The sequence below is a fragment of the Eutrigla gurnardus genome (genome assembly GCF_963514095.1).
Source record: "Eutrigla gurnardus genome assembly, chromosome: 15".
Taxonomy (NCBI): Eukaryota; Metazoa; Chordata; class Actinopteri; order Perciformes; family Triglidae; genus Eutrigla; species Eutrigla gurnardus.
This window is the reverse complement of record NC_139938.1, coordinates 24,791,645-24,935,823: the sequence shown is the minus strand read 5'-3', so window position 1 is coordinate 24,935,823 and position 144,179 is coordinate 24,791,645. Positions and strand designations below refer to the sequence as shown.

Genomic DNA, 144,179 nt, shown 5'->3' with positions numbered 1-144,179 from the left:
TCTGCCATTAAACATAGCATGACAAACTGTAGCATCAGAACACCCTGCTGTCGTCTATACATTATAAGCTGATGAAGGTCATTTCATGTTGCAGCTATATGACGTATGATGAGTATACTGTTTCTCAAATTCAGAATGAAAATGGAAACCAAAAAATCACCGGTAGATGCCATTTTTTTGCATTTAAAGAGATGTTTTTTGTGCTTCATTTCATTTGTTTTTTTTGTATGCCGCTTGTATTACTAATATTCACTAATATTTTCATTTTAAAATTAAAATTAAAATTACTATTACTATTACTTACTATTAAAAAGGGTTAAAATGTAATTCAAACTTCTCTGTTGCTGTGCTGCACAAGTCAGGGTGTGCCAGAGCAAGACAGACTGTATGTGTGCATGGATGTGTGTGTGTGTGTGTGTGTGTGTGTGTACACACAGGGATGCTGGAAGGCCACGTGTACATATCTGGTGTGCTGCTGCTTCCCTCTGCTTAAACGGTCACTCGGTTGCTTGTTTCTCAGCACCCACTCAGCCTTGACGGCCCCTCAGAGCTCTCCATATTTCACGCAGGCATGTAAAAGCCGTACACAAGAAGATGCAAACGCACACACACGCTCTTATGGTAGCAGTGTCTGGATGTAGTAGGACACACACACACACACACACACACACACACACATTTTTTAGATTGTTTGTATGTTCTTCGTTTTCATTCGAATGTTAAAATGAGTGTCTAATGCTGAATGCTAATACGCTATAGAATAGTATTGTGTTTACTAGACTGATGGTTTGTGGTGGTTCAGTGAACTTTATGCTCCTCTTCAAATAACTTTTTTTTTTTTTTTATAATTATGGCAACTTGGCAACATGGCTATTAACATTGTTTGCACAGTTACGTAGGCCTGTCTGATGTTTGATGTGCTTCTGGTGCAATGGGCAACTTTTGATTCAAAGCCATAGCCGACGGTGATGGAAGCATCATAGCATATCTGACCTACTTTAACGTTGGCATAAACGCAGCGAGTTAAAGGAGCCGAGGCATGAAGAGTGTCATAAATTTTGTTTCACAAAACGACATATTTGAAAGACATTTACGCGATGTTACATTCCCGAGTGAAATGTTTACCGTTTACAAAGAAAAACATAACAAACTCAACGTTTTCCAAGGTTTTAAGGGATTGAGCCCATCATCTGCGTTATGAGTAAAAAAATTACTTTAAATTATGCAATTTCACATGATTTTGGACCGTTATCATAACTATAGATCAGAGGTCGTCAATGTTTTTCAGGCAAAGGACCCCTTGGTCCCCTATTCCATATGGTACAACATTGTGTTGCTTATTAAACTGGGCCAATAATAATATGTAGTGCAGCCTATAGTGCCATGTGTTAAAGTACTTGATGTAACAATGCTCAGCCATTAACATAATAATGGTTGCATATTTTAATTCTATAGCATTTCTACATCAAAATTTTCATAAATAGGAAGATTTATTTGCATCGATTATATTCATGTTAATGTGTATTTTTGAAGATATTAACATTTTTGGAAGAAAAAAGTTTGGGATCAAACCATTTCTTGGACCCTCTGCAGTAACTCTGTAGACCCCCTAGGGGTCCCGGATCTCTGCTATAGATGATGCCCAAATAGCTAAAAGACAAAACTTTGAAAATGCTTTTATTATTTACACATAGTACATCTTCTTAAACTCGAGCACTGATACTACAGTCAGGGCTGCTGAGCTGCATCAGGTGTGCGTTCAATAAACGGGCTCCTGTGAAAAACACGTAATGGCTTCACAGTGTTTATAACATTTACATTCACAAACATAGTCTTCTAGCACTTATTTGCTAACTACCTAGCCATTTGGCACTCACTTAGTGCAATGATGAGCGCTTATCATCACACGTCGGACCGCTGAAAGTAGCGTGTGTGTGTGTGCGCCGCGGAATGTTAACAGGTTAATGATGGTAGATGATCATTCACACGACTTAGGTGAGACAAAAAATAAACCCATCATAACTCCATCCAGTAGGCGCTGCACCCAGGCCGCATAATGACGGGGCGGTCCCTGAAGCTGACTTTAACATAGCAGATCACACAGGCCGATCACAGCTAAGACACTTCTGGCCTTTGATGGAAGGCTCAGAACAACATGGTGGTCAACGGGGACCGATCCTAGAAGGGAGACGTGACTCCGGGTTGTAATGAGGGACCTCAGTAGTAGCCGGCTGTGAATAAGCCAGCTAATAACCACGGTGATTACGATGATGCATCGGTTGATGATGATTATGATAATTGCTCCTTAGCTACACTAAAAGACAGTTTTTAGTGTTTGAGGTTGTCTGCCCCGTCTTAATTCATCAACATGTGGCCTCTTGTTGCAGCTGCTGACAGAGATATTATCTTTTGTTTGACTTGTTACTGGCGGCGTGTTTGCAACTTAATTGCAGGGTTTTCTTTGGCGCTGCGGGTAAGAGATGACACCCTTAAGCAAAACTGGGAACGTTAATTGGGTGGAATGATGACCCTGTCTCCTACTGTACATCAGCGTTTATGAACGTGTCAGTTTTGGAAACCACGAGACGACGACGTGAGGTCTGACAAGTCGATATCATTAATTACATCGTGACGATCACGTTATCATTTCACAAAACTCTGTTGTGCAACTGGATGATTGCGAAATTGGAATTTTGTATTTGTGAAGCCTTTTTGTCTGGTGCGTTTATTAACAGTGGAGCCACGCACATTATACAAAATGAATACAGGGATATTCCGACTGTAAGCGTCATCGGTAGTCATTTCACGACCGGCAGGTAAAACAAACCGAAGCCAAACTAGGTCAGACTCACGTCTGTTGACTCAGTTTCCTGGATTTGTAATCTCTACGATTATGCCAACCCCAATCCACATTGTTTGTTTGAGTTCCTGTTGCTTAATAGGCTTACTGATTACCTTTGCTGTATGGAAAGCACCATTTTACTTTACCTTTCACTGCATCTTTCTGTTTAATCACCACTTTGTATTTAAGTATTTTTCCATGCCCCCCTTCTAGCTGCTAACACTCGCTTCAGATGTCGTTCTCTGGACTTGAACTTGAATGTGCTGTGATGCCTTGCGTTACTCTGGAGTGGTGCCTTCCTCTGAAGCCTGACGCTTCCTTGCAAACTGTTCTGGACTCTCTTCATGGCTCCCAGGCGCTGGTGTAGAATGTGATTTTCAAAGACGGTGTCTTTGTTATTGCAGAGCGGAAAGATGAACCCGACTCTTCTTTAAAAAGGCTTGATACGTGACATTTGGCCTGAACTCACATCGGACATGTCGGCTCTCATCACCAGCCGAGACGCGCCTCCCAAACAAGATGCGTTTTCATTCGTCGCTCTTCTTCCCTCTGTCTGCCTCGCTCGCCCTGACCTCTTTGGAGCTGCTCTGTGCTCTTTGTAGTCTTTCATGTCGGCTTCGGTCGGGGTCACTGTAGTTCACAGAGCCAAAGGAGGTCTAGGCCTCTTAGCAGCCAAGCTGTTCCTTTTTTAAGGCTGTTTTGGTGGCTGCTGGCATGTTTACGCTGGTTAGTTGACCTGAGCATATCCGAGGCCTATGTAACAAACCACATGATGGACTTAACCTCTTTTTTTTTAAACACAGGACAAAGCTTGTCTTCAGTGCAACACATGGAAATAAACAAACAGGAAAAGCAGCTCCCTGCTCCGCTAAAAGCAGTTCCGCCCAGGTTTTTTTGCTTGTTAGCGACACGTGGTGAGGTTAGCGCAACAAGCCGATTGGCGTGCGAGTTGGCGATCGCAAATGAAAGCGCCAGAGCTGGGAGAGCGTGTGTCGGGTTTACTCCTGTAGAGGATGCGAATGGGAACACATCCAGGCACAGAATTGGCAGCATCCAGCGAGATATGCCGATCACTGGGACAATAAAGTATCAAACCGGAGCCCAACTCCCTTTATATGCATGGATTGGTGCCTTTACCAGGGAGGAAAGTCGTACATATATATATTTCAGGGGACATTTTTCTTAACTCAACGTCCACATTCTGCTTTTTTCCCCCTGCGGGTTTCGATCACTCTCTCCTTATTTTTTTATAGAACTTTTTTATGTCTGGTGATGTGTACCCACTGTGTAAGGCATGAGTGCAGGAATAAGCATTTCATTGTGTATTTTAATGGTAAAGTATCTAACTCTGGTCATATGATAACAGGTGGTCATTGACATTATAATATGCTGATTACATTTCTTTTTAGAACATTAAATAACATTTTGTGCCACATTGTCCCTCTTTCAGACCAAAGACAACTGTTTTTTAAAGCTTCTTGTCCTGTCAGCATTATATATAATATGTTTTTTATTCAAAGCAAAAATACAATAATTCCTAATTATTTGAATTGTGTGTTCTATAGAATTACATTTTCTAAGAATATCTGAATTGTGGGGAAAAAAATCTAAATTGGCAGGTCGTACTTTAAAAAAAAAATTAGAATCAGAATCAGTGCTACACCTTCCAGCCACGCACTGTGCACTCTGAACACACACAAATATGAGCTTACAAATTCCTTGATGTGCATCATGTGAGGCAGTGGATGGTTGGCGAAGCTAGTTGGTGTAGATTACCGACACTCAGAATAGAGTACGAGATGCTTGGTGGAGATATTTTTTTCTAAACCCATCCTCACATACGATGGCCACCTGTAAGTGCATATCTCATCCTCGACCATAAAATGTGAGGGCTTAGGTTACGTACTAGTGTAACCTCAGCTTGCAGCAATTAGACCAGAAATTGACTGCATGAGTGCTGTAATCGTGGCTGTTTATGGCAAAGCCCTTTTAGCATTTAATCAGTAGCGGCAATAACAATTGTAGATACAAACAATTGCTTACTGACTAGTCATCATATCAATGATGATTTCTGATATTAAGTGTTTAAATTCCTTAAACTCCAACATGTGGAAATTCTTCATTGTAGATAAATGTAGCTTTATTCCAACTTTTACCATTGATTTCTATTCAAATTCATTCATCAGGTTTGTGAGGACGGCAGTTATTTCTTTTTTTCCCGCCAATGCTTCCTCAGCTAAGTTCTCATAAAATTCTGTGGGCAAACTGTGCTCGGATATGTCAGGAGTGAGCATAAATATAGCCTCGGCTGAACAGACTCAGTGTACTTCATAAACAGAGGATTGTGCTTGTTATGTTTGGCAAGAACTCCAACAAGAATCAGGAAGTGCCATGTCTAGCAGCTAGCATGGCTCAGGCTGCTGCCACTTTTGCCTTTTGCTCTCTTTGGGCAAAGTGCCAGGGTTAGAAACAACAACCAAATTGTGTCTGATTTGAACTTTTTTTTTAACTTGTAATACTGTTTGTTGTTGTTGTGCATCAATGCTTTTTTTTTTTTTTTTTTTTTAGGAAATTCATGAAATTCAATAAACCACAAATCTTTGACATTTAGAAAAATCTCATACAAAATAAAAAGCAACGTCTCCCCAGAATCAGCAGCAACATCTTCAAAACAAAAAATGATAACAAACACAGAAATGGGTTTGAAGAGTTGCATGCAGTAGAAGCCGTGCGACGCGTCTCAGGGTTTTCCCCAGGAAGCTGGTTAGTGGAGGTGGTTAGCTATGCGCCACACCACCATCACCAAAAAAAGAACGAAAACAAAAAGCTTTATTCTTCACCCAATATGCTGCTGCTGAAGATGATGATAGTGGACAGCTCTCAAAACCAACTTGTTCACATGGTTCCTTGAGGTTTGTTTGTCCGTACACCATCGAGCTTCATCTTCAGAGGTTGTCTAAAGAATTACAATGTCATTATGCTGATGCTGAATCCGGCAGATGCCACTGCATGATAGATCTCTAGATCAACCATACATGATTACCTCTCTGACTCACGAAACACGCAGCTTGGCTACGTGATATAGGAGCTCTTTAGCCCTGAGGGTTAGTGTAATCTTTTATGGAAGTGTCATCATTTATTCTCATGTTACGCTCCACTGTAACATCTCACAATGGTTCATTCCCTTTCGCGTCCTATCAATCATGGTAATAAACCATGAATAAATAAATCTCTTATTTTATCTGCATGATTTTGCAATCATGATATATAATAAAGCATATTTTTTAGTCACAATCACCCTAACACACTATTTTTGGAATAGAAGTTGAACATTTCTGTACAGTGATTATCCATATGTATAAATATAAATATTTACATTGCTTATGACACTGCAGTCAATCTTTTTCCCCTCATGTTTGAATGTGCTCCATTATCTGTGACGTTCGAGTGATTAAGAAACGGCCGCTGATGAATTTTGTCTTCGCGACGAGATGAACGGAATCCTCCGGCGGCAAACAATCGGAGCAGGACTTGGTTTGTGCCGCGTTGCAACGTCTGATGTGTCACGACTTGTTTTCTGATCAATGAATCAGGTTGGTGGAATTTCCTGCCTCCGCTGCTTTCCAGTGATAGCCTGTTACTCTGAAAAACCCTCAGAGCCGTTGGGCACCGAGCCATCCGGTGTTTGCCCGTACGCCTGTCTGATTTCCTGCATGCCTGCGAAACTCTGAGATATTTTCGTTGCCGTGTGTTGTGCAGCACGTCTGCCCCGAATGTGGGTTGTCGCCGCTGCCGCGACTTCTCTCCTCCTATGCTGATGCGATCAACTTTAATCCCCCCGTCCCGAGTCAGCGAGGAGGGGAATGCCCTTAATCTGTCGGGGGAAAACACGTCCACATGTCCCTTTGCCTTCTGGAGATTCCTGTTTGGACTGAAGGCAAAGTAGTCTGGGTGCGCCTGGGTGTGATGCCAAGGTTCAGGGATCACTGTTAGGTCATGTGTTTATCTTCCCCACAGACTCTCAGTTGGTTGAACACAGTATCAATTCAGTGCAAATTAAAAACCGTACTTTTATTATATTTCAGGATTTCTGATCATTTTATTGAGTTCAAATTGAATAGAAGTCTGTGCAAATAGAACTTTAGAGTTGAGTCGGTGTGTGTTCCTTTGCTCCTCCAGTGGGTTATTTTGAAGAGACGAGTTAGAGGAGTTTCCTTCCACCTGATCGGTGTCAGCAGGGTGGCACGGTAACCATGGAGACGGAGTCAGCAGGAGGCCACCGGTTCATATCGTCTGGCTGCGAGCATCCAACCTGTCAAAGTAAACCTGATCAACTCGATCAATCCCTCCAGTCCCAGTGCGGCAGCTCTTTTCATTTACTGAGGGTTCTTTATTTACGGCTCATGTACAATATCTCTGATCCGAGCCTGGGGATCATATATATGAGTTTCGACTTGTTTGTGAAGTCTCAGTTAAGTAAGTATTTACTGCTCTAAAACATCTGATGGAGCCTTAATTAATACTAGGAGCTGATTATTCATGATTTATTGCTTAGAGCTTGTGTAAGATGACGCTCGTCCTTGAAGACACAGGGAATGGAGGCTTGTTTGACGGGATATACAAATTGAGGAAAACTACTTGTGTGATGTATTTCATTTGTATAATGTTAGGCAGAAATTGAGCGTGCCGTTACTTCAGGCTGGCCATGAAGTCGAGCTCCGTTCAAACCCCAGCAGCATCAGCTGATTCCCTTCTATGCATCCGATTGGCCATCTCCTTTAGCCTGCCTACCCTTGCTGCTTCCCCCGCCTCCACCCTGGCTCCGCCCCCACACACTGTCTGACTTAATCACTGTCATTTATGTTGTCATTCATTCACGTATGCACACGGAATGGCAGGGAGTTTCCAGAACAGAGCGTTTATCAATGCAAATGGAATTTCTTTTGTGTGACTGAAATGCATTTCATTGCATTGGATCTGATTTGTATCAGATTTATATGTATATTTTTGGCATGTGTAGATATGCAGCCCAGTAAAAAAACGCCCTATACGCACAGAAAGAGTCCTAGTGAGCGTTTGCAGCCCTGATCGCTGCATGTGTGCAGCTGGCTATGTTATAGGCTGTCACCAGACAACGCAGAGGACCTTGTGCCATAGGCCGATCAATGATTTACCTGACCAAGGTTACTGTACATGTGGAGGCAAACACCCCACCCCCTCCGCCCGAAGCCCTCGTTCAGACTTACACCTTGGGTAATCTTACAATCCCTGCCAGCTGGTTTGAGGGAAAACTTGATAATGGCCTCATTTTGCCTTGGTCAAAACCCCATTAATGAGATTCAGCGCGGGGTCCAGCCTTTATAGTCCGAGGTGACCTACTTCCAGGCGTGTGTTTGCCGAGCCGCCGCTGTGCACTTGAATCAAGCTCGGAAAATCGACAATACACTGCTATTTTAAGCTGATGCCGGGTTCTGTTGGGTTGTCAACAATGCTGCCAGAACTTTCATATTACACAATGACTTTACCTGGCATTCAATTCAATTTTATTTATAGTGTCATGTCACAATAAAAGTTATCTCAGGACACTTTTCACAAAGAGCTGGACGAGAACACGCCCATGATTTTCACAGTCTCGAGCAGACATTTGGTGTTGAATATTAGTAGAAATAGTATTAATAGTGTAGTCGTACATGGTGGCAGGCCAAGCCATGTTTAGATGCATCTATCTCCAACATGTCGCATTTTATTTTGAACTTAGTCTCCCAACTTTTTAAAAGGAAACGTCCAGTGTTGTAGCATTGCTTCATTTTTATCAACCAGCATGGGGAAATGTACGTTCATATTTGGCTAATGTTTAGTTCAACAGCCCTGGAAAATTAGAATCAAGTGTCCTGTGTTAAATACGTCATCACTAAAGCCAAAGTTATGCTTCCGCATCGACACAACGCAAGGGGGCTTGCGGACCCTCCTTACGTCCACCGCAAGGGCCTGACGTGCACCTCCCAAAAATCCTAGACGCAACACTGGCTGTGATTGGTCCGCTAACTACATCCGCTGGAGAGCGCTATCCGGTTTCCACTCATAAACACCGCCATTTAAACTTTTAAAAGGCTACTTTTATTGTTTTCACCTCGTTTTATTGTTTGCACCTTGTTTTATTGTTTGCACCTTGTCACTTTTGCACAAAGAAAAAAAACACCAAGTTCTGAAAAATTGTGGATGTTTAAAGCCGGAAAGTAAACGAATAGGCTATAACGAGGCTACGACGATATACGTCAAGAGTCTCGGTCGGTCAGTCTTTACAAAAAACATAGCGCCCTTTACCGGTGTGGTATTGAATTGCATTTCGACACGTAAACAAAACGCAGAACCATCACGGTCTCCAAGCAACTGCGTGGCCGTTGCGTGATCACTACGCGGAAGCATAACCAAGCCTTAAGGATTTGATTGATTCAACTGAACGGGTCGCCCAGGCCGTTGCTGTCCACCCAGTGAGCTGTTTCTGTTCAGACTAACACTGGCTGTGAAGGACATCTCAGCTACATTTTGGTTTTTCCCAAAGTCAACATTGGGAAGCACTCGAGATGTGGTGGTTTGCTGCAAAAGCACATTCTCATTGCTTTTAGTGTGTCACGCTCCTCCACTGACTGTACATTACAGTGTCCACTTGATCCCGCAGCTGTACATAGCAGCAAACAAAGAACGCATGAAATGAAAATGAAAGTACAAAATGTTCAGATCACAAAATGTAGGCTGTAAATCTGAACATTCCCTTTAAAAGACGGAATTTTAAGAGAATTTGCACCATCGGTGGCGTCCCGCTGGTCCAACATGCATCCGTATCAACTGTGTTTATCCTCCCCGGTAAGCAAGCGGCTGATTGATTGGCTGATTGGTGGCCTGTGTTGATCACAGACTGGGGTTTGTGCCCGGGACACATGAGGTGAGCTGCAGGGGTGAAACAGTGGGAGATCTGTCTCTCTTTACCCATCTCTCTGTCCGTCTGTTTATTTCCTCTCAGTGTGTTTCTCTTCCCAACACAGTTTGTTCAGTTAAACGTCATATTGACGTCATAACTAAGCAGATAGATTCTCTTTTTCTTCTTTTCAGTCGAAGTGAAAGTAAATCGACCCTGCTCCTGAAAGTCGTTCACTTGTGTGGGAATATTGACCCACCTCTCGGGCCCTCGTGTGGTCATTGTTTAAAATAGACGCCCCTCTGTGTCTGGGGCTCGTCTATTTCCAGTGCAGCTGGTAGCTAAGGCCAAACTTCTATTTTTAAAGCCGCTTCGGCTTGTGATGATGATAATGCGTTGCTGTGAGTTACAGCTTGCCAATTTTTGTCTTGCCAAAGCAATGTTGGAAATAGCCCTGAGTGGTGGCAGAAGCAACGGGTCAGCCAGATTATATTTATTGCTTATTTATTGACATGAGATGGACATAATTAGAACACAGGGGGGGTAACACTCGTGGCATTTGAAGCATGTGTGCTGCTTTTAAGTTGTTGTCAGGGTTAGGGTTGCCCCCGACACCGCGGTGGAGCTCAGGTCACTGCTGTACTATCATTTTGTAGCTTTGAGATGATTTTGTCGGGAGCTTCTGTCTGATTATAATTCTGCACCGGCTTGGTTTCATTTAAATCACGCTGGATAAGATGGAAAGGTCCGTGCAGCCGTGTTAAAGTGACGATTGTTGTGACTGGAAGAATAGTTAATTACAATGTTTTCATCTCGTCTGGGAGACATTTACTGTTGCAAAAAAACTCCCCCAGAAGCACTTTTGAGTACTACAGCCAGGCAGGCGTTTGCATTTCTGTCTGTCTGTGGATGCATTTGTCACCGAGACAGCGTCACACCCATGAGCGATGCAGTCACGTAACCGTACAGGTGTGTAGTTGAGGTCAAAGTGAAGGCAGATTTCAAAGATGGGTGTGGTTCGAGTAAGGGCTCCGGAATGAAGGGAGTATACAGTGTGGAAGGGGCCATTGCCCCCGTTGAACCCCGTGTTTAACAGCTACATCTCACCCTGGATGGGTGTGATATGATCAATCATCATAAAACATGAACAAATACAGAGAATGAATGCATGGACCTTTCTTTAATTATTTCCCTGTGAAGATCATTGATAAAAACTTTTGCGAGCTCTGGCTACGACGCATGTGCTCAACAGAGAGGAGGCTCACTCGTTGGCTACTTCATTCATTGAATTGTTTTTTTCCAAAGCTACTTTTTTGAGAGTTCCACATGTGGATCGGACGGGATGTACAGATCAGATTAGGGATGGACACGTGTTCCTATGTAGCATAAATGAGCTAATAAATGATATGATAACATGATTTTGGATCACTGCATAGACTAGCGTAATTGTCGACACCCAATCCAGCATTACGGCTTTATGAAAGGCATTTCCCCTAAAAATAAATGTTGAATGCTGCCTTGGGTTAACCCTTTCTGCAGGTCAGGTGGTGGCTGCATTTTTGTGCATTTTACAAGCCAATTTAATCTATGAACTGAGAGAAGAGTAATTTAATTTATGAATTATGGATGATTGTTCCTATCCTGTTTCATAGCACATCCTCCACTCCTGCTTTTTGGACTGAAGAATATTTCAGCTGCTTGTTAGAAACCCAGAGTGATGAACACAAGTGAAGGGCTGTGTAACCAACATCCACCCACACACCTTAGCCTCTTCCTTTCCCTTCAATGTCTCCTCCTCCTTTGATGTCTCCTTTCTGAATGTCTCTCTGTCTGCTCGCCTTTAAATCCTCCGTTCCTCTCAGGCAACAGTAGAGAACCCGTGTCTCTGCCTGAATCAGTCCACTCATTTTTTTTTTTAATAATGTGGCGGTAAATTAAAAAGTGCTCAAAACAGATTTGGAAACGCGAGTTTGATGCCTTGCAGGAGGCAGCGAGAGCAGCAGGAACTGCTTTGTATACCGCTCATAATTTATTTCTGTCAAACTTGCTAAACAGGTTCGCTGATTGCCGGCCATAAATCAGCGGCCTGACGTTTACTGCAACAGTAAGGTAAAGACGACTCACCCTCGCCGCCCCCTTGGCTTTCTTCCATTAATGTGATAAGCAGGAGAAGGCAGGCCTATGTGGCAGAAGTTGGAGGACTTTTGTAGGACACACACACACATAAAATTAGCTTTTTGGGTCAGCGAATCAGCTTAATTTCCCTGTCAATGTGTTTTAATTTATTTTGAATGTTATTAAATAGAGTGGCGGCCTTGGGTTCTCATGCACAGTGATACATATTATTCAATTAGCAGCAGCTCTGCATCGGCTATCTCTTCTCCCCTCTCCTTTTTTTATATATTCCTTTCTTCTATCGCTCTCTTGCTTCCTGCCTTTTCAGAGGGGTATTCTGGTCTGGACCGTAGCCCAGCGCTGCCTTGTGTTGTGAAACCCTGGCACATTTCCGGCATCCAGCAGCTAGGTTGGCTCCGGTTACCTGAATAGCCCCATAGCTGGTGACCCCAAAGGACCCGTCCTTCCTAAACCAGACAATGGGGCGATCATCTGGAATGAAGACCAGTCCCCTTTTCTAGCGAAAGATACATGTGTGGTTGGATTTTATGATTCTTTTTCTTTTCATTACTTCTGGATCTTATGTGTCACTGATCAGTGGCTTGACGTACAAGAACCAGTTTGTTTTTTGTTGCTTCGGACGGTTGAATCCGCTCTCAAGAGGAGTGTTGAAGTGAACGTCTGAGCTGTTGTGCAGTTGTACCATGCATGTCAACATGTGCACTGCACCTGTCCTTTTATACACACATTTGGTTACACACACAGCCCTACAGACACATGTGTGTATGTGTGCAGATCTTTTTGTCCTGCACTGAGCCTCGGTAGCAATGCAACATAACACCAGTAGGCGGTCGACTGGCCTGTAAACAGCTGCAGTCGTTTGGGATTCAAAAGCACTTAAACGTTTGCATTTCCAACTTCAAACTGTCGTTTTCATGTTAAGGATTTCTGGAGTAGAACGTTTCACGGCCGAACTGAAGACGTGTCTGTATTTCCAGCTCTTGGAGGAATTCACTTGCAAATCTAAATGCAGATTTGGAGATTCTTTACGCCATTGCAAATCTGATTGCGCACACATACGGATTAATATACAGTTACACAACTCTCTGCACGCATTTGCAAATAGTTTTTGCTCCACTAAGGGCCCCACGCACGTCTGCTTACAGTGAGACGTCAGTGAACTGTTTCAGCAGCTTCCTGATCTTAAAGGGCGTCTGATCTCCTATCGTCTCACTACAACGTTCTCCTTGTGGACACTCATAACAGGAAGCAACAACTGGGGGAAATGTGGAGGAGGAAATGGTGTTGAGGTATAAAAGGAAGCAAAAATCTGTATTTATTTGTCTGCCATGACTGACACACACGTGCAGGAATCTCCCGTCATTGTAGGCTCTCTGTTTCAGGACACTTAGAAATGGGAATCTTGGAGATTGGAGGAATCTGTTTGCTAAGAATATGGTCACGGGCAATTTACAGCTCCTCCATATCTGTTTTTTTTTGTTTTCCGTGTCCTTTTTCTCAGTCTTGGCCACAAGCCAGCAGTGTTATGTAACACTTTTTCACAGCTGCGTTCAAGCAGACTGCAGCAGCAGTTTTCTGGAGGTCTGCCGTCGTCCTGTGAAGAGAACCTCGAACGCACCACACGCCCTTTAGCACGACAGGGTACATCGAACAAAACAAAAAAATATTAATAACAGTCGTTTGATGATACAGTGACTATGAGGCTTGTGATGAGTGATCGTCAGTCGTCCCAGTAACAGCTGGAGGTGTTCAGTGATTGGCAGTTTGCCTCCCGGTGCATCAGGGTGGGGTAACGGCTAAATACCTGGCTGCTCAGCTCAGTCTGAACATAGAGTTAGATTTTATACAAGAGAAAACGGCATGAAGAGAAATATTAGCTGAAATGAACATTTTTCACTTTACACTTGAAATGTCCATAATAAAAACACAATCGTTGGATAATATTCAAATGTAATGATGTTTGCGAATGTATGAGTATCTTCCCTCTGTCATCAGTTCTCTCACACTTGAATGATTTGAACTCAAGCATGCCGTATTCATTTCCTCTCTAATGTGGCTTGAAAAACAATGTTTAAGTACGCTCAAGTCAGCTGACTGAAGTCCTTCTATGCTAAATGAGACAATGTTCGGCTACTCGATTTGCTTTATATCACATGCATGCCGCAGAAACGCTTCAAGGCCCGGATTCCATAACACCGTAGTATGTGTTATCACGTTGGAGGCGTACTGTTGGGCTGTGTGTGTGTGTGTGTCCCTTTTAGCACGGTAATGAAAACTAATCGATAACACACAAGAAAAGTACATTTTCTCATTGTATGCGCATCATGTGAATTCATCTTTGTGCGAGAGGTGGATCATGGGACTTTTGTGTGAAATCTCTTCATATCGCTCATCATCGCAAACATTTTTCACAGCGATGCTGATGTCAAGTATATGACAAACACTATTTTGAGGCCTGTCTTTGGCGTGGCCGGCGGGGGTTTTTTTTGTTTGGACTGAGTCTTTGAAATGCTTCGAGAAGCAGCTTCAGGAAACGAGTTACGTCACACAGCGATAGTGATCGACCCCGTCTGTTTCTAAAATAAAAAAAATAAAATGATATGAAGAGATGTCATGAGGATTGCTGGTTTAAAGGAGTCCTCTCAGGGCTGAGATCTACATGTAAGGGCAGCACTGTATAATGGTGGAACCATGAAAATCATATGTGTAATCATATGTATTATATTTATAGATATAATATATAGGTATACATGCAAACACATACAGCCAGTGGTCACAGTTTGCAGACAGTCTTTTCTGCCTCCGACAAAGATGAATACTTCCTTGTTCCCTCTGTGACTGTCGTTGGTGTGGAGGAGGAGGAGGAGGAGGAGGAGGAGGAGCCCAACAAGCTCTACTGTAAATGGGCCATAACTCAGCTGAGCTCTCTGATGCTCTCCCTCACTCCCTCCTCTTTCTTCCCCATCTCATTCTTCCTGTTGTTTTTCCCTCGTTGTTTTTCTGTTTCCTCCTCTCGTCGTTTCAGTTTGTTTGCAGCTCTTCTTTACTCTCCCCCTTTTCTTTTCTTTATTGGACTCTGTTTCCTCTGTTCCTCCAGCGGCTGAGAGTTGGACAGAACCGGCCTGTTTAAGGCTAACCTTTGTTTGGTTTCTGCGCTCTGAAGCTGCAGACCTGGGCTGCTCTCGCCCAAATTCCTGGCAAGAATCCGATTCGCCCGTTAGTTGCAAACCCAAAGGGGAGACGGTGCATATTTTTCAGGTGATTAATCCCGAACAGTTCAGAGAAAACAAATGAAAAGCGTTCCAGGAGGCGAGGTACTTCAAAAGGTATCGATCATTGACCTCATAATAATGTAGGAAGTGAGTGTTTTGCAGACCTAACCGCTCTAAGGTTACAACAAACAACCTTTTATTCATTTCTTATCACAGTTTTCCCTGAAGCTTCTTCCCAGCGGTGTTTCACTTTTACAAGTTTTCTTTGGACTTTGCTGTTTTGTGTCTTTGCATGATTAATTGCCTGCTCAGCTGCTTCTCCTCTGCCGTGGCACATTAAACGAGTTAAACTCCTTCTGCGACAGTCAAAGGCCTCATTCTCATGTCTGCTGTTCCCTCTCCTCCACAGTTCCCTCCCCACTGGTAGATCAGCCTTTTATCCATTAATTACAGCTGACACTCTCTCCCCTTTCCCCCTCAATCTGCTCTCCCCTGCACTCTCTCCCGCTTTCCTCTCTCTTCTTCACTCTTTCACCACTTGTTTCGTCACTCTCTCTCTCTCTCTCTCTCTCTCTCTCTCTCCACTTCCCGCTTGCACAGAACTCCTAAATGATCACGTTTGTCCGAATACATTAGCCATCAGTCAGCCCAGCTCTTTGTGATTTTAACCAATAACTTGTCATTACTGAGTCCAATGTGAATCCAAAAGCACGTTGCAGATGAACGCTGTGGACGTTCTAGCTGTTTATTGTGGTGGATGAACTCCCAGGTACATCATTTAAAGCACGTTTGCACACATTAGCCGACGCTAACTTCTCCGTGTTTGTACCGCTGGACGTCTTCAGACTGATGCTGGCGTAGAAGACAACACGGCGAGTGAGGCGGCTTCTCTGCACTTAGTCACGCTGTTCTCTCGGTGCTGTTGCCATGGCGCTGAACTCCAGGATTCACTCTTATTCCGGATATCGGATGCATGTCGAGCTGAAGTGAGCGGCGGACCTTCCAGGATGGAGGATTGATGAGAGAGTATTTCTTATCTCCGAGAGGAATTTGGAGGTGTAGTGGTGCGGGCCAGAAACCCGAATGAAATATCCTCCAGTGTGGGTGGCGTGATCATATCCATGCTGCTGGAAGTGTTTGACAAAAGGTCGCTCTCGTATTAAAGCAGTGGAAGGAGCTCTTGTTTCCAGAAATCATTTTTCCCACATGCATTGCCATTTTTCTTCTTTTACTGATATCCCCGATGTCATCAGTTTTAATTAAAAGAAATAGACCTTTGCGTTAGAATTGCAGTTCTTTTAAATAATGAATCCCGGCTCCAATACCCATGAGCCTCAGCTGCTGTTAGCTTGAATCAGGGCTGTAGTAACAAAACGCGGCCTCACAGATCCCAGATTTATCCAAATGATCCCAGAATCCAGACATTTTAAATGCAAATTGTGTCGTAGAATTCCTAAAATCTTATTCTCCGTTGGTTGTTGGTCGCACAACAGAAATGTGAGATATTATATTTGGTTTTTATGCTTTATGTTCAGCCTTTCTTTCTTTTTTTTACATTATTTTTTGTTGTTGTACATGAAAACTCATTTAACAGCAGAGCAGCATGTTGTTTGTGTATCTTGTAACAGTTTCACCAAGCTGGAATTTGGGACGCGAGCCAGTTTTGGTTTCCTCAGTTAGTGCTGGAACAGACTTGTGCTGTGTTAAACAAATCACCCGGCTTTTACACAGCTGATACCTTTTGATTTCCTTTTTTCTTTTAAGTAAGAAAACGATTTGGCAGACGAGTCGGCCAAGTCACGTAAGAGGAGAGGACTCTTATTTGGAGTCGAAGCCAGATGTGAGAAGAAGTGGGTGGCAGCTGTGATTGGGGGAAATATCTCATTACCATGACAACTAACAGACTTTAATTTGACATAGGTAATAAAGATATCTTATAGCCTTCCCAAGTGGGGTGAAAAAAAGTCAAAAATACAACAACTCCTTTATTTTCTTCTCACGTCGTTACCGGAAATAAAATCTCAACGACGGAATATTATTTCATATTGATTCATCGTGAAATCTGATCATTATTCTGTATCCTTGTCTAATAAGATTTCCACTCTAGCATGAACACTTTAACACATATCAATCAATAACTGACAATGAAAGTCTTGACTCGCCCAGAACAGGTGGCTGATGATTGAGAGATATAAAGGCATCACACTCTCATTGCTCCTCTGACTGTAGTTTAACATTCCAGCGGGTTTGAGCTCTGTCTGTGTGATGGCCATGGCTAATGGCATGGGAAATAGGTTTTTGATGGAGGAGAGACGGGGATGATTGATTTTTATATACGGCTCTGGCGTTTCTTTCCTTCTGCAGAGGCTGAACACTAACTTATTATCAGGAGCGTGATCTTAACACCTCAATATCATCACAGATAATTCTGTATCAGTACCTTTGAGTTACTGCAGTCAGTAGATAAGATGGATTTATTTGTAAATGAAAAGTAACAAGGTTGGGGCAGATGTTTGGACACTTTTATGAAGGTGGAAGACACCGTCTCAGTGCAGTGTTAGGATCCTGTCGGATCCCCTTTAAGGCTTCGGCATATGGTGTGCATTAGTCGTTTGTCTTTTTAAACGGCTGTGTGGCCGCTTTGTCATCTACTTTTAATGGTAGAGTATTATCCCACGAAACACTCCAAAGACTATCTGACACGACAGAAGAAGAAGAAGAAATAAAAAGTGCATTATTTTTTTATTTCCATCCCACCCGGTATCCATCAAAGTACAGTGAAATGGAAAAAATATATTTTAAAAGGTTAGTGCTCGTCGGGTCTCCAAAACGTTTCTCGGCTGCGATGCGGCGGGGGAGTGGGAGGTCTGTCCTTAGAGGATCTTTGCTCGGCGGTTGACGTGTGTTGACAGCGCTGAAATGATAAGAGCGCAGGACGGGTACGATTCCGGCTGCACAATCGATCAAAACTTGAATTGAAATCCCAATAAGGCCCACGCACTTCCCAGATCGCCGTTAGCGCAATATTTGTTCATATTTTACCGTTTTGAAATAAGTATACACGCCATATTCTATGGACAAAAACTTCCCACTGTAGTCTTTTTTATGATAGACCATGGTGTGCGTGTGTGTGTGTGTGTGTGCGTACATACATACGTGGGGTGAAATGGTGCACTCATGCTCCCGGAGCTCACCTCTGATGCACCGTTTTGTGGAGTCTGTGCTTTGTTGTGGTCGCTCCATTAATGTTGACCCGGTGGGGGGAGAGAAAAAAAAAAGCTACTTTTACCACTAATGGTTCTGTTTACATCCATTAAATCAGTGCTGAGGATGACGCTTTCCACCGCTGACGTGCCGGCAGGAGGACATTTCTGATAATTCACGCGCGGCTTAATATTTTCCTTTTTACATTCATTTTTTGAAGCTGCGTGTTTTTCTCGATCAAACCATTTGCTTCATACATGTTCTCAAAAAAATAATCTTATTCGCTTCTTGAGTATAGAAGGGGAATCTAATCACAAAGCAATAATGTTTTTTATTCCGTTCCACCAAACATGCAGCATGCTGTTGACAAAGGCAGAGGTAATTTCCCTTCTTACATACGGCTTGTTGTCGGTGCGATATACCCGTGGTTGTTTAAAATAACAGGAGCAGAACCAACTGAATCACCTCTCCGGAGCTCTTATCAAGCTCTTATTCCCTCTCGGATCAGCCAATGAGTTCACCTTTGTGAAGGCTAACATCTGGAGGATCCCTCTCAAACTCAGCCAGGGACAAAGATCGTCACTGAAGCTCTTCTTCCACTGGAAAGAGAAATGTTGTTGCTCCTTTTTTAGAAAAAAAGTCCCTTTATTTTGTCGCTCACCTGCTGTCTTTGAATGAGGCCGTAACAGGGAGGGCCATTGGGAGATGAGTTGGGAAATGTGTGCAATCTAGTTCTTTTCCCCTCATCATCTATTTATCTAATCTTATCTCGCCGTGCTTTCTTTGCTCCTTCCTCTTCATCTGCTCTTCGCCTCACGTCTCACGCCGCACCTCTTTGATTCTGTCACCTGAGGGAGGAATGGATAATAGGTGTCATGAAGAGATGTTTAGCGTACTTTCTCCGGGTTAATGATTGGCCTCTTTCATCGTGTGTGTGTGTGTGTGTGTGTGGGTGATAGAGGGAGAGAGGGCAACCTTATGTGACTTAAAACTGGGATAGCCAAATAAAAGTGGCGTTTCGTCCTTATGGACTCGGGGTAAACGTCGGCTTTGGTTTGATATCACCCAGAGAAATGAGGGCAGGAGAGTAGAGCCGTAGAGAGGGGCTGCAGGCGGCTGGGATCAAACTCCAAACACATAAAAAAAATTGAATTAGTGTGCAAAAATATTCCGAGAGCTGATTAATATGAATAGGGTTTTGGTTTTTTGTGTGTGAATAATGTGAAACTTTCTTCGTTTCAGCTCCTCAGTCACAACTGGATTCCACGAGTTAAAATCTGGCAACGAAAAACCTCAGTTTGGCCTCACTTCATCATCGCAGGCACTCCGACAGCCGCTGAAAACAAACATTGCTTCAGTTTCTTAATACGTGATAAATATTTAACTTAGTTCTGTTGTCATCCACACGACTGCGCTGCGTTCAGGGGTCGCGTTGTGTTCTATACTCGGGCCTTATCTGCTTTTTCGACCACATTTCTCCGTCTCGTCAGTGGTTTTGTTTCCACAGCTTGGCCTGCAGGCTGGGTGAGCCGCGCAGCCTTGTTTTGTGTTGTCTGTCATGGTTCGCCTGCTCAGCCACTCTGGCCTATTTTACTGCCAGCTAAAAATAAGATGCAGATAGGACAACAGTTAGAAAGGAAGAAAATCACGATTAGTCATGACGACTCAGACTTGCCTGAAGGAAGGTAAACACCTTCACAGTGATTGTATCAACTGATGAAAATTAAATTAGAATTGTGTCTTTTTTTGTCTCTGTATCTGCTAACATATGTTTATTTTATATGTATATTACATTAGAGTCTATGGCTATTATCCTGATTTCATATCAGGTTAAAAGAAAAAAGTATGTATTTTACAAATATAGGTGTAATGCAATTTTTTGTTACATGATCGATCAAAGGGTGACACTATGAAATGATTTTGTATCAAACACCTCACAAAACAGTGTTGTCAACACCTACATTCAAGCAGATGAACAGACTATATTTGACCTAAATTAATGCATATTGAAGCCAATTAAATTTGCTTCTTGCAGTTTGCTTCCGAGCTTACCGACGCCCGATCATCAACATCAACACAGCATTTGGCACTATGCTGTAAAGGTGTAAATTGCATCTGAATGCACGAGGTGAACCGTGAGGTGTCCTCACTGAGTGTCTGGCCAAACGAGGACTTATGAACCACAAACCAACCACAACCTGCTGTCGTTAAAGCTCAGTGGAAACGTGGCGTCAGCGGGCAGCTGGCGTGGTTGAACCTACTAGTTTCTTTTTGGGAATGCTGCCAAAGTTTGCTTGTAAAAAAAACAAAAAAACGGGGCTAAATGTTTCTTAAACTGTGTCATGTCATGGTGCCCTTTTGCTTAAGCCTCCAGTTTTATATTGCACTGTCGTTGGATGAAGAAATCCCTGAGTAATTGTTAACTGATGAGATTGGCTAGTTGTGTGTGTGTGTGTGTGTGTGTGTGTGTGTGTGTGTGTAGAGCAGGACTTGCTCGGACGCACAACATTTAAATATTTAATCCTCATGAAAGAACACACACTTTTATGAAGAAGCAATATGTTGTGCCTTCACATACAGTTTGTGATCAGAGTGCTATATTTGGCTCCAGCGAAGCCGCTCGCATGAGCTAACAAGCCGATGCTGTGCTGTATAATGTATGTGGGTACACGGTTTATAAATACAGTGAACCTTGAGAGTCGACTGCAAAAGCAGAATTGCTTTTCCCAAGCTAACCTCTGATAACCCATCAGGAAAGAAGGAAATATTCTAATCTACAGTTGCATGTGAATGCATCATTTAAGGGGACCTGAACTTCCAACTCGTACATTTCCCTTGCAGACTTTAGGCAGGGAAAAACAAATATTTGAACATGTTTGTAACATGTTTTCTCAGAATTTGTCATAAACATAAGTCAGTTGTCATCAGTGATGAGGTATCTTGTCAGGAGAAATGGTGAAAAACATAATTCCGGGCATAACGCCTGGAGCTGCGTCCTCATTCCAGGCTGCTGTTAAAAAAAAAAAAAAAAAGCTTTGTTGTGTTTGCACAGACTTCTCCATGACAGGAAATTAGTTTGGCAAAGTGATTACGTTGCACAGTGGCGGCGTTCACCACTCAGATCCGCTTTGAAAGCCGGCTCTGCCGTATTACATCTGCACGGTCTCACGCTCCGCCAGCGATGGAAGAAACAAAACATTAAAACACGCCTTCCTTTTGAACCTGTTCCAATTCCGATGTGGACGACCCGACCTTGTGCGGCATCCTGCACGGCTGCGCTTTTACCGCCTGCCTCCTGTCCCTCTGCATGTTCACTTTGCATCTTCACCTTCATTAATTTTATTTTCTGCAGACAGAGACGTGGGCGTATGTAAATGTAACCCTCCATTAGTCAGCATAAGATGTCACGGCTCTGCTGCTGCTGCTGCGGTGGACATTTTCTCTGCATTCCTCCCCACCGGCTGCCTGCATGCCTTCCTGCCTGTACAGTATGTGTGACCTGTTTTCCATCACCAGCAGACTTTTTTGGCAGCGGAGACCGAGAAATACCGACTACAGCGGGGGGTCGGCCTCAACGGGCTCATCTCTAAAAAAGACAATTATAGAGATCATCACCGCAGAAAACGCTGAAGGCTACAGGCCTGTCCACGCGCCCGACCCCAATCCAAATACACAAAGTACATAATCCCAGCAGCAGATGCGGCGCAGCGGAATAAGATCGATGCTCGGTCCGCATCGGTGCCAACTCTACTCGTCGGCCGCTGGCGGGCGGTTTAGTGTTAATTGAATGAAAAGGAGTCGATGGCGACGGCTAGCAGCCTCCGCTCCCCTCAGACGCCGCCACTTATTCTCAGAAGCTGTTGTCAAGTCGGACCTCGGGGGCGACGCTGGACGCACAGATCGAGTTTCAGCTGGTTTTTCATACACTGGGCTGAGATTCAACAGTCTCTCGTCCCCCATCCCCCCCTTGTTGTATGTTTAAACCTTTTATATGTTTGAGTCCAATAAATGTAGGCCAGACTGTGGGTATATTCTTTCTTATCGCCCCACCGCCGCCCCAAACCACTGCTTTCCACTCCCTTTTTCTTTATTTAGCCTGTTTTTTTAAGTTGCTGTTGTTTCATTGATGCATTTTTGGCGTTTCGTGCCAGGATACGAGTTTTTAGCCCAAATTTGGAATTTCTCTCCTCCCGACAGTCGGATGTTGATATCATTTTTATTTATGTTTATGGCCTTGATAAATATTTATACCACTGTGGAAAGCTCTCTGTTATGTCATCGGAGTTGGCTTACTGGTCGTGTGCTTGTTCACGGCATGAAAAAAGAAAAAGAAAGTGACGAATGCAAGCAAACTGTTGCCACAGTTGCCCTGTTGAATCATGTTATCATAGCGTTGTGTTATTAACAGTCAATGCATTTGTGGTGACAAATAAGGATTTGGTGGGGGAAGAAAGTGGTCTTTACAGTGCTGTTTGGGGGGGTCAATGTATTAAGGTGCTAATTATATAAGGGCACTAGGGGAAATGGGTGCTGTGTGCCCTCAGGCCCTGGTCATCTATCTGATTTAAGGAACACAATGTGTCAGCAGCAAATCAAATCTGCAGGGAGCAATTGAAGGTTCCCTTTCTGTCTCTCTCACACACACACACACACACACACACACACGCTCACACACAGCTTTATTCCAGCAGTGTGAGGATCATCCTCCCAGGTGGTGGTGGGTCGGGGTCCCCACCAGGCTTGAAACCCAGCACTGACATGAATCCCTCCTCCTCATCTTCGTAACGGGACTTTGTTCAAAGATCGGCTTGTGTTTTTATTACAGCTTTAATGAATGGAAAGTACAAGTTGAAATGATCGCTCCGTTAATTGATTATCCCACTCGTTGTACCTTTCCGTCGCTAATAATCAAGTCAGGATGATACCAAATTGTAGCTGCTGCTTGGTACTCATTCAGTTGTGGGTGAGAGGGATGGCTTTCTTTCCAACATTTTGGTATTTGATTATTTCATGGGTCCTTTTTGATTAAATAGTCAATGGATAAACAAATGAAAATATTACATTTATTTAAGCAATCAATAATTCAAATGCTCTGCCAACAAAAACTGATAAATGTGGCCGCCCACAAAAGCAAATGAAATATATCAGGTTTATTATGCGACTAATATGCAAACACGACAGTTTGAAATAGCCACGGGACAGATGTACACACACGTCAGCTTCAGACAACACAGAGAGTATTGGGAGATGTTATGACTGTGGATCGTCCTCGTCTCGGGTAAAAAACATCCCGACAAACGTTCTTTTGTGGCGAAACAGAACTCATATTGATGTATCGGAGATAAACTTGCGTGATTGAGACGTGGTCCTGCGTTCAGCTCCCTGTGGTCTGCACCATGTGGCCCAATTTCCTGTAGAGCTCCACATTCCAATACAGCATAGCTACGCTCCGGGGAGTGTGACCTCATCTAGCCTAGACCCGTACCCTTCTCAGAGGGGAACACTGTCCTCCATTTAGTTGCTTACAACCGCGCTCTTCAGCTGGGGCCCCCCTGTTAACACACGTTTCAGTTGACACTTTATTGTAATCTTTTCTGGGCTGCTCTGCTCACTCTGCAGTCTTACAGAGATGAGCCTCCTGCTGGATTTTACCGGCTGCATGTCTGAAATACAGTTTGACATCTAGATAGACTCGAGCAAATATATATATATCATATTCAAGAGAGAGATGACATAAGGCGTAACAGCGAACAGCCCTTGAATATACCCCGTCGAGTCTCATAACCTTGGTGGTTTTTAATCAGTTATTAAATACAATACACTTGTTTAGACATCATCATCACCGCGTATCCACAATATCCCGACGATCTTTCCAATACGACTGTAAGAATAATAATCAGACATATGGAATTATTGCGCAGCCTTGAGGCCTTTTGTAGCTGCGTGTTCTCCTTCGTGTCTGCTCCGGAAAGAAAGGCGCTTATTGAGTGTGGATTTCTGTTATTTATTTGTGCGTTGAGTGGGATTCCTGCTCTCCGTAAATGCAAACTTGAGTCGATTTAATGCCTGAGTGAAATGCATCGCTTCTCAGCTGCACGTTACTAGTTGATTTGTGTTTTTTTTTTTATTCTTTCACTGTATTTGGCATCTTCCTTTGCACAGTGTTTTATATTGTATGTTAGCAACCTGTGTGAGCCGTCCACATGCGGACACACATCTACACGTGAGTTCTGTTCAAAAGAGGGAAGTTGTGTTTGGGGGCCTGATGGAAAGACGGGGGCAGCAGAGCAGACGGCTGTAGCCGGTTTATTTCGGAAATCTGAATTTCAAAGTTCTCCGATTGGCTGCCAGTCACAGTGGTAATGACTGTTAATGAGATTCACCGTGGCTGCTTTACTAATGATTCTTTTTGAGCATCTGTGGCGGCGTGTTACAGCAGAGAGAGAGAGAGAGAGAGTAAGAGAGAGAGAGAGAGAGAGAAAGAGAGGGAGAGAGAGACAGAGAGAGAGACAGAGAGAGAGAGAGGGAGAGAGAGACAGAGAGAGAGACAGAGAGAGAGAGAGGGAGAGAGCGGTATAACATGTGGAAATAACAACAGTGGGATAATTGGGATGGCACAAACATCAACTGCCACTCAGAGTGTGTGTGTGTGTGTGTGTGTGTGTGTGTGTGTGTGTGTGTGTGTGTGTGTGTGTGTGTGTGTGTGTGTGTGTGTGTGTGTGTGTGTGAGTGTGTGTGAGTGAGAGACAGAGGAAGTGAAGGAAAATGTTCTCCTGCCGCTCTGACTCACCTCACTCACTATGGCGCTCGCTCATCACAGCAGCGTGAAACAGAACCATAATAAGCCTCAATATAAATCTGTGTTTGGATATTTATTTATTTTATAATGTTGTCGAGTTGAAAAATATGCATATATGTATCCTACATGTACTGAACAACTACAACAATGGAGGAGAAATGATCACAAATAGATCGGCGCATGCATCCTCTCCTCCAGCTTCATCCAGAGCAACTCTTTAGCCGTCATTTCCTGACTTCTGTGAATAATCCGTCTCATAGCAACCGGCTTATAAAAATATAACAAAACGCTGCTCCTTCTGTGTTCTGCACTTAATGACAACAAGTATTTAATTAGATTTAAAACTGTCATCATAGTCATTTAAATATCACCCGATCAAAGATTTTGCTAGTTGCAATTATTTGTATTTATCTATTTATTTTTCTGTGACTAACCGACCAATAAAAACTTGGTCGGCTGAGACTCTTCTCCTCTAGTAACGTTTGGTCAATGATTAGGAGGCAGCCCTACAATGCACCAGAGTGTGTTCTACCAATTAAGCTTATTTATGCAGCAATATGGGGCGAGGAAAGAAGCGGCTGACGTGAAGATTGAAGCGGCAGCAGTGCGTTAGAGATGTTGACTCTCGGTTGTGATGGTTCGGGGGCGCGTGGGTGAGAGGAGTTTAGCGGGAGAAAAACAGAGAGAAGAAAAGAGGAAGCCATCACACAATCACATGATGATTTCTGAAACAAGGGTCGCTTTATGACGGCGCTCCTCTCGAGGAATCAAAGGCTCCACTCAGCGATTCAAAGACCACATTAACGCACGCACACATTTAGCGACACACACATACGCTGTGTACACCGGCTAGGTGAGTTGGATAATCCCATGACTTGCCTGACCTCCTCCATACTTCCTGCCAGTAGTGACACTCAATTGGCTGAGCACGGCGGGGAGGGGAGGGTCGGGGGGGAGGCTGCCCCAGCAGCAGCAGCAGCGATATGAATATTATATAACCATGGCAGATGAGGCGGAGTGAGGAGGAAGGGGAATGAGCAATAGGAGGGAGAGAGGGAGGGTGAGAGGAAGTGAGAGTAGGGAAGAGCAGAAAGGGAAAAGTACAGTAAAATGTCACAATAAGGACACAAAAAGAACAGATTTTTTTCTTACGCAATAGGCTGATGATGCACGCGATATATTAAATAATTAAAAGATAATAATTTGCCTATTAAATGTGATGTGCTGTTGCTACTCCAGTGTGAGGATTTGCTGTGTTTATCCCGTGTTTTCCCTTTTAAATGTAGAATACACCCCCTTTCTATATGACTGTGTCCCAAATCGCTATGTCGCAGACTATATAGAGGTCCGACTATATAGAAGTCAGAATATAGTGAGCATAATTATACCCTGTAGTGGATTTAAAGTATGCCACAGTGCATCGTGTAAAGACGTGTACACCCAATGTTCTCTTAGCAAGCAGCAACTACCATCATGCATCAGTGAAGGAAGAATGGCGGAAAAGGGGAAAAAGCAGTGCCGTATTTTTATATTTATTGTGTATGCATTCTATAGCGTTCACATCCAGGCTTCGAAAGCATTGGCATGATAGCTTGCACCTATTTTAGTACAGTATTTTTGAGTATGTATTTTAATGTGTCATATGTGTGTGTGTATGTTGGATGTGAGTGGACCATCTGAGTCCATAATAAAGATGTATTTATATAGGTCTCCAATGATGACTTGCCTTTCAGGAGCTCACTTACTACCAGAGGATTGGCAGAGCGTGGAGGATGTTTATAATGTAAAAAAAGAAAACTAATATGATATATAACTATTCAGCAAAGATAAAGATGTCACAGAATATACAATAAAATCCTATTTTCTTCATTTCTACCCACTCAGGCTTTCTCAGTGCTGTCTGGAGTTAAAAAGAACTGCAAATTACAACCAGAAACAAGCGATTGGCATCCACACAACAGCTTTGTCATCAAACGTGTTGCAAAACTAGATTCAGCAAGATAATACAGTGTAGACATCAAAATGGAGATGTTGATTTTGAACAGCCACACAAACTATTCACTTAACATTTAATATAAATAAAAGCAGCGCTGACGCTGACGTTAGTTTTCCCAAATGTCTACTGTGATGTGTTTGTCCAAGTCGGTGAGAGTCCATGTTTTCTTCAGGCCTCGTCGCTGTGAATGTTCTCTCCCACCGATCAGCTCATACTTTCTGCTCCCACTCATTGGCCCGAAAAAGCTTTGATCTTAATGGAAAAAAACCAATCCTTTCTGTGGTTCCCACTGTAGTCACTGATCTACGATTCCCCAGTGACAGCAGGTCGGCCCGGTTCAGGCCTGTCCTCAGGCATTCTCTCCACAGTTGCTGCAGGCATTTCATTTGATGTGGACCGTCGTTTGTGCTTTTCCACCACCAAATACAGTATGTGCATGGAGATGGATAGATACATACTGTCTGTAACGGATTTCCGGCTGACCTCTTAATATGGGCAACGTGCTGTTAGACTGTGTTCACATACAGGAAGAGGTGTTTGGAGGTAGGAATAAAATAAAACTTCTGCCACATTTGTCATTTTTAAGAACCTGCTGCTTGACTGGTGTGCAGTGAAACACACACATGACTTGCCTGTGACTATATATAGCGTGCATGCGCGTGCATGCGCGTGCATGCGCGTGCATGCGCGTGCGTGTGCGACTGACTGATTAGTGCACGTATTTATTGTGCTCTGGTCCAGTATGGAGGCGTTCCTAATGAGGCATGAGTCTCGGCTGCATGGCTCGGAGCCCCACTCAGGGAGTGTTGGCTCGGCGATGGGAGCAGCATGGGAGCATGTGAGTTAGACCAGTAGTGTGACGGGGAGGTGGGGGTGTATAAATGTTTACTTCAAACACCACCCCGTGGCCGTTTTGCATTACCAGCATTTTTAATCGTGAACAAAATAGAATTGTGTACATGCAACATTTGAAACGGCAAGTTTAATGATCTGAAAAATAAATAGTTTGCATACTCCCTCCTTCTTTTTACCGGTGGCTGAGCCATCCCAAGACAGCGACAGCAGGTCAAGCACTGGCCCTGTAATTATTGCTCAAAGCGTCTTCACTCCAATCCAGCCGGTAATGAGAGCGCCAGAAAGATGAGCCCATAGCAGGACACCATATACTCCTCATAACACAGGTTCAAACAGGGCCGTTTCTATAAATACCCTACTACTGCCAGACGGACTGATCCGGAGTTAAGACCGGTACATATTAGAAATCATCTGCCAAAATTTCCAGAGTGCCGGTGTTGCAGATAAATTCAAAAGTAGTGTGTGCACAGGTCAGATTATGGGTGGGGAACTCTACAATTATTAAATAGCAATACAATCTATATTGCATGACATCTGGTGAAAATGACTGTGAGGTGTAATATATAGATTTATTTTATTTGGGGGTCAGAGTTTAGTCGAGGTTGATAACTGTACCGCCTTCAGACTAAAAAACAGTTTTGAGTTTCACAATGAGCCACACATCGTCATTTCGACACAAGTCATTCAGCCCGCCAGCTCTGCGGTTGGGTTAAATGTTTCATGTTTGAATAAACCTTCTGTTGTCTATTCATATTTGACTTCACAAAGATAAAACTCTTTCGTTATTGCGACAGCACCAGAATGTGCCGTTTTTTCTTTTTCTGGTTTCAGTTGTGCCTTAACGTCTCCAAGATGCACATGCAGATACACTGTGTCTAAGTGACTAATGGGGACAACAATTTGCTTTTAATTGGTCCAGTATTGCGGGAGAACACTGCAGCCAGCCGCCGCTAAAGGGGCTGAGATCTAATTGCGTAAGAGGCAATTCCACATCATCAGTTTCCGTCCACTAAAGAGTGCTTCCTTTTGTCACCGACCTGCTCGGACTGTTATTAAAACTGTCTGACAACATTATGGAAAAGACCCTACGGAGAAATAAAGCCCCTTCCTTACCTTTGGCTTGATCTGGTCTGTCATGTGACTTGTTGCCAGGAGACAACGGTGGAAACGGTGTTCAATTTCGTGGCTGAATATTGATGATTCGACAATGTGAGATTTTCATTACGAGACTTGTCGATCAAGTGAAGGGTAGAGGAAGCGTAATGTTGTCAGACATCAGTCATCTCCCTCAATACTCCACCATGTTCCACCCATTAGTCACTTCGACCCAAAACCATGGGAAAATAGGGTCCATGTAAAAAAAAATCCAAATTACCCTTTGAGCCGTCTGCAAGCCAGTGTGACGCTATATTTTTCAGACGACTGCCAAAAGTTAAGCTGGCATCGCTTTCTGAATCCTGCCACTATTTGAAAGCAGTCCGACTGCGTGGGGAATGATGTTGGCCGCTTCAACCTTAAGCTATGGCTAAACTTCTAAGATGGACATCTCCCAAGATACACCACACTCTACTCCCACTTGGACTCGGTCCAATTTACATAAGCAAGTGTCGTCTTTCCGCTGGCCATGAGGGTCGCTGTGAGTTCAGACCTGCACTTCTTTAGGGGAGATAGGCTATAATAAGTCCCATTTATATGATGTGGCCGTGATGCACCATCAGCACCAAGATATCTAAAGGCCCGATTGCAAAGTCATTCGCATGCTCAGCAAGCCAGCTCTTCTACGTGATGCTCATATACATTCCAGTGTGTCCGCAGCCAAAACAAACCATTAAGCCCTTCTAATGCTGTCACATTCCTGTCATGGATTACGCCGGAGCGTCGGTCTAAACGCCTGTTTGGAGTCTGTTTGGCCACAACACGCCCCTTTAAACTCTCAGCACACATGGCGCTCTGCCTGCAGTCCACCTGGCGAATTGGTGTTGGTTCCTAGTGGAGCGTTCGCACGGCGGGCCCATGCGTCTCAGTTACGTTTAAGGTCTAATTATAGACAGTCAGGGATAATAACAACTCTGTGTGTGTAGGCAAGTCTCTCAGGAGATTTAAACAAGGCCTTTAATGCGCATCGTAACACAATTGGAGGCTCGGAGTGAGATTTAGAGCTTAGTCGCTGCACAGGAGGGACCTCGTCAGCGATGGGCTTCACTGGGTTTGGTGAGAAAACCGATCGACGAGCTCGTTAAAATGAACAACAATGTATCGCGATGGAGCTTCGTTCAAAGGCAAACTCCCACAATGCTCCTCAAAGTCTCTCTGTCTCTCTGAACATCATAGGTTTGCATAAGTGATTCGCCTTTTTCAAATTTTCCAACCAATCACACGCCTTTTACGTGATAGTTTGATTCTTAAAGCCATAACACCCTCATTGTGAGCTTTTAAACTCTTGTCCGTTTCACCACGAAGACTTCAAATGGAGAAACAGTAACAAACCGTTATCTGTTTTCACTTCACATATTTCCCCTCAGTCGACCGGATTTGTCCACAAGGGTTATTATGTCTCCTATAAATAGGACAACATACCATTGAGGCTGGATATACCCATAAACTCATCTTTACAGTCTCTCTTCCCTCTTATCTCTCTCATCTCAGCTTGTCACCCAGAACGGGAGAGAACGGCGGCTCCGTGGTGCCGGGCCAATCCAAGCCTGGTGGGCAGACGCACAAGATCTGCCTGGTGTGTTCGGACGAGGCATCAGGATGCCACTACGGGGTCGTGACCTGCGGCAGCTGCAAGGTGTTCTTCAAGAGGGCCGTCGAAGGTGGGTCCCACACACCTCCACCCACCTGCATGCACTCACCCAATCACTCCGATACGACACGTGTAAATGCCAGAAGCTTCAATTTCAACGTTGCTTTTTTTTTTCTTTCTTTCAAGAATTTCTTTGACCTTTTCTTTTTTTTTTTTAAGTAATTTGGAACCAGCGAGTTCAATTCAATTCAACTGAACTCGCTGATTACGGCCACGTTCATACCGGGGCCGTAATCAGATTAGCATATTCATGTCCGTGCGTTCTTTAGTACGCAGCCTTCCTACATGTGCGCCTTATAGCGACGGTGAGCAGCCGTCGTGTTTGTACATTTTGTCCTAAGGATTCGTATCTTTTCCACTTATGTATAATCAGATCTCGGAGCTGTTGGACAATAATGAAACAACCCCTGCTGTTTCTCTCTTCTTAGGCAGCAGAGGAATTATTATTAACCATAATCCAAGGTCAGAGTGGAATCGCAGGGTGGTCACTGTTGAGCTTTAGGAGACGCGTAACGTTCATGCATTTTTGTGGGTTTGAGTCCTTCCTCTTCTCTTGCCTTTCCCTGTTTGTCCTGCAGCAAAGCAGGGATGACTTACAAGTAACTATAATTGAAAACCAAACAAGAAGAGGGAAAAGCCCACTCATGAAACCCCGAGGAAGATGGCAGACTACTATTATAACGAGCTTGTAAGACAGCCATTCTTCTGCTTTGCTTCAAGAACATCTTCTACTACAGTATTCGGTTCTTGTCTCAGGCAGTCTGTGCATCAGGACGCTGGTCTCCAATGTAAAAAAATCTCAAGATGGGAGTAGCAGGAATGCATCTGACAAACAGAGAATAATTTGTGTTAATGCATCTCTGCAATGCATTCCATCTCCGTCTGCTTCTTCTCCTGTTCTCTTTCTACATTCCCCGTCTTTGCAAAGCCGTCCCTACAGATGTGCAATTAGTTTGAAAAGGAGGAGTGAGTTACTGTCCATCGATTATTGCACCCAGGGGAACGATAAATACACCGTCCTCTTATTTACAATTAACCCAACACTGGGACTAAATGCACAGAAATGAGCCACACTAATCTCTGGTTTTCAACGTCCAATTAGCCTCGTGCTTCTCTTTATGTATCCATCTTTATCTGTCGGTTTCATCTGTAACTAACGCTGCTCCTCATTAATAGTTAGTGAACTCATTATTATACGATCTACTGTACAATCAAACATTCATTCTGGGGTACGTCTCCTAAAATATGTGTAAAGATGTAGATTTAATTGTAAAATTCAATTGATTTGAGCTAGACAATCTGCTAGAGTTAATCTCCTGAGTTGTATGATTGTTGACTGTTATCTAGCATATTGGCTTTTGATGATGTGGCGCTGGTGTAAATGCCAAGCGCTGAAACTGTTTTATTGATTTATTTTTGGTTTTCTTTTGAAAAGAGCTGCCTACAGTAGTACTGAGTGAGTTATATGTGTTATTTTTGTTTTTCTCCCCCCTCTCCATTCTCCGGTCGTTGTCTCTATGGTGAAGGATGGAGAGCACGACAAAACACAGATGGTAAATAAACGCACTTTTAATAATATACAAATCAACACTTATTATAATTATGATGCTGATGATGATGATGCTGCTGATGCTGATGATGGTACCACCCTTGATTTGTCCCTTCCACGCTGAAATATGACCAATCTGCTCTGTCACATGCATTAGCCTCTTCTGCCAACTATCTGTTAATGCATGCAAATGTTCTGATTTGGTCATTCAAGTCAGCGTAAATAGCCTGTGAGTGATTTTTGTGTTCTTCAATCTCTGCTTGGAATGTTCCACCCCACCGTCCTCGCAGGTGGTAGATCCAGTGATTGCATTCACAACCTAATGAGACCTTTTCCGTTTGCACTTGACCCACATAAATCCCCCGAGATCTGATGTCAGACATCACCTCTCATCCCCCCCCCCTCCCCTTTGTGCTGTTCATGTGTTTTATTTACTCTGTGTGCATTTCACTGTTTCTACTAATAACTGTATTAAAGCCACATCCAGGTTTCTGCTGTAAAAAAAACATCCCACTGAACTGATATTATTCATATTCTTCAAGCGCCAAATGAGTAAAAAACAGAGCCCTGTTTTCAGAGAAACTAATTCTAAAAAAAAATATTTTTCGTCATTTACGAAGTAGGAGAATAAAATAGAGTTCCATTAATTTTATCTGATTGTTACGTCATTTTGGGTGTTTTCATAGCAAGCGTAAGCACGTTTATTTTTTGAGTGTGACCCACAGTAAACACAAACAACATGCATAAATTACAGGTCATAGTTTTGATGATAAGGCCCTTTTTTCACGGGTTGTGAAATACCCACAGGTTTTTATATCAATGAGAAACACATTAACCATTAAGTCACTTGTATGTTCATACAAATGTAAATTACAGTTTGTTTTTCAGATTGTAATTTAAATGTTTTGGTGGATTAATAAGGACATGTGCTGGTTATAACTTCCCTTACAGACAGTCAGTTTAATAAGTATTGCTGAATACAGCTGCTCAGGTTCAAACTCTACCACCCGACCTCCAGCAAACATTAGTTGCAGCCCTACAATGTGTTGGCCACGAACCCAGCTCGAGGCTTCACCGGGCGGTGCTGCCAGGTCCTTGTTAGCAGACCAGGGTGGGATACGGCAGGGAGGATATCAGCGGGATTCAGCTGGCACTTTAACACCACAGATGGCTGTTTACACTGTTGTTTGCTATGATTTCCTGTAATATCGGCAATGGCTGCAACTGGCAGGCCCCGGGCTGCTATCTTGTCATCACACCACCAACCCTGCAGATTAATTTCCAGTCCATGTGTAATATAATTATTTGTAAGTTTGAAAGAGGAAAATGTCGAGAGAAACACTGGATAAAAAACATAATTATGATATATATATTTATGTGTGTGTGTAAATTGGGCATTGTGTGCCTAACAACGCCGCCTTCTTATACTGTGAACTTGACTTTTACACTACTATGTTGAAGTGCAGTGTACAAACAGACGGTTGTTTGTTGCATCTTGATTACAGAATGGATTTAGCTCCAGTCGCCACCAACACAGGGCGCTGCTGTTCTGCAGCGTCATTAAGCTGAGCTAATCATTTGCTTGATGTCCCAGATTCAGTGTTTGCCGCTGCTCATAGTACATGCATTTAGCCTGCTGTATTAGGCTCAGTATTCACTCGCCTGTAAGCAAACAGAAGGAGGACGAAATAACGTAAAGCATCATATATGAGCTCACGAAGGTAACGGTACAAGCCGGTGTTACGGCCAGCATCGTATGTATGACTGGGAGAATAAATACACACGTATAAAAGTGTTAATGTCGTCATATTAAACACATCTGTGTTATTCCAAAAGAAGGGACCCTTTTGGAAGAATAATGTTTTTTTTTTTAACATTTATGAGAAAAATCTGACACTTGACAGCGTATTTAATTTTCAATGTTTGTAGATGAATTAGGTCCATAATTGTGTCGACTCACATTACTGGCAGGAACGGCAGGACAAACCAGGTCAAGTAGATTAACAGCATTTGAAGAGATGTCAGGATTAGAAATATCTACCCATCCATCTTTGTTAGTTTCTATCAGCCGATGTTATTGTAATACATTTTATCATTATTTTTCCGTTTTTGAGTTTTATGACAACGCCAAGCATCGCCAGATGTTAAGAACAGTGGCGTGTCTAGAATGCATGGCCAGAAAACTTGTGATTTGTGTCTTGCACTATTGGCCTGCCCGGTCACACAATAGTGAAGGATCACAAGACTATTTTATGGAACTGATGTAGACGCATGGCTGAACACAGTGTTCAAAAACTGTCCCGACTTCGTCACAACGAAGGTTTGAGAATGTTCTCGGTACAAAGGCCCTTCTTGTTTGCATTTCTTAATATGCAGCACATTGTTCTGCTATCATGTTGGACGATGCAGGAAAGTCAATTACACATCCTACCGTATTATTTTTGACATTCTATAATATGGCGCCAGCAGAAAATATTGAATGCCCTTTAGTTCAAAAAGCTGCATCAAACACATGATATTTCAAAGATCAGTAACGACGTTTATGATCCCAAAGGGCATTTAGTCAAGGCCGTTGACTATGTGTGTAAGGCCTTCTTCTTTCAGCCAGTGATGTTTTCTTTGTGGTCAACACTCTTCTAAGTGTTTGTACATTAAGGAAAGGCTGGCAGAGGCAGAACAAGGGAAACATATATTGTATTATCTCGTACTATGATCCCTGCATCAATTGAGAATCCAGTGCCAACTTTCACGAATATGAAAATACTGCACATGACAGGGTTTCCATGCTGTTATTATGGAAAACCTGTAACATGCAGGGTTTCAGTAATCCTTGTGTGGCTCTGCTCTATAACGAGCAACCCTATTATGCCAGAAGTGACTAACGAGCAGATCTTCTGCCTTACTTCTCCATATCTACAGTAATTGCCGATGGGGGGGAGTGTGCTTTCATTTAGTCATCCAGAAGGGGCTTATGCTCTTTTCATAAGAGGTGCTTGTGAATTCCCCGTTTTTCAGGATGGAGAATGGTACTCACAAGGCAGGGCTGCGATCTGGCTGTGTTTTTTTCAAAAGTTCAAAATAGTTCATCTCTCCGTTTGCACCTGTTAACAAATGAGTGACTAAAATAACAGTCTGCTATTCTGCCACCTATTTGCTTCGTGTTTCTGCGGTGGCGTCTCTTTCTCTGCCTTTTGCGTCGAGTCTTCAGCTCTTGAGGAATCCAGTAGCTGAAAAATATTATATTAGTATTAATATTATATTAGTCACTACAGGCAATGAAAGTGGATGGTGTGAACCAAGCGGCTGCTTTTCTGAAAACCCTGTTTTCCACTGAGTCGATGATGTCAGCAGCAGATGTAAAGTTCTCCGTGGGCTCGGTGACACATCTAGCACATTAGAGGTTATTCCGCTTCATTATGGCAGTTGGATTTCATAGTACTGTGAAACTTAAGGAGAAAGATGACCATGGGACGCTCGGCGTGATGTTATGGGGACGTCCCCTTCTTAATTTGGTTTATTAGATTCATTTGGTCTCAGTCTGAACTCCAAAGAAACATTTGAGATAGAAAGATAAGACTCATGTGACACTCCTCAGGCTTCCACATACAGTAAGTACGCGATAGAAGCAACAATGTTGTACTGTGGCCGGCTAATGCTGGCGAACTGGTAACATCACCACACTAATAACATTAAACATGGTACACACTGTGATATCAATAGCATATAAAAGGCAATATTGATGTTAATAAAAATGTCCTTAGGATAGTTTTTGCCTTTATTACAAATATTATGGAAGTCTTGTTGTCCAACTAACTCATCAGGAGGTTTGAGGCAAGGCAAGGCAACTTTATTTGTATAGCACATTTCATACACAAGGCAGACTCAAAGTGCTTCACATCATAAAACAAAGTGGAAAAAAATAGAAGAATTAAAAGAAAATAAAGGCAAAATTAAAAATTCATTACAGAACGAAAAGGAGAATAAAAACACATTTGCAATAATTAAAAACAGTGCAGACATTAAAAGATTTAGCAGAAAGCTAAATCTTTCTGAGATGATAACAGCACTACGGTCTGTCTTAGTTTAGAGTGGGAGGTCATTTTTAGATTTACTAGCATCTAAATACTCACTACAGATCTCAAACAGTCCCCAATAAATTCACTCATTGCTTCTGTTTGAGTTTGACCAAAACCATAGTGCTCAGTGATGTAAGAAATATATTAAGAGTCACGTGTTCAGTAGTAACAAAGTCACAGAAAAGGTAAGGAAGTCACAAAAAAAAAACGTTTGATGGTAGTCAACTAATATTTATCTATTGCTGATTTTTATTTTGTTTTATTTGTATTGATCTAATCCAGTTTTATCTCCAGTTTATATTCCTGCATCCTAATCATGTACGGCAGCAGTGTAGATGTATTATGAGATGGGGATTTGTACTCCAGTACACGGGCCTCACTGTGAATGTGGATTGTGTCTCATTGCTTATGCCGTATGTTCCAAGTGCAAACACACAAGTGAAGCAGTCCAGAGGAATGCTGCAGGCTTGTCAGGCTTACTTCATAATCAGCAGGGGGTTAGTGGTCATAATGCACACTGCCCAAGCTAATCCTTCTCAAGCCATCTTAGCTGGCTAATATGTCTCCCTCTTCTTCTTCTTCTTCTTTTTCGTCTTCCTCCTCTCCTCTTTGCAGGTCAACACAACTACCTGTGTGCAGGGAGAAATGACTGCATCATTGATAAGATCCGGAGAAAGAACTGTCCAGCCTGCCGCTTCAGGAAATGTCTTAAAGCCGGAATGAACTTGGAAGGTAAATAGTCGGATCCGTCTTCGATCATAAATGAAAACCGTGTTTTGGGTGGATTTCACTTTGTAAGGTGTGCTATTTCCAGCTGAAACGGATGACGTGGGTAGGGTATAGTCACAACAGAGACGTGATTAAATCCTGCCGATGTAATGGGATTGCTCAAAAAGGGGGTGTGGCTTAGCAAATACAGGCCAATGTGGTGCTGCAGCGGACAGTTAGCCTCCGCCCACACCTTCCTGAGAAATGAAAAATAGGACCTTGACCAAAATAAATAAAATATTTCTTTGCTAGCGACTATGATCCACAGTTTTTTTATGATGGGTGGCGTTCACTCAAGCCCCCAGGAATGGAGCCACATTTGATACTATTAGTTATAGTATAATTAAACCTTCACTAAGTCCCGCCCTCGAACGCAGTCTGGCCAATCAAAGCCAATCAGAGCAGGGTCTAGCAACAATCCAGCTAGACTTTCCTGTGATCTTCTCAGATGTTCTTCATTTACAGGCTGGTTTTGTGGATTTGTGAAATAGTCATCATTAAATATGAAATGGCTGGAATGTATGATAGTGTGTATGATAGACTCGCTACCCAGAGAGGTTGGAAGGAGATGTACTTTTCTAAAATTATGTGTTTCTGTGTAAAAAATCTGTCAAGCTAACATTAGCGTTAGCGCTTCCATCCTACACAAGGTACCAAAGGTACGCATGCTGCTTGTGCTTTTTAATGATTGTAACAGTGAATTGAGACCGCTTCCCTTTACAGGAGCACATAAGAGCCCTATTTAACATTCTGAACAGAAATACAGCAGCAAACGACTATTCTCATGTATAAAGATAGAGTAGACTAGAGTCCTGAGCAGAGATTTCTAGCTCTCCCTGTGTGTGTGTGTGTGTGTGTGTGTGTGTGTGTGTGTGTGTGTGTGTGTGTGTGTGTGTGTGTGTGTGTGTGTGTGTGTGTGTGTGTGTGTGTGTGTGTTTGTTGTTCTCCAAGCTTGACATACCCTCTTCGCTGAGTGTCATGTCATTGGCCCTGTGATGCCTCTACCCACTCTTTCCACTACAGCCTCCAGTATGTCTCATTTAAACCGCCGTCGCTTATGTTTTTTGGAAAATGGGCAAGCCACATCACTTCGGCTGAGTCACGTCACCACACCACCACCTGCTTAAATGACTGAGAAAACGCTGCCATGTTGACAATCATTTCTACTTCATTATATCATCGATACTAAGAACACTTCCATGATTACAATGCTGATTATTCTAGTCTATGAGACCATTTTAATTATTTGTTATTGTAGCGTTCTAAATATGATGAAACTATCAGTCTATGACAGGCTTTAATTAAAACAATAGCTCTCTATCATATCACGTTTATTTAACTATCATACAGTCACAACACAATTTAGTCTTCCCCATCTGTTCCCAGACGTCTGAGTTGAGATTTGTTTTGATTAAATTAAATTATTTCTCTTTTACCAGATTAAAAATGATAACATTTTGTCAAAAAAAAAATCTGAATTCTTTCCAAAAAGGTCTCTCTGCCATTTGTCTTAGCATTCAACTTTTTTTCCTGTTCCTCTCTCATCTCTTCTTATATATATCATGTGTTGCCTTATGACTGTTTTCATGGTACCGTTACTCTAAGATCTGGGGTTTCACTTTGAATCAAAAAGCAGTGCTTTGTTTTTCAAGATGGTGACAGCGGTGAGATGAAGACAGATCTCCTGCAGACTTTGAAAATCCCTTTTCTGAATTTGTGGTTTTGATGATTTGGACATCTTTGGATTTGACGTCGTCAAAATAAAAGATAAAACAAGCCTCTGATGTGAGCACAGATATCTCACAACAATTTCCTAGAAAGGAAATCCAATGAAAACTCTTGACCTTCATGTTAAAGTTTGCAGCGTGGCTCACCTGTGAACACGTACGTGTGGCATTCGGCCATTGTCTATGAATGTGCTCTTTTGTGCGTGCGTGGCGGTATGCAGGCGAGGCCGTGTGAGAGCGCCGCCTTCACCCACGCATTGATCGCGGCATTATTCACAGCCTCAGATCACCTGGCGATGCTTCACTCTGCTCCGAGGGATGAGTCTTTAGGACGCAACAATTAAGCGAGATGAGGTTTAGGAAGACGGACATGGGGAAGCAACAGGTGCAGCACAACTACTTGCTTAAGTGCTTTAAACTTTTTTCCCGCTCATGCTTCCTTGGACCATGAAATTGCTGTCAGTCGTTCGTGAGATTACATAAAAAGGAGTTCAGTGTTTGTCAGACGGTGGTGAAAGTAGTTTTTATACAGCGAGAGGCAGGAAGACGGGAGTGGGATTTGATGGACGTCAGAGCATCAGCAGACAGACTCCCCCCCAGAAAGGCTGTTAGTTGCCATGGAAACGCCAGGAGAGGAAATTAAAAAAAGGTAGAGAGTAGGAAAAAACACGTTTTTCATGGTAACCTGTCAGCCCCTGACACGTTTTGCACATTTAGTGGGGAAAAAATGTCGAAACAATGCCTCGATAGTCTAGAATGTAGAGCTAGTGTACTAATGATATAAAACCAAAGTAGCACTCTCATTTCATCAATTAGCTCTCGGTGGGAAAACAGGTGGGAGGCCCCTGGTCTACATGTTTGCAACTGTTTTTTCCACTCAAGAAAGACTGCAAAGGAAATGTTCCTGGGAGAAATGTAACAGTTTTATTTCCTTCAACTGAAGACTTATGGCTCATTATTACTGGGGAAAAAACTGCCTGTTTCATTCTCCTGACATTCACTGGTTTGTTCAAATTTATATTCAAGCTCATTATACAGTTGATTTAATCCATTTTGTCTCTCATCTTGTTTATTCGTGATTTATAAATTCTACTAAATGTAAGAAGCGGTAGAATCTTTGGTCCACATTTTCTAAACCCTTAGACAGAATAATGCTTTGAAGGTTGTTGGGTTTTTTTGTGCTACGGAAAATTTCTTTCTGAGAGAAAAAGATCAAGCAATGTAAATAATGAATCTAAAAACCTAATTCAAAGTCAGGTATTTATGGCTCGAGGGCACTGAGTGCCGGCGCTCCATCCTTCTCTCGATGCATGAGTGCCACTTCATTGGGTCTTGAGGGTTATCTAGATAATTAGCAGGAGATAATAACATGATAAGAGAAATTCTCCTTATATATGAAGCCTCCGGTGAAATGGTGATGAATGAGCTGACCTATTTTAAAGTACTGGGGTGAACAGACCAAGCTGAAGGTAGGTGGAAGTGAGGGGGTTATTTGTAGGTTATTTGTGAATGCATTCAGATGAGTAAGAGGCCTGTGCGTCTGCTTCTAGAAGGCCCGTTCTGTAAGTGTGTATGTACTTGTTATTGGCCTGAAACTCAAGAACAGCGGTGCAACTCATTAATTAATCTGTAAGAAAGTGGAAAATGCATAGTTTGGTTCACTGTCATCGAGCTTCTTTCATATCCATACCTTTCATTATCTCTTTTGTTAACCAACGTTGATGCACACTGTTGATTCTTGATTTTAAGGCACACGGTAATGTATTTATATTTAAAGATTTATGCTATTAAGCTATTTATTGTGCTATGTAGTGAGGTTTAAAGTCAATAAATTACTATGTTGATCTACAGAAAATGAATGCAACAATATTCTGCAATATAAGCAATATAATTTGTTCATAACAGACAAAACAAGACTCCGGGGGAATAGTTTTTGAGATGTTATGGACCAAATGATTAATCAAGTAAAATGATGACTCACTCCATTTTTCATGTCCCCCTTCCCTGCCTTTCCCCCGCCCTCGTCCCCACCGGCTCCCCCAGCGAGGAAAAACAAGAAGCTGAAGATGAAAACCCCGTCCCTGCCTGTCCCGGTCATCCCCAGGCCCATGCCCCAGCTCGTGCCCACCATGCTGTCGGTGCTCAAGGCCATCGAGCCGGAGGTCATCTACTCGGGCTACGACAGCACAGTGCCCGACACCTCCTCGCGGCTCATGACCACTCTCAACAGGCTGGGGGGGCAGCAGGTCATCTCTGCAGTCAAGTGGGCCAAGTCTCTGCCAGGTAAAAAAAGCTCCTCACCGTGTCTGCAGACATCTCGATGGATCAAGCAAAAGTCTGTTACTGGGGGCGTTTCCAGCTTGAAATGGTGACCAGTGTGTTTGTCGTTTGTTACCTTTAATACATGCATCTGGTCGAGGTAACAGTACTTGTGTTGAAAATGTATAACTTCACTCAACATTTAGTTAACAATCTTTCATTTTTAACCGAGCATGTCAGCATGGTTAGCATTCCTCGACGGAACTAAAGGAAACGAGTAGCTACAAGTTAGCTTGTAAAAATCAGATGATTAACATAATTACCTCTTTTGAAATGACATCCGCTAAGTGTATTTCACTAATGTTTCTTGATAGTTTAATGAGCAATGATGCATCGTATTAAATTGTTAGATGTAGTACCATTTCTCCGTTAGGGAAATGGAGGACTGCAGGGTTTCCCTCTGAATCACAAGTAGTTTACAGGTGCATGTATTTTAAGTGCCCGGGGGGGCCTGCATTGAGTTATGTATGGTGTAGTGGTGCAATGTGTTGGAATAGTAATACAATTCAATATTTTTCATATCAAAACATCGTAATAAATCTATACCCGTTTGGGGCCTCAGGCAGCTGTCTATAAGCCTAATGGTAACGTCTGCCCCTGGTGTTTCCCATGACTCCAGTGTATGTCACCTGTGTGTGTGTGTGTGTGTGTGTGTGTGTGTGTGTGTGTGTGTGTGTGTGTGTGTGTGTGTGTGTGTGTGTGTGTGTGTGTGTGTGTGTGTGTGTGTGTGTGTGTGTGTGTGTCAGATGTCATGGCAGATGTATTGCTCAGCTAGTCTACTTGAGAAAGCTGCAAGCATTCACTGCACTTGTACAGTTAGTGAGAAACAAAGAAGGAGTCTTTGTGTGATTTCATCATGATTAGTCTGCTAGCCTGTTCGTTATCCTAATTGGTGGAGTGGTGGCCCGATGTGTATTTAACTTAAGACTGTGCAAAAAAAGCCAGTCTTTCTCCCCTCGTGATTCCTCTTGGCAGTCGAGCCTAAGAACGACAGATGTTCGGCAACCGTCTAATGCAAAGTGTGACCTCTGTAATGGCTGAGTCTGTAGTACGGAACAGTCAACCTCTTCAAAGTCCTTTGATTTTGATGAAGTCGTGACCAATGTTCAACTCTTTACATAAAGATGACGTTCCTGCAACCGGCTGATATCATTATCTCTCTGAAGAGAATGCTTCTACAGCGAGCAGACTTTTCTCTTTTGCATCTCAAAGCATTTCAAATGACTGCTTTGATGGGGTCACCTTCACTTATATGTCTGAACCTCTCTCTCTCTTTCTATATATATATGTATATATATATATATATATATATATATATATGTGTGTGTGTGTGTGTGTGTGTGTGTGTGAGTTTTCTTATGTTACTAGTTTCCCCAAAAAAACTCAATTCATGTTATAAAGTATAATTGCTGGTTTGGAATGCTCCCCAGTTCCAATTCCACAGAAACGAAAATGGAAACACAAAGTTTGGAATTCATACCACCCATGCTGGTGTCCAATCACGAGAAAGAAGGCACATGACTTGATAATCACTCCAAGTATTTGCCTGGAGAGTTTTATCTCACTGTAATTGTTGCCATTGGTCACACCAAAGATTTAAGATCAGATGTCTCAGAGAAAAGCTCTCAATGAAACCGTATCGTTAACTATTTTTATTATTTATTGGTTTTGCTGTGATGTGTGTGTGTGTGTGTGTGTGTGTGTGTGTGTGTGTGTGTGTGTGTGTGTGTGTGTGTGTGTGTGTGTGTGTGTGTGTGTGTGTGTGTGACGGTACGATGACTCCACAGCTGCCAAGGTGATAGTGAGGAAAAGTGCTTCCTGTAGGGTTTTTGGGAGGGGGAGGGGCTTTTACATAACAGAGCCGTGGTTTCAAACAAATGTAATGTGAAAAGGACTTCACATGTGAATTTCCACCTTGACAGTTTAGACTTTAATGAAATTCAATTTAATGAGATTGTCCTGTTTCGCTGTGTGGAAGCTGGCTCCATAATTGGCTTTTAATTATATATTGAGCGGCTGCTTTTTCTTCTGCTCAATGTTCCTGTGTCTTTTTTTATATCAATACATTATGCTGTGCCTTTTAATAATTCAGACAGAAGAGTATCTCAGGCTGCAACATATTCTATAAACCGAATACAGTTAATTATTTACCAAGCTGCAAAAACAAATTAATCTTGCACTGTTTTAAAAATGTGCCAACCTTGCATCCATCCATCCATCCATCCATCATCTTTCCATCCATCCATTCATCCATCCATCCATCATCTTTCCATCCATCCATTCATCCATCCATCCATCATCTTTCCATCCATCTTTCCATCCATCTATGCATCCATCCATGCATCCATCCATCCATCCATCCATCCATGCATCCATGCATCCATCCATGCATCCATGCATCCATCCATCCATCCATCCATCCATCCATCCATCCATCCATGCATCCATCCATCCATCCATCCATCCATGCATCCATCCATCCATCCATCCATCCATCCATCCATCATCTTTCCATCCATCCATCCATCCATCCATCCATCATCTTTCCATCCATCCATCCATCCGCCCATGCATCCATCGGTCCGTCCGTCCATCCATCCATCCATGCATCCATCCGTCCGTCCGTCCATCCATCATCCATTCGCCCATGCATCCATCCATGCATCCGTCCGTCCATCCATCCATCCATCCATCCATCCATGCATCCATCCATCCATCCATCCATCCATGCATCCGTCCGTCCGTCCATCCATCCATCATCCATTCGCCCATGCATCCATCCATCCATCCATCCATGCATCCATCCATGCATCCATCCATGCATCCATCCATGCATCCGTCCGTCCATCCATCCATCCATCCATCCATCCATCCATCCATCCATGCATCCGTCCGTCCGTCCGTCCATCCATCCATCATCCATTCGCCCATGCATGCATCCATCCATGCATCCATCCATCCATCCATCCATCCATGCATCCGTCCCTCCGTCCGTCCGTCCATCCATCCATCCATGCATCCATCCGTCCGTCCATCCATCCATCATCCATTCGCCCATGCATGCATCCATCCATCCATGCATCCATCCATGCATCCATCCATCCATCCATCCATCCATCCATGCATCCGTCCCTCCGTCCGTCCGTCCATCCATCCATCCATCCATGCATCCGTCCGTCCATCCATCCATCCATCCATCCATCCATGCATCCATCCATCCATCCATCCATCCATGCATCCGTCCGTCCGTCCATCCATCCATCATCCATTCGCCCATGCATCCATCCATCCATCCATCCATCCATGCATCCATCCATGCATCCATCCATGCATCCGTCCGTCCATCCATCCATCCATCCATCCATCCATGCATCCATCCATCCATCCATCCATCCATCCATGCATCCGTCCGTCCGTCCGTCCATCCATCCATCATCCATTCGCCCATGCATGCATCCATCCATCCATCCATCCATCCATGCATCCGTCCCTCCGTCCGTCCATCCATCCATCATCCATGCATCCATCGGTCCGTCCGTCCATCCATGCATCCATGCATCCATCCATCATCCATCCATCCATGCATCCATCGGTCCGTCCATCCATCCATCCATGCATCCATCCGTCCGTCCGTCCGTCCATCCGTCCATGCATCCATCCATCCATCCATCCATCATCTTTCCATCCATGCATCCATGCATCCATCCATCCATCCATCCATCCATCCATCCATCATCCATCCATCATCCATCCATCCATCCATGCATCCATCCATCCATCCATCATCCATCCATCCATCATCCATGCATCCATCCATCCATCCATCCATCCATCCATCCATCCATCATCCATCCATCATCCATCCATGCATCCATCCGTCCGTCCGTCCATCCATCCATCCATGCATCCATCGGTCCGTCCGTCCATCCATCCATCCATGCATCCATCCGTCCGTCCGTCCATCCATCATCCATTCGCCCATGCATCCATCCATGCATCCGTCCGTCCATCCATCCATCCATCCATCCATCCATGCATCCATCCATCCATCCATCCATCCATCCATCCATCCATCATCCATTCGCCCATGCATCCATCCATCCATCCATCCATGCATCCATCCATGCATCCATCCATGCATCCGTCCGTCCATCCATCCATCCATCCATCCATCCATGCATCCATCCATCCATCCGTCCGTCCGTCCATCCATCCATCATCCATTCGCCCATGCATCCATCCATCCATCCATCCATGCATCCATCCATGCATCCATCCATGCATCCGTCCGTCCAGCCATCCATCCATCCATCCATCCATGCATCCATCCATCCATCCATCCATCCATGCATCCGTCCGTCCGTCCATCCATCCATCATCCATTCGCCCATGCATCCATCCATCCATCCATGCATCCATCCATGCATCCATCCATCCATCCATCCATCCATGCATCCGTCCCTCCGTCCGTCCATCCATCCATCATCCATGCATCCATCGGTCCGTCCGTCCATCCATCCATCCATCCATGCATCCATCCGTCCGTCCGCCCATCCATGCATCCATCCATCATCCATCCATCCATGCATCCATCGGTCCGTCCATCCATCCATCCATGCATCCATCCGTCCGTCCGTCCATCCATCCATCCATGCATCCATCCGTCCGTCCGCCCATCCATGCATCCATGCATCCATCCATCATCCATCCATCCATGCATCCATCGGTCCGTCCATCCATCCATCCATGCATCCATCCGTCCGTCCGTCCGTCCATCCGTCCATGCATCCATCCATCCATCCATCCATCATCTTTCCATCCATGCATCCATCAGTCCGTCCGTCCGTCCGTCCGTCCATCCATCCATCCATCCATCCATCCATCATCCATCCATCATCCATCCATGCATCCATCCATCCGTCCGTCCATCCATCCATCATCCATCCACCCATGCATCCATCAGTCCGTCCGTCCGTCCGTCCGTCCATCCATCCATCCATCCATCATCCATTCGCCCATGCATCCATCCATCCATGCATCCATCCATCCATCCATCCATCCATCCATTATCTGTTATAGGTCGAGAGCTTATCTTAACCACCAGATTAAATCCTTCCCAGCGTTTTGCCCCCCATGCCTATCCTAATTTTTTGTGGTATCATTAGCAGCTCAGTTTATTTATGTGGTCATGACATTTTGCGAGTTTCTGTCCACGTACGATTCTTTCTAACCCGCTTCGTCTGACTTTCCCAGGCTTCCGCAACCTGCACCTGGATGACCAGATGACCTTGCTGCAGTGCTCCTGGCTCTTCCTCATGTCCTTCAGCCTGGGTTGGAGGTCGTATGAGCAGTGCAACGGCAGCATGCTCTGCTTCGCCCCGGATCTCGTCATCAACGAGTGCGTACCACGGGCCAGCTGTTGTGCAGTCCTGACATTTTGTCGGCCGATGTTGTTTTTCATTTGCTCATTTCAGGGTGTAACTCTCACTTCATCACTTGGCTTACTCACTCGCCCATCTATCGGTTCGTGATTCAGCTTGGCAGTGAGAGAAGTCAGCGTATTGACTGTAGGCACGGCACCCACCGTTTATTGGTCATTTGTCAGTTTCTGTGTGTTAGGTTGTTAAATCAGTTGAAAAGAAGCAGGACTTAGGGGAGCTGAAGGGTCATTTGCCAGGCGATTGGGCTACCTTAGCGTACAAACTAGAAACAGCTAGTGTAGCTCTGTCCATAGTTAAACATGTACCTGCAGGCACCTTCAAACCTCACTCATTAACATCTTGTATCTCGTCGTTTCTTTGATCCCTAAAACTACATTTGTGGTTACAGGGCATTGCATGCTAGGATTTGTTTCCAACCCTATTGTCCAGCTGTTTCCCCTTTCTTCTTAATCGTCTCCTGGTGTAACTCTCAGAAAGAGAGCGACAGAGTGCATTTCCCAAAAAATATCGATATTAGGGTCCTTTGAGATTTAGCAATGAAAAAAATCACTTACAAATGTTCATTTCTTCCCGAGAGAGAAGATCAAAACGATTTGAATACCAAGAGTCACAATATTCACACAAAACAAAAGTCTCAGATAATGAAATTCTCCTTTTACATTTTCAACACGATGATCCGGGTCCAGCTGTACCGACTGTACACAGATGCTGCCCAAAAAGGAAGGAAACCACAGGATCAAAATGAAACCATGTTGTTTTAGAATGCTTTATTGAGATACATCTTTATGGGAAAGAACACTTCATGCAACACAAACAGCAGAGCACCAACAGGAAAGCACATTCATCACGCAGGAGGAAGGGAGGATCAATTACACGCGGCGTCACACAGTAAATAACCTTTTACCTTGAAGCCGCAGAGAGAAAGAGACAGCTCAGGCACGATGGCTTTATGATGGCCGGTATGTTAATGACTTAAAGAATCAGTGGCTGCAGAAATTGATTGTGCTTTGAAATCGTTGTGCTTACCACGGTCTTTGTAGTCCCCAGAAACAGGATAAAACGGAGGCTCTTCGCCCGTTAGCTTGTATGTACGTGTTTCTAGCTTTTGAAGGTCAGACTTGAAATACTCACAGAGGTGAGACATTGTCGAGATTTATCCATTATCTTTGATATCAAACCTCTTCATGGTCACTGTTTCATATTTATAGAGAGAATGTCATATTGATGAGGTGATGTTTGTTATACTACAGTGTTGAAATGTAATTACAGTTGGGCACAGTGCTTTTCCATTTTCACATTTGAATTTGAAGATTGAATCAAGTGGCTTTTGCATATTATATATTATGTATATATATATATATATATATATATAAAGTTGTCAGAGAATGTGCATAAATGTCTGTCGAAATTGATTATCCTTTTTTTAAATTTCAAACGGGATTCATGACGCATGTAAAAATGGCAAATTAAATAACAATATTTCCACTGCATTTCAATTAAAAAAAGCATCTGAATATTGAGAATTAAATGTCAAGTACTTTTCCCATTTTATTTCTATTACTGTAAATCCCACGCTAATAGTCAATATGCAGATTGCATGATTGAATTTTAATTAAATTCATGCATATATAAGTGGGAAATGATTCAACAATTCTATTTGAATTTAGTCTGCCAAAGGCTTCCATAGGGGAAGGGCACGTAAACAAATAGATAAGAAAGGTGAAGAAGTCGAGGCCGGTTGCCCTGCAGTTGGCCAGGATGAATAGATGACTCTGAACCCAAGGCTGGGTATCAGGAGAATGTGCAGTATTGATTTTAGAGGTAGAAATGTGGGCTGTGTGTTAATGGAAGTGAGGTGTGAAAATCCACCAGGACTGGTTTCAGAGTCCCGTTTCCTCCCAGACGGTGGTAGTGCTCTCCTGCTGGGGTGGATTATTTTGAAGGTAATAATGGGATGAGAGCCTAATCTGTTCCTCTTTGTTTTTTTTCTCCTGTTTATTCCCTCATTCCTACGTTTCCCCTCCTCTCAGAGAGCGTATGAAGCTGCCCTTCATGACCGACCAGTGCGAGCAGATGCTGAAAATCTGCAACGAGTTTGTGAGACTGCAGGTGTCCTACGACGAGTACCTGTGCATGAAGGTCCTGCTACTGCTCAGTACAGGTAACGAAACCCAGCCTCACCCAACGCTGCAGGCAGACGGGACAGCTGTGAACGGTTGATGCCCTAAATATGACATGAGTCCTCTTCAGCAATCAGAGGAGTTAGATCTGCACACGAGGCCTCTGCTTTACAGGTTTTGTGTGTTTTTGCTTTGTGAGTAATGCAGTGTTACAGTAATACAGTGTTTTCAACTGGATGATTCCGCCTCACACCTGCAGTTACAATGATGAGTGTCTTTCGATACTTTGAGTGCCAGAAGTCGGATTATTTATTTTTTTTCTTCATCGAGGGTTCCTAAAAAAACGCTGTTTCACTCAAAGTACAGTCTGTTCATCTTCCGTGGTTCCCGTCTCAGTTGAAAAGATCTTCAAGGGTCCAACAAGTAGCTGATCTCTAGACGTGTTTTTATCCCCGTGAACAGAAAGCTGCCTTGTTCTGTAACCACGTTTGCTTCAGTCGTTTAACGTATAAATTGCACATTCTAAGAGAGTTAAATCTGTCCGTTTCTTATGTTAGAGGGTAAAATACAACGTTTTTTTTGGCTTGCTGTGTGATCATCACAGTTGCAAATTGGCGAAATAAGAGCACATAATGAAAAACCTCATAATAAGCAATTTTGATCAGTTTTGCAAGTGAGTGAAAATTGGATTCAGCAGAACGGTATTCTCGTATTCCAAATTGATTCTGAATGCATTTTGATTTGGTGGCAGTGATTTACTTTAAAATGTATCAGTAAGTGAGTGTCATTAGAGGGGCGGGACTCTAACTACGCAGAACAAAGAGGTCAAATGTTCAGCAGCCCTCACTTTTCTTTCTTTCCAGCTATGTAATTAGCACTTTCCATATCCAGATAAACACTACACAGCATGATATAAAGTATTAGTGGATCAAACTTTTAGACAATTATGTATTTATAATTTGCTGAGGAGGAGAGCAGGCTTTCTTTCGCCTCCCTCTTGGTGAATGGCAAGGGGAAGGGATGCACTTAAGAGGCAATTTGATGGTTATGTAGAGGAAATGACATTTCCATACTGAGCCCTGTTTGTATTTTCGTACCTGAGAGCTGTTTCCATTCGGTTCCCGCAGGAACGGGAATACTTTCAGGTCAGGACAACGTGTTTTAAGCCATTTTAGTCACTTCTCTTTTCTCAAAATGAAAGTTGCGTATGGGACGATTTCATCCACTGTTAAACCGCATGTTAAGTTCAGAAGTTAACATCTGTACCACGTGATTTATATAATTGTTTTTGAAAAAAACGCACAGGAATGCGTTGCAGAATCTCTTTTCTATTAATTCCCTAAGCCCTGCTGAATAAAGCATTTAGTTGTATTTTATACGGAATAATCCAGACTAGAGAGGAGGACAGGCAATCTGTTTTTACTCTCGCAGCCAAACCTGAGCGTGCATAATGACGAGGCGAGAGAGCACTCCCACTGCGATATCTCCCGTTCATCTGATTATGCAAATCAGACAGTATCTCACCCGATCCCACTCTCAATCCCTGGGCCAGTTACTTTCCCAGTGCCACGCCAGACTGACGAGGAGTCTGTGATGTTGTTGACAAGGTCGTCATGACAACTGCATATTGATGTTTTGTGTTTTTTTCCAGCTTTTAATCATACCATAGTGACCACCAAAGCCAAGGTTCAGACTAAAACTAAGAGCAACATTCCCGATGGATTTTCAGTTTGAGACAATCAATGTGCGAACCAGCTGTTCGCATCTTCAGCTGTGCAGATGGCAGAGCACAAAACACTGTATAATGCATGTCTGCATGCAAATTGAATGGGTTTGGTGGAAGTTATTCAGGGCGAATGCACGTTTCTTCTATTGATTTGAAGTCTCAAATATAGATACTATATAACTGCTCCAACTCCCTCCTGTAGACATAAATTAGCTCCTCTTAGACGGGGTGTCAAGCTTGTGTTCTTGGTCTGATGTGGATTCATTTTGAGTTCTTGTCATGCTTCTGTATTAACTGCCAGCCAATATAAAAACAATGATCCTGATAGGATTTCAAACTAGTTCATATGATCTAACCTGGGATCTCCTGATGTTCTGAGAGGCTCAAAGTACAAATAACAAGTTCAAATGTGTCAATCAGTTACGTCTTTAATTTTATGAGTCTGTTATTGCCAGCTAACTTTAATACTGACGTGTCTCTTGGTGTGTGTGTGTGTGTGTGTGTGTGTGTGTGTGTGTGTGTGTGTGTGTGTGTGTGTGTGTGTGTGTGTGTGTGTGCAGTACCGAAAGATGGCCTGAAGAGCCAGGCAGTGTTTGACGAGATCAGGATGACTTACATCAAGGAACTGGGAAAAGCCATCGTCAAGAGAGAGGAGAACGCGAGTCAGAACTGGCAGCGTTTCTACCAGCTAACTAAGCTACTGGACTCCATGCAGGAGGTTAGAGAAACACGCAGTGACACACTGATATACATGATGCATGCTTTGTGTTTTTCCTCTTCTTTTAAGGGCATTACTGAATGTTCCACTTGAACCTTAACTGCAGATGTAAAGGCAAATTTAAGGTCAATCCTGTAAATCTTTTTGTCTCCTCCAGATGGTCGAAGGTCTCCTCCAGATCTGTTTCTACACCTTTGTGAATAAAACCCTAAGTGTGGAATTCCCCGAGATGCTTGCGGAGATCATCACCAACCAGATACCAAAATTCAAAGACGGGAGCGTCAAGCCTCTGCTGTTTCATCAGAAATGACTGCCTTAAACTGTGAAGCAATGCCTTAAATCCTGCCCTTGCCCGTGTACCTCCCTGGGGCCCCCAAGCTTTCGCCCCAAGCCCCTAGGCCTTTGCTTGCCCTGCCTCCTCCATCACTAGGATTACATTCTCTCTCCCCCCCTTAAGGAATTCCGCCACACTCCTCCAGGCCTCAGCCATCCAATTCAGCCATTCGAGCACAATACCTCACGGTAGGACACCCTACCGTCGACCTGTAGCCCTTTCTCTTGGCAAATCAAGAAGTGTTTGTCATCCAGGTGAAATATGTTGGCTCTGAATGTCTCGTTGACAGGATGCATTTTGGGCGATTCAAGTTTGATTTTATTCCCCCTCGCCCCCTCTTCCGTCCACGATCCTGTTCTCAGGTTTCTTTTTCATTCGGTGGCCACCTGCCTCTTATTCTCTCCTGCCTCCAGTGTTTTATTTCTGTTTTACCGACAAGCCAACACCCGAAAACACCTTTTCCACCCTCGCTGTGACACCCAACTCACCGGATTAGCAGCCTATTGAAGCTTTCTCTCCAAGCTCCAGCCTACTGTTCCCTCTGCTCACCTGCCCAGCTTGTCTGTTGCCCTTCCCAGCTCTACTGCGCTGAGAATGTAGTGGTTGTTCACTTGTTGTGGTTTTCCAGAGGACTGTCGGAGAAAGGACGACAAATTTGAAAACATACTCTTGACACGAGAGAATCTTTTTTTTTTTTTTTTTTTTTGCTTCTCCCAAGAACATTGAGGACAAACTGTTTTCAGCTGTGAATGAGTTATCATTTCTGAAATGATATCAGTCAGATTTCTATACATGACCAATGGAAGAAAAATATAAAAACAACTAGAGGAATATTCACTTATTTTATGCAGACGTGCATTTTCTGACCACACATGCAAAAGTAACGCTTACGCACACAAACATTCAAAGTATTCACAGACATTCACTCAATACAATGTTTACACAGGGAATCTGAGAAGGGAAAAACAGTGCCTTTTAGCTTCTAAAGCTCTGCATAGCCATCCTATCTAAACCATTTTTTGTGCATAAGAATCTAATATTGACAGACACATTTATTTTATGCTATTTCCTTTTTCCACGCTGGCATTTTATGTTTTCTTTCTAAGTAGCCGTTTTTGTGTGTGTGTGTTTTCAGTGAAGGCAGCTCTCAGATCTGCTTTGATCCCCGGACATGCATGGAAGGAAGACAGTCTATGGTACAGATAGAAACGCGTAGAGCAGTTTGAAACAAGATCTTCATTTGAAAAGGTCTTAAAAGGTTTGAGAATCACAGAAAAAGACATGGGAAAGTATAAAAAATGTTAATGTCGAAGTTCCAAAACACATTTCACATGTGTCTCTTTTTCCAATCAGTATCACATTGTTACGTTAAGTTAGAGTATCCAGACTATATCAAATATTATGTTGAATACAGATACAAATACTTTAAGGTTGTAACAAGCTGCAACCACATTGGTGCTAAATGGACACCACTGGAATAAAACAAGGCACACCTGATGTTTTGTCATATTTAGGGGCAGACTGACTGACTTGAACATTAGGATTTGCATTTTTCTTTTTGAATAATCACAAAGTTAATTTTAATCAAATGTGTTTACAAGCCTTTATTCAGAAGTTATTCAGATACAATCACACAGGTGGGGTTAAAAGAACTAAATTGCCTTTGAAAAAAAAAAAAACATCCAAAGCGTCTTTGTGTTTCCAAATCGCCATAAAAATTCAATCAAGCCTGCCTTGAAGTCAAAACCGTCCTTTCATTCCCAGCTGCAATCATACTGTGGTTCTAGTTTAGCAAATGGTTTTTTATACAACTTTACTTTCAAACGTGGTTTCTTGAATTAACCTGGCCAGACTGCCACAGACATCACAGTGAGGTCACATAGGAATGCAAATCATTTCATGGTGTGTGTTGTAACCTAACGGGAGTACTACACTGGTTGGATTTTCAAATAAGGTAACGTGCTCGTTAAATTCTCAAACCACTAAATACTGACAAGTGTATTAACTGACTTCCTTCTGAATATTCCAGACATGATTAACATCAGCGTATAGTGCTCCTGATAGGTAAGAAAAAAGCATATTATTTGTGACAAACGTTGCGTTTCCCTCTAAATATATGTTAAGAACAATAGAGACGCCCATAATCTATGGAACCTCTTTTCTCGGCACAAGATTTCACCACTAAAGTTGAAATATTTTTGGAAGGAGATGCTGTTTGCTCCAAATAATTTGTGAAAGGAAGCTCAGGCTATGGGTGACTACATCGCTTGGATGTGTTCCACTAGTGCCAAATGTTCTATCAAGTTTGTATATGTCTTTTCCTGGAGATGTGAACGAGTGATTATTCAGTTGTGATGTGGTTTTTTTGTAATTCTCGCTTGAGGGGGTTCTCATTAATGAGGAAAGATCTTCAGTGTCACACCCACACCAGCTCTAAAGTACTGATTGTTATCATCCAAGTTGAGTGTATGACAGGCTCTCTTTTTGTGGAAATGCACAAAATATTGTATTTTTGAAATGGCAAAGTAAGCAGTAATATCTACTGCTGTCACACAGGTGGTGGTCAGCATTTTGGTACATTTGTAATGTGAAACATGTTCGTACCAGCTTATGTGATGACCAAAGCAAAATACATTAACAGCGTAGTTGTACATTGGCTTCAGCTGGAAGCGAAACACAATGCTTCCCCCTCCATATAGGTCTATTTTCCCCAGAGTAACAGCCTAAAATATCAACCATACAGATTTTCAGATGTTTACTCTGAATGGTACTCGTCCCTCCGCAGTGCATAACTCTGAATGGCCGTTCACAGACTGTGTAGCAGGTTGCCATAGAGACTGGACATTTGTGTTACTTACAGCTAACAGCACAGCAGACTCTGGATGCGTACAAGCCACTATTCAATAAGAGCCATCGTGTTTTCATCAGCCATTCTGCCAAAGGATGGTCACTCGCAGCAGGGTTGTTTCATGTGCCACGCAGGCTTTCAGCTTCCCTCGCTGGCTCGGCCTCTCGGCCGTGCGTTGTGAAGAACCTGGGCTTGATGCCGCTCACGTCTGTGTTGATTCCTCTGGGGGATTATTTGTTTGGGTGACTTTTGCTACAGTATTACAGTTTTTGCCTCAGAAAACCAGCTTGAACGTGTAGATGTAACCATATCCCTGCTCACTTCTAAATGGCCATAGGTGTATATAGCAGCGCCGACATATCCAGTGCAATGTAAACAGTGTCTATTAATATAAAATATTTTTACATGGACATAACCTCTATACTCCTATACATTTTTCTCTTTTACCTTTCAACTCCTTTAAAGGCCTTGCGAAAGGGAGACAGAGAGCCATAGAAATACACTTTCAAATCAGGAAATAGATAAACCCGTAACAAACATCAATGCTTTTGGAGATTATCTATTGTGTAAAAAAAAAAGAAAAAAAAGAAAGATAATATTTTCTGCGGTTTTGAATAAATCAGCCATCCTCTTTGATATGAATAATTTTACCCAATGCTTTTTGTACATTGAACGAGTCAAGAAAGTAAATATTTTTTTTTCTGTTTGTTGGTTTGTGTTTGATAAAGGTAGACGTGTTGAATACATTAGGAAGTGTTGAACATGTTTGTCTTGTGAAGTAAATGTAAATTCTACGAGTCATTGGGAAAGTCTATATGAATGCTCACTGTATTTTAAAGTTCTATGGAAACGAGGGAGAGAGGGATGGAAGGTGAGACGGACTGGAGGAGGTTTTTGCGTTATAGAAGAGTGACCAAAGCAGAAGAGGAAAATAAAAGATTTGACAAACAAAAAGAAGTATTCAAGCAGTTACATTTTAAGTAGCACTTATTATCCAACTTCTAGTACTTCTTTTTTTGAACGGTATCTTTTGTAAAGGTCCAGGCTTTGGATCCCATGTTTATTGCTGTGAGGATTTACTGGTCACTTTAAAATAGAAAACGAAACAAAAAAAGTTGAATCTCCGCGTGAAAGTAAATCTACCAGAGCCTGACGGAATTGCACTACCCTCATACTGGTTGATAAAGTCTATTTTGTATAAAATACATGCAAATATTATCTTTAAAGATTAAGGGCAGATCATGTTTCACTGGTACATATGGCTATGGCTTTCATTGAAGTCTGTTTTGTTCGTATTTCAGTTATGTAAATGTAATCCAATGTAAAAACAAACAAAAAAAATATAAAAAGTTTGTTTAAAAAAAAACAATAGTTTGTTTTACTTCTGTATTACACCTCTTCTGTAGCCAGTGTCGATATTTTCACCTATTTGATTAAATGTTGAATTAAGTTATCTGTGTTGTTCTTTGACATTGGATTTGACATCGTGTTGGTAACAACTTGGATGATGTTTTTGTCATCACTGGTTAAAAGTGGGGATTCAGAAGGACTGATTTCTCTTTATTTCAAACATCTTACACAATAAAGTTTCCCATTTTTCAATCCTTAGCTGAAGTGGTTCTATTTTTTCTCTCAGTTCCCAGTTATTGAAAATGACATGGACATGTTGGTAATCATATATACTTAATTGTATATACAGATCATCTAAAGGAATAGTTTATTAAAGTTGTAGTATAGTTTGTCGAAAAAAGGTAATATGAAAGTCACAGTATAAAAAAGTCAGTATAATATGTTGAAGTCGTAAAAAAAAGTCAGTATAGCATGTGGAAAAAAGTCATAAAAAAGTCAGTATATGTTGAAAAAAGTTTTAAAAAGAAAGTCAGTTTGTTGAAAAAATCATTAAAAAGTCAATAATGTTGGGAAAAAGTCATAAAAAAAGTCAGTATAATATTTTGAAAAAAGTCATAAAAAAGTCAGTAAATAATGTTGAAAAAAATAATAAAAGTCAGTATATGTTGGAAAAAGTAAAAAAGTCAGAATAGAATGATGAAAAAACTCATAAAGAATCAGTATAGCATGTTGAAAAATGTTTAAAAAAAAATCATAAAAATGTCAGTATACGTTGGAAAAAGTCAGAATAATATGTTGAAAAAATCATAAAAAAGTCAGTATATGTTGGAAAAAGTCAGAATAATATGTTGAAAAAATCATAAAAAAGTCAGTATATGTTGGAAAAAGTCAGAATATTTTGAAAAAAGTCATAAAAAAGTCAGTATATGTTGAAAAGTCTTAAAAAAAAGTCAGAATAGAATGTTGAAAAAAGTCATAAAAAAGTCAGTATAGTATGTTGAAAAATGTTTTAAAAAGAAAGTCAGTATGTTGAAAAAAATCCTAAAAAAGTCAGTATATGTTGAAAAAAATCATAAAAAAAGTCAGAATAATATGTTGAAAAAATCATAAAATAGTCAGTATATGTTGGAAAAAGTCAGAATATTTTGAAAAAAGTCATAAAAAAGTCAGTATATGTTGAAAAGTCTTAAAAAAAAGTCAGAATAGAATGTTGAAAAAAGTCATAAAAAAGTCAGTATAGTATGTTGAAAAATGTTTTAAAAAGAAAGTCAGTATGTTGAAAAAAATCCTAAAAAAGTCAGTATATGTTGAAAAAAATCATAAAAAAAGTCAGAATAATATGTTGAAAAAATCATAAAATAGTCAGTATATGTTGGAAAAAGTCAGAATATGTTGAAAAAAGTCATAAAAAAGTCAGTATATGTTGAAAAGTCTTAAAAAAAAGTCAGAATAGAATGTTGAAAAAAGTAATAAAAAAGTCAGTATAGTATGTTGAAAAATGTTTTAAAAAGAAAGTCAGTATGTTGAAAAAAATCATAAAAACGTCAGTATATGTTGAAAAAAATCATAAAAAAGTCAGTATAATATGTTGAAAAAAATCATTAAAAAGACAATAAATAATGTTGAAAAAAAATCATAAAAATGTCAGTATACGTTGGAAAAAGTCAGAATAATACATTGAAAAAATCATAAAAAAGTCAGTATATGTTGAAAAAATCATAAAAAAGTCAGTAGGCCTATATGTTGGAAAAAGTCAGAATAATATGTTGGAAAAAGTCAGTATATGTTGATAAGTCATAAAAAAAAGTCAGTATAATATGTTGAAAAAAGTCGTAAAAAAGTCGGTATATGTTGAAAAAAAATCATAAAAAAGTCAGTAAATAATGTTGAAAAAAAAAAAAAAAGTCAGTATGTTGGAAAAAGCCAGAAGATGTTGAAAAAAGTCATAAAAAAGTCAGTATATGTTGAAAAAAGACAAAAAGTCAGAATAGAATGTTGAAAAAAGTCATAAAAAAGTCAGTATAGCATGTTGAAAAATGTTTTAAAAAGAAAGCCAGTATGTTGAAAAAAAATCATAAAAATGTCAGTATACGTTGGAAAAAGTCAGAATAATATGTTGAAAAAATCATAAAAAAGTCAGTATATGTTGGAAAAAGTCAGAATATTTTGAAAAAAGTCATAAAAAAGTCAGTATATGTTGAAAGGTCTTAAAAAAAAGTCAGAATAGAATGTTGAAAAAAGTCAGTATGTATGTTGAAAAATGTTTTAAAAAGAAAGTCAGTATGTTGAAAAAAATCCTAAAAAAGTCAGTATATGTTGAAAAAATCATTAAAAAAGTCTGAATAATATGTTGAAAAAATCATAAAAAAGTCAGTATATGTTGGAAAAAGTCAGAATAATATGTTGGAAAAAGTCATAAAAAAGTCAGTATATGTTGATAAGTCATAAAAAAAAGTCAGTATAATATGTTGAAAAAAGTCGTAAAAAAGTCGGTATATGTTGAAAAAAAATCATAAAAATGTCAGTATACGTTGGAAAAAGTCAGAATAATACATTGAAAAAATCATAAAAAAGTCAGTATATGTTGAAAAAAGTCGTAAAAAAGTCGGTATATGTTGAAAAGAAATCATAAAAAAGTCAGTAAATAATGTTGAAAAAAAAAAAAAAGTCAGTATGTTGGAAAAAGCCAGAAGATGTTGAAAAAAGTCAGAAAAAAGTCAGTATATGTTGAAAAAAGACAAAAAGTCAGAATAGAATGTTGAAAAAAGTCATAAAAAAGTCAGTATAGCATGTTGAAAAATGTTTTAAAAAGAAAGCCAGTATGTTGAAAAAAAATCATAAAAATGTCAGTATACGTTGGAAAAAGTCAGAATAATATGTTGAAAAAATCATAAAAAAGTCAGTATATGTTGGAAAAAGTCAGAATATTTTGAAAAAAGTCATAAAAAAGTCAGTATATGTTGAAAAGTCTTAAAAAAAAGTCAGAATAGAATGTTGAAAAAAGTAATAAAAAAGTCAGTAAAGTATGTTGAAAAATGTTTTAAAAAGAAAGTCAGTATGTTGAAAAAAATCATAAAAAAGTCAGTATATGTTGAAAAAAATCATAAAAAAAGTCAGAATAATATGTTGAAAAAATCATAAAATAGTCGGTATATGTTGGAAAAAAATCATAAAAAAGTCTGAATAATATGTTGAAAAAATCATAAAAAAGTCAGTATATGTTGGAAAAAGTCACAATAATATGTTGGAAAAAGTCATAAAAAGTCAGTTTATGTTGAAAAGTCATAAAAAGTCAGTTGAAAAGGGTCATAAAAAGTCAGTATAGCATGTTGAAAAAAGTAAAAAGAAAAAAAAAAATCATAGTATAGCCTGTCAAAAAAGTCATGAAAACTATTATCTCAGAATTTTTTTTTTATTGAAATGCAAGAACTGAATGATGAAGTTTAGAGATTTAAATTTTCACCATGGATCAAATTTAGCTTCAGAGCAACTGAATTCAATTTCACAGTATTACATTAAGTTAACTGGTATTAATAATACAATTCAACAAACAACAACAACAATTCATACAATTTGAAATTGTATTTCAAGTTATTCAGATTCAGTTTTTTAATGCAATTATTCAAGCAGAGCAATTGCCATGATTCCACTGAAATTACTTTATTTTGGTCCAAAATGTCAGTGTTGTAGATGCAAGTATAAATATTCAGACATGATATTTGAAAGCACCAAAGACACCGGCTGCAGCTGTGCAACATTTATCTTTATTCTGCACATTCTTGTCAAATCACCAAAACATCCGAAAGAATATTTAAGGCTGTAGATACACTTAAATGAAATCTGGGCAATAAAGATGGAATTAAGAAATTAAGTTAGTATGCTAAAAATACAAAATATAAAATTTCATACTTAAAAAAATTATACCTTATCAAATGCTGTGTATTTATTTACAATGTCAATAACACACCTCAAAATGAATACAGTTCAAGATTGAGCCTTTAAGACACTCTCATAAATAAGAAGTTCAGATATGAACAAAGTAGTCTCATTTCACATTTAAGTTTTTTTTTCTTTTTTCTTCCTCTCCCATTTGATTTTCCGGTTAAACGGCTAAAAAAAAAATTCAATATTGTTTCCTAAAAGAAAGAAAAAAATAAGCTGAATGAAAAATTATGATACAGACCTCCACCAAGTGGTTTAAGAAAAAAGTTCAGCTGTGACTCATGAAATGAAGACTTTCATTGGAACCCCAAAGCAGACCAGCGTACATAAACATGTCTGAGTAATGGAGGAATACATTATTCTTAAATGTCAAATGAGTGATGAATGTCAGTTAAATTAAATCTAGTTAAAATTTGATCAATCATATGTACTTTTGAAGAAGTTTAAAAAACAACAATGAGGGTTCAGTAAAGTATGTGATGTAAAAAACTGAAATGGTGCAAAATACCACTATATACGATAGTGGAATCCAATTATTTTCAACGATCAAAAAATAAGCTGGGGAAGCCGAGCGAGGCCTCACAGTGTGGCTTGTTTTAACCAGCAGGAATCTGTTTTCCTCTCCTACGTGCATCTGCTTCTCCAGCTTGTGGGGAATGTTTCACATTTTTCGTGAGGGCTTCTGCAGAGAGAGCCATTATGAATAAGGATAAACCCAACGCTGACCTTTCGGCGAACTGTATTTCGAGGCGACCTCATACTGTGCTGATCTACCCTGGGGCTCCTCCTGCTGAACTGGAGCTCTGAAACATTAGCCAGGTCGAGTCTTGTCCTGGGGAATTACAGGACTGCCACAGCAAGCTGCTCACAAACACATTTACAGCCGTACAAACCAAAACCCAATCATTTAAAAATCGGCTTTAAGAGCTTTTTTTTTTTTTTTTTTTCCAGTGCAATTCATGGGTCTATCCTTTGGTCCAGCGTCATGTCCATTCCATATGGTTCTGCTTGGTCCAGTTTCAATTCCCAGTCTAGTCAAGACGAGAGAGGCCTCATCAACAATGGTCCAGTCCAGTAGAGCATACGGTCTAATAGAGTCGGGCCGGTCTTGTGCAGTCAAATCTATAGTCCAGTTTGGTCAACTCCAGTCCAGCATCATCCAGTTCAAGTTGTTTTTCTCGGCCCTGGACTATAAAAACTCCACATAGTTTTCTGGTATCAACCCTGTTCGGCCATCCAGAGTCCCCTCCAGCCAGCCGGGCTCCCTGGAGGCATGAACTGGAAAAAGAGAAGGAAACATTGACTTGTGTTCAAACATCTCAAGATACTTAAACATGTGGACAAACACATGCAGAGAGAAAAGAGGAGAAATGCTGGTCGGCAATAAACGAGAACGAGGCAGTCAACAAATTCACGTTTCCCATTATCCAGGTGTTTCATATCTAAATATTTTGAGTGGACATCACATTGCAATAGCTGCTAATAAGTGAACATGAAAAATATGCCTGTATGAGGGATGTCAACTCCAGAAAGGATTTGTATCAACTGTAGATGAGGAGGAGAGCCAAGTCCTGAAATATTTCTGGTTAAAGGTATAAAATCAACAAAGTAACTAATTATGCTTACATATTATTAAAAGCTGTGATTCGATATAAGTCCATCATATAAAAATGTTTCTTTTTTCATGCAGTTTTGGTGTGCTACATTGTATGTTTCAGCAAAACTGGTTGTCTTAGGCTGCATATCAGAAAAATGCATGATTTCTGTGTAGCTTTGCATAAATGCAGCACCAAATAAGCATTGACAGTCTCATCTAAATGAGCTGCCTGGGTTTAATGTTTTGATTATTTTGGAATAATGCATGTTATGCATCTCTGATATTCCTTGAATCAGTATTAACTGATTTTTTTCCAGGCACATCAGATAAGAGGGAGAACCTGAAAATATTGAAATATTACAGCCTTATGAAGTTTCTATGGCCAACATATACAGGAGGCAATGGCAATTTCACACATCCAGCAGATGTTGAACATTAGAATTTGACTGGAGTAGCGTTTCTGTCCATTAGTTACTCTTCTTTTAGTTCTTTTTTGGTCTCCACCACCTCGTAAATACATGCACTGAAGCATACAGTGTGGTTCTGAGGCAGGAAGACGGGATGTAAACACATGCTGGATGCAAGCTTTAAATATAAGCAAGTTGAAGCAGAAGTTTGGCTTATAAAAAGAAATCGGACTGAGAAGCTGATTTAGATGTTCGAGTATACACGTCCAAACAACTCTCCTGACTAATACTGCTGGGATTAACATGTATGAACTGCAGTGACACCAGTATTTTGAGGAAGCAATGGAGCTCCTCGTGTGCCGCTGTTGCGTGCAGTGTATTGTGATGTTTTGGTTTAGAGAGCAACTAAACAAGACGACCCCTGGCAAGATATGGCTAAAACACAGGAAGTTAAAAGGAACATCTCCGGAGAATTAATTTGTGTGTTCGCCACATTTTCGCCCTCATCTAACTCACAAATGCTGTCGACCGTTCGACCACAGAGATACATCAAAGATAGACACCAAATGTGAACTTAACCAGAGACAGCGCACAAAGTTCGGATCTGTTTTTGATTTGCACGGATCTGACTGATTTAAATGAATGAAGAAATGGAAAAAAAAACAACCTTTGTTGATTTCCTTTTATGCCACAAAGTATGAATCGAAAGGTTTCACATAGCGAAGATAAAAACATGAATAAACTGTATCGTAACAGAATTTAGGGCCTCTAAAAAGGAATTATAAGGCTGCAGTTGCCGTCCTTGGCTAGCTACGAGGAGACCGGGGTGTTGAGATACCACTGTGAGGATTACGTGTCCCCAAGGACACATTTTGACCCAAAGGGCTCCGGTGACACTGCTCTGCATTACAATAAACATCCCCGCAGCTCACTCTATTTAGGGTCCGGGGGTCTGAGGCACCGCGTGTCGTCTAGCATGTCCAGAAGAGTGCATCCCCAGCATTCCTGGGTGCGTGTGCTCGTTTCCCTGCAGATTTTCCGTACCATAACCATTAAGCTCTTCTGTTTTTCTGCCTGATAATGAGCGAAGCCGCATAAGCACTGCTTTAGTGGTTTCGTCCTTAAATGTGTGCAAATCTGGTCTTCATTAGGCAAGTAGAGCCAAAGAAACTGTGAGGAGATAAATCTGATTTATAGTTTTGGGCTTGAGGTTGGAGAGGCTGAAATTAGACTGCAGAGGACCCAGCGACTGTCTGCATGGAGATTCCCATACGGATTCAAAGTAATGAAAAAAATAAGAACGCGATTGAAATATAGAAATAACATTTTCAATACTTTTTTGCGTCGCGTGTGTAATAGGATTACCTTTTTGCCTGAAAAAAAAAGCAAACTCTGAAAGGAGTTAAGTGCTTGGCTGCACACATAAGTGCATGTGTTACACTTCATTCCACTCGCCAGCCTCTAATATTCTCAGCAGTGTGCAAAAAGTGTAAGTGCTCATCCTTTCTTTATTCTAAATCCAGGTGCTGGATAAAAATACTTGAAACATACATCACACCCTATGGATTCAAGCTCCTAGTAATTAACTGCAAGGTGTCAACTAAAAGGCCTATTTAAGCCAGCTTGAGTGTGTCTTCCTCTTTCCTTCAACATGATTACCACATTTCATTAAAAGGGGACGCCAAAGGTAAAAATCGCACGACTACTTTTCACACATTTTCACCCCAACAATGAAATCCAACACCACGCCTTAATGAGGTCCAGCAAACTCCCAAGGATGACTTTTTGTTTTGACAGAAGTTTTTTTTTTTTTTTTTTTTTTAAAACCAACCCACATTCTTTCTTTCTTCCCTAATGGCAAGTCCAAAACCTGACTCACCATTCTCAAAGATGGTCCCGGCGATGAAGGACAGCTCAGAATTATGCTCTGCCTTGCAGGCATACAGTGCTCGAGCCTTCCTGCCCGCAATACTGGAAACAATCATAGAGTGAGGCATTAGGGTTCTGGGCCGATTCAGGGGAAAAAACAAGGCAGATCTGGGTTCGAAACAATCACCAATTTAGACACGTCGAACAACACATAGGTCTTCACGTTATACTTACTGTTTCAGAAGCACTGACGAGCTAGATTCTCTCATGACAAAGGATGTTTTCAAGCATGACTTTAAGGAAGTCATTTATTTCTGGACTGTTCTAGTTTTTGCCTTTTTCTTGGACACAGTTCTTGCACGCTAGTCTTTTATTCTCTCTAGCTTTTACAGAATAAGTGTCTGCCGCAGAATCTGCTGTGGAGCAATTTTAACTTTTAAATTCCCTCCTTTCATTGGAAAAGTCATAGGTCAAGTTCCACTGTGTGTTGGCTCCTTGAAGCTTATTGGGAGCAAATGTCTTGCTCAAGGAGGGGAGACACTCGAAGCGATATGGCTTTGGGTTGAGGGGCTTTTTTCTCAAATTACTTTGTTGTTGTACTTGATTTTAAAGTCAAATAGCAACAGTAAAGACAGATGCCAGGATGAATTTTGAAGAACCATTTAACTTAATAATACTATTTAAGCATATTGCTAACTAATGAATTGTACTTGACAAGTGCTAGACTCAAATTTCCAGGCACATTCTAGAAGAAGAACGTCTTATAAGTCAGATCAAAATAGAATTCATGAACCTTTGATGCTGAGAAAGACCGTCTTCTAAAGCTTGTTTTAAGTGACAAAAAACAACGCGGACCCAACCTGACAGGGGAGGAGTCACTGGAGGCGGAGGATGTCGGCTGTGGACTCGACGGGGCCGAGAACATGGGCCAGGACGGAGAGCGTGGTGAGGTGGGGCTGGGAGACATCGCGCTGGTGAACACACAAAACATGCAATGTTTAGAGCATAATATATTATAACCAGCTGCGACTAGTGTGACAGTCTCAAATATTAAGATTGTTCTAACCTGGTTGGAATGCTGCCACGACTCTTTGGGTTCAGCCTGGAAACACAAGACGAAATAAAGAAAACATGATGAAGTAAACCATCCAAATAAACGGGCCATAAAGGTCAAGTACTTAATATTTCTGGAAAGTTAGCTAACCTGATATTCATTTAGACATTACGTCTCAAGAGAGATTATGTTACTTGGGGTATTCCTTTCTTAGTGCCCTCTCACTGACGTCTACTAGCATTAGCTTTCCAACACAAGAAACAAATCCACAAAGACCTCCCAGCTTACTTGGCATTAAAAATAAAAAATAAAACCCAAATAATTTAGCTGCAAGGGGAATCTGACTCCTTAATGGTGCTCCAGTCGTGACTAAAATAACAACCTTAAATGAAGTCAAATAGCCAAGATGAAGGAAAACATTACGTTCTGGTGAGCTTCCACAGTTAAATCAAAGTATTGAGCTGACTTCACTGTGGATATACAACATGGTTCTGGTCAACACATGGATCAATTGCTGCGTTACACAGTCTGTTGACACACATGTAACATTAAAACTGACAGGAATAACATGGTTATAGAAAATAAATAGATATTTAGATGTGGTTGATCCATGGACTGTAATTACACTTAGTGGTATCGTCATTACAAGCAACACTTCCAGTATTAATTGGAGCAGCTCTGAGGTATATCATCTGAAAGAAAAGGAAAAGCCGTGCAACGAACGCAAGATAAATATCTCTTCTTCTGCCAGATTCAGTTCACTCCCTAGATTTCATTTTCAGCACATAAGTGAGTCAGGGCTTTAGTGATTTTTCTTCTATATATATATATATTTTTTTTTTTCTTTTTTGATGACGTCAAATGTGGTTGCCATAGTGACACTGCTATAAGGATAGATTTGGGATAATCACGGTTCGTCTCTCTTAAGGAGCGAGCACATGTTCCATTTCAACGTCCGCCGTTACGACGACTCTTACAACGAGGAGAAGTGATAAATGTACATGCTCTATCTGCTGAGGCCAACAATGCACTCCGGCAGACAATAATAACTCTGCTGCAGAATCACATGTCGCCAAGTGACAAATATAGACAGAATGATGGATTTGAGGTGGATCTGAGGTGGAGAGTGCATCCTTGACCTTGAAAACAGCAGGACTGTTTCACCACATGGTCCACTCAGGGGCTTTCCATCACATTGCACGGAGATGTTAGCTTGCTCCAACAGCGTTTTGTGGATCTTGAAACGGATAATAAAAACTGACTCTTGGTTTTAAATTCTCCACAATTCAAATGTTTTAAATGGGTAAGTATGAAACCTAATTTCGCCACAAGGAGAAAGTGACTCCTTAATGAGTGGCTGACGTGAGTCTCTCCAGCTCTGGTTAAAAAAACAACTTGCAATAAAGCTAACAGCCACGATGAAGAAAAACATTACATCCTGGTGAGCTTCCAGAGCCAAACAACTGAAGGGTTGAGCTGACTTCACTGTGTATAATATGAAAAGTGGAACCTCCACAGACCTCCAACTTAAAGGAAACCCCAGTGAAAGGTTGTGTTCCCAATGTATTTATTAAACTGTCAGTTTGACTGACTGTCAATGAAGTCTGTCTCATCCTCCGTTTCAATATTCTATCCGTCCTATCTCATGCTTCTTCAGTCCCTCCAGCAGAGCTGTTTGAAGAGACGAAGCAATGTCAATAGTGTTTTATTGACTGAGTTTTCCTCTTTCTCAGATGAGACATTCGCCAACATGGTGCATAAAACAATGCATGTAAGCAATGTCAAATTAAGGGTAAACATTTTTTTTTTTTGGAAACACATGTGCTCCTGCACTGCAATAAACGCATGCAATTAGTGTTCTCCTGTTGCTCTGTTGCTTTTAAGTTGACAAATCCAGTTTGGGTTGAGAACCTTGGGAAGATCCCTGAAGTAGGAATGTCTCGTCTGCTGCTTAAAGGCCGCTCGCAAAAATAAATCAGCACAACCTGGATGACCTGCAAATATCAAGTTTGGGCTCCAAAAAAAACACAAAGGTGCAACCGGCTCTCCGAAAACATTTCAATAATGAGGATCATAAATTATAAGTTCCACTGTTGTCACAGAGGCCAACATTATCTTTATGTTCCCACATTGAGATGAAAGACGCTGTGCCTTCACACAGACAAGAGGTTAGACGAGTCGGATTGGTTAATAAACTGTGCCGCGCCTTTCCTCAGTGCTGCTTTCCTCTCTGTTTATACTCTATGATGACACCGTCAGATGAAGTCCACCCAGAACTTTCTGTCATCTTAATCAAATATAACCAGTGTCATCAAGGCTGCAGCTTTAAAACCCATTTCTAAACGTAAGTTGGATGAGCGATCGCTGCCAGTGCACAGTGAAATAAAATGAGAGAGAATATCAAGCATCATCATCATCATCATCACCACCAGCAGCAGCTGAAGCAGAGCCATGTAACCTGGTGAATATTCCTATGACAGGTTTCCTCTTTTTTTAGTGGGAGTAATACAATTGTATGGCTCTATTTATCCCTCGTTTACAATATTCTCAAATGTAGCTTGCTCTTTACTTATCTTTTCCAATTCCTTACTATATTAACTCAGTTCCTCATTCCTTTTTTTTTTTATATTGATTATCTTCCTGGATTACGAGGAAGAGTCGTGGCGGCGTGATTTGCAGGTGAGGAAACGTGATCGAGACCTTCTGAAAGATGCGAGTCCTCCGGGCATCACCTGAAAACAAACCACAGTAAAAGAACATGGCCAGTATTCCATACTGGTGCCAAAAACTGAAAAAAACATCCGCCTGAGGGGAATGTGGGCTTTTGAACGCCCTGCTGTTAATCTCTGACCTTTGCACCTCTCTCCTGTCTGTGATGCTTGCTTGTGCAGGCCGGCTTTTCTTGGAAATGCACGGTGCCTGGCTCTGGGAGACTGAGAAAACATGGTCCGGGATGGGATCCGAGTCAGGTACCCCAGAACGGACTCGGTTTCGGATTGTTAAAAAAATTTAAGTTGCATTATGGGTATTGTAGTGTCCAGTGTTTTTAATATCCAGTGTTACATCCTGACAAGTGAGCAATGTTAGACAGGATGTGCGGGTCAGATAGCGACTGACATGTTGTTGTTCCTGTGTGGCGTAAATTACCTGCTCAATTATATTACAATGTGATATTGGAACGGACACATACAGATAATCATTTTAATATAAAAGAACAATTATAACAAAGTATAAAATAAAGTATATAAATAAACTTAAACCTCCATCAGAATTTAGCCTCCATATCCTTATCAGAATATCTTCAGAAACTCATATTGGCCAAATATTATGACTATTTATGAATGGTATGTGAACATTTTCCTTTCATTCCCGCTGCTGAACAATCATGTTTTTTGTCAAACTTAATGACATCTGCTACGAGAGCGTGCTTGTGTGTGTGAGCATGTATCCAAAGCACTTGTAAACATTAGGTTAAATCTGTTTCCAATAATCTGGGACCAGCAGGTCTAGATTAGCTCCTGACCTGTGGGTAAATGGAGATCAGATTGAGCTTCCCAAAGCCCCATATAGAGCTTCCTTCCACCCCTCAACCCATCTTCCTACGTTTCACTGGATTGAAATCAAAGGGAGTTGCAATTAAACCAGATATCATCAAAATCAGAAAATGCAAAGTGATCCTGCCCTCTCAGCTGTATTCATGGTTTAGTGACAGGTTTTAAGGGCAACATTGTGCACAAACCAAATATGTGTTAGCATAGTTGGACTAGGACTCGTTAAATAGACATTCATCCTATCATGCAAATCATTTTATGTTAATTTCACCATCATTACCTACAGTAAAAATCAGTAGAGAAAGAGTCAGCCATACTGCAGAATACTGTGTTTAGCTACAGGAGAGTCTGGTTTATTACACTGATTAATACTGTATTTACTTCTGAGGGCGATTTTTCCGAGTTCTAGGTTTCTTTGCCCTCAAGTAAGATTGATTTAATTACTCCTTGCTTTCATGTCTCTTTCAGTCCTCGTGCTCAAATAAGATGGAATATCTTTGGACAGGAACACGCACAGATCAAATTGATTACTATCGATTTTTGCATCCGCTCATTTGACTAAGACGACACGCGCATCGTGGGACTGTTGGCTTTAAAAGCACAACCCTGGCACGATCTAGAGAATTTCACCGAATCTATCTTGGCCTGAACAGCTCCTTTGAGATTCACACTTCACTGACTCAACAGCTCCATCTTTAAATCTAAAATAAAATGCCCTGCTGTGTGTCTTCTCCAACTGAGCCCCTCCCCCCTAAATGCATGAAAAGCAGCCATAGTTCATGTGCAAAGACCCTGGGGCATGTTTTGCGTCTGAGATATTGCATGATGCTAACGACTTTAGCTGGAGCAGAGTTAATGAAGGGAAATGTATTTCACCTCGATCACACATGCGTGCGTACCATACATAATAGGTCCACATGTATGAATGACTTGACAGCATTCTGTTCAGTACAAGCAGGAGAAAAGGCTGGCAAATAAGGAGAGAAGCCTGCGAACCTGCCCCGTATCATTAGGTGCCCTATTGTGCCCAACAGGTTGTTCATTTCAGCCGTTTAATGCCTCTTTAATGTGACTAATAATGGAAAGAATGTGTTTCTGCGTCCCTTTTCTTCTCCTTGCTCTAGAATATCTCTTTCAGTTATAGATGACGTATCTCTTCTGTCCTTTCAAAACGCCCTGACCTTGCTTCAAGAAAAGCAAACGGCTTTATATATATTTTCATCATGTTGTTATATTAACTATAACAAAAAAAAAACCTGGTCCTCTTTCCTCATGAAAATCAAACTCCCACACACCTCCTGAAAGGACCATAACATTGAAAATGTGACATTGAGTGATGTCAGTACCAGTGTTTAATTATTAAGAGAGTGTGATCATTATGTTATGTAAAAGGCAACACATTTCCTTTCCCTTCCTTTCTAAATAATAAATTGTACAACAGCAACTTCCTCAAACTTCCAAATGAACAGAAATTAAAATTCCAGTATCTGATACATAAAGATAGAGGTGAACTGGTCCGCCCCATTTGAGATACAGCAGCAGATGTAATTCAGCAGACAACATCATTTAAATGCAGGGTTAATAACATAACTACATGCACATGTGCAGTACCGGTCTGTGGTCCAACATTTTCAGATTTGTTCATCGTGTCATCCTGAAGCCTTCAGACACAAAATCTATGAGAATTACGGTGCATCCAAATCCCATGATCAAAGACTAAGATCATAGAGACTGTTCATACCGTATACACTGTTTGTATATTAACCAGGCTTTTGGAATCAAGTGTTTACTGCAGATTTGAAGACTTTTTTCACATATTTAAAGCACATGTGAGTATTATCTAAACATATGCAATGATGGTTTTCCTGAGTTATGTTGACATGGAGGTTAGACTGGATGTTCACAGGAACTCTGCACACAAGATATGTTCACTTTCACTATAGATGAAGAACTTTTGCAGATTGCTTCACATCAAAAGATGTTCCTTTAATTGATCGCGGCTGATTAAGACTCGATGTCCTCCATCAGTGAAAGCGCTCCATTTGCCGAACAGACGCACGGAGCAAAGGACGTAACAGTGAGACAGAAAACACCCGTCTGAAGGAGGCTGGGAGAGTAAAGGGGAGGGAGTGGAGGTGGGGAGACAGAGGGAGAAAGGAAATCAGGGGCGACGTGCAATTGTCTCGGTGACAGGCTGCACTTGAAGGTCTGAAGCCCTTTAAGTCGGCAAATGAGATGATTGGTGGTGTGGGTCTTGATCTAACAAAGTGCACGTCAACGCCGAAGAGGCTCGTGGAAACAACATGACAGGGACGGAGTCTCGCGTCGCTGTGAATTCCATATGCAGGCGTGTATGTTAATAACCCCAGCGTGGGCGTGTCCAGTGTTTACATGGCCGAGGGTTTGTTCAGACCGGTAAACAGTTTTGTTTCAGTTGGTCTTTGGTTTCAGTCGTGTAAACTGCTGGTCAGACACAGAGACAGCCTGGAAAGTGGGTACACTGTTTAAGATAAAGCCCAGGCATACACGCCTGATACTGAATTGCATTGAGCATCTAGTCTGCATGCGTGTGAATGGGATCTTGTGTACTTGTTTTTACTGCAAATCCCCCTCATTCGGGGGAAGCAGACACATAGTCTTCTGTCGTCGGTGCAGTTGGAGTTCAGCTCCTTTTCTGCACATGTTTCCCAGATGCTGTTTGGGATTTGAACAGACAACCCGCCAGTCACGGGACGGCTTCTCTGAGCTCTGAGCTGCCACATACGCACATATGTGTGTGCTCACATGCGTGTGTGCTCATGCATTCCTGGGATTTGTTTCTGTAGGCATGAACACCCGAGTGTGTGTAACTTCCCAAAGCTCGCCACTGTATTTGAAGTATGCATGTGTACACATTTGTATATATACTAATGGGCCCAAACTCTGTGCCGGTCCATCAACCTCCCACTCAGAAACCTGAGTGTGAAGCTGTAAAGCTTTTAGCCATTTTTTTTTGCTTTCATTGTGGTTTCTCTGCATTCTCGTTTTTTCTTTGCATCTGTCTTAATCGGCGTTCTATACAAACCTTCCTTGGAAAAAGTCTGGATATTTACAAGATGCTGATCGGTTCGGACAAATTGACTCACTCCCCAAACATCCAAAAGTGTTTCCTCCTTAGAGGAGTCTAAACAAGCATTTCTCTTTCTGCTCATAGAACATAAAGAGAAAATGGGACATTAAACTGAGATGTTGATTATCTCTCAGCCATCTATTTAACAGTAAATGGTTAAACTGCACTGAATGTGCACCACTCACGTGCTTGTGAGTGGCCTTTCATTAAACAATTTCTTTATTTGACATATTATTATATATAATTACTATCATTATTCTGTCAGTATTTGACAATTGAGAATGTTACAGAAGATTAAAAGGGCGGTGTGTATGAGGAAGTACGCGGGTTAACTCCAGATTCATATCCCGTGAATCACTCACAGCGAGGTGGGCCGGATCTGCCGGGTGTCCTGCTCTCCGTCGTTGCTGTTCAGGCTGTGTCTCGGCGTTCGACCTTGGCTCCCGCTGCTGCTACTGCTGCTGCTGTTGCAGTTGGCAGAGGCGGGAACGGGCTGCTGCAGCTCGGCGACCGTGGCGTTGACGACGCTGTTCTTCTTTTCACCTTCGGGAATAAAGATAGAATAAGAGAACGTTGCCCATGTTGTATAACGACGTGCTTTTACTGTTCTAAAAGGAGGCGTCGCACCCTTCATCCCACACCTTTGCATGGGAAGACACCGATCCATGAACTCGGCCTTTGTTTTGAGCTCAACTACACACCGGTGAAGGTTCGTGACTGCATCTTGCACACAGAAATACAAACACCTGGTAACGTACTCTGAACTTTCTCCTGTGGAAGTGAGTCTCACACACACTCACAAGGTGAAAACAACACCAGCTTTGTTGCTGCGGCTGGTAATAATCAAGAGGAGAAAAACAATAATTAATCGCTAAATTGGATTCCTTTCATCAGGTCAATGAGGAGGTGCAGCTCACCTTTCTGGGAATGCGTTGGTGTGTGGAAGAGAGTGAGGGGCCTCTCGCTGCAGGACGGGGCTTTGCTCTCGGTGCTTCTCCTCCTGGACAGGTTGAGCTGCAGGTTGGTCGGACCGCCTGCAGGAACTGGTACGTCACTGAATATCTGCACAAACAAAAAAAGACATGTGAGAACAAAGAAAGAAACAACATATACAACAAAAACGACTATTTCCCCCTCCATTAAACAACATGTGAACAGCACATCCATGCCACAATATGCAGGATTGTAATTTGATAGAAAACAGTACTAAAAAAAGAAACTGTGACTCACTTAAAAAAAACATGCTTTGATGTAAAGATATAGTCTAACGGGTGAGGGGATACAATATACAGGATTTCATATTCATTCCCTGGAATTTTGCTTGCACCCTTTGCTTGCTGTCGTGTATAGATCTTCCTTTAACCGGTAATTATTATGCATAAACTTAAAAAGGGGACATTGTAGGCTTCAGTCTGTGATTTGTGGCACTGGTCTGTCTATCCACTGAAGCACAATTATGTGAGCTGCAGAAAGTCCCATGCTGTGATAAAAGAAATTGCAGTGCACTGTGTTTCTATTTTTTTGATCATCATCTCTGCATTTTCCAAACTTGATGTTTTTTTCCCCACTAATGCTTCTCTGCTTGTATTAGTCTGTTATTTCTGCCAAAGTCGAATGTAATCATCCCAACATGTAATCATCTGTCATCACCTCCCTGCTTTTCAGCCAAGTCCACACCCATAGGTCCTCTCAAGAAGGAAAACAGAGGAGAAATCACATCGGAGTGCTGGATAACCCATTCTAACACACTGGATGAGATGCTTTGGATGCAGGAAAAAAGTGCAATAAAATGCCATAAGCAAGACCACATGAAACCGACAAATGCTTCAGAACAAAGCACGAGCACATCGTGAATCTTGAGTGATTCATTTCATTTTATATTTTCAATTTACGGCCGGTTAGACTGTTATGGTTTGAAAATCTCAGAAAAGTGGACGTAATCAAAATTGGATTTGTGGAGAGAAGACAGGTATGTAAAGTGCAGACTGTCAGCATTCGGCAGGTGTATGAGTGGAATAGAGGCACAGCGACACGAGGACTGTGATTAGATCTAGATATGATCCATCACAGCATGTATACTCCATTTGTTTAGTTTCCGCACATTGAAGCGACAGCTGTGGTCTGCCTGGATGAAAACAGGGCTGTGTGTGTGTGTGTGTGTGTGTGTGTGTGTGTGTGTGTGTGTGTGTGTGTGTGTGTGTGTGTGTGTGTGTGTGTGTGTGTGTGTGTGTAGAATACTAGGGTTGGAAACAGTCACGCTGATTTGTCTGGTGCCATGCTGACATCTGTTAGCACCTCGGCCTGCCAATAAGCTACTTGGATCTAACAAGGAAAATTACTTTGAAGTGCAGAACAGTTATGGTGTGTGTGTGTGTGTGTGTGTGTGTGTGTGTGTGTGTGTGTGTGTGTGTGTGTGTGTGTGTGTGTGTGTGAGTGAGTGAGTGAGTGAGTGTGTGTGTGTGTTTAAATGCATAGTTACACGAAAGGAAATCCCCAAAGAATTAATTTAATCCTTACAACACGTCATGTTATTAATGTTATGTTATTCCTTTGTACACACACACACACACACACACACACACACACACACACACACACACACACACACACACACACACACACACACACACACACACACACACACACACACACACACACACACACACACACACACACACACACACTGGTGATTACCTTCTCGTGGTGCTCTATGAGGATCTCGACTACGATGTTCTGGAACTTGATGTCCATGATGGCGGCCACCGTCTCCTCCTGCGGGCGGAGCAGAGTCGGACCGAAGACCACCCCCAGATTGGCGATGGTCATCAGGTTCTGCTGGTGGTGATTGGCCACACTGTCGAGGGAAGGTGCACAGAGAGGTCGTGAATCTCCTTTGTATCAATAAAGGGAGGCGAACTAGCAGAACACCTCTCTGTATGAACCAACATCCTCCAGAACAGCAAGAACTGAACATATATATTTCTTTTATGAAGGTACAATTTATTGTTTTATGAGACTGCATTAGTTTAGCAAAAAAGAGAGCAGAAGACAGCTGTGTTGTGTTTACTGTGATCCCGCCATCCGACCTATAAGCCAGTGATGATGACATAGAAAACCGCCTGCAGATGTAATACATTAAGCCCAGGTAAAGACGTACATGTCTTCAGAATATCTGTATTTGCCTACTGTACATGTTGTATAAACATGGCTGATGTCCCATTTATGACATATCATGCTGCTGCTGTTGAAGAAAAGCCCCATAAAGCCAGAGGGCTTAGTTGGAGCTTTGGAGTAAAACACAATGCCAGTCAGCTGCATTAGAGCAATAATTACACATAAGCCAACAGTGCCATGCCCTGCTTTTTAGCTTGTGGTTCTGCAGCAGCAGCAGCAGCCTGGAGTTATGTAATCTACAGACACACAACCTGTTTGATTCATGTCTACAGAATATTGTTGCATACGTGCAGCACAGAAACTCATACAGTATATGAAAAACGTGTAAAACGTGGAGGCATAGGGTGGGATTTGTAGCCGCGGTGGAAACAAATGAGGCAATTGTCAGGGGATGTTCTTCGTGAGCAGAAATGAGATCGTTGCAGGAGTTTGCCAACTTGTTGAGCTTAATCATCTGGAGTGCTGCTGAAATGTCCTCGAGCGAATCATTGAGTTCTGGCTCAAAGTGAGAGCTGCGTCCGATTATCGCTAATAAGCACTGATTTGACAATTTCAGGTCAAAATTAATCTTGGTTAGAACCGAGTTAACTGAGTTTGAAAGTTGTTTGAACGTGTGAACAACGGCATCAGTTTATACTAGTCTGAAGTTATGACCTTATTTATTAAAACAAACCACCAAATGTGTGCTTCGTGGGCTGCAACCATGGTAGCTTCTACAATTCCTGGCACCCACAGAAAGACCAGCAACTACGACCATTAACCTCTTTTTCCCTTCGAGGGATCGGCGGGAAATAGATTTGGCCTCACGGCTGCTGGATGGGTTTCTATTTTCAGTACAAACTGCCTCAATTTGTGTGGTGAAGAGATTACACGGAGCCCTAATCCTCCTTGTGGTTGGACAACAACAGCTATCAAGACGAGGAGTGTTACAGTGATGTGGTTGTAGAAACAGGGGAGAAAAGGTGAAGACTGTTGTAAAACATACATAGTAACTGCTAAATGAAATGCAGTGGTGTGCAACGTCTGACAAATCCTAATTATGAAGGACTGCAGTTGTTCGTGTGTGTGATATCTCCACCTACGTGGACAGGTGTTTCATCAGCAGCTCCAGCATCTGTCTGTTCTTCTCGGGCAGCCGGTGCACCAGAGCATGAACCTCCGTCACCCTGGCCTCCTGGTTGTCCAACTCTGAAACCAGACAGACATATGAAGACTGTAAGACAGAGAAGGAGAGAGAGAGAGAGAGACTGTTGAAGACGTGACGAGAATGTCACATTTTCATTCCGTCTTTATTATATTTACGGGTAAATAACGCTGCTGGAATGCAAGCAGTGTGTTTATTCTAGTTACAACATGTAGTTGATCATCCTAAAAGCTAGAACTGATAACGTATTCCTCTGTGCCGTAGAGCTCCAATGTTTTAGTGGGTCTGAGCATTGCACTGGCTAATATTCTTCTCTTTTTATTTGGATTTAATCCCACACACAACTTCCTGCTGCCCAAAATACTCCCTAGAGTGCTTAATAATGTGTATTCATCCATGACGGAAAATAGTTAGTCCCGCGTGAGTAACGTGATCTACTTTCAAAGACGACATCTTCAGTAGAAACCGATGGGAGGACGTAGAGAAGGTATGGGTGACGATGAAAGGATTCAGGGATGGAAAGGACAAAGGAAGAGGCGGTTTGAGTCGACAGTGTTGCAAAGTGGGGAAGCTTTGTGTCCTGGTGGTTATCAGATAAGCAGGTAAATGTGAAGGGCGCAGACAGAGAGAGAGACAGGCAGGGAGACAGGCAGGGAGACAGGCAGCGAGACCTGTTATTGACGTACGATGATAATAAGTCACGGCTGCAGAGCTATAGTCGATGGAGGGATGGCAGCAGACTCTAGATCAACCCTCGGGCCCCGGCTGTCAGCAGCATCTCACACAGACACAGTATGTACCAACACTCAAATATATAGGAAATATAGTCCCAATGTTTACAAGCACTTACACAGTCATTTAGAAAAGGCACACAAACACACAGTGGGATAACACACACATGCAGGTACACGTCCACATGCAAACAGATGCGCGCCTATGGAAACAGCAGCGCTCCTCGTTCCCTATTATGCATTCTCTGGTGTCCGCCACTTCAGACACACACATTATGCAGAAGCACACACTCTTCCCTTCCTTCCAGCTGAATACGGAACACGCACAGCAATGCATGTAAATGTATGCATGCATTTATCTACGTTCACCCCACAGAAAACCAAGTTTACCCCTAACGGACATGTTTTATTCCATCCAGGAGTGGATTTAAAGCAGAATTCAAATCATTTTTTAATTATCCCTGGCCCTTTTTTTTCCAAATCACACGAGGCTCTGGAATGAACTCCCACGCACATAACAAAACACAAACGCCATCCTTTGTCATTAATGGCAGCGAACAGCACAGACGATCGCTTCTGAAAGAGATGGACGGAATGACTGATATCGATCTTGTTGGTTCATTCGGTTTAGAGAGAAGCCAGGAAGCAATTAACTCATCAGCTGCTTTTTAATAACGCGTCAAAAGAGAATGACTGCAAAATATTCACCATAATAGAAATGAAAGCATTAGTGGGATTTCTTTTAGATACTGCACACACACACACACACGCACACGCACACACACACACACACACACACACACACACGCCAGCAGCTGGAATGAGTCAAAGAAAAACAAAACAAAAGGACAAAACGTTGGCTGATGTCGAGGTGACGCTGTGCTGTAGTCAGTAGTCAGAAGCTCCGGTGCTGAGTCACCAGTGATAACGCCGAGCAGAAGACATTTGTCATCGCGGCCTCCACCGCATCCATCACTTACAGATACTTTTGGAGCGACCTTGTCCCTCTGTCGCCCTGATTTTCAGCCTTTCAGACACGCGAATAGATAAACTATATGTTCCCAGTATTCATGTTTTGTCTTTTAACACAGAGCGGGCGATGTCAGGCATCTGAATGCAGTTACATGACACACGTAGCCACACACACGCATGCAACAGCCAATCAGAATCCATGCATATCCTCTCACGTTGTCATACCAGACCAGACATTTAGTTGAAACACTTCAATGTGACCAGAGATTCATTTTCTGGTAGGTAATGTCACTTCAAGGGCGTAAATCCTGCTTTTTTTCTTCTTCCTGTAACTGAATTATGCTGCCTGGATGTAAGTCCTTTTAAACAGAGCACACCTTGTATTATACAGAAGAAATAACGGACAGCATGGTTCCCGTTGACACCGTAATGGACACTTTGATATGGTCTGATGAAAAAAGAACCATTAGTTATATGAACACTAGTACGTGTGCTATTCCAGTTCATCAGGTTCATCAGGACACAATATAAGCAGGATTGATGCTCAATAAACTATATTGGCCACCTGTCCTGTTATGAGGTTAACTGGACTAAGAGTGTTTCCTGTTTTTTAACTTGAAATCAGACATAAATGCGTACATTTGTGTAAAATACCACCTTCCATAAAGATTTTAGCTAAAAAAAACAACAAAAAAAACACATTTCACTTCATTAAAATGTGTATGAATCTCTTAAGCAAGAGGGTATTTGATTATGTATGTATGAAGTACATACTTTTACAATCAGCCATGAAAGTCAACACTTACACGCCCACATACAGTAAATGAAGCGTGCATTGTTTCAAGTAGGTCGCCACATCTGCTGAGCTCCACCACCTGGTCTACTTTCTCATTATTCATTATTCATACTGGACGTTTTCTGGTCCGTGCACTTTGTGCAGTATGTCTCATATCTCATCTTTAGCATGCAAAACAAACTGTACAAATACAAAACACCTACAGTTCCTACAGTACAAGGCATTTTTATGTTCCTTGGGTATTTACAAAGTGTTACACATTTGAGATATTTTACTGCAAAATCACATCTTTGTTTATGCGGAGCATGCCTGATGAAATCGCATCAAACCATGAAAGATACATCCAATAATTGATCATTTTGAGGCTTGATTTGAATTGAGTAGTCCCAGCGGTCTACTGCAAATGCATGCATTGTCTGTGCTCCGTCATCAATATGTTTGCATTAATGATGGGTCAGGTGACTGCGTGTAAATGTGACGCTCGGGGTGTCAAACCCAGAGAAAGTCATCACTAGCCTCTCAAACCCATCACTTCATAAGGTGATCATATCAAATATCAATGCTGTCTCTATGATTGCTCCGCTTTCCCATCAAGTGGCCAATTAAATCCATCATTACTGCTCTCCACATGCAAGACAATATCAATTCTACCACCTGTCACTTAATAACAAACGTTCCTTGAATCAAAGGCAGAAACAATTTATTTTCATTCTGAACGAGCAAGTAAAAGCTGTTAGTCCTTCACACAACAAAAGCAACGATAATGTTTAACAGCTGCAGGCGAAACCAAAGGTGTTTATTGACAGCGAGCTTTGCATATAAAAAGCAAGCATTTTATTTCACTAACAGGCATCAAACTTTATGGATTGAGTGTTAGAAGGTCTACGGGGGAGAGGATTAGGAGAAGTCGTGTGAAAAGGTGGTAAACAACAGATGTTTGTCTTTGTCTTAGTAGATCCGTTTTCCTGTTTCACTCGGTTTCTTGTCAAGCTGAGAGAAACGAGAGCTGCCGAGCCACCTCTGCTACAAACCATCAGAATTAGAAAGACAGAATGTTGGATCGCTGCTTTCGATGCCGGATGAAATTACACCGCCCGGCGAGGAGCAACGCGACACTGACTGCAGTCACGAACACAAAGCGGTGTAAATTATTGACTGCCGTGGTTTCCCATCGTTGGGTGTAATGCCAGCAGGTTCGGCTGTTAAGTGGATAGATGCTCCTGTTGGCTTTGAGCTGAAGTTCAAACTCTAACTGTGCAGATCATCATACGCTGTGCTTCAAAAGACGATATCCACTGACATTTTCCATCTGACATTCTCCTCTTCATCACTGAAGCCATGTCAGTCTTTGCAGCAGAGAGCTGGAGAATGGGGTGATGCAGAAAAAAGGACAGAGGGAAGGATGATGTAGGTGGTGGGCGCCTAGCTCCAGGTAGTGACCAAAACAATGAGATTGTGTATTACAAGCTGGAAGAATACATCTATGCATTTTACCAATATGTGTGTGCTGCTTGCCGAGATCTGAATCTAACAAATAGAATGTCAGAAGTTTAGTCGTCATCACTGCTTGAGTGTCTTATGTGCAGCTGTTCAAACCTCAGTGAAAAACCCTTGAATGGAACTGCTTAAGGAGGCATAAGGAGGAGCTGGAGGAAGGTGAGCAAGGCATCAAGGCCAGAAATCAACACATTCAGACGACATCTAAAAGGCAAATGTGCTCAAGTCTGTTCCAAATGTCCACACTAGTAGTTGAAGTCACTGAGAAGAGTCACAATGCTTTATGAAAAATCTCAAAAGCAATATGTGGTACGACCAAAAAGTGATGGAAATCATTATGAGACGAATGGAAAAAAGAGAGCCGGCCAATTGTTGCACGAAGTGGCGGATTGCTGGTTGACAATAAAGGACAATGTGAAATATGTACCATACGGGTTAGATCAATGTCAAACTGTGCATCTTGCATCCTCTTATTTCTCCTAAGTTATGAAGCAAAGATCATAAAGGGATAGTGTCGTCCAGCTGTTTGGTAGTATTACAAAAAACCTCCACCACATTTTAGCAGCTAAAAAAAGAAAAGCGAGCTGAAGGAATTCAAGCAATGCACAAAAAAATGAAAAAAGGCAGATAATAGATGGAGTGAGAAAATAGAGAGGGGAAATATGAGGAGAGAATCCAAGCATTAATCAGATAGAGACACTGTAAGCAGAACCCTAATGACTGGAGACAGAATAATTACTGTATGTGTTTTCTTGCTTGCACATGCCTAAGAAAGGTATCCACCCTCACTCCTCCTCGTCTTCCTCTCAGACTCCGATTCATGGTTTGAATGAGTAACTGCTCCAAAACGATATTTTGTAACCAAGGCGCCACATGAAAGGAATCAAATACACAAACACGATTGCAGGGACTGCTGGAGAGTTCAGGCGATCTGTCTTCAAGACAGCCGAGTATTTCTAAAAAAATCATTTATCCCGACTCGATACGCCACACCCATCAGGTGCTGGTAAGAAATAAATAAATGGAATTTCTTTGCAGCTGCTGTTTGACCCAACAAACCTCAAAACACTAAGCTCTCTGTTTAAAGCAGATATTTAAAACCAGATTAGCACGGGATGGGAGAGAGGAAGTCCAGATGAAACCAGAGGAGGAGGTGGAGGAGGATGAGGATGAGGAAGATTGGGTTTACGAGCAGGGCGGTGGGAGGAGCTGCAGAGGATACGTGAAAGAGAGAAGGAGGAGAAAGGGAAGCGCTGAAAGAGGGAGTTCAACGGAGGACGCTGTCCTCAAATCACCCCGCTGCTTCTGCAAAAATACTGCCTTGGAAAAAACACAAATTCATACTCACACAAGCAGACAAATCCATGGCATGCACATGCACACACCCGAACAGACACTGCAATCTGTAAACCTTTATAAAGAGTTGGCCAGCATGTGTTGTATTTTATGATTATTACAATAAACATGAATACATGCATGATAGCATCGGGGGTCTAAGTTCGTATCAAACCCACTACCTTTCTGAACTGCCCACGCTCAACCCCTCCGCCTAACACACACACTTTTCTCATTTCTCTCGAGTTGGCCTCACTATGGAGCCATTTCCTGGTGGCGTTGCCAGAGACACACAGTCATTTCCTGGAGTTCCTTCCCGTAGCTACCGACAAACAAAGAAAACAGGTCACCGACACATCCTGTGACACGGCAGACCGGACCGGACTAGACCGAACCACACCTGAGCTTCCAAAGAATCAAATTTCACAACAAAAAATCCCTAAAAAGGAGATACAGCAGCAGCACGGAAATGACCACAACATACACAACCAGGCTTATCGGGCCCAAGTACACACAACCGGATCAGATAACACATAGAAGTAGGAACCGTTGCATTTTAAGGAGCCTTAATGCAAAGTGTTGCTTGGGGGAAAAAATGCATTCCGTCGCCTATAGGAGCCACATGAGAATAATCACATGCAGTGAGGTGCTTGCAGCGACTGTTGGAGAATTAAGGCGATTCATTTTCAAGACAGCTGAGTGTTCTTTGGAAAATGTAATTATGTACCCTGACTCAATACACCGCACCCATCAGGTGCTGGTGGAAAGAAAAAAACCCCAAAAAGGACGATTTTGCAGCTGCTTTTTAACCGGACAAATGACAGAACACTTAGTTTCACTAGGCTGTCACTTTTAGTTCCCGTCATTACTTCTTGTGTTAAAAAGACTTCCATGCAGCTGGACAACATGAAGGGTCAGCTACACAAACTGGTGGCACAGTGGTTCACCATGTATCTGTAACTGGTTTAATAGCAAGTCATGACCTCACTCACAAGATGAGTCGCCTCCAAATAAAAAGAGCAACGCTTAAGAAATTGCTTCAAACAGACAAATCATTCTGATCTCATGTATTAAAATCCATCTTCAATCTATTAAAAACGATGACACGACTCAAGATTTCATCTTAAATGAAAAACAAATCAAAAGGTGACTTCAGGATTCTCCTGTTTAGCAGTAGGCGCTCCATGTAAAGCGTATGGCCGGTAATTTAGCGCAGTCAAACAGCAGGAGAGCCTGTTTTATATTCTCCTGTCACATTTGAGAGGCAGGTGAGACGCATGAAAAGGAAAGAGAAGAAGGCTCACTGGCAGCTTTGATGAAGCTCCTCTGGTATTGGTACGTCATGAGTGGAGCGGGCAGCACTCTGGGAACACAGGAGAGACAGAAAGGCACAGAATGTCAGCAATATCAATAAATCTGGACAGTTCTGGATGAGCACCCATCGAACTATGTTCTCCCTCGTGTCTTTTATCCCTACCATGCTCGCCTGCCCAGCAGGACGCCAGTGTATCGCTGCTGCCTGAGGAGTGTAATGACTCCTGCTGGTTCTCAATGAGGCCTGACCTTCGGCCCTAATGTTATTAAGTGTGTGTGGTGTGTTCATATGCCATGTGTATGAACGTGTGTTTATTTGAATGCACGCTGCAGATTCACTCAGGTACAGTGGACTGAGCACAGCTTGAACTACGCCTCTCTTTCCCTTCATGCATCTCTGCTTCTAGTAAGTCGCCCATTGCTGGTCTCCTCCATCCTCCATCCTCCCCCCTCCTCCCTCCCCTCCCCTCATCGCCAGTTGATGAGAGGAAAGGAAGTCATTTAACCATCACAGTGACCAGCAGATAAGCTTGGGGTTTAACTGGGCATGTGTGATTTTGTGATTTTGTTCAATGTATGAAGACAAGATTATTTGTGCTACGAATAAACCCTCTATGGGAAAATAAAAGTTTAGATCATATATTAAATCAAAATACAGCAAATAACAATGAAAATCTATTTCAGATTGAAAGAAGTGAAAAAGGGCAAAACACCCCCTTTTTCCCTCACAAACCTGAGATAGTGCTTGATTGCACTGGTTATAGTCTTGATCTCCCACTCTGAGTTTTCCAGCTCTACATCAGCACACGTCTTTGGATCTGATGGACAAAAAGAAGATAAAAGGAAAGTTATGATAAAAGTTTGCAATTATATTACAGAAGAGAATTTAATTTCCAGTGTTTACTAAATATGTATGCGTGTCTGTGTTTACCCATAGCGAGGCCTAGTAGTTTCTGTACTCGGGAGTTGACGCCAACGAGTCTGTACAAGCCCTGATCATCGATACCTGGAGGGGAAAGGTTTCCACCGGTTATTAATCCAAAGAAGAGACAGACTGCTTCCTAGTTTAACATCCAATCCGGTAAAACCAAGAAGGCTTTAATAGCAATAAGATGCCACATCTATGTGCTCCAGGTTTGTTTTTTTCTAAACCTGTCACTCAAAGACTGCCATTAAAATCGGTCTGTCACAGAAAATCCAATTGCTGAACCTAAACTGGTGTACGAAGCCCATTACTGAAGACGGCATGAGGACCAAGAGCAGGGCAAAGAGCAGCCGTTAGCGTAATGACAAACGATTTCAGGAGGAATTCAATTGTTTTTTGTGCCGCTTTTTATTTTCATTTTTTCACGTCCCTCATGTAAACAACAACCCTGGCAGCTCAGAAACACGATCATCATATACCATATAAATGTAAATGCGTTGGTTGAGCATTGAAAAGTCAAAGAGTGTTCCCTAATGGATGCTCTTAAAGGGGACGAAGGGAAAACTAGCGATGTGGACCTTTACTGTGACATTTCAGGGAAAAATACTATACTATACTGTATTTCTCTCCACATAATTGATGGTTGCTATTCATGTGAACTCCATTTTCAAAGTACGAACGATTAGAATGAGTAATATTTTATGTTTATTAAATAATTTCTGCTAATTAAGTGCATGTTTAAGTGCATGTTTACATGAGTGGAGTATCCCGTGAACATGTTAATGTTAATTCATTGCTGCAGACTGTAGTCTGTCCTGTGTCCCGCTGCATCGGGACATAAAAAGTGCAGATCTGAACTGAAATGTGGAGAGCATCATAATAAAGAAGCAGGAAACCACAGCAGAAAAACAACATGACTCAACAAGAATCTGAGTTTACACTGTACCTCGAGTCTCCACGGCATAAATGAACTTCTTCATCACGTTGAACCCGATCACATCCAGCTGGGCCACTGACGGAGAGCAAGACAAACACTGTGATTACAGTTTTACTTTACATTTGCTGGTTCTAAAACGAGATCTGATGCAAATGCAGAAGCCATGCTATTTAATCGAGCTCTGCCAGTACAGAAAGTCGGATAATAACGCTAAATCATTGGATCCCCTTAAAACAGTTAAATTATATCAATGAATGCTACTTACTGCCTTCAGCTTGGCTGTCTTTGTTGAGATTGTATACCTGCAAATAAAAAACATAGCGAAACACTGCTTCAGAAAGAAACAATACAAACTAATTTAGCATATTCCCATCATGAGAAATATGCACACATAATGTGGAATACATCAGGATATTGGGAACTTATACAAATGTCACATTTGTTGTTGGCTTTTTGCAATCGGCATAACTTCAATTCCTATGATAATGTTGAGAATACTGTGTTTAAATCAGGGCTCTGTGTACACCTTTATGCCTGAGATTTTCATAAAAATTAAAAAAGAACACAGAAGCATTGTTACAGCATATCCATGAGAGGTTAGATTAAAAAAAATGTAAATAACAAATCAACCAAAATAGTAAATATGACATCTGTGACTGTGTGTTTATGCCCAAGTCCACCCGATTTGTCTGGGCTTGTGCAGGATGCAGGTCTGTCTGCATCGTGTGTCTGCGGTCAGTGGTGAGGTCAGTGGTGAGGTCGTACCCACGTGTGAGGTAAAGCCTGACAAAGACGAGGCAGGTCTCAGAGACAACAACAACGGTAGGATGGGCTGAAGGGAAACATATCTTGTTTTATGACAGATTGCCTGAGCTCAGCAGCTGCTTGTTCAAGCTTGCGGTGGCTTTATTGATGGTGATTACCTTTGCACGTTTGAATGTAGACACATGGATGAGGGTGGTGTTGGGACAGGAACATGACTAAATACAAAGTGTGGAAAGAAGCACTCGCACACGCTTCTAGCCTTAGGGCAAAAAAAAGCTGTATATTAAGGCACAAACAAGGAGCTGCGGGAAACTGGCCGTCATTCAACGTTCCTTTTAGGAATTTGAAGGGGGGGGGGGCTGAAATCAGAGCAATGCTAAAAAATATATATTTAATGTTGGAGCTCTTGTTTCGCTTAGCAGACAGGCTGTCTCTCTCTCTCTCTCTCTCTCTCTCTCTCTCTCTCTCTCTCTATTAATTTACGTGTGACATAAGTACAAACTGGTAACCGTGGTAACCTACCGGTTCTCTCCCGTCCATGGCCTCCATCCACAACCTCCGGTCTTCTTCTGACAGAGCCTGCATGGTGATCACTCCCGGCCTTCACACACACAAACATCAAGTGGCAAACACAATTATTATGTTTGTATTATTGAAATATGTATTGCTTCAGATTGTGGAGGAGGATCTCTGCATGCAAATCTCACGGCCACGTCATTGGTCACGTCCATTGTTTACATAATGGACACGATCAAATTATTATTATTATTTTTTTTATGACAGTCTGAGCAACAGACTGTCAAATTACCTGTAAACACACCACTTGAGGAAATACCACTTTATATTACTTGGGAGATAAACAAACACACACCGGTAATATGAGTATGAATAAGGTGCAATGGGGAAATGGGAAAGAATGGATGAGATAATGAGGAGGTGAGTTGATTGGATGGAGGACGGTTGAAGTTAAGGAGGAGGGAGGGAGGGAGAAGGGGGGGAGGGGGTTTGTCTAGGAAGAGAAGGGCCAGGGGGGCGAGCATGAGAGGACAAACAGCCTCCTTATCAGCCTCTTCAGGTCCAAATCAACTGAGCACCCCCGTGTGTCTGTTGGCTGTAATTACACCACCTAAAAAGACCTCATACCAACCACCGGCTGATCAGAGCAGTGAAGCTCTAATTAGAGGCATGAAGACCCATCTATGACTTTCTATAACAAACTCTGAATTCCTAACTATTTCACGCTTTCCTTTTTTTTGCTCAACGATATTCTAGAAATGGAAAAGCTGCAAATAAAAAGGCTCAGAACTAGACACAAGGGCTGTTGCATTACACTGATTATGGCTAATAAAGAACAGCGTGGAAAGGAAACAGCGGGGGGCGCGTCGATGGAGAAATGTGTGGTTACGTTCAGACAAATGGCACGCTCCCTCACCTGTCCACAGCCTCCACATCGAAACAGAACCTCTTCTCTATCGAGTCCGTCTTCCTCCTGGTGCACGACTTGAGGCTGAAGCTGTCCTCGTCTCCCTGACAAACACAGAGTAAAAGAGAAGGGAAAACATGCTCTTAGTATAGCAGTATCATTTTTTACAGCGTGGATGACATTTGAGATGATGATTGTTGATCTCTTGGAAAAGGCAAAAAGAGAATTAGTGATAAGGACTTCCTTTCCTCTCATGTAGTGGAGCTAAAGAAAACCTCGCCTCACTTCCAAATGAAAAGCACATCGAGATGATGTTGGACTGACAGAAGCAATTAAAGCGATTTGAGCATCGTCGAACTGTTCGCTTCAGGTACGACGGCAACAGCATCTGTCTTACGGTGTCGGAGCTGAAGGGTTTCTGTGATGCAGTGTTTCTGCTTTTCCTCCAGTTAAGAAACCCCAGAAAGCAGGCCTGAACCTGCATCAGCTTGGCGTGTAGGTGGAGAAAGTGCTAACAGATGGTACTTTTCTCAAAACATCGATGGCGGCGCTCCCATCTACTGAGGCTGCTGTTCTGCTGTATGACTGTATCCAGGTGTAAAAAAACATGCAACAGAAACGCTCGTTTTGGTGCTGAACTATTGACGGCAAACTTTATATTTAACTCTATGTTCCGCTGATGATTTAAAACAGTGTTATGCTCGCCAAATTTCCATCACACAGCGAGTGAGAGCTTGTTTTGTTGGCGAGCAGCTCAAATCAGACAAGCTGATGACAGGCTGAAGTGGCATGTACATGAGGGCGTCTGTGCGTGGCACATTTACGTGCATATAGATAAATACAGCTAGACAGATGGATGGCCTTACATGCTATTCTAACCACATCTCTATGATTAAACAGCCAAAGCTACTCACCGTTTTCCCTCCTGATTTAGGGTCAAACAGGACCATGGTGACCCTCTTGGGCTCCCGATGGTACGTACAGTAGTACTTCACCCAGGTAGACACAAATGAGCCTGAGGGAGAGAGAGAGAGAGAGAGAGAGAGAGCAATGGAGAGAATGTGAAAAACAAAATTGCAGGAGAAGAAAAGAATAAAAAGAAAAAAGTCTTGTGAGAGAGAGAGAGGGGGGGAGGGGGAGCCAGGGTTAAAACAAAAAAAAACGCTGACGGAAAAAGAAGGAGTCTCAGTCATGCCTGCGTTAGTGCTAGATCGGTTACCATGGTAACCGCACGTGGCCAGAGCTGCTGTCACGTCTCCAACAGATCATACTTGACTTCGTCCACCATAGGTTGGTGTGTGTGTGTGTGTGTGTGTGTGTGTGTGTGTGTGTATCCCCTAACATGCACATAATTCACTCGCATTCTGATTGGTGTTCGTACTACAACAGTGTAACTTGTCGCATGCGGCTCGGTACGTACGCTTCTCCTGCACATACAGGTATCCCTCCATGGTGTGCTGGCTCACACTCTTGTGTTCGTGTGGATTCTCCTTCATCTTCCTCATCAGACTCTCCACCTCCGACCGCGTGCTCTCAAAGCGGTTCCTCGTCTGTCAACACAAGCACAGAGGAACAGTGGAACAGTGGAACTACTGACTAACTAACTAACTAGCTAATAACAAAAAGCATTGATCGGGGCTACGTTGTGACCTTTTGTGTGGTTGTGCGTGACCTTACATTCTGTATGCTGATAGTGAGATCAGTCTTGAAGTGGCTGAAGTCCTTGGCCAGCTCATAGCCGTGGTGGTAGTAGGTGAACAGGCCTTGGAGGAATGCTAACAGCTGAGGGCAACAAAACAGCAGGGAGGACGTTAAGGAGGTGAAGCAGGAAGAGGAAGGGACAAAGATAAGGAAAAGGAGAAAGAGAGGAAACGACGAGAAGATCCAGAGAAGATAAGAAGATATAAAAAAGAAAAATGGATTAAATTAAATATTAAAACAGATGCAGGGAGGCCTACATTGTGAAGAGTTAAAACTGTAGTGTTTTTGTTACAACTTCAAATGTCCTTAGCAGCTACCTCTGAGGTACAGCTTTGATTCTCTGCCAGAATCCGGGCTGTCATTTTTTTAAATTCCCCGTGGCTTGAATCGGGGTTGGGTTGGCGCCAATGTTGACTTAGAAAAGCATGACCCAGTCCCAGCTCACACTTAATTAATAAGAAGAGACGTCCACCATGATCTCGTTAGGCCTTATAGGTTTGGTTATAAGCTTGTTTGTTAACTTCATCTAAATTTGAACTCACATCGTTTTAATTTGTGCTTTTTGTTCACTTGCCTCTTTTATTTTCAGCTGAGCCGGCATGCTTCACGCTATAATCAATAACCTACTGTTATGCACAATTTGGATATCAAGGTTTTGTTTTGCTGTAAAAAAAAAAAAACATATATATCATAAAAAAAAGAGGAAAAAAAACACAAGTGTCTTACAGGCTCCACAAAGTCAAACATCTTCCTCTCCTGGACCTCTTGAACCTTGAAGACGTACTCCAGAGAGACCTCGTAGAAATGCTGCCGTACGGTATCGACCTGGTTGTCCGCCTACAAAAGGGAGAAGGACGCCAAGATAACTGACAGTCTGACATTCATGGAAAATTATGAAAATGATCGGCGATCCGGTGGGAGACAGAAGATTGATGTGAACGACAGACGGCGTCTTACCTCGTGCAGATGGGACTCTTTCTTCCTCGCTGAGAGGCTGAGGTGTTTCTCCAGCACTGCACAATACTTCTCTGTCTCTTTGTCATATTTTTTCTTGGCTTCCTATATTAGATACGACAAAAATAACTTTTATTTGGGTGAGAGACAGCTAACTCAATAGGCCTTAATATGTCTATTGAATGATTAATAAGGTCTCTCCAAGTAATTTGATCATCTGGAATGAACTCTAGTCCCGTGTGCCGTCGCTGGGGGGAAACGTGTGTGAGCTGTAAGGCAAACTTCACTTAATGTGAATGTCTTTTTAGTAATATCTAATAACTAATGTGAGATTGCTCCTCCAGGGAGCACAGCTGCTTCTTAAACAACAGGCCGTTTCCTCACAGCTGACATCACTGACATGAGAGACAGACAGTTAGAGGGATGACTCACCGGGGACAGATAAAGTGGGGGTGTATCTGAAAAACACTGAGGAACATCGAAAAGTGTCCAAGAAGATCAAGAACCGTATCGAGAGAAGAAAAAAACGTTCTCCTGGTCATGTTAGGACCATTAAACTGTGATCTAATTCCAGTGAAACGGACAGAAAAACAAGAGGAGGCAAATCAGGGTGGGTCTCCCTCCGTCAGACACATCCTGGGGTATTATTACTGTACATGTGTAATTATTTGCATTTCTTCATGTCAAACTCATGACATGACTGGGCTGGAAGCTATAGAAAGTAGCTGATAGACACGGGGACGTGCTGACAGACTCAAACCCTTTGATGATCCTGTTGATCGACTGCAAAAACACCCAAATCAACTTCATACGTTGGAAGAAATGACTTCATCGCGTTAGTCAATAAAGCATTTAAACAATGTATGAAATAAATGCCAAACATTCACAAGGTCAAGCTCCAACGTGAGGACTTACTGCTTCTCTGTTAACTGAATAAACAGGGTTGGGATAATATGCAAATGTCTTGTCTTTCATAGCGCCAAACAAGGTATGCATGAATACGTGTTCACCTGCGGGACACATCATGTAATTATGGTACCTGGTCAAAAGTGATTTCTCATGCATTTAGATAGGAATAAACAGAGGATTGTGAAAACAAAATATATAATAACTTTATGGGCAACAGTGTATTTCGACTGTCATCTATTCTTACACTTTGTTCAGTTAATAGACAAGAAGAATAACGATGAAAGTAATAGTTTGTAATGCTGGAAAGTAGAGTTGAGGACATACTGTACTGCATACTTTAGGATGAAGCATGTCAACATGTCTGCTGTGAAAAGGCCCATTTGGCGTAAATCATCCATGGTATTTTGGGCTTCCAGGATTTTCTGCATTAACGTGATGGATTGTCTTCATCTGTCACGCATTTCATTTGCTGGACTCCCTCGTCTTCCCGTCTGGTTTATTTGGTGCTCGTGTGAATTTGTTTTTCCAACAGCTCTTGGAAATAAAACTTCCATCACAACGACATCAAAATAACGCCACGATCAATATTCAATAACGCTGTGATTTTCTGAGCCGTGCTGCAGTCACAGGACGCAGGCGTTCCACTGCCAAGCCGGTTTCAACAACAAGACGAGTCCTCGGTGCCAGAGAAGGAACAGAAAGCAGCTGCAGAATGCATCAGAGATGATGAACGTTCCTCTAAACAACAAGGCCTCTGTTTAAAGTCTGCCTCTCTGACTTTTTCATATTCGCTGTGGAAATCCTGCCTGGTCTGACTCTCCTGTGTGTCCCTCATTATGGCTTTCATGACCTAATTCTGACTTTCAATACCTTTTAAACAAGACAAGAAAAGTGTGTTTGATTGTTTTACTTCCTTTGTGATAGTAATCAGTGACTGAAGATACAAATTACAAAGCCAGCATGAATGTCATGCTTCCTATCAATCCCCATGTTTATTACCACATTGCTGGTATAAATGACTGGCATTTTAATTGGGTTATTTAAAGTTAGTTCCGTTCTCGGCCAGCAGGTGGCAATCTCCTCCCAGTGTTGTTGCAAACTCAGGAGTTTCTTCACCCAGAAGAGTAAAGAAATGAAATGTTTTGATATGGGATCATGCCTTGCCACCAGATTGACTCATCACAGCTTCAACTAAGTTTTACTCCACTGCTATCAAGTCAACAATTACATGGAGGTCCCACTGATGCATGAAGCCAACCTCTCGCCGCCTGCTTCTATGCGATATGAAACTTTATTATTTACACAGCGTTCACTAACAGTTAAACATCTACTGTAATGTGGATTTAATCACCTCCTTGCCTCCTTGCCTTGCGTGGGGTTTGAAGTGACTGAGTCACTCTGATCCACTTCAATTGGTCAAACTGTAAATGTGCAAACCTAAACGAGTTGTTTCTCAAACTTCACAGGACTGCAGATACACCAGTTAAAGCAAAAGTGCCAAATCAGAATACCATTCTGTTCTCACTCCGCTTAATGAGTGGAAAGCAGAAGTGATGATAATCTAAATAATTAGTTTCCCTCACATATGTGTATTTGTCTTGTATTCTTGAAGATCGGACCCAATCCACCACACTTAATAACCCACAGCGAGAAAAAAAAAAGTCTTGCTGGACTTTTAAACGAGTTTTAAACGTGTCCCAATCACTGTAATTCTCCAAAAAGCTCCTCTTGTGTCAGCTCTGGACCTCTAGGAGACGGTGAAACGGTGCCAGGAAAAGATCCTTTCAGTTCTTTCAGGGCTAAACTGGGATTAGTACATCTCTGGTGGTGACCTGACTGCACAGATTATGCATTCACTTCTTAATCCGGCCGCGTACAATCAAACAATGACCTGCTATGAAAAGGACAGATTAGCAGCCTATAAATGGGTAACATGTTAAATACTGCATGTATCAGGGAGCTAATGCACCATGGCCTGCTGTGAGGAGATTCAAACGTGGCATATTTAAAACATGGGGCGTGGATTACCAAAACATGCACAGTACATTACTTATCCTTTGACTAAATAGAGTTAAATGTGTGGTTAGAAGTCTCCAGTGCAATAAATGGTCATTAAAAAGTCAAAGGAACATAATATTTAGCTTCTGAGTTAAGATCCTACTGTTTAACGTCTCGCTTGCTTCGGTTCCATCTTACGCTTATAGATTTATACACACACTGTCACTCTAAGACAACACCGGCCATGCCATGAGGGAGCCCTGCTGGCCTATGAGACCCCCCAGTGGTCTGTGGCAGGATTATGTATCCCTCTAATCTCCTATCCAGGTCATGCAGCGACGGTCCAGACCTCGATTCCTGGATAATCACGGGAGAGGAGGGACACCCGGAGACATGCATATCATGTATTCATACAATGGATCTGGGAAGATTCTCAGTCATCCAGGTCATGGTAATCTTTGAAAGCTTTCTCCGAGGAAGCAGCGATAATAATAGCTTTTTATTACGATAATAATAGCTTTTTTAATATGTCTTAAAAGCACTTTCTCATTGTTGCAAGGTCAATGTGGCCGTACGGTGCTAACATCCGCCTGAGACACTTAAAAGGCTGTGGTAGTACAGACACAATGTATCGTGGTCACAGCATTGTTTCCAAGTGTCTGAGAGTACTTCTCGTCATTATCTGATCCCTCCTATTAAAGCTGTTAAACTGTGCCTTTCAGTCAATATACTGTATTTGGTTATCACAACATAATCTTTGATTCAGAGTGTACATTTATGATCACTGATCATAAAAAATAATTCCAAAATGACTGACTAAATATTAAATATCACAGTGTATTCAACATTCCAACTAACTGGAATTACTGTACTTATCCTGCATTAATGAGGATCTCAGTGGAAATTTAATGTGAGCCAATACACTTTTTTTTTTTTTTGAGCTGCTGGGATCAAATCTTTTCAAAGAAAATTAAAGAATACAGTGACAACAAACCATATGCGTAACTCTACCCAGATGCGTAGATTAGTTTACTTTAGTGATGTTGAGGCTGCACATTTTCCGCCCGCACTCCTCCATTTAAGCTCCAAAGGTCACACATCATTTACCACCTCTAATGTGCTGAGATCTTCCCAGCGGTTCCAAAACCTACTACTGTATATGATCATCCGCCATATATCTTGGGTGGGTGTCATGCCCTTCTAACAGCTGCAGAGGCACTAAAAGGATCTTATTGATTTACTGCCGTACGCCTCACTGCCAGCTTATCAGTGCTGATGCACGGTTCACGTGGAGCCAAAGTCATTTTCTCTCAGCCCTCCTGTGGCCGTGTCGCCTCCTTACCTTCGCTGCACTGATCTGTTCTTTCCTGAATCTCTCCAGAGGCATGATCAGCACATCGTTGGCATTCTCGATCTGGAAACACACACAAGCACGTAAACATTACTGTATCACAGACATAATGACTTGTAATATTCTCTCAGATCAAATGAATGACCAGCTTTATGTGACTTTCTATCCCCGCTCATAATATTCCTTACAATTGGCCGGGTCACTCACCATGCGTGTCCTCTCGTCCTCCAGGTTCTGCAGGACCGCTGCAAACTCCTGAAGAGACTTGGCTGAAGACGGACATGTTGGTAGACGGAGAGAGAGACATTGAATAATGAGCCATAACTCTCAAGTACGGGGGAACAGAAAGAGTGTTTGAAGAGAGTTGGCACAAGGGTGGCAGGGATGGAGCTTTTGTTTCTGCTCTTGGACGTCTTACAAATGTTCCTAAACTCCCGACACAGCAGAGTGATTAACTGGGAACCGAACGGCGAATCACACAGTTTGTTTTGCACGGTGCGTTCACAGCGAGCACAGCTCGGCGCTCGTTTCCCCCCGCCGGCTGGCAAAGACAGAGAGGACTGGCTACATTGTTTCAGGTCAGAGTTTCCACTTCAATTGCCTCCGTCCCTGTCCAACACTTCACATGCACACACACACACACACACACACACACACACACACACACACACACACACACACACACACACACACACACACACACACACACACACACACACACACACACACACACACACACACACACACACACACACACAGCTCCTCAGACGTAGTGCATACTGGGCACGTGCAGCATGTCCAAATCACATGTAAGCTCATAGGCAGTGTTTTCTTTTCCCCCTTAATAATCACAACACACACACATACGCATCAGACTTCTAGTTAGAGGATTCGTTTCTGGGAAGTCAGATCCAACTGAAAGGGAGGAGGACGTCGGGACTCTGCAGCGAACGCATCGAAAAGCAGGGCCATCATTTAATAAAGCTCATAAGATGCAGTCAAACATGTCCGTAAGCTCAACCATTAGTCTTGAATCACGTGGAGTAAAATGATATGGAAGATATAGACGCAGTAGAAGTAGCAGGCTAGAATATAATAATAATAATAATAATACTAATAATATAAAGTTCTGTTTTTAAATGTACTTGTATTTGGAGTGAAGTCGTTACTGTGTCAGAGAGAAGAAACAAGTTTGGACATGAGTATGACTCTGAATATCCCAAAAAAAAACAACAACAGTGCTGTGGCACAGCCCAGTGGAGCAGCAAGCTGTTCAGGAAAGATAGCTGGGCTGAGTTCAACAACAGTCGTGGGTGGGTCGGCCAGTGAGGAGCTGCAGCCTGCAGCATGCAAGGGTGTGGCGGCCGCTGCTTGGACAGTGACAGAAACGGCACCGCCAGGCCTGGGGGACTTCATGGAATCTAGAATCCTGCTGTTGTGGACTGCAGAGCATTATTACACCAGTTTTACACAATATGCTCATGTATGTATGAATGTATGGGTCAGCATGATGTTATGTGTAATAATGGATACAAACAGCAAGAACTATGAAACATCACTTAAAGTAGGATATTTTATCATGTTTTTTTAATCATAGGATATGCCAACTTTGATGTAATATTATTACTATCACTATTATTGTAGAGAATGAGCAGAAATACTATTATATAATCTGGACTGTAGATCTCATGTTATTATATGTAGGTTACAACTGGCGTGCCTGTTAGTGGAAAAATCAACGTATTGATTGTTAGCGCGACACATCATGACAACCGAAGGTGAAGAGGCAGGATTGGATTGTTGCACGATTTGACTGGCTTTTCATTGTTTAGCCAAATACAGAGAAAAATTCCTTCTCAGGATATTTCATAATTTATATTATATTTGAATTATGCTTTAAAAACTCCAACATTGAAATGAGATAATGCTATTTAGACTGAAAAACATATAAATTGTGACCACTAAAGATAATAAATATAACAGAGCAAATGACCACAGTATTTATCTTTATAGTTAAAGTACAAGAAGTCTCACTCTGTTCAGTTTGTGTGCTTTAATATGATGTTTTTATGTTTATTTTCCCTGCCAAATAAATAACATAACGTTTCGTATGATTTTTACAATTTGCCGTAAATTCCACTTGAGGCTTTGATACTAAAAAAAACACATTGTAATGAAATGATTCAGGACAGATGGATAATTTGAGACTGATTGTTGCATCTTCATATATGACAGCACTGAAAACCAAGCTGGCCTTTAATTCCATCGTTCTATTCCAGAGACTAATAAACGAAAACACCTGGTCTGCTGTCTATTTACCGGAATATATTGGATGGGAAGCTCACCTATGCATATCTCATCATCCGTCTCCGCGTCTCCAATGCACTGGAATTTAAACTCGTTGAGGGAGTCAGCAAACTTCCTCTTGGCCGTCGACAGACCTGATGGAAAGAAGAGTAAAGAGAGGCAGTTAGCTTCACTGATAATATGTTTATTTAACCAGCGAGGACACACAACCATATAAAGTAGCGCATTCTTACTCTAAACTTTGGTTACCTGGCCTAAAAGCATGCAATACGCCCGTGGGAGAGAACGTTACTCTCTCATCCTCATTAACTTTTTCCTCTCTTATTATCTTGCCGTTACTGGAAGTGAGAGTGAGTGGAAAGAGGCTAAACGCAGACAGGTGGATACTGTGAGTGGATCCCCAGTGGTGTTGGTGATGAACGTTGACAGCTCCCACATATGTGCGGAGGTCTGTGTGTCTGCGCATGTGGATGCCTTTCAAATAATACACGAGGCACTTAGAGCTCCTAGGAGACGGACACTCACAGCCAGTTTGGCTTCCCGTCCGTTTAAACTCAAGGCAGGGTCACCTTCGCAACAATCCTTCCTGTTGCCGAGGTCGGCCACATATGCAGAATCCCAGGGAAAGAGACACGTCACTACATCGCAGCCTATTGCGTATCATCCTGTGTTATTTTGACACATGCAAGTAAAGGAATCATTTGCCAAACAAGAAAGAAAAAAAAAGAGTAAAAGTATGATGTGGTCAACCCTAGTCCCCAGCTGGGACTCCCACTTTTCCAGCGAGGAGGAGAGAAACTATGCAAAATGCGCACAAGCGAATGTGTGTTTGCAGAGGAGTCTTGTAAACTTACTGATAGAAGTTAAAAGATGAGGATGTGGAGAAACGGAGGGAACGGAGAGGAGGATAGATCAAGAGTCTCTCGTAAAGACAGATGGGAGTCAGGGAGAGGACATGAGTGGAGAGAGAGAAGACAGACGGGGTGTAATTGACCATGTTCATGTAAACACAACACCATGAAAATGTGTGTGTGTGTGTGTGTGTGTGTGTGTGTGTGTGTGTGTGTGTGTGTGTCTGTGTGTCTGTGTGTGTGTGTGTGTGTGTGTGCGTCTGTGTGTGTGTGTGTATGTGTGTGTGTGTGTGTGTCTGTGTGTGTGTGTGTGTGTCTGTGTGTCTGTGTATGCGTTTGGAAAGATCTGCTGCTGCTTGCCAGTTGACGAAATAAAACACAGGCCGAGGAGCTCCTGCATGCCCTGCCAGAAACACACACAAGCACACGCTGGCACACACACACACACACACGCACACACACACACACACACACACACAACCTTCTCTCTCGGGAGAGAATCAGTAAAACACAGTCGCAGCGGCTCCAGATCGCAAAATAATTCAAGTATGACCAAAGTGAGACCGCACTGCGACCTTGAAGGAGAAATGAGTCCACTGGAGGAAAAAGAAGGACTCTGGTTCTGTCGTTGCCCAGCATGCATGCTGTCACGGGTAGGAGGAGGATGTGATGGACGCAATTCAATGACTATCAGAGTTAGAGAGCAACAAAACAACACTAGTTTAATTATAAAATCACCTGTTCATCGATTGTTTCTGTCAAAACCTTATTTAAAATAAAGGTATTCAATCCGACACATTTAAGGTGGCCTGGGGTGGGCATGGATAGTGAATCAATAGATTTCGCTGTTGAGCAAAAAATGTGTTTAGGAATAAGACGTCATGGTGTTAGCACACTTGTCAACACACACACACACACACACACACACACATGTACATGTTTGTATGTTTTTAAAGCACTGGTGCAGAAGTAAAGTGACGTTCAACCAAAAGTATTCAAGACTCATGTTTTTTAAGCTTTGAAAAGTTAAATAAGAACTTTGGTTGACGTATCACGTCATTATTAAAATCAGCCAAGTTACATATATATTTTAAAAAGGACAAACACATGTTAACAGTATCAAACCTTTGGAAATGTGCTGCTGTTGAAATGCCTGTTTTCTATCACCCAGCCCTGCCATACACCAAACTACGTCTCTTCCCACCCCGGCCTCCTCGCTCTCGCTTCTCTCTGCTCTATTTCTTTTTGGCCTCCCTCTCCCTCCTGCCGCTGACAGCTTTTCTCAGCACCTTGTGAGCGAAACGTGCCTATCGTCGTTCATTTCTCCACTCCGGCTCCTGCCACACTCCACATGCTCTCCTTCCTGAGCATCAGAACCCAACCACAGGAGCAGGGACACAGACGAGCATTTCAAAGGGAGTAAAAACACCCATACAGCCTCAGAAACACTTGCACTGCTAGATGTGTTATGTATCCACCTCTGCATTTGACCATTTCATACATTTTGTCCTGCCAACAGCAGCAGGTTCCACTTTGAAAAGCCGGTTTCTAGTAGCAACCACTACTGGCACGGTTTCATAGCAGTTTAACCGCCTGTTTTGTCAGGCGGCGTTTATCCCGGCTACTCCTCCTCGTGTGCACTTGTTGGAGCATTATTCAGCTTTCATGACAGCCGCCTTGTGATTCTTTTGAAATGATCGTTTCACTGCTAATCAAGCTAAGCCACTATACCGTATTAGCTGTCTGGAGCTGGTGTTGTGGATTATGCAACATTACAAGCTCGACATGAAAATGAGAGCGCTGCTAAGGAACATGATTAAATAGTACGTTACACAAGTAAGTTTGACATATTCACTGCATTAGGCGCTCCATTTCCTCAGACCGAGCGCCCAGAGTTTGGTGCTCTGAAGAAGCCAATGGTAAATTCCAGCAGCGCTGCAAATGTAAGAACCTTGCAGTTTGTGCTCCGGGGCGCGGAGTGATTATTAACGGATGCAACCCAAGTAGCCCCTGAATTAAAGCTGCTGCTGAGACGACTGCTGTGTAGCTTTCCCTTTTTTGCATTCACACATGTGGACTGTTTGATTTCAAGATGAATCACTGTGTTGTACATCCTATTAGACCTGAAGGATGTTTCATGTTTAAATACTTTGTGTTTCTGCTTAACGCGAATCTATGCTTTCATGAATCCACTTTCCTCGTTATTGTACGAACTGCATTTTTCATTCTTCACGTTTTCGGATTTTTAATCAGCTTCATTAAATCTGATGACGAGTTTTCACAGATTTACAAATGCTTCCGGTAAAAGGAAGACAAGTTTTGGCTTTTTTCCCCAGTTGGTTAACGTTTTCATATATATATAGAGTCTGTTGAGACACAGAAGCGTGCATGTGACACTCATGAAAACACCCATGTCCATAGACTTAGCCTTAATAGCAGATTGTGAATGATTATTTTTAGAAGACATAACAGTAGCTGCACCCTAATACAGTTATGGGATACAGTTCATACAGTTATGGGATACATCAAACGTAAACATATTTGATTTGGTGAAACCAGAATCTTGTGCCATTAAAGCATTTGAAGAACCTTCAACACGCTGAGTGCTGCAGGAGTGTGAGCAGAGGAATCGGTCCGTGATGAATTTCTTCCTGTTTGACTTTGGAACGCCTGTGAAAATCATTGAGTCCTGAGAGAAGCCCTTCCACTGATTCTGAGGGACTCCTCCACAAAGCAGGTTTGGTGCTGATGGTTTTAGTCCCCGGATGCACTCGTTTACCAGGAAGCACCAGCTCTTTCTACAGAGATCAAGTGCTTTAGGGATTTTTCCTCAAACAGACACGGTTAGACAGTCCATGTTTATCGTCTCTGCTGAAACTCTATTCTCTGAATTCCTTCCTGTTGTCTTAATGTGTTCTTATCAGCTCAGAAAACATCACAAGATATTGAACAGTTTGTTTTGAAGAACAAAAGCTGCGACTCTACAAAATGCTTGTGATATTTTCTTTAAAACAACAAACCCGTCCTCATGAAAAAGGCAGTTCATAGTTAAACAGCTGAGTCATGGTTGACCATGTTTTCCTTTTTCAACTTAATCAGTGAAACATCTTTCATTTAGCAATTTAATGTGGTTGTTTAAGCAGTCGTGACTTTAAATAAACCTCAAGCAGAGCATTATACCATTATGAAAACAGTTTTATAGTTTTAGCCCGGTCGAGTATTCCCTAACCTTCAATACCAGATTGCGGGAAAAGGCACATTGGGGTCGGACTATTATATTTTACGTGAGCATTAAAAAATGTACAGCAATCACTGCGGTTTATGCACCAGTAAAAATGAGCATCCAAGTCATTCAGAGTCACAGTCGGTTTCTATTTCGTGCCGTGGAAGTGATCTGGGAGACGAGTCTTTAGTGTTGTGACGTGTGTAAACTTTAGAGTGTAAAATAGTCTGTTTAGTGTAGTTACTTAAATTTAGCTGACTCTGTCTCAAAAGCTTGAAAATAATTTGATTGTCCTGCCTTCTCACTGATTTTACCTACATGTGTTGCACTGAAATGATAATAAAAAATGTGTGCAGCACCGAGTAGATCCCCTGAGGACTGTGAAGAAAAACTTTATTCTAATTTAGAAGCAATCAGTTTAGGTTGCGTTCGTCAAAACCGTGATGAATAACATGGTCGTGAGCTGCATGTGTGTTTAGCTGACGTGCCCTTGGCCGATGTCTCACTGTGCATTTTGGCAACCGACGTGATGAGGTAACATTTTTTTTTCTGGCACGTCTTGGCAGATACATCATGCACTTCATATTGCTCCCCATAGCTACAGATACGTTCATACATCTGTACACACACACACACACACACACACACACAGAGATCAGCACAAAGCAGGCTCTCAGCGCACTCAGATTATGTTTTTAAATCAAAAACACATTGCTGGCCAACACAAATGGATTACTACAAAATAAAGAGAGAATGACACGCTCCAACAAGCACATTGTCCAGAGAAGCGTTGGGGTAAAAGAATGAACAGATGTAGAGAGCACTGGTGCCCTACCATTTATGGTACTGTAGTTATTTCATTGCAATAATTCAAGTTCAAGCCCAGCTTAGAGAGGAGCAACATTAAAAGGACTGGTTAGCGTGTCATATGATATCAGAGACGTAGTAAAGTATGGAACCTGGGGGCCTTTTTAAGGGCGTACCCTGCTAACAGCGGTAGAGAGATGACAGGAAATGAGGACATACAGAGGTTGATAGGGCGCTATGATTTACACCATGCAGAAAACACAGTTGTGGAACTCGATGTTAAAAATGGCATCAGATTTAAAAACCCTAACATCGTGGAATTTGCCAAAATGTGGTTACAATTAATGAAAATCAGGGTTTAGCTCGACCATTATAAGCAATTTTTTCACCGCATCGAAGACACACACACACACACACACACACACACACACACACACACACACACACACACACACACACACACACACACACACACACACACACACACACACACACACACACACACACAGTCATGTCCAAGAGGCCCTTTGAGGCGTTTAGTGTAATAGTAGTTTTTGGAGCGTCCCACTAGAATCCTCAGATATTGGTGTTGCCAATGACTCATAGCTACATTTAAAGCATTTTCTTTTACAGAATCACTTTTTTCTAAAAAAAAAAAATAAAAAAAATAAAAATAGTGCAATGTTGTGTTCATGGATATTCAAATTTTGAATACGTCCTTATGCATTGTTGAAATTGTATTCATTCATCACATGATTAGACACGTTTTCTGAAGAAGTTCAACTAGAAATCACAGAATTTCAGAAAAAAATGAAACTAAAACAGATTTGATCGGGCCCTAGAAGCTCATGGTCGTTGTCTTAGCCTGACTCTTGCTCTTTGTGTCCAACCCTGGCCTAGTTAGACTACACATCGTACATACTCTACATTCATGTGCACAGTCATACATGAAGCACCACACTGCCCCTGCAGTCCATCGTTGGCATTGCTGCGTAGGTCTGTTGTTAAAGAGATAAAAATCAACCGTTGGTTGGAAAACATTTGAAACGTCTTGAATATGCAATATCAGATATGCAGCTGAAGGGAAGAGAAGGCACATTGTTGGGGCCTCCCAGATTCAAGATGCATGGATGATGCTATGCAGTCACTGCTGGTTAGTGTGTTAATGTATGTGTGTGTCTCCACATCCGTGTCCAGGCAGGAAGGACAGCTAAGGACAGCTAAGGACAGCTAAGGACAGCGAGAACTAAAAATAAGTGTCCCTGTTGACACTCGCCTCTCTGTCCTCTTCCTTTCTTCTTTCACACTTGTATGACAGAATTCCCCTCATTCTTCTCCCCTTCACTCCCTCCTGAGCTCCAGCCAAGAGGAGACCCATACAAATACACAAACAAACTGTGGCAACATCGCCGAAATAAGTCGCTAAGACAACAAACTCTTTGAGCAATGAAGCCTATTTGGAAGATGAATATAAAAATATAACCCAAACAATCTGCAGTAAACATCACTTTTTACACACAAATAAAGAAGATTCAAATAATTGACGTTCCATGTAATAATTCCCAGATAATTCCAGTAATTCCTGAGTGAGTGGTCCAGAAGTGGCTTGTGACATCACAATCCTCTGAAACCCAACAGTGACGTCTGCATGGTCAGCTGTAACCATAGAAACTACAGGTGTTCTGCTCCTGTGACACGTTAAGACAAAAGGGTCAAATGAGGTCACTATGAGGCAAAACAGCGACTCTGCTTCTTATTTTCCACATCTGGCCACAGAGACGTTTCTCAAAGAGGGTTTACTCGTCACATGGGTCCTTGCTGCTGGAGGGAATCCTGTCACTGAAAATGCCAGTCACATGCTCTGTGTGCCGTTTAACAATGACACTCGAAGGACAGTGGTTTGAATATTACTGGGACGGGCCATCTTGCTCACAGGGTGGAAACACAGACACACACACACACACACGCACACACACACACACACACACACACACACACACACACACACACACACACACACACACACACACACACACACACACACACACACACACACACAGACACACAAACACACACACACACACACACACACAGAGTCTATAAGCTACACAAAAGGAATCTGTAATTAACCACAACCATGTAGCAGCACTGTTACAACGACTGCTGTGTGTATTGACTCTCTCTCTCACACACACACATGCACGTGCACACACACACACACACACACACACACACACACAGTCACACAAACACACACACACACACACATGCATGCATGCAAAAGAATAGGCCTGTGTGATATCAACAGGATATCCAGCAGTAGCTTGAACTCTGCAGTAGCTTTGTTCCACAACCATGTGAATAGAAACCCTATTCATCAAGTGGGACAAACACACACACACACACACACACACACACACACACACATCGTTGATCTGTGGAGACAAAGACAGATTTCAGTCTCCCCATCTAGTTCTTTACGAGGCACAGCAGCCGAGCAAGGAGAGGAATTTGTGAAAAGACTGCAAATGCATGCTATACAGTGCACTGGCACAATGTATGTCATCTCCTATATTCTTGTGAAATTTTAGCAGGATGTATCTTCCCAGAACGGCTACATCTAAATATCGATGGGTTGACATTCAAGTGTCGACATCTATTCCAGAATTTTCCTTTTGTTTTGAGACATTCCCTTCACAGTGTAAATATTGCTTTGTGGTTGCCAACATGGCGGGACCAGCAGGGACGTATGCTGTTTGAATTTAATGTACTTCCACATGTGGCTTCAGACTAGAACAATATAGTGCTGAGTGGATATAGACGTAACATTTACTTTGCACGGTTCCAGCTACGCGTTTAAGAGCTCCAGCCCTGTGGGTGAGAGGAATTTCTAATAAAGTTTGTAACTGTAACAAAAAATGCGTATCGTATTTTATTATATGAACAACAACGATGTTCTTTGTGCAGAATATTCACTGTTTAATTGGCTATTTGAAGTTGCACTAAATACAAAATAATAATAATAATAATAAAAAAAGCTCCTCTGGCTGTTTTGTTTCCCACAGGAAAAGCCAACACATTCAACATGTTTTATGTATTTTTAGATTAGAAGGACTGGAACAGTTCACGTCTATTAGTGAAATCCTGTAAAACGGACCCAGATATCTGACAACCAGCAACCTCACAACAAACACTCTTGATTTCTATGTGCATGTTGCAAGTGTGTGACAGAGACAGACAGCCAGAGGGAGCAGCAGACGCAATAAGAGAGCATCGGAAAGGTCAATTCTGTCAAATATCATCTCTGTGGCACCCTGAGAGCTTTATCCTCTGTCCTTCCATCATCAAACATTGTGCGTGAACCTACAGCACATGGCCATGCTTTCCTGTTGAACAAAGAACACAAGGTCAACTCGTCATTAAGCGGAGAGGAAACACTACTTTCACGGCAACAACAAGCCCCAAAAACGGGGAAAGTGTGAGAACACGCGAGGAAGTGGAGATCTTTCAGGCGTTGCCATGGTGAGTGGGAGGGAGCAGGAGTCAAAGGTCACCCTTTCCAATGTCCTTTCTGTGCAGTCAGGTTTATGGGGAGCAGACTGGGCCAGGCCGACGCACAACACACACCATGTCATCGCTCTTCTTCTGGTGCCCAAAGTGGATCATATACGGGTGTTTAGGGTCAAATCTGGCCATGAACGTAGATCCTGTTACATTTCAGCCTGTAACGGGATCCACCAACACAGCTGGAGCACAGTAGAAAAAAAAACACCACCGCTGCCCGGTAACAGTGCAGTCCCAGCAGGCTGTGTAGAGTGGGTTAATGTTTGGAGGTTAAAGGTGGACCAGTAATCGCAGTAGGAATAAATTCATCTCAATCAGTCACAATATCGTGGCATGAACGCTGTTAACTTCCTGTTTGACTTGAGAAACGGAATGCCAGTGTGTATTCCAACCAAGCCGAAACAAGAAAAACCTCATTTCAAACGCTTTGTCCTGGCACAAGGGAAATCCAAGACCGTTTCGACGGCAAGTTTGAGTTGGATGCAGCGGCGGCAGCGGCGGCGGCATCACTTCGGAGATTGAAAGAGCGAGAGAGAGAGAGATATTGGCAGAGAAATGGGGAGAGAGAGACTGAAAACAGCTCAGAGCTCTACTTTATCTCATCACCGTCCAAAGGCTACACTGGCTGCCTGTACAGTAGATGTCATCGGGACAAGTCGCTGCCAAGAGGCCGGAGACAACCTCCAGGCTGTGGCCAAGTCTTCACACAAACACCCCTGCACACATGCGTTCACACACACATTCGGTCATAAACCAAAGTATGGGACAGATAAAGCTCGGACCCGATGATGGCAGTTGACGAAAAGTCCAGGGATCAACTCGTTATTACAACTCGTCCTGAGGGATGATCCAACAGTGGAGACATTTCCCTCAGCCACCTCGTAGATGCACTAGTTTATATCCTCTGGGGACCAGGAATGTGTGTAAAAATCTAATTACAGAACTGGACCAAAGTGGTCGACTTTGCATGGCTAAAATGTGAATTGATGCCAATCACTGATTCGTCAATCGACCAATAAACAGAAACCAATTCCAATTTGGATTACAGATTAAATGTTTTATTATGTATTAAATAAAACTAAGAAGTGTAATTTCGGTCAAATACCATTATTGCAAATCCAAGTCATTTGAGATCAATGGGCAAACATCATACATTGTAATGACAATGTGAAAGGCAAAATGCATTAGATTATATAAATGTATTCATAAAAATCTTCTAGTTTCTTCTTATTTAAACAGTACGTAAATCTATTAGAAGTTCAAGGTGACTTCAGATCCAAACAGCCTTTTATTGACCCCATAGCCCTTAATCCTGACCATCATGGTGCACACGAATCTGTGCTCCATAACCATCTCCGCTACATCCACGCTAGCTGTTAAAAAGACTCAATGTTTAAAGACCTGAACACGGCTCCTACATACCTGTCAATCACACACTGATTGCCACCACTTGTATAAATATTCCCGCTGGTGTTTTAACTAGAGGCTGACACACAGACCCCCCACCGACCAAACCCCAGCCGTTCACTGTCAGGTTTATTTTTAACAAGACTTTTACCACGGAAGGCAATGAAGAAGGAAATTAAGTCATATTAAAGCCACAGTTTAGTACTTAAATTTGACACCGGTTTGGAATATGTGTCCACATTTTAAAACAGTGACTGAAACTGTTAGATTTCCAATATATAAAGTAATATATACGGGTTTTTTTTTTTTGTAAACTGGATTCAGTCAAATTCTTGACTGGGGTTCTTTCGGCTTGCAACTTTAATTTGTACAAGACCTCAAAACCTTCCATTTCATAAATCCTAAAACATGTATAACATGGTGCCAAAATGCTTTTTGTCTGTGTGTGTGGTAGTGTGTGTGTGTGTGTGTGTGTGTGTGTGTGTGTGTGTGTGTGTGTGTGTGTGTGTGTGTGTGTATATATATGTCAAAGACCGTGAACAGATTAGGAACATTTGTTTTTATATTTACGAGGATAATGTTGTGAAAACCTTTGTGTGTTTGCCAGCAGCGCTCCACGGACCATAAACACACTAAACAGTGATGGAACTCCCTCACATGTGGGAGTCATGACCGTAAACACACACACACACGCACACACGCACACGCACACAAACACACACACACACACACACACACACACACACACACAAACACACACACACACACACACACACACACAGAACTCACTCACACACACACACACACACACACACACACACACACAGGCCTGCATTTGGAATCACTTATAAAAGCAAACGTGGGGCAACACATGACACAGCACTGGGTTTGACAAAGCCAACCCCACACTGGAAACACTCCCTTTGTGTCTCTCAGCAGATGGCTTTCATCGCGTCTGAATGTGTCGGTGCTGCGACTGAGCGGGGACAAGTGTTTGCGTGTGCGAGAGTGTGTGCTCGCTGTAAAAGCTCGCTGTAATTAGCCGAGAACAATGAGAACGTATTTTAATATTTCCCCATACAGTGGGTCCGGCCGCCTCATGGAGCCAAACGATCTCAAAACACACACCGACAGTACGCACACACCCCGCTTGCATCTTCATTCCTGTTCAATGAGTGTCAAACTGCCCATCCCAAGGAGGTCCGTTGGAAGGAATTTAAAAAAAAAAGGAGCAAAGAGAAAAAGAAAAGCACAGAAAAACAAGATGATATCATGTCCTCCGTTGAAGCTCTGTGCTTATGATGGCCTCTCTTTGCCCCGTAATAGTACTTTGCTCATCAGAAACTGACTGAATGGTGGTCGGAGGCCAACAAAGTGATTAACAATGACTAAATGAAGCCCGGCAACAAAAAGAGCCTAACAATGACACACAGAGTCCTGACTAGAATGAACTGTGGGCTAGAAGGGGGGGCAGGTTAGAGTCGGAGGGCAATAGGGAGGAAGCCAGAGGAAGAAAGTCGTATAGTTTTAGTGAGGGATGGAGGGAACTGAGCTGAGAAACAGCTGCAGGAGAAGATGGTGCAAACTGTCTGTGGCCGGATTGAAGGCGTCCAAGAGGAAGAGGGATGAAAGGGCTTATCAACAGAAGTTTGGAAGGAAGAAGAAAAGACGGATATTTTTCAGATATTGTGAATTAGGTATTGCCACTGTATGCCACTTCCAACGTGTCACTTCAAACGTCATCTCCTTATCATAAATGTTTGTCACGGTCTGTGTACTCTGATTTTTAGTTTTATTCTGAAGTAGGGCTGACAATTATGATTATTTTCACCATCAATTCATCTGTTGATTATTCATTTTATTTGTCATATACTGACCCAAAATGGTCCAAGGCAACATCTTTGTATTTTTTTCATGTTTGACAATGATTTAAAACATGGAAAAGCAGCACATTCTCATATTTCTGAATTGTTTCAATTATTTCAGCACTTCCAAAAAATATTGAAATCATGTGTCTCAAAAATCTGGTTTAGGTTGTGCTCTAAAAACATACAAAAGGTCTGCATGAAGTATAAATGTTAAAGCATCTTACAAACACTCTCAGTGTCTGTCAGTGAAATGATACTGCTGACTATACCATCGACTCCAATAGTTGGAGGTGATCCGTGTAGCTTTGGGAATAAAAGGCAGAAACACTGTACATCAGTGAGGCTTTCACGTTCTCCCTCTTCTTGTCCCAGGCCACATAGCTATCGTATCCTAGCAACAGGCACAAAGCAGCCTGGCCACCACAAGGAGCAGGACGCTCACTTTCCCGGTTTTGTTTTTGCCTCTGAAACTTTGATTTTTCTCTCCGTCTATGTCTGTCATGTTTATTTCTCTCTATTTTTTTTATCTGTCATTGTTTTGCTCTGCCCCCCTCTCTCTCTCCCTCCCTCTCTGTAACCCTCTTTCAACCTCTCTCTCCCGCTTTGGCACCGCCACGCCTGTTGCTGACACAGCGAACACAGACAACCGGGGAGGTTTTCCTCTCTCTTTAAAAAAAAAAAAAACAGAAAAGTGAGCTTCTGTGGGGTGAAATCATCCTGTGGATGGCGGGCTGCTGCTGCTGCTGCTGCTGGAAAAATCCACAGCAGGAATGTGGGACAATCCGACTTGGAATCCAAGTGGAGGACACGGAGCCAGAAATGCCCCGATCTGGCTAAAACTGACCTCGCACATTTAAAGGAAAAGTCTTTTGGTCAGTTTTATTGCATTCCTGTGAAGTGAGGAGAACACAGACACCACAAGTAGCCATGTGTTCCCAGCAGCACTTCGGCAACAAAAGAAAATTCAGATTATTCACATCGCACCATTTTATTTTTAAACCGTTTCAGGTGAGCAACCACAGTCACAGCATATGTGACTTTATGGCTGCAGTTACTTTATGTTTTATGATCCCTCTGTTGTTCCTATTTATGCCTATTGCTGTATTTTATATCCATTTTTAAAATTATTGTTATTAATATTATATACTGTATATAAATTGCTGTAGTCACATCACAGATCAGCTGACTTGGGTTGGAACTAATTAAACAGTGAAACCTTTGTATAACCTCACTGCTTTCTTTGTATTTCGGATAGTAAACTGAATACATTTGAGTTTTGGCCGGACAAACCAATCAAAATTAAGAAACTGTAATGTTCATTCTCGTTTCCAGACAAACCATGATCTAATAAAATAAATGGCTGCTCGACTGCTAATGAAAATAATATTTGTTGCCGCCCTTAAAAACGACCAGTGGTCCAACGCTCCCTGAAGCCACTCGTCTAATAGCATTCCCCGACGTGACGACCATGACTTGAAAACGGAGCCCAGGCGTCCTCTTCAACACAGGAAGCGTCACAGAATATACGACCTTCCCTTTACACACAGCTGACAGCTAGCATGGAGAACACGGGATGCTAGAAGCAACACACCGAGACACACACACACACACACACACACACACACACACACACACACACACACACACACACACACACACACACACACACACACACACACACACACACACACACACACACACACACACACAAGGTGAAAGACATTGCGAAGGAAGGCCAGAGGATGACAGAGTGGATTTCCTTCTGCTGTGCGTGTTGCAGTGAGACTCTGTTGTCCCACTTGAGGTCATCGCTGGTACAAGACAAACCAAATGCCAACACAAACAGTGGAAAAAGAACATTTAGTCTTTATCATTATGTCACGAGGCTGTGAATAAATCAAACTAAAGCAACAATGCTGAGTTTCACACATTTTTCCATCAGCTTTGCCCAAAAAGAAAAGAAACCCTTCGGACTACAGTGTTCTCAAATAATGAACCAAAACAAAATCCTCTCAGCATCTCATGCAAACAGAACAATTTGTTCGAGCAGCGATCGACGGTATAAAAAGGCATGATGGATCAGACCATGTACGGCGAGAGTGGTGATAGGAGAAGGAACGGAGCGAGAGGGTGGAAACCACACTAACCAGATTAGCGCCCGTCTCCAAATAGCCTCCGTCCACTTCCTCCTCTGTGCCCGACACCATCCTGACCTCTGTTCCAGCCGACGACGCAAACGTACAACAAAGCGGTCTGTAACCCTCTCGAGAGCTGAACTGTGATCGCTACCAAAAGGCATTGTTTACTGGTTACTCAAAGAAACGGACTCGGATAGTGTTGACAAAGACAATTTGAACTTAGAAATGGCATCATATAATCTCAAATTGTTTGATTTTTGAGTGTAATGATGAAACGTAACACCTTTTTTATGATGGATATTAGCATTTTTCCCCCAAGTAAACACCTTTAAATGTCCATACCAATTCTCCACCCATCTCGAGAACTCAACAATGTTCTAAAACAGTGTATGAGGTATGAAAAACCACACAATCTCCTTAAATTGTATTACAAGTATAAATGCTATTATTTCTGCCAGCCTTAAACATTACATGGTTAGTAGCTGCCCTTTAGATGCCAGCTCCACAGCATGGCAGCTCGCCTTCAATGGACGCCAACCTCACTTACAACTGAATGCTGGGATGAAATGCCAGTGGGTTCGCTGCCCACATGTGGTCTTAGTGCCAATGCTGACTGTCTTAAGGAGTTTTTTTTGTGTTTTTTTTACGAATGTCAGTCTTCTCCATCTGAGATGACACGAGACAGGAGAGCAGTTCTGAACCCGGACTCTGGGCGACATTAACCAGTAAAGAAACCAGCGGTCTCTAACAGGATTGGCTGAAATCCGCCCTGACCTCGTTCCTTGAACTCTTCAGGGACAGATGGAGGGAAGGATTACGAGAAGCCCAAAAAAACAGTGAAAGCAAAAAGCTGAATGAAAGAAACAGAGCTTATCAACCTTGAACTTGTGTATCAAATTGACAATTTGCATTTAGTTATTGGATGGAATCACTGCGGCAGGTAAAACACTGGAAGTCCTCTCCTACTTTATTCTTTATTAACATTCCAAAGATATAATGTGTTGTAAAATAGTGAAAACTGGCAGTGAACTGAGGTATGTGGCTAGCAGTCACAAACTGCTGCTCTGAATCAGTTTTAGCCTTCCCTCTATTGAAAGTAGGGGAAAACAAAATCAGTGGGAATAACAGAAATATGATAAATAATAACAATTCACCTTACTCTTACTTTTACTTCTTTTAACTGATCGTTCAACCGTATCTGACAGGTCTATACTTAGGTCACATGACTGAGTCATTTCCATCACGATTGAGCAAACTCCATTCAATGAGCTGCAGATGAAAAGTAATAAAGTAATACGATTATTTTCAAGAGGCCTGAACTTGAAAGTGCAAAGAACCTATTGTTTTTGAAGAGATTATTATTTTCTGCAATGCGATCGTATTTTGAGAGTTCAAACATCATCATGGTGGGAAATCCAATCAAAAAGGCATTTTTTCACTAGATTCCAACATTTTATAGATAAAATAATTGAGGAGTTATTTTCTGCAGGTTAATAAAAAAAACAACAAAACATTTGTCCAAATATTCATGAACACAGCGCTATGACAACAGCTGTGCATGTGTTAATAAAAGTTTTCCCAGGCTTACAGTGGCCACCCTCTCTGCTTTCTTTGTCGTAGCTCGGGGAAGTTTGAGACAGGAAGTGCCAAACAAGAACAGGAAGAGGAAGTGGGTTCCTCCATCCAGACTTTTCCAGCGAGAAAATCTCGACCTAAGCACCGACATGGGAACATTCTGTTATAGCATAGAGCAGGAAATATATCTGACGTACTGTGATGTCAATCAACGTTTGTTCAGAATGAATCGTTAAACAGTCAACACTGAACAGATCGCTTCGTTCTTTCTTTTCACACCTGAATATAAAACCAGGCTGTTCCATCCATTTGACCAAAAAGACAAAACTGATGACTGTTACAGTTCAGTTAGATAACTTTCTGCATTATTCTAACAGCTACATCATCATTATGAGTTCATCATCATCGTATCCACCCGATATTCTACAATAACGTAAAAACAGAGAAAAGCACATGTTAAGGCTCAAAAAAAGAGCAAATATTTAGAACATAATTATGAAAACTGCAGATGATTAATTGCATTTTGTTATTCGTAAATCAACAAATCTCCATCGACGACTTGTTTCCGTCCGAACTAAAACATGCTTGCAATTAAGGGTTAAAGCATAATGGATAAAACATTTCTAGTTTACTCAATTTCAATACTGCATTATTTAAAAAAAAAAAACAGTTATAAAACTGATTTATGGCTATGTAATAATAACAGTGCAACCAAAGCTGTTTGCTCAAAACAACCAAACAAAACCCATGATCCCATTTATTTTTCTGAGTCAGTGAACACACACACACACACACACACACACACACACACACACACACACACACACACAGTCTGAACAGCCACCACATGGCAACCTTTAACTTGGCCGAGGACCAGTGATCCGCCGAGCAGATACAGAGAAGTCGTCTTGCTGTGTATCCAATGCCATCTGACATTCGCCAGCCGGCCTAGCAACCCCGCCCCCGCTCCCCACACTCCGTTGCCTTTTATGTGTTGTGGCAGCGGAGAATTGGCTGGAGGTGCCGGAGGTATCCGGAGAAACCCGGCTTCAAACAGAATCCAGGAGGAGGAATAAAGGAATTGTACTTTGATCTAGACGTTGAGTCTAGCCTGCTGCCTCAACATCTCTTTTTTTCCAAAACCTCTCCCTCCCTCTTTTTCCCTTCTCCCTACAAGCAGCGAAATATGACTTTACATTAATATTCTTTCAAAAAAGTCATTCCCGCCAACACCCAACCCCCCTCGACCTTTAGCAGCCCGAGCATCTCCCACTTGTAATCTCCCTTTCCTCTCTTCGTTCATCCCTAATCCCTCGCTCTCCTGTTCGCACCTCTCCTGTCAAGATGTTACCAGGTTATCAGGGTAATCCTATTAATCCAGCAAGCTTTTTTCACTGTGGAATTCCACCCCTTGTTAACTCAGCGTCTAATATGTCTGTTTGAGCAAGAAGAAAACTCAGGGTGTGTCGTTTGCAAATTTGCGAATGTGCTGAATATTGCGTGGCCATGGCTACCAGGCAAACGAATAGGGCAAGTGTGTGTCTCGGTGTGTGTGTCTCAGCGTGTGTGTGTGTGTGTGTGTGTGTGTGTGCTGCTGTGCCCACACATGCATGTCTGAGCAAGCTGTCGCCGACACCTGCTGCAGCCTCGGGCAAAGCTGAGGTTGAGATAGGCCGAGAGTCCCTACATAACGGCCCAAGTGATGTTGCGTTAACGCGACGATGTTATGTTACTTACCCTGTTATGGGAAGATCGTAATCATTTCAAGTGCAGGGAGAACAATCTCCCGCAGGCTCTCCTGGAAGTCACGCGTCGTGTGGAAAAACCAGAGCGAGAGAAGAGAAATTAAAACCGGGGTTCATCACCGCGGGAACAATGTGCAATGTGTTCTCGCTCTCTCATTCAGTGCCGCTCGGTGTCTGATACCGACGCACTGACACGGACTTTAGTGTGTTTGTGAGACACGTCGGGCTTACCGCTAACGCCAACGTCAAGCTCATTAATACATGAATAATAACACGATCTGAAACGCTGACGGTATCTGACGGGTCAAGAGTGAGGAAGTGTTGGAATGCAGGACCGTCAGACTGAAAAGTTGACACCCTTATCCGACATGGGAGAGGTTTTCTGGAGCTATTCCACCGATTGACGAGCGCTTCTGTGGAAAAATGCTGGCAGTCTGACCCACACCACCAGTAAATCCTGCCCTGAAATTTCTATTATTTACATATTTTAACTTTACTTGAACGACAAAGTGGCTCTTATATCTCTGTGAGTCTGGAGCCTGAGGATGCTGTGGCAAAACCCAGAGGAATACATTCAAATACTGTATGTACCCCTCTTTGCTTTCTCGCCTCGGCCATGTTTTTATTCTTTGTGTCTCCGTCTCCCTTGTGCGTCCATCACACCATCTCTCCAAAGAACACTGGTTCCCTTGTACCACATTTACAGTAGATTAGATGTCATGGTGCAAAGTCCAATATTTTGAATTTGCTGTACCTCTTTAATCTGATGGAGTATCGATTCAGTCAATCATTTACTATAATTATTGTTATCTTCACTGTCATTCTCACAGTCTGGATAACAAGAAGCCTGCATGGAAATTCAAAACTGTGAATTTAAAATGGTCCGACTCTGAAAGCGCCATAAATGGTCCATTTATTTGCATAATCCTGCAGGCATGGCTTAGCAATCAGACAAATCTGAGGGATATGCAGTAAGACAACACTAAAGACAGAAATACGAGACCAAACATTGTACAGGAAGCCGAAAGATGAGAAACTGCAGAGCAGAAGATTATGGCACTTCACAGTAATTAGAGAAAATACAGGAGCTGAACACGCCGCCCCGCCTTCTCCTTACTCCCTCTCCAAGTAGGAGACTAAAAGCAGCCCTGAAGGCACCATCATACGCTTTATTAGCATCCAACCACACACACACACACACACCCTCATGTTCTGTTCAGTGGCTTTTATCTGAGCACAGATAGCACAGATACAGAGAGTACATGTTCTGTCCTCTTTTGTAAGTGAAGCCATTACTCCCTCCCTCTCTGCCTCTCCTCACCCCGTCTTTCTATGCGTCTCTTTCTGTCAGGACGGATCACAGCAGCCTGGGGGATTTGTGGCCGAGTGGCCTCTGCTCGGTGGCTTGTCAGTTTAAGTCCTCTGAGGCCAGCGTTACACGCAGATAAGAGCGATACAAACGATGATGGAGTGTGGAGGTTCAAAACAGAGCAACAAACCAAATAAACTCGCAAAAGAATTTGGGAGGAACAAGTTGGAAGTTTAACTTCGAAGACATGACATACGCGTTCTGCCCCAGGCAGCATGGTAGTATATTACAAATTCCATCCCCCTTTCTGTCATTTGGGCAGGTTCATGCCCCACAAATGTCTATCTCATCTTTACGAGTCGACAGTAAAATGGCTGGTTTCCTATCGAGCATTTTAGCCACCACTCCCTCCTCCAGATTGCCACAAAAAATGCTATATTTCAACCTATTGTATACTGAAACCAGTACACTCTATGGAAGGAGAGACTTAACACACAAAAGCAGAACTTTTTTGACCATAATAAGATATTTATTAGCAGAATAAAAAACCCCTGATAGACCAGCAGCCCCTAGGTGTTGCATTCTGCAAAGCACTTCCTTTTTAGCTAGAAGCCTTGGAGACCGTTGTCACCTTGGTCTATGCAAGGAAGTCCACATGTACATGTTGTGGCAGGACATTGCACGTGTATCCTGCAGCAGCCATGAACAAATAGTGCACATTTCAGTCAGACAGGGGGGTTGAGGCATGTGCACAGGCTCCGAGACTAAATCTATTTAATAATCTACTAATGTAAATGTGCACACCTGCAAATCTAATAGACTAAACCACAAATTCGGACATTGGGGTTGCAATTAAAGCAATTAATAAGATACAGGCGGGTTGCACGTATGTTATTAATACAATGTCATCACAACGAATTACTCCTAAATGAATTAAGCAGAAAAGACTGTTAATGTGTGAAATCATACTAGGCAGCCTACAAATAAGACTTAGTTTACAGAAAAGCTGAAAGGGCAATTCCTCTTAATTTAACTTTTTTAACATGTTATTCACTGGTTTAGAGCAGTCTAATCAATAGCCACTTAAAGAATCACCAACCATTAGCTAGAAATGAGATAAAGAGTCCAACATGTGATGGTCTGTTGACAGCGGATGAGAAACTGACGTTGTGGGATCGACGGCGTACAGCAAGACAAATGAGCTTTACGTTAGCGTGGTTTTGGGGTTTCAGTTGTGGGCCAAAACATTTGCTTTTATCACCATGTGATCCTCCACAGTCCCTGCAGTCCGTTGGGTTTCCTGGATTTGACATAATCAATTTGAAGGATGGACCAAGGACCGATGTGATTAAAAACTCAACATCATCTCAAAACCACTTAATGAGGAACTTTAAATCTGAGCTTTGAACGACAGCTTCCATTAATGTTTCCTTTGCTTACTGTTTACTCCTTGCAGCCTATTAATTTACATTTTGCCAAAGCCTTGCTTGGCTTGTGTCCCTGTTTCCTTTCCAAAGAGAAGCCACAACAACACAAGAAGAACAACAGATTGTGTCAGTTTATATAAGGGTCTAAATTTAGAGAGGAGAAGAAGTTTCTTTGTGCCGACTCGAGACATAATTAGAGTCTTGTGTATTTCGGGGAATAGAGAAAAGTGGTCTGTAATGAGAATGGAAAAACAGACAAATCAATCCGTCTCAGCATGAGAGATGAGTGATGTCAGAGTATATAAAGTGATGTAATTAAAGAGAACTATCAATAACTGAACATGTTTGCGGATTAAAGGACATGGAGTGATTTATTATAAAATAAGATGGTTTCAATATTCACATTAATTTATATTGCATTAATGCATCACTGTTATTGTAGATTATAAACACACACACACAATCTTAAATACACTTAACATGCAGAGGTTTGTTTAGAATTAAACTCAAATGACCTTGAACTCTGAAACTGCACCACGCCTGATTCCTGGTCTTGAATGGAGCTTGTGTTAAGAATCAACACACCTGGCATCACCGACTCACTCTAACTCGTTTCAGCGTCGCAGCAGACCCAACCAGCCTTCGTCTCTTATTGGCCCATGAAGTGGCCTTCCATAAATCTCCTCTAACGCAGAGACGGAACAGCTTTGGGAAGAAGCGTTCACTCAAGGTTCAATGTGACCTAAAAATGAGGCTCAATGCACGTCACTTCATGACGTTGTCATTTCTGTATTTAACAAATCACATACTGAAATTATTAAATACATGCCGACGGTCAAAACCTCCACAAATACGAGTGAAACGGTGAAACTACAAACTGCTGCTGGTCCACCAGAAGGGCCCCACCAGAAGGGCCCCACCCTCTGCCACCAGCATCAACCACAAGCCACTCTTTAAGCGGTCGGAGTTTGCTATGTATTTTGCCTTAGAGAACCCTGCCCCCCCACCCCCTCCACTAGCATTAATCACGGCTTGCCCTCCTGACCCCGAGTCCTGTCGGCGTCCCTGCAGGATGTGATCAGGACCAAAGGACAGAGTAGGAAGATCTAAAATATCCGAGCAAATAAAACAGGAGGCAAAAGATCCTAAATAAATAAATAATCCAGTTATTCCCTCACCCTGTAACGCACAGCCAGACATCAGGCCGAGCCAACCTACTTATCCCCAAACAATGACGGGAGACGCATGAAAACAGGCAGGATAGAGCGACGCACACCCTACCAGATTGGCCCCACTAAGCCTGAGTTGTGTCTGGCTTTCCACCCGGACACCCAACCCCAACACCAGCATGTGTGTGTGTGTGTGTGTGTGTGTGTGTGTGTGTGTGTGTGTGTGTACAGTAGACACATCCAATGTGTGAGGGTGTGATAAAGAGCAAGGCATAAAAGGCAGAGGGAGCGCTAACCTGGGGATTAAATATTCTTAGCAGGGGGTTATTTTTGGAGCAGGATGGGAGCTGAACTCAGACACGCACACTGTTAAATACACACACCACACTTCCTCGCTCCCCATGCCAGTGGATTGTGGTTTGTTTGGGTTGGCTCCGGGCAGCAAGGGAGAACGAGTCTTCCCCTCAGCCCACCCTCGCACTCGTCCAAAGAGTGAGTTGGAAATTGCACGTTGCTGCCGTACCATGAAAGTGCACTGCAGATCAATACGGGGGTGAACATCAATGAGGGGGAAAAGTGGAGCAGTGAGACAATGTTTTAAATCAGTTCATTACATTTATATGTACATATGGAGCTGAGCAGTCCTTCACTCAACAAACACAGCTAAAGTGCTCCAGGAAAGAGTAGGAGTGTAACCTATTAAAGTACAACTATTACTTAAGAAAACATAAAAGCTCTGCAGCAAAAGAAACCCAACAGAAAGGGTGTAAAAGACAGAAATCTCAAAAGGAAACGTGCAAATATAAACCAGGTCCCTCTGTTGAGTGTTCATTCATTGCAAAATGACTCCACAAATGGCCAGTTCTCAATTGTTGCTGATGCTCGTGGAAACCCGACACGATATATGATTATGTGATGCATCCGTTGTCCAGGGCTGGGCCAGGATTCAATATGATCATCCATCGTCTTTCAACGGAATCATATTATCACATTTAGGATGTTGGTCAAAGAATAATTGGAAACTGAATGCAGAACGAGAGTAAAACCCTTTCAGAACAAGCGGTTCCTGCCACTTCTCTGGTTTTATCATGTTCACCAGTTAGTAGGCCTGTTGGATTAATACATTTTAAATCGTAATCGTAAAATCGATGTTTCAAAAAGTTAAAGTTCTGCACTTTATTCATTCATTTTTGTTTAATGGACACACATTAAGATACATGTGAAAGTGAGGTTTTTCTCTTCATCCAAAAGGGATTGTTTTTTTTGTTTACACGAGGTCTACAAGAAGATAACATGGAGCAAAGGCAGATGGCAAAAGTTCATTAATTGTTCTTTATATTAATCCCTCGAGGGATTTTTTTGTTTAATAAGAGCAAGGTTTGCATGGGGAAATTATTTGCAAAATGTTCAATAAAAAACAGCATATTTGAAATAATTTCTTTGCCTCTTCTCATTTCACAAAATAATCGTAATCGAAAATCGGATTTTGAGAGAAGAAAATTGGAACAGCCCTACCAGTTCGTGACTAACGATCTTTGTCTTGACTGGTAGCATTTATCAGATATAACGGGTTGGAACCAAAAACCAAAGAGGCTAAATGGCTCCAATGTAAGGGTAGTTCATGTGGCTTCATCACTGCAAGTGACCCTTCTTGTTATAAATACCTTTCTTTCAGTACCCAAACATACACATTTGCAGCTAAATAATAAATGAATAAAAAGTAAAAATCTCACAGACACCAGGGGTTCTCTTTCTTGTTTTTGACTGGAGTACGCACATGTGTAGCTCCGTTGGCACTACCACGAGTTAAGTTGGGTCCACTTCACCGCCTTGAAACCTGAAACCTGACACTTGAAACGTTGCCTTCTTGCACTGACTTTGCATGCATTTGCAGCACCTTTTTTTTATTTAACTCTGAGCAGTACGGCTTCTCGAAGCAGGTAAGCAACACAGGCTCTCTCATAATAAAATGGGTCTTTATTGCTCTTTATTGCTTTATGCTCTCCTTTGTGGTTGTGGTTTTTATCCCTCGGCATCCACGCCTAACTGCTGACTCTCAATAGTTACGGACAGGGCACGCCTCGGCCCGGGTCGCTGCATTGTGTTTAATAATTCAGTGCATCCGTTCCTTATCTGAGGCCGTTTCTGCATTCATCTAGACAGCACAGCTTTCACGTAGAGCACATTACCATGACATCATCACGCTAGCCTGCTGTTTTTGCTTCGGAGTAATGCCCGGTACAATAATTCACCCCAGTGGGGGGTTTGCTCATGCCTTGTCATTATAAAATTATCACAACCTCTGGCAAAAAAACGCATCTGCAGCCCGGCCAGCAAACGGTCACGTCTGCCATGGAACCAAAATAAAACAATGGAAGTGATGGAGAGCTCGAGGCTCCTGCACTTCATTTAAAAGGGACACATCATACTCAGTTTCAGGCTCATACTTAATGTTCAAAAACACATTATTTCTCCTCATACTGTCTGTTTGAATATCACCCTCCATCTGAAATGCTCAGTTTTAGCTTGTGCTAAAATGATGGTGCACCTTTGATACAAGCCTGCATGTGACAGCTAAATCTGAATGGCTTGATGAATCACATGTTTTTCTGTCGTTAGGCACTCCAGATACCCAAACGTAAGTGCAGAAGCACTGAAAAACTCATCCGCAGTGGCGTGTCCAAAACAGCCAAGTCAGGTTTCTCTGCGAGCGCATGTTCTTCTTTAATAACATGAAACAGAGGTGCATCGGGGAGGTAAACAGGATGAGGACCGGGCTAACAGGCATTTCCATGTCAGACTGACAAAAGGAAACGAGGAGGGACAGAGGGATGAGAAAAAGAAGGCGAGTGAGGATGATGTTGATGTGTGGAAATGTGTGTGTATGAGGAGGAAAAGGAAGGGAAAAGCAAGAGGAAGAGGAGGAGAAGGGGAAAGTAAAATCATTGTTTTGGAAGGTCAACTGTCCCCTTCAATGCCAGTCTGGCAGCCTTGAGGACTTATTTGCCTTTCATTCATGAATTGTTTAAAGAATCCTGGTAGCAGATTAAGCTCTGATTAAAAAGCCGTGAGATGTAAAAGATTACGTACTTTAACAAACAAGCCTCAGTCCTTTATTAAACACATTAATCGCAAAGAAATCAGAGTCAGACATATTTATAGCACAATAACGTGCTCTCACGCCGGTAAGAACCAAGAGAGAGATGTGATGTCTTTTAGGAATTTGCTACCGAGTTCAAATTCTGCCCTCGGATATTATAATGTTCCCTAAAAATCCCAGTTCCAATTTTATAGGAATAATTTCTCATCTAAAAATGACATTTGACTATTGTTGATAACCATGGAAAGAGAGGCTGTGGGTTCCCCTTTCTATGGAAGACTGCACACGTTGTTCTGAAACACAACAATTGATCACTTTAGAGGACAGAATCAGATGGTGATCTTTTATTTTATCAGTCTTCCTTCGTGGACTTAAAACCTTTTAATGAAGAACAAAAGTCAATAGTCTTTTTTATGCTAGACACACAAAAAAAGCTTTAAACTCGAAAAAAAGGCCAATAGTTCAACAAGGAGAGATCCAACAAAGGAGCGTTGTGTTAAAGGGTGTCCCGGGGGTTCTGTGTAGGTGCAAATCTTACAACGCACTGTGTTCAAATGAAGCACATGACATCCGTCCCATCGGTTTGACTCTCTCATACTTCTGTTTGGTGTGGCCCTCAAACGGTTTCTAATACTTCTGAACTCTAAGTGACATCCTACATTCACCAAAAAGCTACTTTACCAACGTGATGACATAGAGACGGCAAGGAAGCAACAGTCAAATGTGTGTGTAAAATATGAATTATTAACAAGTACCCGTAATATGTGTGTGAGCTATTTGAGTGTAAAGCTAAATAGTGTAGCGAGTAAAAAGTCTTATGAATTGGATTGAAAGTGGGTAGAAGTATATAAAATGGAATGAAAGTGAGGTACCTGAAATTGGTACTTAAGTAGAGTATGTAATTATAGTATTTGAATACATGTAAACAGGATAATGTCAAGTGGCCACACCATGTTTACTCCGTCATGCCCACAAGAAAATGAGCTGAAAACACCGAAAGCCTGGGGCTTCACATGAAATCGGAGTTACTCCTTGGACCCAACAAAGAGGGGTTGTTCTCTCCTGTATGGAAGACGGTATCGTCCCTCCTGGCCAAAAAAAAAAAAAAAAAAAAAAAAGCACCTGCTTCCGCCTTCTAACCCTCAGACTCATGGTTCCCTGAAATAAGGCTGGAAGCCACGCCGGCTTCTGGCTTGTAACGCTGGCTCTTCTGCCTTTGCTCTGACTCACTTTCAAGAGCTTTGATGTGGGAGGAAAATAGCTATTTTATCAACAACATGTGTCAGCATGTGTGTGTATATACTTGTACTGTATGAGTGTGCATGTGTGTGTATGTACTTGTATTGTATGAGTGTGCATGTGTGTGTATATACTTGTATTGTATGAGTGTGCATGTGTGTGTATATACTTGTACTGTATGAGTGTGCATGTGTGTGTATGTACTTGTACTGTATGAGTGTGCATGTGTGTGTATATACTTGTATTGTATGAGTGTGCATGTGTGTGTATATACTTGTACTGTATGAGTGTGCATGTGTGTGTATATACTTGTACTGTATGAGTGTGCATGTGTGTGTATATACTTGTACTGTATGAGTGTGCATGTGTGTGTATATACTTGTACTGTATGAGTGTGCATGTGTGTGTATGTACTTGTATTGTATGAGTGTGCATGTGTGTGTATATACTTGTATTGTATGAGTGTGCATGTGTGTGTATATACTTGTACTGTATGAGTGTGCATGTGTGTGTATGTACTTGTACTGTATGAGTGTGCATGTGTGTGTATATACTTGTATTGTATGAGTGTGCATGTGTGTGTATATACTTGTACTGTATGAGTGTGCATGTGTGTGTATATACTTGTACTGTATGAGTGTGCATGTGTGTGTATATACTTGTACTGTATGAGTGTGCATGTGTGTGTATATACTTGTACTGTATGAGTGTGCATGTGTGTGTATGTACTTGTATTGTATGAGTGTGCATGTGTGTGGGTGTATTTGTGTATCTCGGCCTGATTTAAGCCACACCTGTCAGGCTAAATCATCTACTTCTCTAAGTGTTCCCGGTAACATTTTTGTGCAGAGTTCCACAGTGGCCTAAGCTTTCTGGTTGAAGAGCTGCACCTTGGCTGCACCACGGGGCTGACAGTTTCAACTTCACTATCACACACACACACACACACACTTGAATGTGGGACTGACAGCTCAACACTGCAGGCTAAGGAGTTATAGATCACCTCGAGCTGAAGGTTCACATATATCTCCTGTTCCTCTGACATTTCTTATTCCCGTAGGATAAAGAAACCTGCATTGCATTCCCATGGTATATTCAATAATCAACTTTAGTCAGGAGCTTCCTGTTCGGATGAGCTGGGCGTTATTACATCGAAGCACATTTTCCTCCTCAACCGTCATAAAAGTCGTTCAGATCTTGTGACACTTTATGGATGGTATCATCCAGCTGTCAGGTGGGACACCGAACGTGAACTAAAGTTAACCAATAAGAACTATATTGCCTTTGATTGGTCACATCTAGAGAGACAGCTTGCACTCAAGCACACGGATGCACACACACACACACACACACACACACACACACACACAGTATGTATGTATAACCTCTTGACTCCTCCCGGAGGCCTACAGGCAAGTCAAATTAAAACGTTTCCTGAAGCTCTATTCCATTCAAACTCTCAGTTAATGAGTTTAGACTTGAAGCCAACAAGACAGCTAACCCTCCCTCCCCCCCGCCCATTTTCATCTGGTGCATTAGGTGCCGATCAACCGTAAAATTATCCTTCTTAATAAGAGAAGAGCCATTCTCTGCGATAAAGTTTGCCGTGAATTTTCAAGAGAAACAATCATGACATTCAAGCTCCATCCGGGAGCAGGAGGCTGAGGTGTCAGGTGCGATAATTCCCCACCCTCCCTCTGCTGTTTTAAAACCGCTCCATTTAAACAATTTGCATCCATAACCACCTGCAGTAAAAGCAGCTTTTATGAGCCGCTGTGAAAAGTGCAGCTGTCTCCTTCATGAGCAGCAGCGATCAGGTAGCCGCGTGCAGCGAGTTAAAGAGCATTCCTCAGAGTTCAGAGCTGTCCCTCCTCTCTGGCTGCTCCACTCTGGAGGTTTATGATCTGAAGAGTACGGTCATGTGATCAAAGTCATGTGATCAAAGCTGGCAAAATGATGCTCGTCCCCAAATGTCAAGTATTCTGGTTTTACAGAAACATTTCCCACTCGAGTCAAGACCACCTACACCATGTCATGACCAAGACCAAGTATCGAGACTGAGACCAAGACTTCGAGGAGTTGAGACAAGGTCAAGACCAAGACCAAGACCAATGTAGGGTCCTAACTGGTCTTGAAATAAATCAGGTCCTCTTCATCCAAGACCCGAGACAAAGACCAATACAAGTACGACGATACTGACATTTTTATATTATTTCATACATTTCTATAACTTTTTATTGACGGCCATTTCTTGCTAGCAGCTGCACAAAGTACACACAGTCAGGTGGAACAAGGTGCAGCACAAGGTGAAGTTACACACACACACACATTTTATTCCCCTGTAATGACTCATCCATGGACGTTTGATACCATGTCTCGCTTTTCTTTCTTTATACCAAATGCACAAGGGAAGGAAAATATCATTAATATCCACGCGGGTGTACGGTATGAGTCAACTGTGTGTCTGCATGTTCAAAGGTGCAGATGCCATTTACAGTTCTGCAATCGGCCTCCTGTAAGCATCCACTGTACGTGTCGACTGTAAGTCTGCTGTCACAGATCCAAATTAATGTGTGAAACCCACTTCCTTCTTAACAGTTTCCTGTACTCCAAAATGTGAACATTTTGAATTCTAATAAATGCATTTCTCAAGGGTATTTCTAACTATGCCACGTGAAAACAACATCTTTTTTTATGTTGCAGTTCCTCTTTTCAGTTCCTCTGATGACACCTTATATTCGCCCTAACACTGTAAATCTCTACAATGTTAACATGAAATATCGACGTTCTCCTCTCTTGCCTCAGTGGGAAAACACACATTGCATATGAATCAAACTATTACGACTCTAAGACTGCATGAAGACATAAAGTTAAACCGTGGGCATAAGTAAGTAATGCCACAGTGCATCGAGGGGGCTGAGTATCACTGCTGGGCAGTGTAACTAAATAAGCCCCAGAGCTAAAATATTTACCAGCTTGAATCCAGCTGGAGTCCAGAGCCAAAACTCCACATCAAAGATTCAGCTAATGGCATGAAGCGGCCCTCTGGCTGGAGATCTACTTCTGTGGCCATTGTTAAGAGCTGTGCACGTTTTCAATCTATGGATATCAGCCTCCACACACACATTTCTGCAACAAATCTGTTTTCTTAGAAGTACGTTTTAAATACACGTCGTGACCTGATTTATGATCTGGATGGATTTTAAACGAGCCTATTAATTAAAGCCGTAACAAGCAACATAGCTGTTTGTAATGAATGCAACCTCTTGCCGAAACATACGTTTGCCTATGATCCTCCTATGAGTAAATAGTACAGCTAAGTTCATGTGCGGGCATGTATGACGCAACATGCTGATGTGAAAGAACTAAAAGGTGTGGCGCGCTGCAAATCGTTAAGTTTCATTGTCTTTTGGTGATCCAGTGTTTTGCAACAAATGATCAGTTGCACAAAAAATGTGTTAAAACTCGAAATGTGGGTGTTGGTGTTCTTCAGATTCTTTAAGGATTTTGATGAAAAGTCAGCGACTGTGTGTGTGTGTGTCTGTGTGTGTGTGTGTGTGTGTGTGTGTGTTTGTGTGTGTGTGTGTGTCTGTGTGTGTGTGTGTGTGTGTGTGTGTCTGTGTGTGTGTCTGTGTGTGTGTGTGTCAGACAGTCTGCCCTGACAAAAGCGAGGCAACAATAGCCCCAGAGCTGGGCTGAGTCGTGCCCTAATTTCCATCTCCTCCATGCTACGTCACAAGCAGAGGAAGACCCCCAGCCCCCACTGTGCTGCACTGCAGTGCCAACATGCACGCACACATGCATGAGTATGTTCACTTAGCACACTGACACACACACACACACACACACACACGTCTCGCCTCTTTGTTCCTATGTGACGTCTGCGGAGGAATGCCTTCACGTAGTCACACCCTGTCTACGCTTTTCTGTCCCCGATTCTCTCCTCCTCCATCTTCTACCCCTTCTTCTTCTTCTTCTTCTCCCCACAACCCCGGTCGCTCTCCTCCTCTATAGACGGCTAGAAAATAAGGCCATGTCGGCTTTTAAACGCCATTGTGACAAACACAACACCCCCCCTCCTCAATCTCTCACACACTCTCTCTTTTGCCCCTTGGCACATACTCTTCCTTTGCTCTGGACCTTTGAGAAAAGACTCCATCGGCCATAATTGAGAATTAGTTATGGTGTGTGTGTGTGTGTGTGTGTGTGTGTGTGTGTGTGTGTGTGTGAGACCCTCATCTATCAGCGAGGTTGACAGTTGAGCCACTGAATGACTGCCATTACAGCAGTGGGCGGCTGCAGAAAAACAAAGACAGAAGGTAAAGAGGGAAGAAGATTGAAAGAAGATATGAATTGCAACAGTGCACTCGGCCCGTCGGAGGGAACTCCCACTCCTCCGTCTCTAGGACATTTACACACAGGCTCTCATAGCTTCTACGTTAGGTCACTGGGGGCCGTTACTGGCTCAATTTGAAGCCAGAAAACAAACCTATTATCAAGGCGGCTCTAATGGGGCAGAGGGCTGTTTTTACCGGGTAACAAGCCGCACCTAACGTCACATACGTGCCTGAGCAATGCATGCACTCTTAGGGTCGGGCCTCTGATATTTATACTGTACTTTTTAGTGCAGGACCACTTCATAATGTCATTTTCACATGGCAGCCGGTTTAAGCCTTTTTAGTTTCTCAAAGTTTCAGCATCAACTATTTCCCCAAAGGGCTAAAGGCATTGTTTTATTGGCTAAATCAGCAAAATTACATAGGGCTAAAATAGCCGCTGAAAATGTTATGGTTTAGCCTGCACATTTAGTTCAAACTACACCAGAGGCAGACGTCCCCGCCGGGAAACTGTTTTTCTGCTTGAATAAACCCTTATAAAGCCCTTTTCACAAGTTTTAACCAAATCTAGACATAATACACAAGTAGTCAACTAGTAGCTCATACGTTGACATTCTTCTGCTTTGAGTGCCAAGTTGAGACGGGGCGTTTCAAAACATTTTGACAAATGATGTGTTAAAGCACGCATCGCTTTCCACGGACGTCCACCGTTTACTCCTTCGTCACGTTGCAGTGCGTCTGTCCTCCCGGCATGTTAACCCGCCGTCAAACAGCATCGTCTCCTCAGCTCGGCGAAGGTCAGGAGACACTCTCAGATTGCAAAGTCGACTATATATATATATATATACCGGTATATATATATATATATATATACATTATTCATAGAGCACAATGAGGTCACTAGTCCAGATCAATTCTTCTCAAGGAAAGAGGACAAATGTAAAACCACACACACACACACACACACACACACACACACACACACACACACACAACACAACACGACACAACACAACACAACACAACAGGGGGCTCTAACTAACTGAGCTCTCTCATGTTTCAGCATCCGGCCCCTTAAACCTCTTTTTAATGCTTGAGAAAAATATCTATGACAGAAAGATATGTCATAGTTTGACTGTAAAACGTGTGTGTGTGTGTGTGTGTGTGTGTGTGTGTGTGTGTGTGTGTGTGTGTGTGTGTGTGTGTGCCTGACATTTTGATTCTAACATGTCTTAATCCAGGAAGCAGCGCTGTCAGAGCAGCGGAAGATGACCTCATTGTGAAACTCTAGTCCATGACAGCTAAGCCCCGGGTCGCCATGGTAATAATGGGCACTGGGTGTGTACAGTTACAGGTTCTAGCATTGTTTTAATGCTGCAATTGTGGATTGTTCAATTGATTTTTGTTGATTTTATTTTTTTTGGGGGGGGGGGGTCAATGATCTACTGACTGACAGATTCCTGCTGGACTGTTTGACTCTTGGTTGAACTGTTAAGATGTTTTATGAACTGATGTGTGTATTGTATCCATTTTCATGCCAAAAAGTCAAATAAATAATAACAATTCTGGAGTTTTGCCCAGAATGTATTAGACATATTGCTTGCTGCAACATTACATACTGCTGATGGTGATTTATACAGCAAAGAAAAAGGGAGGGAAGCATCCCCCTCAGACACCTTCAACAGCTGACAGGCAACACACTCTCCTGAGCCAAACTTCCAGAATATCCTCCGCTCTCCGCTGCAAACATGGCAACGTCACGTCTGTGTCACACAAACTGCCAAAACACGGTGGATCTAATTAGGGTTTGGTTGGCTGATTGAGCCTCGTGTCATGTTAGAGGTGGAGCAGAGGGCCCAACATTTCTACAGGCCCTGTAATGACTAGCTGGAGCTGCACTTAAATGACATCTGGCTAACACACACGTGTGTGTGTGTGTGTGTGTGTGTGTGTGTGTGTGTGTGTGTGTGTGTGTGTGTGTGTGTGTGTGTGTGTGTGTGTGTCATCTTAGTTTGGCAGATGTGTCTCAAAGTATTTATTCAAGGCAGACTTTTGCTTTTCAAAGTCTACAGTGAAACACAGTGTGTGTGTGTGTGTGTGTGTGTGTGTGTGTGTGTGTGTGTGTGTGTGTGTGTGTGTGTGTGTGTGTCTACATGTTGAATTGCTACACAAATCAGTTTGACGCCCACAAACGGGATAAAGCTGCTGTCAATTGCAAGAGTGATTGCAAGAGTGAACCCTCCTGTATTCCTCTAAGAGCGAGAGAAGAAGAAGAAGAGGCTATCTTATCACACATGCATCATTATCACATATTAATTTTATTAAGATATGTTAAGCAACATTTTACCATTTCATGTTACTTTCATTTGATTACTATACATTATATTCAGCCCCAGAGGTTTATTTTATGCCATTTCCCCCATGCTTTCTGCACTTATTTATGTATAGAAACCGTCTCCACAGATGAGTTGGTGTAAAGTGTAAATAAAAATCTTGTATGGTCACAACAGTCTCTGTCACCTGATACATCATGGAACGTCCACAACGGCAAAAATTCTGAGAAGCGTGTTGTGAATGTTTGACTTTCTCCGGTCATTAATGACTAACAAAGCACCCTAACGCCTGGGGAACAGCTGACGAGGTGGAGGTGCGTTGGAGAGAAAGGCTTCTGCACAGAGGACTTCAAAGTGCTTTCAGAAAAAGACCTTTTCACAACTGATCCATCACATGTGCCGACAAAGGGCAACAACACTTTGCAGCGCAGGTATAAAAAAGATTAACAAGGAAAAATCTGCAGACGTGCTCTTTGTCACCAGCTGCTACAATGGCGAGCCGGGCTCTTTGATTTCTAGATCTCACCACCGGACCAGAGCAGACTCGTCTTTATAGCGTCAGCTGACCCAGCTTTGTAGCGAGGAATGAGCTACACGGGGGGGAAGGTTCAGGTGAACCAGCAGGCCGGACTTTCCAGGATGTGTCCGTGTGTATATAATACTCTATACACCGAAGCACAATCATACTTCCACAGCGTCAGGAGCGCAAACTCATACACATTTAACACAAAAGAGTTGAAACCGCTGCACATAAATTCAACCTCTTATCATCTGACCACTTTCGAACCGCCGCTCAGGCCGCGTGACGCCACAAATCCACCACCAAGTCGTTTTTATTTTTTTATTTTCAGGACTTCTCATCGAACAACGTCTCTTTATTTCTACTTTTCACAACTCTATTTGGTAAGAGAGGCCGTGTGATAACGTCTCCATCATATCCCAACAGAATGTGTGCTAATGGGAGACCTGGTCGATGTAAGGAAGTGGCATCATATTCTCAGGGTTTCCTATTCATTCATTCATTAGACATCTATTAGTTTTGTGCTTTTTGGATTAAAGTTTGGAGAAACAGACAAGAGTATCAGCACAATGTCATAAACACATTTTTTTAGCCACTTAAAAGAAACTTCTACCTAATTAAAAAATGAATAAAGAATCAATATCAGTTCATGGGAAGCCGCAAACAACATTCCTTTACTCAATTTGTCGTTTTTAATGCTTTTTTCCACAAGAAACTTGAGGAAATGATGAGCACGTCGCTGGTAAACAAGATTTAAAACGGGGCTTTTGTGTGATTCTTTGTGGAGAAACTCTTTAATCTTTTGATTAAATCAACTAGTGGATTAGTCAACAAAATCCCCCGTTAGTCAACTAAGAACAGCCCTATATCAGCCTTAGTGCCGCTCTTTCTGACAGGGAACTGAAACTGTTCTGCTTTTCTCAAAGCCAACGGAGTTTCTGATTCACCGCTGCCTTGATATGTTATGTGTGATGTGTTACTTTGGTCTTTACAGCTTGAGATTAGGTTCAAAAGAACACAAACAAACACACTGATTGAGGCAGCAGTAGAAAAGCAACTCCCCAGTTCTGCCATGTAAAATGACTGGTTTTGTCAATGGAGACTGGTGACCTTGAAGAGGGCATAGAGGGTCATTGCTGGTAGACCGGTCTGTTTCACCAGATTGGGAGCGTGCAGACCGCCAACACTGTAAATAATGGATCAGGTAAGCAAAGCAGAAAACCCTACGAAGAACTGTATATTTTGTATATATATTTTATCACCTGCTTGGTTGCACAAGTTACATGTTTGCTTTTTCGCCAACATGATTTTTTGAAACTGTGTGCAGGTAAAATGAGAGCCAGAGGAGGAACCCTGGCCAATTAAAAGGCCATTCCAACTCTGAAACTCAACTTAGGGGAAACACGTGAAAAGTTCCCAACATTAATGTAAAACATCTCGCTCAAAAGATCCAGTCCCGCACCCTTTTTGGATCCCTAACTAGAACAAAACTCAACTCCAAACTACCTTAATGGCAGTCTTACATACACGTGTCCACCCATAACCCTGGTGCACGCCTGTCATTATTAAAAAACTAAAAAAGAAGAGAACTTGTAGTCACTTTATCATCACTAAAAACAACATCACACACTTTATCACCGTATCAGTGTCAGTAAAACTACAGCACATGCTCCCTTTCTCTATTAAGGCCTTATAATGTAAACTGGTGGCAACAAACATGGTGACAGCTTCAGGGCTCACTCAAACTCACCCACCATGCCTCTTTACTTCTGAATAGGTGCTGCATCAGTAACACACACACACACACAGACACACACACACACACACGCACACACACACACACACAGCTTTTCATGTAATAACAATGTAACCGAGACTTCCACAGCGGTCTCTTTCACGTGCATGCACCTGAAGGCATCATCAAACCCTCCTTGTCCTCATTCTGACAAAACCACATGCACCAAAACAGATGTATGTTTGTTATGAACATGAATGTCACACACACACAGACACACACACACACTCACACACACACACAGACACACACACACTCACACACACACACAGACACACACACACACACACACACACACACACACACACACACACACACACACACACACACACACACACACTTACATTTCAGAGCCTGGATCAGCGCCTTGCCGTCCTTGATCAGCTCCTTGATGAACTTGTTGGTCTTGTCCAGCTCCAGCTCGTGGGACTTCAGCCTCTCCCTGAACTGCGGGCTGTCCAGGTAGCAGTCGCTGAACTCCAGGGCAGGTAGTCCCATCTTCTTGTCTCAGCAGCACCGCTGGCCTCGACTCAACCCGGCAGAATAAAAAAAAGCTCCGTACAGAAGAAGCAGGGGATAGTAAGAGGAGGAGGAGGAGGAGGAGGAGGGAAGCCCTGGTCTACTACTCCTGCTGCTGCTTCTGGAAATCCAATTACTGCATGTAAACAACGGGGCGGAGATGCATCCGACAGCTACCTACATAACCTGGCGTTCCCGTATTTACAAGCAGACGCTCCAGCTGACCCGAGCGGGAGTCCTCCCGGTTCCCTCCGCAGCGCTCCGACGCGGCATGCAGTTATAATGAAATGTAAAATGACAAAAAGAAGTCACAGCAGGGTGGAAGTGTGTGTTGGGCTTGTAAGAAGAAGAAGAAGAAGCTCAGGTAAACTGCATTCCTCTCCACCAGCTTATTGTGGACCGGACCGGACCGGAGTGAAGCCCGGGGCGAGGAGGGAGGGAGGGAGGAGCAGAAACCGAAGTGGAGCCTCGTGAATGCGGCGTCTTCGCTGGGCGGTTGTTTGAATGCGCTGTGCTTTCCTCCTCCACACGGCCACGCTCGGCTCAGCGCTGCGGAACCGTCACCGACCTACCCGGACGCGGATAATCCCGCGACCGACGGCCCTCTCGGCCAATCACATGGCCGGACTGGAGCGCTGACCCCCTTCTTTGGTGGGCGGGGGCGGGCCCTGCGGCGACTCCAAAACAGAGACGCAGGAAGAGGGCTCACTCCGATCCGGTTTCTGGGAAACGTTCGTGGAAAGGGTTTTGCCTGCTGCATCCTATTAAGTGATGAAGTTTGCATTATAATGAGGCCTTCTTCGAAAGGTTCCTCCACGTGAAAGATCCTCAACATCAGCATGCTGAAATGGTTACAGTAGCATTGCTATCAGCAGGTGATATTAGCCTCTTAGCCATGCTAACGTTTAATTAGCTGGCACCAAAAACACAAAGCATAACTGCGGCTGACAGGAATGGTATTAGTTGGGGATATTTGGTGATAAAGGTTGGGAAAATTTTGACCTGATGGCCTGAGATGAAAGGTCAGGAGGTCAACAGGGTCATGAGAATGTATCCTCTAGGAGTGTTTGCATTCATGAGGTCACCTGTAACTCCTACACAAACATAACCTCCTAAAGCCCTAACAACCCTTAGCAGTGAGCAGACAGAATAGTAATTGTGTTTTCTAAACTAATACTTTACATACAAGAAGGTCACACATACAGTATGTGCACAGCTTTGATTGCATCCTTGGTGGAGCGGAAGTGCAACAATCAAGAAAGCTGCAGACATAAATCAGCCAAGATCGCTAGTTTGAGTGTTTAATGTCATTTGTGGGAAATAATGGATTAACATCATAATATGGGGGATCCCTAGCACAGTAAAAAAAAAAAAAAGTGCATGCAAGGCAAATGACGCGTATGACATCTTACCGAGCATAGACGACCTTTGAGGCAGCAGCGGGCTGGGAGCCTGGCTGGTGGGCGGAGACGCTGATGTCATTTCAACCAGAGCGGGGAATTTCTGTGCGGCGGGATCTGCCTGGATTAAAGCCGCCAGCACTCTCTGCTGCCCCCTTCTGGCGCGACGCGGCACTACAACTGAAATGTATTCTGCTTCACATATACTGTACATATCAACCAGCATATTGAAAAATAGGTTAGGCTTTTTTTATTTGAGGACAGGAGAGGAGAAAGACACAAACAACGTATTTCTGCAGGAAAATAGCCTGAAAACCTACTGAATCTGCTTTACACTAACTTGATGCTATTGTAGTTGCTGACTGCTGCCTTACATTTCAAATTATGACACGTTTTTAAAATTGTATTATTATTATAAGTAGTACATGCATGTCACTGATATGTGTTTGCGGTTATTGTCTGTCAGATTTAGGCACGCTACTTCCTCTAAAAAGCACAGCATCTGGTCGTCTGCTCATTTCTCCATCTGTCACAGTGTGGTGTAGAGATAGCCACTGACAGGAAGTCTGTTGTTTGTGTATGAAGTCTTAGATGTGGAAGGCCAGCACAACAAGAACCAGAACCAGTTCATAGTCAGGTATTGTAAATAAAAATATGACATTAGCTATAAATATCAAAACGTGATAGTCTCACAAAATCACTGTTAAGATTATAAAATAGAACAATATGGCACACTTTAAAGAAGAATTTATTTTCTGAAACAGAACACAGGTTTTGATTTGACATGCTGAAAGATTACGTGCTGTGACTTAAATGGAAATCATCCTTTTTTCAGAAGCCATAGCTTCTCAAAATTTGAGTCTGTCATTTTGCCATCACACCCTAGGATAACCTCTATGAGCTCATGTTCTGTTACTGAAAGAAAATAAAGGTCTCCATTCCTATAACATTAACCAAGTCTGCAAGGCCGGCGAGTACATTAATTACAGTATAAAGTTTCTTAAGGGGTTAAGTAAAAACAATAAGAATTTCCATTCACACCAGTGAATGAGAAAGGCGGTGGGTTTTAGTCTATCGCTGCTAAGAAGCTTTATGGCCATCAAGATGCTGTTAATTAGGTTTGTCTCGTCTAATTTCATCCTCTGCATCAACCTCTCCTCCCACAGAAGGCTTCCTGTTGAGAGAACCGTAACACGATTGTCGACAGCTAAAAATATGTCTCCATATTTCCATTTCCTCTTTAGACACACAACGCAAATATCAGCTTTCAAGCTGTCTTCTTCGGCCCTTCACAGCTCCAGTACCGTCCTCAGGTTAAAACTCACAGCACCTTAATGAACAATCTCGCATTTACTGTATTTATCTATTATATGACATGGGGGGGAAATAGCATGCCTTTATGTTCCATCTTTTTATATTGCTTGGAGTTCAGACCGACATTTAGGAAAGCTTGAATTCTCGACTTAAATCTAAAATACATCTGCAGCTTTAAGGGTCTGGTAGGATCAGGAGGTTCACCCGTCACACCAATCTCCCTCCCCCTATAGTGCTGATTAATTTTCCTCCCATCCAGTATTTCATGACCGTCTCTCCCCTTTTCATCCCACAGAAGGTCACGCAGCCGCTTGTGTCATATTCTCAGCCAGAAGTGCTTCCTCTACGGTGAGTCAGAGGATTTCCTTCTGCTCAAAGACATCCAGAGACACTGAAAAACAGGACACTGGTCCCGTCTAGTTGGCATTCATTTCTGAGGACAATATCCTGCAATAAGTTTAGTTATTGTTGGAGCGATTTGTCTCCTCTAGATATGCAGAGTGAATTCCTGTGATGTGTGGAGGTGCATTGAGGGAAATTGCTTGTGTGTTAAACATAATTGGCAAATAAAGCTTCAACTCAAAACCCAAAAATCACACTGCGTCTCCATGACCGTCAAACTCCCAAATGTCATATATGTGTTTCTATATTTTGTTTGTCTGAGTATTTTTGTGTTCTGTTTTTGTCCTGCATCTCATGTAAAGCATCTTTGAATATTAAAAAAAAAATGTATATCATTTATTTATTATTAAAGCTGATTCTGATGGTTTTGATCAACAAAAATGGATTAAATCATCGTTTAAGACTTTGGTCGAGGACACTCCTACTACAGATATACAGTGTAATTATATATTAATTAGTTATATGCAATCACAACATCCATTACAGACAAACAAAGTACATCACCAACCTCCTCAGGTCAACGTTGGTCCCATTAAGATGAATGGAGCTGGAGGGGCTTCACCTGCTGGAAGCTCCTTTTACAGCACTATTCACCACAAGCATTAAACCTGCTATAATAAACACTACAATAATAACAACGAGTCTGTTTTGTAGGGTGATAGTTGGTGAACATTAAGAAATGTCAGAGTCTGAGGTGTCTGTGTAGCATATAGGCTACTATAAAAGTGTTTTTCACCTTAATAGTGAGGCGGTGTCTCAAAGCTCCCTAACAACAGATCATTTTTACTTTTTTACCTATAGCCAACTCATTTCCTTTGTTTACACTCTACACAATTGTTTTGACAGTTTGGAATAAAGTTGTGTACAAAATGCAATGCATTTCATTTTTTTTGCACTTAAATTGACCTATTCTGCCATCTGCTGGTCTAAAGAGGTAAAACAGCTCTTTCCACCAAGCAGAAGAAGCTCAGCGCTGAACAGGTGAGAGACAAATGTAGGTCAGGCTCTCCACTTTTTGGCAGTGTGATCACTCTTTCTTTTCTACTTTTTGCTGCACATTCTCTCCATAGACGTTCGTCTCTTACAGCTCTGAAAAAAGACTGAGTGGTTTTGAAATGCAGACGCACTGAAAGGGAATAAATTATACAGAGTCAGAGCTCCAAGTAGCCGTTGGAAGAAGACGCCCAGCACCGTGAATAATTCAGCCAGCCTGCACTCCACTGCTGCTTACTGTCGTGCAAGTGTGAGGCAGACGCGTGCAAAAAATAGATCCTGAGATTGCTGCGTCCTAAGAAGCCATTTCCACCATTTTGAGAAATGTCAACACCCCACCCACATTTTTAACTTTGCAGGAATGTGAAGCGAGTCCCGTCATCCTGAGCATCCGAGCACGAGACCTGGTCCAGGCTGCAGAGCTACTGGCCTCCTGGAAGAGGAACTGTGGAAACTCAAGTCACCGTCCTTCTTGTATAAATGTTTATACTGTGTTGCTCACCAGTGTCTGCAGGAGGACACCGCCGTGAGAATGTATCAGCGCTCAGCCAGACAGGCAGCCCCGACTGGATCCCTATGGCCTGGACACTTGCGTCACCCTGTCTAAGTCTCTCTCTCTCTGTCTCTGTCTCTCTTCTAGTGTGGTAATTTTAGTCCTGACGTTGGCCTGTTAAAATGAGTCCTCTGACGTTGTAAGAGGGGGGTAGATACGGTACAAATACAGACATGCTCCCTTAAGTCTCCACTTCCCTGCTGGAGGGAGATTTTGCACAAACGGTTGCTGGTTTGACCCAAACTCCAGTTTAAAAAAAATAGAAAGAAAAAGAGGCAAGAAGAGGACATGCTGGCTCATCCGGGGAAGTGTCACATGACTTTCTCACAGGTAGGCTACCGACTCCCTGGGTCAGTGGATGCTTGTTGTTTGTGTTCCTGATCACCTGACACTTCATACAGATGTGGCTCGTGTGTGTTTGTGTTACACATCAAACTCTTTGCTCAGCATCCGTCCGTCCTGACTTTGTCGTGAAACAGCAATATTTGATTCCCAACGCTGAACTGGGTTGATGATGTTAAGCAGTCTGAGCACACAGATTCAGTCTCTCCTCCCACCGGCCCTCTGCCTCGGTCAACACTCGGACCCTTTGACGTCATCCTCCACCGGCGGCTCCGTCTGAAGGTCCATGTGGACAGAAACTAACTCCTCATATCCCCTCACACAGCATTCCTCTCCGGGTCCTGGTCTTAGGAAACACGTCTGGCAGTGGGTAGGCCTTACATTCCTCTTGTGGCTTTGCACCGTTCTGTCTTTCGCTTTTCTCCCCCCCTCTGTTTCTCTCTGTCCTTCCAGATGTGGGCTAGCCTGGACTCTATTGCACTCTATCTCCTGGCTACAAATGCCAACCCTGGCCAGAGTTGTACCACTGCTTGGCTGGGTCCTTTACAGCTTCCCTGCTACTTTCCCCATTTGAAAAGACAGGCTTTTATGACAGCCACTGCTGCTCTGGGATCTCTTCCTCTTCAGGATATTGCAGTTACACCAACATTGTGGCTTTTTTTTGTGTGGATAAGCTCTTCGAAGGGAGACAGTCCAAGGGGTAGGACAGACAGGGCTGGATGCTTTCTTTTTCCTCTAGCGGAAATGATTTAAAGTGTTTGTCTGCCGGGGATTTGTCTGCCTGTTAAAACGTAGCTGATTTCCAGCACAGAGTAAAACCACAGCCCTTCACCATGTTATTGTTGTCTCGCCGTTGCACCGCTCTCAGGTGAATGTTACATCACTCCCATCTGGAAAGAATTTCCCAGAAACAACGAATCAAAGTGATGTTAAGTCAGAAAACAAGTTTGATCATGTTGGTCGGCTCCATCTGGCCTCCATCCAGATCTGATTCCCAGTCTGGTTTCATCACTTCAATAAAAAAAAAAGAAAGAAAGGGGAAAAAAAGAGAAGGTTGCCTTAAAAGGTTGACAGAGTGAAACAGAGACGCAGAGAGAGGGAGAACGTGGTCGAGGGAGGCGAGCATTTCCCTGTGATCCCACCATGAAGGCGGCGTTGTCTCCCTGTTTTCTCTCGTGTCTCAGACGCCGTCCGGGAGGCATGAGCGGTGAACACGGGGGGTCTGGTGTGACGTTGCAGACACAGGGGCACCACTCTGCCTCATCCAAGCCTCAAACCCTCAGCAGGATGTCTGAGGGGGACGTGACCCTGCTGCCTTTCGGACCCGGGTCTCTGGACACGTCCAGACCGGAGCAGCGGACCCTGAGCAGACTGTACAGCCAGAACGGAGGATATCACCTGAGGATTTTAGCAGATGGGACTGTGATCGGTGGCAGGCAGGAGAACGACTCCTACGGTGAGGGAGAAATCTGTTTTTCTTTCTTTCTATAGCAAATATTAACATATCTATCTGGACTCAAAACATATTTGAAAGTTGATTAAACCTCTTTTTAAAATGATGATAAACAAAAGAAAAGAGGTCAACGTTTGGGTAGAAACCTGATCCCTGGCCTCGTGTAAATGGAGGATTATTAAGACTCACAAGTGTGTGTTAGAGGCCTCTCGAGAAGGTATTTAATCGGTCTCAGATCTGTAAACATCCCTGCTTGCCCTGTGTACACATTCAGAAGACGGGGCCTGCTTTCCCTGAAAAATGCTGAGCAAATATGTATTTCAGGAGAAAAATGAGCGTTACGTTGTGTTTAGGTATGTTTATCTTCCACTGTGTCCTTTGGAAAAGGCCTGTGTCATATTTTTGGGTTGCAGACGTCCTCAGGCTGAAGGCTGTGAGCGTAGGAGTCGTGGTCATCAAGGGCGAGATGACCGGACGCTACCTGGCCATGAACAGGAACGGACGCCTCTATGGATCAGTGAGTTTTTGGACAAAATGACTTATTTATTTGACTAATTTGAAAAGGAAAGATTAAATGTGACCCAAAAGTTGGAGGAGTTGTTTCATTCGGGGCTACCTTCGTCAAAATCACATAATACTTTTGAGTTTGGCAGTTTAAGATAATTCCTACAGTTTTGCAATAAACTGGATTATTTTTCCACAAGTGCAAAACTCTGGAAAGTCCCAGAGCCAAAGGGTGACCAGGTGCAAAATATAAATCACCGTGAGCAATAATTTGTCAGTGGGATGTATAAAATAACACATGAGTAACACAAGCTATTAAGGTAATAACAGATGTATTATGATACTTATTTCTATTATTGAGCACTTTAAGACATTATTTATTCTGTTCTGTTGCTATGCGTGTCCAACTAAATGCATCTACAGGACGAATGAGAAGACTCGCAGTGAAACGTTTCTTTTTCTCCCCTATTATCTTCTTCTCATGTCAGCAAGCGCTGAACGATGAGTGTTACTTCCTGGAGAAGTACGAAGAAAACCACTACAACACATATCGCTCTCAGAAGTACAGCTGGTATGTGGGGCTGAAGAGGAACGGCAAACCCAAAGCAGGACCGGACACCCACCAGGGTCAGAAGGCCGTCTTTTTCCTGCCAAGGCCTGCGGGCGGCGTGTAAAACGAGTGTTTTACGCCAGGTAAAGTTTCCGATTTAAAGGTCAAATCAGTACGAGAGGGCGGAAAAAGCCCTGAAGCAAACACTTAATGCTGATTTTACACTTTCAACATGAATAACCTGAATGTTCATTGAGGGAATATGTGATTCCAGCTCATGTGATCATCACATATACACTAATATCCAGAATTCTTTTCTGCCTATGAGCACATAAGCAGCCTCTCTCTGTGTGCGATATCAGTGCGTGTCAGCTTTGATAAACGGCTGTTCACTTTGAAAGCTAGCATGAAATACCACTGCTGGAAGACAGCAACAGGCAGAAATAGTTTCACAATTGATCACGTCTGGCACGAAGCAAACCAACAAGGCAGTAAACATAAAAGAGCCAAACATCTGGCGTGGGATTCAAACTCCAACGGAGTCGGTGAAGGCAGTAATAGCAGTAATATATGTATTTCATATGCTTGCTCGATGGTACGCGGTGGTGCACGATGGAAGTGACAATCTCATTAGTCACGCGTTTGAGTCTGCTCAAGCCTGCCTCTGGAAACACTTGTGTGTTGAATGTCAGCAAATTTAGATCATTTTAAACTGAAAACACACTTTGAACATGTTGGAAAAAAGAAGCACCATTGTTCATGAAAGGGTTAGCCACGACAACAGTTAGCATTGGTGTGATTTTATTGGTCTTATGTGCCTTCAAGGTAGATGTGGAAACTGTTTCTGTAACCAGTGAGGTTATTAAGTTAAGTGGAACCGAAGAAGAATGTAACTGTATCCCGGTGACACCCAACGGTCAAAGATTCTGTCCTGGACCACAAAAAAGTTTCATTTTGTGAAGTAAAATGACTCACTTATTTCTGTTCCCATGTTTCTTTAAGGTTGAAACACACATCATACTCTGTTCATTTACATTTGTGAATATTTATTTTTTTAAATGTTTTATTCCTAATACAATTTAATATTGCTGAAAGTTGTAATGGACATTTTTTTAAATGTATAATTTATACATAGATGAAGGTAATATGATCACCTTTTTTATTTAAGTAATACATATTGTATTAAGTGTTCTTATGTGTATGAAATGCATAAAAATTGAATAAATGTGCGTTTGATTTGCTGGAATAAGGATTGTTGTTCTTCCTTAATTGGTAAAAGGTTTATATGAGTTCATGCATATCTTTAAAGGAACAGTGTCCAATACATTTCTTACTAATGAGTTCTCCCATATTTGAAGAAGCACAAGCAGTGATTTTAAGTCTGATTCAAAACACGTGTGTGTGTGTGTGTGTGTGTGTGTGTGTGTGTGTGTGTGTGTGTGTGTGTGTGTGTGTGTGTTTGGCATTGCCTGTGAACATCTGTTTTTATTAACAAATTACACTATTGCAGGTGTTTTACCAGAGACGCGTTCCTCCTCGCCACAAACATTAGAAAGTATCATGTTTGGCCACAAGATGGCAGCATTGCTTTAGGTTCGGTGGTGCTTCGCTCTGTGGCAACAAGGGTTTCAAAACGTCTCGGTTTTATTATCATTACGCATAATCTCAGTAAAAATAAATCATGAATGAAAATAGTTAAATCTGAATCTTTGTTTTAATTGAACTTTAAATTAACAAATACAGTTTCATAATCCAGGCAGCCAAACATTTTGCTACAATAAAATACATTATGACATTTATTTATTTATTTAGATTTATATCGCATCAAAGTAACAAGACACTGACCAAACATCCATTGCCAACTTCCTGTACTTGCCTGATTGCTATACATTTTATTAATGACATCCAAACTATATTTGATCACGAAAACATATGCGAGAAGTTAGTGGGAACTACGTCCCTATCTAGATTATTTACAGTGTTTTCATTCATGCAAAACACCCCAGGTACAACAACAACAACAACAACAACAACAGCTGCAAAGGAAACACACGGATCACACATGTATCTAAGCGAGCCGTCCCCTCCGCCAGGTTTAACCTCAACAAGTGTCTTGCACTCTCATTGGATGCAGCTCAGGACTAAGGTCACGTAACGTGGCATTAATGTCAGACAAGTTCATTAAGAACAACCTCTTTGCAAGCTTTCTGACACCAGCCCGACGCAGAGGCCGACCTCCGTTCACCCCGATCAAGTATTTTGCACCGCATTTTTCAGAAAGCAATGGCATTCTTCGTCTAATCCATTCATAATGTGTAACGGCTGAAACAGAACATGGCCTGAGACGCTGTTGGCGGCCGCTGTGCCAGGAAAAAGGTCCTGGAGGAAACACTGGAACTTAGTTTCAGATGTTTGGGAGGACTGGAGCGGATTCATTGCTCCAACAAGTTCCACGTTGTTGTTGGGTTTTTAAACGGAGTTGCCAGGGATTATTAAGAGTGTGACCAATTACTATTTCAATAGTTCTACATTTTACCAATATATCAACTCCCAAATTAATTTCTGATGACCCTGACCCCTAAATGTCGGATCAGAGCTGGATTTCCATCCCCTTTGTTTTAAGATAATATTTCATTAACTTGTAGATTCTCAGCTATCAGTGAAGTATCAGCACTCTGTGACTATTTGACCTGCAAATGTGTCAGCAAGTATTACAGTATACGTGTGGTTTCTATGTGACATACTGACCTCTTTACCCCATTGTGTTTATTTGACAGTAAGTAACCCTGTAACATATCACATAATACAATATACAACACGATTTACAGTAGCATTATATTTATTTATATCTCATTTGTCCACAAATTAAGTTCCACGTGGAGAAAAAACATGGCCGTTAATGGACAAACAGCGATTATTACGCGACCTCTGACCTCCCATTAACAGGACAGTCTCTCGCCTTCTTTCCACCAGGCCATCCTACACACGCACACACACACACACATTGGCCTGCAGGGCTGTGCAGGGCAGGAAGGGAATCATTCACTGTAAACTGAACAAGGACTGGCTTCCTCTGGGAGTCCCTTAGCTTGACAGCAGCCAAGATCTCTGCAACACAACCCATTCTAGCAAACACACACACACACACACACACACACACACACACACACACACACACACACACACACACACACACACACACCCTGGATCTGGGACACATTCTCTCATCTGTTACTCCTCTCTCTTTCCTCAATTTCGCCTTTTTTTTACGCTCCCTTCCTGCCCGTCTCTCAGCTTCCAGCCTCCTTTAACCTCCATCTCTGTCTTATTGCTTTCCTCCTCATCATTTCCTCCCAGCAGCATTCCTTCTCTCTCTCTCTTTGTTCCGTTGTCTCTCCCAACCTCATTTTATTTCAGCTTCTCTACTCCTTTCCTTCAATTCTTACATCAGAGAAAGCTTCCTAATTTGAGGACCCCGTACCCTCGCTGGGACACTCCTACTTCCAACATTTCAAGATATTGAGGACGCAGTCTCCTCCACGATCCGTCCCGACAAACAAAGTGTTAAGATATGCAGCGATATCCTTCTTTGAAGCACACCAAAGCCTTTCAAGAGTAATCTCCTTCTATAGGCAATCCAAATGACTGAACCCCTGTGATTACTCTACTGTGGCCCTCAGGGCTCCTCCTTCACTCTCATCCTGTTCTGGTGGCCTCATCATGAAAACAGAGATGCTTTGTCAATGCTACTGTTTGCATGCTATTGCCTTCACCTTTCTCCTCCACACACACACACACACACACACACACACACACACACACACACACACACACACACACACACACACACACACACACACACACACACACACACACACACACACACACACACACACACACACACACACACACACACACACACACAGAGGAAAGGAAACAGGGGATGCATATCAGTCAGCTGATCCAACTGGAAATGCTGACACCAGAGAGAGAGAGAGAGAGAGAGAGAGAGAGAGAGAGAGAGAGAGAGAGAGAGAGAATTGCCCGGATGCTTGTGGTTGGCCTTACAGCAACTGTTTTCCTAATAGAGGATTTGTGCTGGATCGGCACATTCTGCAGGGGCTCCAAACATGCAGCTTTCCCCTCAGAGTGGGAGCGAATGGCATTTGTCAACCAATAGACCCTTTTAAGAATTAAACCACAGAACACAGCAACGGGAAACTGACACAATTGTTCCTGGGCTGAAGAAGAATTAAAAAAAAAGAAGAGTCCTGAGCGGTTCATGCGTGTCGTCGGTGTGCTACATGTCTGACCTTCTACATGTCTGACCTTCTACATGTCCTTCTTTTACGTGGCGCTCATTTAGGTCACATCCGCTGTTTCATGGCGGTGTACGACCGACTCAAGCATGTAAGATGAGAGTCGCTGCGCTGTTTTCGGCCAAACAAAAGCAAAACAAAACGACGAGCCAAAAGCGAAGGAACACTTGTCCGATGGGTTGAAGGGTTGAGTTCATCAAAGCTGCCACATCAGACGTTTTGTCCGCTCACTGACGGGCAGCGGGTCGCTTGTAACCGGAGGAGGGGATGTGCCAGCAGCGGGTTATTTTCTACTCGAGCCCTGAATGTTTTGATTAAAGCCTCTGCAGACAGGAGCGGAAGAAGTTGGAGGCTATAAAGGAGCCGACTGCAATAAAAGTGTTTATTGACTTTTACGACTACTATTAGATAATTATGTAGGTAGGATCAACATTGACATGTATTATTAAGTAATGTGTTAATTAGTGTGTTTTAGAGAGGTGCTCATAGGTAGAATTCATGCTATGCTATGCTAACGGGTTCCCAGTGGTATGAATCTTCTTTTTTTAAATATATATTGGTTCTAAAGGGAAAATATTCACAATTTCTCAGCAAAACTGGTCATAAGAAGCAAATGCGAACTATTATTATTGTTGATTAATTCGGTTTCACTGTCTGTTAACAGAAACAGACAGAAACATTGAACCTGCTCTATTTGTGACTCATTCCTTCATTAATTAGGGAATTATTGTGCAGCAGACCTGATCGTACAATTCTGCATCTCAGGTTTTATGATCAAATGCAAACATTAGCTGCCAACGCCGGAAGTAAAGTGAATGAACTTTAAATCACTGCTCGTGCTTCCTCAAATTAAGGAGAACTGTCATCCATTGTTTTAGTTGAGAAGGCACACACACACACACACACACACACACACACACACACACACACACACACACACACACACACACACACACACACACACACACACACACACACACACACACACGCACACTATCACACACACACTATCACACACACACACACACACACACACACACTATCACACACACACTATCACACCCACACCCTGTCGAGACCGGAAACTGGCCTTCTCAGCTGGGATGTGGAACACACACAAATACACTCTCACACAGACCAACTGCAGCGATGACGCCTGTGATGGTCAAAAATACCCTGAATGGATGATTTAGCAGTGAAGTCATACCTGCTCTCTGCTTTCCTTTCATCCTCTTAGCATCCTGGGAACTTACACTAGCGCCACGCTGCAGCCCCGACACCAGCGTGGGTCGCAACACACTCGTTGGCGCTCACGCAGAGACACCGTGTGATTAAAGTCCGGATATTAGTTTCCACAACCCTTTGTTGACACCTTGGCGGCTTACGTCTTGACATATTACTCAGCATCCTATGGGAAACTGAGCTTTGGTTGCTTCTGCTGAAAATACCTTTTAGTAGCCTAGTGCGTCTTTCAAAGCATCCGTGACGTTTTAGACTTCCTGATGACGTTCAGTTCCAAGGAAAGGTCCTGCTGTTCAATTGTACTGTATTGTTCAAAGTATTACTCACATGTATCCCATTAGAACATCAAAATAGAAACCAAAACTCCCGGCGCAACACGACGTCAAATGAAAGGACGCCGATGGTTTTCCAGGCAAGTAAACGATGTCGGTAATGATGATGAAATCGTGGGATGGGAGCAGGATTTCAGTGGGATTTAGATATGTTAATACAACAATTTAACCGTTAACTGACAGTAAGACTTACTGATTTTTTTTTTATGTACAGCAAAACTCTGAGCAGTGCCTTGTCAGATAATCCACCTTAAATGTCAGCCAACTTTATGCAACAGCCCACCTTATGCATCAGGTCGGAAAAGACGTGGTGGAGACATGTGACCAGGGCGATGCCCCGCCGGT

At 42.4% G+C, this 144,179-nt stretch overlaps 3 protein-coding genes across 8 annotated transcripts in view; 2 read left to right on the top strand and 1 right to left on the bottom strand.

Annotated features, from left to right (window-relative positions):
* LOC311025221 (glucocorticoid receptor-like) overlaps nucleotides 1-55,994 on the top strand; it is a 61,611-nt gene extending 5,617 nt beyond the window's left edge. The window contains exons 3-10 of one of the 3 annotated variants that reach the window (XM_084028042.1): nucleotides 30,619-30,776; nucleotides 32,293-32,319; nucleotides 37,007-37,123; nucleotides 40,930-41,169; nucleotides 46,459-46,603; nucleotides 48,677-48,807; nucleotides 51,053-51,210; nucleotides 51,368-55,994. In XM_084028042.1, coding sequence (XP_083884168.1) covers nucleotides 30,619-30,776; nucleotides 32,293-32,319; nucleotides 37,007-37,123; nucleotides 40,930-41,169; nucleotides 46,459-46,603; nucleotides 48,677-48,807; nucleotides 51,053-51,210; nucleotides 51,368-51,520 — 1,129 coding nt within the window. In that variant the 3' untranslated portion in view covers nucleotides 51,521-55,994. Of the gene's footprint in view, nucleotides 1-30,606; nucleotides 30,777-32,292; nucleotides 32,320-37,006; nucleotides 37,124-40,929; nucleotides 41,170-46,458; nucleotides 46,604-48,676; nucleotides 48,808-51,052; nucleotides 51,211-51,367 lie in introns of all 3 variants that reach the window. The other 2 variants (XM_084028041.1, XM_084028043.1) reach the window with 2 other exon arrangements.
* A 3,387-nt stretch (nucleotides 55,995-59,381) lies between these two features.
* On the bottom strand, nucleotides 59,382-130,932 carry LOC311025222 (rho GTPase-activating protein 26-like). Its single transcript, XM_084028044.1, has 24 exons — nucleotides 130,256-130,932; nucleotides 95,543-95,638; nucleotides 93,405-93,466; nucleotides 93,189-93,260; nucleotides 88,943-89,044; nucleotides 88,712-88,822; nucleotides 87,962-88,066; nucleotides 87,705-87,834; nucleotides 87,199-87,299; nucleotides 86,294-86,388; nucleotides 85,384-85,462; nucleotides 84,362-84,398; nucleotides 84,106-84,171; nucleotides 83,166-83,240; nucleotides 82,968-83,052; nucleotides 82,225-82,283; nucleotides 75,528-75,633; nucleotides 73,966-74,125; nucleotides 72,189-72,333; nucleotides 71,634-71,814; nucleotides 64,624-64,659; nucleotides 64,418-64,528; nucleotides 63,568-63,659; nucleotides 59,382-60,962 (listed from the first exon to the last, which is right to left on the bottom strand). The coding sequence occupies exons 1-24, from the start codon at nucleotides 130,407-130,409 to the stop codon at nucleotides 60,874-60,876; spliced, it is 2,349 nt and encodes a 782-aa protein (XP_083884170.1). The 5' UTR covers nucleotides 130,410-130,932; the 3' UTR covers nucleotides 59,382-60,873.
* Nucleotides 130,933-135,255: 4,323 nt separating this feature from the next.
* Nucleotides 135,256-139,191, top strand: LOC311025740 (putative fibroblast growth factor 1). Of its 4 annotated transcripts, XM_084028826.1 has the most exons (5): nucleotides 135,256-135,422; nucleotides 135,618-135,800; nucleotides 136,619-136,890; nucleotides 137,301-137,404; nucleotides 137,880-139,191. In XM_084028826.1, exons 2-5 carry the CDS (start codon nucleotides 135,721-135,723, stop codon nucleotides 138,063-138,065), a joined length of 642 nt encoding a protein of 213 aa, XP_083884952.1. In that variant the 5' UTR covers nucleotides 135,256-135,422; nucleotides 135,618-135,720; the 3' UTR covers nucleotides 138,066-139,191. The 4 variants fall into 4 exon arrangements, with proteins under 4 accessions (XP_083884952.1, XP_083884954.1, XP_083884951.1 ...); XM_084028828.1 differs by lacking the exon at nucleotides 135,618-135,800 and having other exon boundaries at nucleotides 135,274-135,422; XM_084028825.1 differs by lacking the exon at nucleotides 135,256-135,422 and having other exon boundaries at nucleotides 135,508-135,800.
* Nucleotides 139,192-144,179: the final 4,988 nt, after the last annotated feature.

Bases quoted from the DNA above. Each gene is read 5' to 3' on its own strand.
- LOC311025222 (XM_084028044.1), bottom strand. From the start codon at position 130,409: ATGGGACTACCTGCCCTGGAGTTCAGCGACTGCTACCTGGACAGCCCG. The intron at 82,284-82,967 runs GTTTGTGAGGGA...CTGTGTTCCCAG, and splicing joins GCAATCAAGCACTATCTCAG to AGTGCTGCCCGCTCCACTCA. The intron at 63,660-64,417 runs GTTGGGTCCGCG...GATTGTTTCCAG, and splicing joins AGTGACTCCTCCCCTGTCAG to TATTGCGGGCAGGAAGGCTC.
- LOC311025740 (XM_084028826.1), top strand. From the start codon at position 135,721: ATGTGGACAGAAACTAACTCCTCATATCCCCTCACACAGCATTCCTCT. The intron at 135,801-136,618 runs GTGGGTAGGCCT...CTCGTGTCTCAG, and splicing joins CTTAGGAAACACGTCTGGCA to ACGCCGTCCGGGAGGCATGA. The intron at 137,405-137,879 runs GTGAGTTTTTGG...TTCTCATGTCAG, and splicing joins ACGGACGCCTCTATGGATCA to CAAGCGCTGAACGATGAGTG.